This window comes from Theropithecus gelada, chromosome 18 (genome assembly GCF_003255815.1).
Source record: "Theropithecus gelada isolate Dixy chromosome 18, Tgel_1.0, whole genome shotgun sequence".
Classification (NCBI taxonomy): domain Eukaryota; kingdom Metazoa; phylum Chordata; class Mammalia; order Primates; family Cercopithecidae; genus Theropithecus; species Theropithecus gelada.
In genome coordinates, this window is record NC_037686.1 from 23089612 (window position 1) to 23216335 (window position 126724).

The 126724-nt window shown below is 36.9% G+C and overlaps 2 protein-coding genes and 1 pseudogene across 4 annotated transcripts; 1 reads left to right on the forward strand and 2 right to left on the reverse strand.

The window, feature by feature from the left end:
• Window positions 1–4793: 4793 nt before the first annotated feature.
• Window positions 4794–42791, reverse strand: DSC2 (desmocollin 2). 2 transcript variants are annotated; one of them, XM_025365106.1, is made up of 17 exons: window positions 42263–42791; window positions 33570–33654; window positions 31774–31973; window positions 30686–30805; window positions 29094–29249; window positions 27156–27300; window positions 26065–26231; window positions 22292–22426; window positions 21545–21730; window positions 19104–19360; window positions 18855–18997; window positions 13379–13603; window positions 10358–10594; window positions 9509–9633; window positions 7671–7928; window positions 7074–7119; window positions 4794–6988 (listed from the first exon to the last, which is right to left on the reverse strand). In XM_025365106.1, exons 1-16 carry the CDS (start codon window positions 42329–42331, stop codon window positions 7084–7086), a joined length of 2544 nt encoding a protein of 847 aa, XP_025220891.1. In that variant the 5' UTR covers window positions 42332–42791; the 3' UTR covers window positions 4794–6988; window positions 7074–7083. The 2 variants fall into 2 exon arrangements, with proteins under 2 accessions (XP_025220891.1, XP_025220890.1); XM_025365105.1 differs by lacking the exon at window positions 7074–7119.
• On the forward strand, window positions 11238–11350 carry LOC112611766 (annotated as a pseudogene).
• Window positions 42792–57454: 14663 nt separating the features above from the next.
• Window positions 57455–86261, reverse strand: DSC1 (desmocollin 1). 2 transcript variants are annotated; one of them, XM_025365419.1, is made up of 17 exons: window positions 85937–86261; window positions 82872–82956; window positions 80925–81127; window positions 79618–79737; window positions 78355–78510; window positions 76815–76959; window positions 73931–74097; window positions 71979–72113; window positions 70106–70291; window positions 68142–68401; window positions 67849–67991; window positions 62756–62968; window positions 62073–62312; window positions 60765–60886; window positions 59793–60041; window positions 59022–59067; window positions 57455–58938 (listed from the first exon to the last, which is right to left on the reverse strand). In XM_025365419.1, the coding sequence occupies exons 1-16, from the start codon at window positions 85997–85999 to the stop codon at window positions 59032–59034; spliced, it is 2523 nt and encodes an 840-aa protein (XP_025221204.1). In that variant the 5' UTR covers window positions 86000–86261; the 3' UTR covers window positions 57455–58938; window positions 59022–59031. The 2 variants fall into 2 exon arrangements, with proteins under 2 accessions (XP_025221204.1, XP_025221203.1); XM_025365418.1 differs by lacking the exon at window positions 59022–59067.
• Between the last annotated feature and the right edge of the window lie 40463 nt (window positions 86262–126724).

Here is a 126724-nt window from a genome sequence, read left to right on the forward strand (position 1 = left end):
GATCTCAGCTCACTGCAAGCTCCGCCTCCCGGGTTCACGCCATTCTCCCGTCTCAGCCTCCTGAGTAGCTGGGACTACAGGCGCCCGCCATCTCGCCCGGCTAGTTTTTTGTATTTTTTTAGTAGAGACGGAGTTTCACCGTGTTAGCCAGGATGGTCTGGATCTCCTGACCTCGTGATCCGCCCGTCTCGGCCTCCCAAAGTGCTGGGATTACAGGCTTGAGCCACCGCGCCCGGCCTATATTGCATGTCTTATTTGAAAATCTAAAGTTTAAAATGCAGCCTCATAATGTATCTATTTGCTTAATTTAAAACATTTAAGAAAAAGTGATAGGTTCTGCTCCTTAGCTATTGATGGGGTAAAGAACACAGGGACAGGTGGGGACAGAAGAGCTTCTTGGAGGGAAGATCAGATCCTACTTCTCAGGATTTCAGTCCTGAAACCTAGAAAACCAGAACTGGTGAAGAGGAAATAATAAAGGGAGGCATACAACTGATACCCTCTCCCCAGAAAGCAAAACACATAGGTTTGTCCTACGTGTCCTACATAAGACGAGCAGGGCTGGGAACTACCTCTTATGTGTTATCTTCCAAGTGACATTATCAGCTCACAGCACAATATAGGTGTTGCCTCTGAGGTTCATTGCTATGCATTTCTTTCCTTATTCTCTACTTCTTGTGTGAAGATTTTCTTCTCTCTCAGGGCACACATGAGCACGGTGGTTTCCTGTTACAGAATGTTCTCCCAGCCTAACATGGAAGAAGCTCGTAGATGCATGCCACTCTCTTTGCTTTGTGGTTTCTCAAGATATTTTTTTGAGGGAAGGTCTGACTTATAACATTTTATAAATAACTAATGGGAATTTTGGCAAACTCATAAGAAGCATTTCTTGAATTTCTAAACATAAGTGGTTTTTAATTGCTTTTCCTCAGGTGGTTAGAGAGGGGCCTTTTGGTTAAAAAAAAAATTCATTACAGTGTTTGAACTTGGCAGTGATGAAGTGACAGTCACAAATATAATTTTCACATTGGTTAAAAAGTTTCAAGTTGAGAAAAAGAATTCTTTAGGCAACACTGCAGTCTGATCTTATTCAGGTATCTAATACACATGTGCATTTATTCATTCATCCATTTATTCATCACACACCAAATATATTCAGTGTCTACTGCTCTATATGTTAGGCACACAGTGGTCAAGAAGACAGATGAGAACCCTTGGGGGTTACATTTCAATATGGGGCAATTATTGGTGGCTACAAGTGGGTTCATGCAATTATTGGTGGTAGGATTTGAGCTGGCCTGAAGCACAATACTCAGACACCACCCCTTCTGTCTGCCACTCTCACTACCCTGAGGGACAGGAAGGGATTCCAAAATTTCAACACTTCATTTTCCTGTATTAAGTTGTGAATGCAAATGATTGATGTTCTAGTCACTCAATGTCTCATGAGAAAAAAAAGAATTCAGTGCAGAATCTAACATACATCATGTCTATGATGTAAAATTATGCCACAGAAAAGTAATATGTGCTGAGAACAAAAAAACCTAACTTTTATTCTTTCTTTTTTCCTTTATGACCTGGGCAATCCAATTTGATGAATCAAAATTTGGCTGGGCACAGTGGCTTATGCCTGTAATCCCAGCACTTTGGGAGGCAGACAGATCACTTGAGGTCAGGAGTTCAAGACCAGCCTGGCCAACATGGTGAAACCCTGCCTCTGCTACAAGTACAAAAATTAACCAGGCGTGGTGGTTAACCAGGTGCCTATAATCCCAGCTACTCAGGAGGCTGAGGCAGAAGAATCACTTGAGCCTGGGAGGCAGAGCTTTCAGTGAGCCATGATTGTGCCACTGCACTCCAGCCTAGGTGACAGAGTGAGATTCCGTCTCAAAAAAAAAAAAAAATTAACGGCCAGAGTTGTATAGGCATGCAATTGTGAACACCTTTCTTGGTCCGTAGTGTCCTACATGAGAGAAAAGAAACACACACACATAAACCTATAGATGAATACTTTACAGCAATATGCTCTAGATACACAAATGTCTAGGAGGTAGTATTTGTACTAGATCCTCAAACAGTCATATTTTTACAAAGAAAGAGATAATGAGTAAAGACATTGTAAAAAGAGAACTAATCATGAGCAAGGCACAAATTGAGAAATGAGGGACACAAGGAGATTGGGGAAATTAGTACAGAAAGCCCCCAACTTAAGATGGTTTGATCTATGATATTTCAACTTTATGATGGTGTCAAAGAAATATGCATTCAGTGTGCTCCTAGACTTATGAGATTACATCCCAATAAGCTTATTTTAAGTTGAAAATACGGCAAATGGAAAATGTTCTTTTGATTTATAGTATTTTCAGTTTACCATGGCTTTATCAGGATGTAACCCCATCATAAGTCAAGAAGCAGCTGTATTTAAATGTGATTTTCTGTTTAGAATTTATCCTCTAAAACCATAGAAAGCTCATAGGCAGGAGAATGGCATGCTCACATCTGCTCTTTGGTGGCCCTTGAAAAGAGAGAAGAGGAAAGAAATTGGAAACACAAACACCACTGGAGCTGAGTGATGCTGAAGATTTAATCTGGGGTACTGGTGGGGGAAATATTGATCAGGGATGAAGTGAAGAGTGAGAACAGCTGACACAGGGTACACCTCAAGCTCATGAACGCTTGGATTGGGAGTAGCAGAAGCAGAAGTACATTCACCAGTGTCCTGCAGTTCTTTCAAGTCATCTGAAGCTTTTTAAAAACATGCATTATGGGCCGGGCACGGTGGCTCAAGCCTGTAATCCCAGCACTTTGGGAGGCCGAGGCGGGAGGATCACGAGGTCAGGAGATTGAGACCATCCTGACTAACACGGTGAAACCCCGTCTCTACTAAAAATACACAAAAAATTAGCCGGGCGTGGTGGCGGGCGCCTGTAGCCACAGCTACTCGGGAGGCTGAGGCAAGAGAATGGTGCAAACCCGGGAGGCGGGGCTTGCAGTGCGCTGAGATCGCGCCACTGTACTCCAGCCTGGGCAACGGGCAAGACTTCATCTCAAAAAAAAAAAAAAATGCATTATGCACTTACTGTGTGCCGGGCATGGTGTGATGTGTTTTATAGGCATTAGCCCACTCCTTACGTCCACCATGTCTTGACTTGCATTCAAGTCTTGCACTTTCTCATAGAAGCACAGTCCTTCTAGTCTCTGTTTTAAAAGGCTACATATGACTGCACTGGGAAGGCATCAAATGACTACAGTACAAACAAAGTATTTATGAATGAAATTGTATTTACAATTCTCAAAAGTATGGCAGTTTTTGGCAACCAATAGAGGATGCTATGCAAAGAAGAGAGAGAAACCAAGGATTCTCTGTTTCAAGCCTAAGTAAGTAGAAGGGCACCATTGTTTAAGTAACGCAGGAGAACCTGATTTGGTTTGGTAGTTAAGTGTTTTTCTTTTTGCATGAGTTTAAAATGCTAGGTTAACAAGGAGCTCGCAGGAGAGCTGATATAAGAGCTGTAGGTTTATATGGGTATCAGGTAACTTCTTAGGACTTTGAGTATTTAAGGAGGTAGAAAACATGATGATTCTAGGCACAAAGAAGGGAAAGCATTTTATTTGGGGGATGGTACTAAAGGGGCTGACCAGAGCAAAGTCAGTGGTCAAGACTTCAATCTGGAGTCCAGGAATGGAGATGGAGACAAAAGGGAAGCCTGTAGTCAAAGTCATATTTGGCAAAACAGAATTGAGATCCAAGATAAAATGTCTTAAGATAGGAATAAAGAAAAAGTGATGATTACCAGGAGCCCCCAAACACACACTGCACGGAATAGAAGATCTTGTTGCTTTCCATTTGCTGAAGAAGCACCAGCCATTTCTTTGGGAAACTCTTTATTATTTTGCCTCCTTGAGCATTTTACCTGCCTTTTCAGTTAAGCATCAAGATTCATCACACTGACTTCTGGCTATGTAACTTCCTGAATACTACAAATGAGAGACCTGGAAGCTACTATGAGCCATGAAATTCCCAAAGGCCATCACTGGTTAAATACTGGTCAGGCTTCTGGGAAAGATGAATAAGAGCATCGTGGCAAGACGTCAGCAGTAAAGCAGCGTGGAGACTGAAGCTACAATTATTCCCAACTCAGGCATTTTCTTCTCATAGAACAATAGCAGTGGCTAAGGTACATGATTGAGTGCTAACTCTATGCCAACTCTTTTCATGGATTAACTCTGACCAAGCCCTGTCAAGTAGACTCCTCTACCCTCCTCAGTACAGGTCCTACAAGTAAGGAAACTAAGCACAGAAAGCTTAAGTGACTTCTCAAATCCCACAGCTGGTAACGATAGAGCCGGGATTTGCATCAAGATGCTTACTCGGAAGTCTTAGCACTTAGGGTTACTATGACGACTGCCAAACAGCCACGACCTCCCAGGCAAGTGACTGCTAATGTTTAGCTGGATAGCTAGGGAAGAAGCCGAGGAAGGGATTGACAGGGAGAATCTAAAACACACATAATTTTCATAGGGTGTTAGACTCAGTGCCCATTTTAAGAAGCAGATGTTCTGCTTTTCATCCAGTTTGAACCTAATAGTTTCACAGTGTTTCAGCCTAGGCAATCCCATGCGAATGCCTCAGCAATCTTTGCACTACGTATTCTGGAAAACTGAACATGTAAGACCCAGTCATCAGGTGATCATTATGAAGAGACATGTTCTACTGTGAAAAGAAAAATCTTTTCAGTATCTTATTTTCTTAATTGACGTTTTGTTAACATGAAATGAGTTGTACATGTGACTTGTTTAAAATCATTTATTATTATCAGGAGTGCCTTTTAGGTGGACCACTCTGTATGACTCTCATGCTTCAAAACTATTTTTTATTCAAGTGACTTACAATGGCCCTAGGAAACAAGTTCTGCTATTATCCCCCATTTTAAAATGATGAAAATGGACAAAGAGAAAGCAGGCAACTTAACCAATACCCCATGGCATCATAGTCTTTAGAACAGTTACAATGCACTGAAAATGTCTCCAAAACAAACTTTACATTTTAAAAAATGTATAACAGGAATCTAAGGAAGGAGTCTTACTTCTCTAACTCAGAAAGTGTAAAATCCCTTAAACTCATATCAGACCTGTGATTAACAAACTCACACTAAGTTTTAAAAACTGCTTAATTTACTTTATCATGACTAGTAATATATAAGAATTTTGTAAATAGTTTATTAAAAATAATTTTGGGAAACTATTTTTGCCTGATCAGCAATACAACTACTGATAAGATAAGCTGGTCATCAAATAATTACCCAATGTTAATCTTCCAAATAATTGTTATAACCCAATCTTGTGAACTCAAGACAGGTCCATTATAGATAATCACAAATATTAGAAACACATTTAAAATGTCCATATGTTTAGTACACCTAGAAAATTCATTGACTAAAGTAAGTCATGAAACCAGGACTGGAATTTTGTGGACTATTAAGTTTCATTTTGTCTCACCGTTTTAAAATTTAAATAGTTTGGCTCATTTCTATATTTGTTAAAATTGTAATCTTAAAATATTAAAAAAATAACTTTTCAAACACATAGATATGACTAGCCATTTTATCTAAGTTATAAAATAGTTACCCCAGGGAGCTTTCAAGATCCCTGTATTTTAAAGCTTATTTCAAAAACCATCACTACTTTGCATTTTTAAACTGCATCCTTGCATTAAAGAACTGTAAATGTGTTGTCATACAGTAAATATCCACATTGCAATTCTAATTACACCATTCCTGTTGTTAACACAGAGCATTGCTTCTAATAAAAGCATGACGTCGTTCTACAGTTTCAATGGCAAAATTAAATGTTCTTTGTTGAAGAGATAATGAAGCAATCACCAAGATATTTGAAACAACAAAGTTAACATTACAATGATTTCAAGAAAAAACAGAATATATACACTTACATAAAACAAAAAAAGGAATAATTCACTTTATGAGAGAAGGGAGACAGATTTTTAAAATATTTGGATTCTTTAGCCCATATGGAAATCAAAAAAAAAAAACAAAACAAAACAGGAGAAACAGAACGAGAGAAAGAGAGAGATGCTACTTGACATTTTAAAGACCAAAAACTTGCAGTAGTAAAAATACATTCTGAAAGTATTTTAAAACTTACATTTCACTGGCAAAAGTAGGTAACGAGGAGACATAGATTCAGTGCAGGATTTTATATACAATAAAACCTAAAACTAAACTCCATCAAAATGAAATTGCAATAATAGTCAATGCCTGGCTAGAAATCTCCCTTTGCACTATGAAAAAGGCCATAGTACAAGAATTAAATAATAGCAAGAATGCAGTCTACACACTTTGGATGTTTAGGAAAACAACAGTTTCCAAGCACCGCATGAACATGTAATTAACCGGAGATAATGTTAAAGCAAGGTCTCTACAATTTTGCATTAGGTTGTGCTTCGAATAGTCTATAATATGGACTTGAATGAATTACATTTTATTGCACTACAAATTGGCTGTTGTCATTATACCCAAATGTAACAAATAAGGCAGACTTTAATTTCTCTGTAGATCTCCTTGGATAGAAGATAATTATAAATACGTAAAAATTGAAAAATTTGTGTACTTATAGTGTCTCTCTGTAAATGTGCATTTGACCAAAGAGATTCTATCCAAATAATGAGAGAAAAATCCCCACAAATAGCATCTGCCGTTTTAAAAAATTCTTGGTTTGTCATTTTTTAAAAAGTCATAAAGCCACTGGCTTTCACACACTTATTAGGACACACTCATCTCTTCATGCATGCTTCTGCTAGTGTCCTAAATTTGGGCTCCAAATTATCCAAAAATTCAAGCCCATCTTCTTCTTGTCGTTCACTGCAACACCCTACAGACCCAGCCACCGATCCTCTTCCTTCATAGTTGTAGGTCAGGACGTAGTCTTGGGCATGCTTGTGATTTTCATCTTGATTACACAGATACACTTTCTGCCAAGGGAAAAACACAACGTTTTTATTATTATTATTTTAAACACCAAAACGTACTAACATAAAAGTAATTGCTTTGATTTACCTTTCATTGTTTAATTTTTAATCAGAGTGTGTCCTCTAACGGATTCCTACACATAAAAAATGCACATGATTGGTCTGTTTCATACATCACACTATAAATTCAGTATAGCATGTTTCTAAAAGTCACGCATGTGGCAGCAAGTATACAGGTGTTCATTTTACATAGTCATTATTTTCCCTTTCAACATTTTAGCTGAAAGTGACATGCATCCATTAAACTGAAGACAAATTGATGTGGGCTCAGATCTTCCCAGACAGACACAGTGATGGTACATGCTGGTCTTGCTGGTACCACATTTTTGGTTTCTAAGGCACAAGTTGTCAGATGGGAAATATTAGGACAAAGCCATGAGACAGTAATTTAAATATCATCACACACTATTTAAGTAATTCTTTCAATTAAAAAAAAATACGAGGGAAAGTAAATAACCACTTAAATCTGAATATAACTAAATCAAAATTGAGGAAAAATAATAGCTTTCAATTAGTAGAATTAGTAGATTCATAATTAATTGAAAATTATGGTCAGCATCCAGTTAGTTATTTATAAAGTTTAAAAGAAATTAAAATAGATTGTAGGCCACTTAGGAAAACTCACTTCACCGAGACGGGGCTGAGTGAAACTGTGCCACTCCGAGTAAGTGTATCTGCAGTTGTCCACCTCCGTGTGTCCTCCCTTGCAGGAGTCCAGGGTGTGATGGTGCCCAGCCCCCCGGCAGGATTCCAAGGTCTGATGTCCTCCTTTCACCATTTCGATGGTCTCCTGACCTCCATTTTTGACTCCTGATCCCATGGTGCCACAAACTCCCTGAGCAGAAGCACCCACAGTTTGGGTTGTGAAGCCATTCGCAGAATACTGAAATGAAAACAATTTACATTAGGGATAATACAGAGAGAAACAAAAAGTTATGAAAAAGAACAACATCAAGCGGATAATGCCATTTTTGTGTGTGTGTGCTAGAAGATAAGCTCTCTGAGAGCAGGAACTAAATCTATTTTGTCAATCCTGTGTACCCAACTATGGAAATCCCGTAATTTAATGTAGTAGCCACACAAGCAAACTGTCAAGTGGTTGGTACCTGGAGATAAATTAAGAAGCTTGATGTATATTCCTTCTTTAAAAATCTCTTAGAATACCTGCCCAGTGTGGTGACTTATGCCTGTAATTCCAGCACTTCGGGAGGCCGAGGCGGGCAGATCACTTGAAATCAGGAATTCAAGACCAGCCTCGCCAGCATGGTGGAACTCCGTCTCTACTAAAAATACAAAAATCAGCTGGGCATGGCAGTAGGCACCTGTAATCCCAGCTACTTGGGAGGCTAAGGCACAAGAATCCCTCGAACCTGGAAGGCAGAGTTTGCAGTGAGCTGTGATTGTGCCACTGCACTCCAGCCTTGGCGACAGAGTCAGACCTTGTCTCAAAAAAAAAAAAAAAAAAAGCCTCTTAGAATACTGTACAACTTTAATTCTTCAATCCTTCTACATCTCACACCTCAAAATAAACACTGTTGTCTCACATATACTTACTCTGCTTAGTTTAAATTAATTCCTTTTTACCTGACTAAAGCAGAAACAGAAGTAATGATCAATATTTCCATTTAGTATCTAGTTCAGTTACACTTCAACTACATCAAAAAGAATAAAACTATAATTGCCATAAAAATCTTGACTGCAATAATAAACCCTTGCCATCTAAATATATATGAATAAACTAGGCAGGGAAAATTAACGAGAACGCTAAAGCTTTGGCCACTAGTTATTTACGTTGCATTTTTGGAAACTCTTAACACTATTTAAATTTTTGTTTTTCAGTACCTTCCTGGATACTGTCATGCTTTTGTTTTCTAAATCTTTCTTGCCCTAGTCATCAATTATACTTCTTATAGGGTATTTACTTGTTCCTCTTCCCCATATTGAGCTAGAAAGCAAAGTTGGAGAAATGGCTACTTGCTAGCATTGCTATTTCATATATTTGGCCTCAGGCTCTTTCCTAACCCATATTAGAGCCAGAAAGAATCTATTAAAGTTCTTCCCACGATGATCAAAGCTTGTAGTGATTTTATTGTTGCCAGAAAAAGTGTAAAACCATGTTGGTGAACCGTGAATAATTAAAAGCAGCATTTTTACAGCACAAACAGCAGTTGAAATACATACAAAAGACAAGGCTTAAAGTTGAAACCATGAATCATTTGAAGTAGAAATAACAATCACATATTAAAGCATTTTCACCATTTAGTAACACACTATGGTCAAATTTAAATACCATATATCGCCATGTAAATCAAAGTCATTTTATCTGTTTTAGGGGACCCATGACATTTTATGGTAAATTGCCTGATACCAAAAGAACTTTTCTGAGAAAAGATGAGTTTAGGAGGAATACGCATTATAAGCAAATTCATCTTTTGTATTTATTTAAAAACCCAGATTACTTACCACTTTGTCATCTCCAGGAGCTTCTGTGTTTGATACAATTAGGTTCTGCTGGGCTAAATCATCAGGAATTACTTTCGGTTGTTTAGATATCCCAGAAGCCCCACAGACTAGCGTAAACAGGATGCCTGGAGGAAGAAAGAAATATACTTGAGTTTATCATAAAATAATGTGAAGTTATGTACAATGGTTAATACACAGATAAATCATAAATTAAAAAGTGCATATTAAAAGGAGACAGCTTTCCTGGGATTGCTTATGTTAAAGCAGTATACAAAAGTTTAAATAGATACGCTATTTAAACTTTTAAACAGATATGCTATAATTATGTTACATGTTCTGTTTCTGCATTGAATTTTATGTCTATGATAACTGGGAAGACACTAGAACTATACATAAATGCACTTAAAATATGTAAATTAAATATATTTATATATTAAATAAAAATACAGCTACATGCAAATGATCAGCTATAGGAAATAGCACTGATTCTTAGAATGTGTCTTGAAAGTTGCCAGGCGTGCTGGTTCACACTTGTAATCCCAGCACTTTGAGAGGCCGAGGTGGGCGGATCACTTGAGGCCAGGAGTTAGAAACTGGCCTGGCCAACACAGTGAAATCCATCTCTACTAAAAGTAGAAAAAATGAGCTGGGCATGGTGGCGCACACCTGTAATCCCAGCTACTCAGGAAGCTGAGGCATGAGAATCACTGGAATCCGGAGGCGGAGGGTGCAGGGAGTCGAGATCACACCACTGCACTCCAGCCTGGACTCTGTCTCAAAAAACAAAAAGTGTCTTCAAAGTTACTTTAAAGGGTATTATTTGAATTTAAGAAAAGACTTAGGACTTACAAAAGAGCAATGCTATGCCCAACAATATTGCAAGGATGGCCCACTTTCCAAGTTGTACTCCTCCACCGCTAATCCTTGGATGTGCACTATGTGTGCAGTCATTTTCGGTAATGCAGTCACACAGTGTAACATCCAATGAAGTGACACTGGACATGCCAAGTCTATCTCTCACTGTTACAGGTACTACATATGAGCCAAATGCAGGGTCATTCTGATAGGAAAGACGTGCTGCTGTATCTGAAAACATAAATAAAACCAAGCATTATACAATGTCACTGATTTCTTCTGAGCATAAATAACTCATTATCTGATAGTTATCATATTTTCCTAGAAACAGATATTCTTGATGGGATGGCACAGCTACTAGAAGATGCTAAATGTGAATGGATAGAGTAGTTCCAATCTATACCCATTGCAAATATATTGCATATAAAAGTTTGTCTATGCTGCCTCTTAAAGTCTTTTGGCTTTTGTAATAATATATTTTATTTGCCTGTAAACAAATCCTTCCTTTCGTAACTAATAGACTTGTTAATAGTTTCTACCATATCTTGAATATATTTAATTAAAGCAGTGAGTGTACATTTTCTTTTACACATGCTTCATTGAAGTAATAATCTGAAATTCTGGATGTTTTCCTTTACTTTGTTTTCAAAAATTGTGCCAAATAAACATAAATCCTTGTGACTTACTGTCAGAGACTGATTCTGACAACTTAGAACACCCCTGACAGTGACTACATTAGCAGGTCATGAGTCACACAGCTGGAGCCGTATCTCCTGGTCCTAAAGGATGAAGGGACCAACTGCACATGTCTTAGTTTTGATGTAGTTTTCTTAGATAAAGGCTAGAAAATATCTAGAACCAAAAGCTCATACCGATTCTTTTATGGCTTTTATAGTGCATAAGCATGATGATAGGGTTTTTACGCTCATGTGTTAGACGTACCTCTCTCAAACCTTATTACAACATCAGTACATTACCTGTATGACATGAATTTAGAAGAAGAAAAAAATAATAAAAACTAAAAAAAATTTTAGAAGTCAACACAATCTTGGTTTCGGAGACTAGATATACTACTACTCTAAATGCAGATACCTGGTGCCATAGAATAATCCCTCTCTCACATAACTTCCCAGCATGACATTCTTATTTTCTGCATAGTATTTGAAGCTCTAAATACAAATTTGAGTGTCTGGGTAAAAACACATTGAATTAAGTCAATTTTAAGAGAAGCTACAGTTAACCTGTTAAGTCTATTGTGTAAGAAATTATAATGAGAGTAGCAAAACCAAAACTTATAATGTCTAATGTGTCATGATGTATTACATGCATTATCTCATTTACTCCTCCAAATAATCCCTTTTGAGTAAATTGATGCTCAAAGACAAAGGATAGCATGGTCAGATTTACATAACTAACAAACAGTGGAGAGCCAGCATTTGACACTAAGCTTATCTGACTTCAAAGCCTCTCTGGGGTATGTTCTTCTTAAAAGTTGGATGTTTCCCAAGCTTACAAGTGATTACCCAGACAAGTAAATCTTTAAAATAAGAAAGATTTTGACAAACATACAGCTGCCAAAGTTTTATTTTGCTAAGTAAGACTATTGGGAAAAAAGTGTCCACCTTCTATCAACACTATTTAAAAATGAATATCATGACATAAGTAGAAAAGAAAAAAAAATCTAAGAATAAAGTTAATTCTTCCTCCCAACCCCAAAATAAACTGATAACCCCCCTGAGACACACACACACAAACACACACACACACACCCCCCTCCAGAATATTGTTTAAAAAGCTGAAAATCCTATTAGTTCACAGAGCAGGATCCAAGACATAGTAGCTTAGCTTATTTCTACAAGTCTTCATTTTTCTTTCCTTATCCTGTTCTCCCTTTACGTTCCCTCCCAACCTTTCTTTTCTAATTTGTCATAACAGGAAATTGAGGGATATTCACTCAAAGCATGGGGCTGAAAAACATTCAAGGGCATTTGAAAAGCAAGCCCCATTCAGTGGTTCTACAGTCACGAAAGCTGGTAGACCATGATGCCATGGTCCATAGGCAGTGTGAGCGGGAGATGGGGAACATGCTGAAGAGTTAAGGGCCGACTAGGGAGTGAGGCAGTGGTGATAATGTAGACAGGTTGCCTTCATTTTTGCCATACTTATCACTGTAGATCCTTCTGGGCTAAAGACAAAAGTACAGATGGGGAACCAAGTTAGGGGAGAATCCCAAGAATACAATAGACACGAAATAGTCAGAAGTCAATACAGTGGCAGAGAGGAGAGAGAATGTGGTGGACACTGTGGGGTATATCAGATCCCTTTTCAATGAAGGACTTACATCCCAGCTACTTGGGAGGCCATCAGCACCTTCTGTGATTGTGCCTTTTTGCCATGGGCAGCCCACATACAGTGATGGAGCAATAAGAGAGAATAGGGGACCGATTCAGCACCATTCTGAAGGCCCATTTAGCTCAGACATCCCCTGGGGTTCACCAAGGTTGTCATTTGGCTTGTGCTGCAGCTCAACTTCTCTTTTTGTCTAATCCTACTTCTCCTCCTTTCAAAGCTACTGATCCCAAGCAAATTCCTTAGTCATCATTCTGCTTGAGATGCCCTGTCTCAGGGTCTGCTTTCTGGAGAGCCAACCAGTAACATCTGAGGACTCCCTTATGACCTAGGAAACTATTAAGAAACCTATGCCAATGGGAGGTACACAAGTTAGGAAGTGATTGCATTAGACCCAGTCTGAGAGAGAGAGTGTGTGTGTAAGTGTGTGTGTGTGTGTCTGTGTGTGTTTGGAGTGGGAGTGAGAATTCACAACACACCTAAGGGAATCTCGGCATAGGATTAGAGACACACTAGAGAGACCTACTCCCAACACACAAAAACTGAGAAACTTTCATTGGTGGTTCCCACATGGTGAATTTTCTCCTATTTCATACAAAAAAAAAAAAATAGTATTGCAGACACCCTGATGTTGAAAAGGACAAAGCAATTTTCAAAAATATATACCATTAATTTTGTTCAGTCTCCACATTCTCTGTACGTCTGATGTAGAACTCTCCAGACTAAAGTCAAAAGGTGGGCCATTGATGGGCTCATCAGGATCAACCGCAACAATCTCCGCAGATGACATGGTGGGTTTGCAGATGATCACTGTCTTCTTAGGTATGAATGGGCCGTTATCATTCACGTCTTGAAGTATAATGCCCAGTGTCCCTGTACATGTTCTCCCTGCTAGATAAATGAAAATAAAAATACTTTTTTTATGTTTTGAGTTTTCACCACAAAATTATGCACTGAAAACATTGAAAAATATTTATTAAGCACCTATGATGTATGAGTTACAATGATAAGCAGTCACAAGCTATGTCCTCAGGGAATGTTAAAAGAAAAATATTATTACTTTCATATGGGTTGCACAATGACTGCTATTAAGATGTGTTTATTCATTCGCTAAATTATTACTGCATTTTATTAGAGGCAAGTTTTGGCTGATTTGTGAGAAGAGGAAGGAAGAGAGTATGAATGAGGACACTTCTGGCATATTTAAAAGCACAAGGAAATTCAAGGACATGGAAACGCACGTTAAACACACCCATGATCTGGAGACAATGACAGGAAAGGTAGACAGGTGGAAGCTGACACGGGGCAGGAGCTAAGGGTCTTTGAAAGCCAGACTAGGGAACTTAGAGTTTGTTGGATAAATAGGTAGCACTTAGGTTTTGGAGCAAAGAAATTAAAGTTATATATTGGAAAGATTGTAACAAAAATAGTACATGGGAATATTCGAAGGGCGGAAGACTCCAGGAGAAGAAAATTACTTGAAAACTGAAATAATCACTGTGGGGTGTAGCCTAAGTAATTCATCTATCTGTATATTCAGTAGAAACTTACAGGATAGGTGGGGCGTGGTGACTCACGCCTGTAATCCCAGCACTTTGGGAAGCCGAGGCGGGCAGATCACCTGAGGTCGGGAGTTCGAAACCAGCCTGACCAACATGGAGAAACCACCATCTCTACTAAAAAGACAAAATCAGCCAGGCATGGTGGCACATGCCTATAATCTCAGCTACTCGGGAGGTTGAGGCAGGAGAATCGCTTGAACCAGGAGGCGGAGGTTGCCGTGAGCAGAGATCATGACATTGCACTCCAGCCTGGGCAACAGAAGTGAAACTCTGTCTCAAAACAAAAAAAAAGAAAAGAAAAGAAAAGAGAAAGGAAAGAAAGAAACTTACAGGATAACTACTTTATATAAAGAACTGCATTGGAAAATCTGGGGGATTCAAAGATGAAACAGCCATGGAGCCATGCCACTAATTAGTAATGCAGTTATGAAGTCTGAGGCCGAACACAAGCCCAGGAGTTCTGTCTCTAAATCACTCATTCTTTCTGTTTCAAAAGAAGGCTTTCGACACTACAGGTGGAAAAGAGAATTAAAAAACCCCGTGCCACCCACTGCCTGGGCTGTGTCTTATATGAAGCTGCCAACCTCGGGAAGCTCGGAGATCTGAGCACGGCCCTGAAGTCACAACCTCAGCCAGAGCACCTGAAGCACAGCGATTAGATTCATGATACAGCCAGCGTCATCACGGGTCAGGAACACTAGGCCACCAAGTGAAGAACTGGTTCTAAACCATGGGCCACAGAAAAAGAACAGGTGAAGGCAACTAAAGGACTAGTAGTTAATAAAGGCAAAGTGGGAGAGAGGGAAAAAACAAAAATGGAAAGCAAAGCAAACACTTCTTATTTAATATAAGCCTGCAAACTAAAATTCCCAGATAATCAAGATTAACAGGAAGAAAGAAAGCCAACAAAAGCACCAGTCAATTTATTTTTCTATGCAAGACATCTCTGAAACAGGTATGTTTAGAATCTTCAAAGACATAAAGAGGGGTAACCAATTAAACAACAATGAAATTACAGCTCAAATTCCAGCAGAAAATAAACAGCAACATTCACCTACCAGGGATTCTAGAAAAGAGAATAGACAGAATGGCAGAGAAGCAATATTTAAAGAGATGAATAGCTGAGAATACTCCAAAATTAAAGAAAAACATGGCTCTTCAGATTGAAAGTTTTCTGACTGCAGAACTAGACAAATATAAATAAATCCACGGCATACACTTTGTACTAACACTGTAGAACTCAACTTATGGTCCTCTTAAGAGCTACCTCAATATATTACCTACAAAAGGACAATCGCTAATTGACAGAACAAGAAGCATCAGCAAGAAGAGATGCCAGAAGATAATGGGTTAATAGCTGCCCAGTGCCACGGGAAAGAAGCTGTTGACTCAGAATCTTAAACCAAGTCAAAGTATCACTTAAGTATGAGGCCAATATTAAAATATTTTTTAGAACAACAAAACTGAGAGCGTTTAAAATTCACATTCCACAATTGCAAAAAAAAAAAAAAAAAAATAGTAAAGGACGTACTTCAGCAAGAAGAAAAAAGAACTAGGAGAGAAAACAATGAGAAGCAGGAAACAATGCAACTACCTTCCATTTTTGGACAACTTCAAAAAAGAGTATTTACATTAGGAAAAGGAAGCAGGTAGATATATATTTCATCTATCTGGCATATGTTTCTATTTACTAGAGCAGAATAATTTCTGTCTCTCAGCTTCTCCTGTTCTCATGTTATGTGGTGCTACCTTGTTCTCTCTGAAAATTGGGACTGCTGGTTGTCTTGAACATTTCTTTCCCTTTGAGTCCACACACACAATTGAGAGCACATGCCTTACCTATTGAAACTGGTTAATTGTGCTATCTTTAAAAATTGAGGTCTATAGTGCTTGCTCTTCTACAACTGGGATAAATGCTTCAATTTCTTCCAGTAGATGTTTACAGCTGCTCACTGATTAAACTCCAATTTTTTTTTTTGCACATTGTGATTAATACTGACATAGAAGAACATTTAAGACCTCAGATATCTAATCCACTGTGTTTCATAGCTGTTTTTCATCTGTTGATGAGTTACATACTGTTTTATTCGTTGGAATGTCAGCATAAAATGCTCATCTTCTAGTACTAACATAATTTTATATGGGCAAATGCTAATTCAAAATATGAAGTCACATGAGATGCACTATCCATGGTTTCACACTTTATGTGCATGACACTCTTCAGTCAAATGTTTTGAAACAGTTGCAAGTAACCCTATTCTAACAGCTGGAATAATACAATAGAAATATTAATCTCAAGCTCAACTAGATAGAGGTGATTCCTGGGTGAAACTGCCAACAGAATTTAGATTAAGAAGTTAAGAAGGGCCGGGCGCGGTGGCTCAAGCCTGTAATCCCAGCACTTTGGGAGGCCGAGACGGGCGGATCATGAGGTCAGGAGATCGAGACTAGCCTGGCCAACACGGTGAAACCCCGTCTCTACTAAAAAAATACAAAAAACTACCCAGGGCGAGGTGGCGGGTGCCTGTAGTCCCAGCTACTGGGGAGTCTGAGGCAGGAGAATGGCGTAGACCCGGGAGGCGGAGCTTGCAGTGAGCTGAGATCCGGCCACTGCACTCCAGCCTGGGCGACAGAGCAAGACTCCGTCTCAGAAAAAAAAAAAAAAAAAAAAAAAAAAAAAGAAGTTAAGAAGAAAAGATAAATTGAATTTAAAGCTTAAGAAATATATATGTTTAGGAGAGGGGAAGGCAGTTAAGACCAGAAAGCATGCAGGAATGTGTGGGCAAGTTTAGACATGGAAGCCTTGAGAGAGTTTTAAAAAGAGGAAGCAATTGCTGTGGAGATGTAGGAGGGCAGGAAGTGAGCACCAGCCCAAGAGAGCAGTATCCATGAGGAGAGGTTTCCATTAGGGAGTGGCAGGGAGAACCCAAATGAAATGAGCCAGTATAGATTTTAGAAAAAGGTTTTTCAAAAAATGACACACTTTTGTATGATCTCAGTTCATTCCATTCACAAAGTAAAAAGATGTGGAATTACTGATTCACAATTCCCTCACAGACAGTAACACAGTGACGCCCACCCTCCTCAAAAGAAATGGAGGGCAACGGCCTCATTACACATTTATTCTATATCACAGTGATGATGAGCAGTGCCCCATCTCAATTCCCTAACAAATATTTGATTTCTCAATCATTTGAACTCCTCTGCAACAGAGGAGAAGGCAGAATAAAATTATAGGCAAAATTTCTAATTTCAGACAGCAATTTTTATCTCAACTGTCAATAAACTATTTCCCAAGTGCTGTTAAAAAAATAATGGATTTGAGTTTCATGTTATTTTGCTTTTCTTTTCATTTGCCATTGACCAACAACTATTTCTTGGCAAAAAGACATGAGAATCTGAGGCCTTAAAGGACAGTCTTTAATTAGTTAAAGACAAATCAATAATGATTACAACTTTAGTAATTTAGCAAACTGAGTCATTTCTCATTAATTTACAGAGAACTGGAATACGTAAATCATCTTCCAAAATCACTTCTAAATTCTAATTTTGCAAGTTATAGTATAATAACTTATGTTTGGTATAGTTCACATATTTATTTTACAAAGACACAAAGTCCAAATTCATGTTATAGAAATTATATTTCATGCACCAAACGCATCTCATATATAATCATCATACTCATATTTCTCTCAATTTTATAGAATGCACAGAACATAATTTTACATTTTATATGACTATATGAATTCACAGTGTTTGTCTCTCTAATTTTATAATATACTATTTATTTACCATGATCATAAATATACCATGAATTGTTTTAATATAATGTCTTTAATCAGAATTCTAACCCCCAAGTAAATTGTCAACTTCCTGTAAAAAGTTATAGCTATTTTCCAGGACTGCACTATGTAAGTATGTTCTCCCTGTAATGAACTTTCCTACCAAAGTGAACACTTTAAGCGAAATAAGTAGATACATTGAAACAATTTTTTTTTTTTTTTTTGAGACAGAGTCTCACTCTGTCACACAGGCTGGAGTGCAGTGGCGTGATCTCCGCTTGCTGCAACCTCCACCTCCCGGGTTCAAGCGATTCTCCTGCCTCAGCCTCCCAAGTAGCTGGGATTACAGGTGTGTGCCACCACACTCAGATAATTTTTAATATTTTTGGTAGAGACGGAATTTCACCACGTTGGCCAGGCTGGTCTCGAACTCCTGACCTCAAGTGATCCCCAGCCTTGGCCTCCCGAAGTGCTGGGATTACAGGTGTGAGTCACCGCACTCGGCAGAAACAAGTTTTACTAAAACAATTTTCTCAATTTTTAATAATTTTAACTTTAATAAATTATGGTGTCGTGTTTCTATGAGTAAATTATTTTATAATTACATCTAAAACTGAGAAGGCTATTAGAAAGCAGACATGAGTTAACAAATTATAGTAAACTTCTTACTTTATATTATCATTGAGAGATATGAAAATTGAGTGCATGTACCCAGCTTTAAAATGTATACTGTTGGCTTAAACACTGAAGATGTATGTAGCTGAGGAATATGTAGCTGGCTTAAAGACAAATTCTTACCTTGGTCTGATGCAAGGACTGTAATATTATATATGCCATTTCTGATGGTCTCTGCCTCTCTATCCAGGCTTCTGAAAACTCTGATTGATCCTGTATTTTCATCAACGGTGACCCACCCTGTTGGATCAGTTAATTTCTTATACCTGTTGGTAATGATGAATTAAAATAATAAAATTTATCATATGCTAAATTATAACAATGTAACAAAATAAGTTATAAATTTTAAAACTCAAATAGAATGGTAAGTACCTTATGCCACTGCTACTTCTTGTTTCTGGGTCATAAGCTTTATATCCATTGCTTGTTGTTCCCACTGCTGCATTTTCATTCATGCGAATAGTCTGTATTGGAGGGTTACACTCAGGGCCCTCATCCTGATCCTGTACATTAACAGTAACTGTTGCTGTGCTCATGGCTGATCTTGAACTAGCCTCTCTGGAAAACGGAGCTTCATTAACTACACCAATTTGCAGGATCACCTGTTGCTTTTCTTCATAATTCAATGGCTACAAAAGCAAATGTATTGAAAAATCAGATGAACTCATTTAATATTTGGCAATGCTAACGAGTATATATAATGTTACATTTGGAAATATGTAAGTGCTATGTTGGGAATAACCACGAGAATATGAAACACATATCCAGTGATATGGTTTGGCTCTGTGTCCCCACCCACATCTCATATCGAATTGTAATTCCCAATGTTGGGGGAGGGACCTGATGGAAGGTGATTGGATCATGGCAGTGGATTTCCCCATTGCTGTTCTCATGATAGTGAGTGAGTTCTCACATGATCTGATTGTTCAAAAGTGTGTAGCACATTCCCCTTTGTTATCTCTCTCCTGTTGCCATGTGAAGATGTGCTTGCTTCCCCTTTGCCTTCTGCCATGACTATAAGTTTCCTGAGGCCTACCTAGTCATGCCTCCTATACAGCCTGTGGAACTATGAGTCAATTAAACCTGTTTTCCTTATAAACTATCCAGTCTCAGGTAGTTCTTTATAACAATGTGAGAACAGACTAATACACCCAGAAATCCAGTGGCAGCGGAAAGAGAGGAGTCCTCCCACTGATTCAGTACTTGGGTAAAGCTGGCCAAAAAAAGGACAGAAAATTGTTCTTCAATGGCAAATTTAAGATAAGTAGTATAACAGGTATTGATGAAGATTTCAGAGTTTTTTTTTTTTTTTTTGAGACGGAGTCTAGTTCTGTCTCCCAGGCTGGAGTGCAGTGGCGCCATCTCGGCTCACTGCAAGCACTGCCTCCCGGGTTCACGCCATTCTCCTGCTTCAGCCTCCCGAGTAACTGGGATTACAGGCACCCACCAACACGCCTCGCTAATTTTTTGTATCTTTAGTAGAGACAGGTTTCATCATGTTAGCCAGGATGGTCTCAATCTCCTGACCACCTCGGCCTTCCAAAGTGCTGGGATTACAGGCATGAGCCACCACGCCTGGCATTTCAGAGAGTATTTAATGAGGGTTCCTGGATGTTAATACACGAGATACTTCTTTAGGGGATTCATACTATAACCAATAGTTATTTGCTACACCATAAATTTTAGGACAGCTTGTCCTAACCTCCTAAGATGAATAAAATTATTTGTACCTGGTTTGAGGAAGAGAAAAAAAATGGGTAAATTTTTAAAAAATGTTTTTAAGGGGAGAGAGACAAGAAAATACAAAGCTTATGGGCATCATATTTTCTTTTTTTATGTGTGTCTTCCATTCCAGTTCCTGTCTTAAATACAGGAACACATTTAATAAAAGGTTTTATTTTATCTTGCCTGATACGTAGTTGTAATGAGAATTAGTGAAACCATGTCCCAGAAGACAGAAATTTTTTCAGGTCTTGGACTTCACACAGATAAATTTCCTTCTGAGAATACCAAGGATTGGAGGAGTGGTTAGGTGAAGAAAGAGGCAAGATTTAAAAGAAATTTCTTTGCTATTTTAAAATAGAGAAAATAATATAAAAACATCAGCTGATTTTCATCATTGTAAGGAAAATGGATTCATCATTTTTTAATCCATGCTCCTTGTGAATATATACAAAAGGAAAATGGCATAGACCCACTGTAAAACCATGTTCTAGTTAAAGATGCAGCAGAAATAAGTCTATAAATTTGTCCAAGGACAAAGGAGCTCAGATTGCTTTATGCACTAACTCTGGCTCCTGGAATAGTATTAGAAAGAAGTTTTAGAAGTGTTTTCATCTTTGAATGATTGAGGATTTTCATTCTGAACCTGTATGCTAAGGATGTAATATATACTGAACATGATGAACAAACCTATGAATAACCTCTCCATGGGGCTGACCAAGAGTAACTCTTCGTTTGGGAAATTCAGTAAGTAAGTGAAGGCTCCTTGGCCCAAACACAGAAAAACTGGGCTAGGAAAAGTCCGGAACTGTCCCAGTGGCATCAAAGCTGTGCTAGTTTTTGAACTGTTTAAAGATATTAGTTACAAAATAGATATTGTATTATATGGACTTTTAAAAAAAATCATGCCTGAACAAAAGATTATCAAAAACTAATATATTCTTTCCATTATATATGAAGAACAGAGCATTTACATTTACTTATATATCTATTTTATTCCTACATTTATCAGAATTCCTTTCTTTCCATTAAATTCTAGCATGCTATTCTATAATATTTAAACTACAAATAATGTTCTAATTTATTCTTACCTTAACTACACAGAGAATTCCTTCATTGGTTTTGGCATCTGTTACAATTTTAAAATTTCCATTTTCATTGCCCTTTAAAATGGTATAATTAGCTCTCCAATTAGCAGTATTCACTAAGTCCTTATCCTCAACAGTAACTCGTAAAATTTCCACATCAACTGTATTTTCTTCCACTGATGCCACATACTAAAATAATAAAAGCAAACAAAAAATTTCATTAGTAACTCTCACAAAAATAGAACACCATGTGAAGTAAATCCTCTTCTTCTAATTTCCAAAGTACTATGTTTACATGATTTAAAACCCTAGCACTATACAACTTTTAATGTCATTGGGGTACTTCATTTGAAATCACGAGGGGTGGATAGGGATGTGCATTTTTTTTCTTTTTCTTTTCTTTTTTTTTTTTTTGAGATGGAGCCTCACTGTGTCACCCAGGCCGGAGTGCAATGGCCCAATCTCAGCTCACTGCAACCTCCGCCTTCCATGTTCAGGCAATTCTCCAGCCTCAGCCTCCAGAGTAGCTGGGATTACAGGTGCCTGTCACCATACCCAGCTAATTTTTGTATTTTCTGTAGAGAGAGGATTTCACCATGTTGGCTAGGCTGGTCTCAAACTCCTGACCTGCCTTGGCCTCCCAAAGTGCTGGGATTACAGGCGTGAGCCACTGCGCCAGGCCAGAGATGTGCATATTAAACAATTAAAACTGGTCTATGCATTTTTCTTTAATTAATATCATACACTTACAGAAGTACGAGTAAACGTTGGCAAGTGGTCATTTACATCATCAATATTAATGATACAAGTTGAAGTTGTCTGTAGACCAAAATATTGACCGTCCATGTCTTGTACTTTTATTTTCAACTGGTATTTGTCAATTAACTGAAAACAAAAAAAGAATTTAATTATTGGGTGAAAGCACCAACATTATAATAGAAATCTTACTTTACACTCCGTAATTTTTTTGCACTAAGAATTTAAGAAGTACATTATTACATTTCACAGCATTCATGTATTAGAAGAATTTTCTCTCACTAGTAATTTTGCTTTTCTTTTCTCTTTTTTTTTTTTTTTTTCCTGAGACGAAGTCTCACTCTGTTGCACAGGCTGGAGTGCAGTAGTGCGATCTTGGCTCACTGCAACCTCTGCCTCCTGGATTCAAGTGAGGCAGGAGAATTACATTAGGAATTTTTAATCAACTTATGAAAATTGAATAGTTTCTCAAATTTCTAGTGCTATTAACTTACAGAATATAGAATCAGTTGGTTTTGTCTTTATTCAACAGAAAAAGAAGAGCTATTTTGCCATAAGTGCATTTAAAACTGCCTGGTAATTAATCAAAACCTTTCTCTCATAGCCAAAGTACATCCTTATGTTCAAAAATATAGATAGCAATGACTCTTATAATGGTCTTTTAATAAAACAATAAAATGAAATTTCTTCCTGCAAAAAATATAGATTTTAAGGGTTTATGTTACATTTATTAAGAGATCATTTAAATTGATATGAACATAAAGTTCTAGGGCTATGTAGTTTTTTCTTTCTGTGGAAAACAGAATCTGGCTCTTAAGGCTTTCAATTTATCAGATACTGTTGAAAACTCATCACTACCTTAAAAAACGTTTTTAAACATCTAAAGCATTTAAATATTTTAAAGTGTTTCTCCTTATAACTTTCATTTATCATAAGTGATTGAGATATGGGAGGATTAAAAACAATACAGTAATAATTCTTTCCGGACTGAGTATTAGGAGACTTGGGTTCTATTTCCAACTCCAAAAATAAGAGACACAATCTTGGGCAATTGGAAAATTCACTTTGTCTAGGTTTCTTCTTCTATAAGATGGTAATGCTTACCTTTCCCACCTAGTTTATCTCTTTTCATAAGACAAAATAGTATGTTAAAATCTATCCTCACCTTCTACCTAGAATGTTCACCCTTCTCTTACAAAGATTCCTCACTTAATTCCATCACCTCTGAAACTTTCTTTTCCTCAGGCATTATCTAAAATAAAACCAAATTTTCTCTTGATCTTCCTGCTTTTTACACACGTAATTTTCCAAATTTACTCCTCCCTCATAACCAATCACATGTGTAGACTTTAAAAATAATGGCCTTATTTCAACTGAAAAATTTTAAAACATCATGCTACTGTACTTTCAAGAAGGAATGCATATTTTGTTTTTGTTTTTAGTGAACTAAAATTTATTGGAAATAATTAACTGGCTAATGAAACAAGGAAATGAAGTTTGATACCCTAAGTATTAACCTGTGCTATCTTCAGGTGGAAGAGAAATTCTGATGTTTAAAGGGACTAAAAGGTTGTAGGCAACTGAAGAAAACCGTAATCAAAAAGTTACTAGAGAGCACCACTGGGTAAACTCCTTCATTGGACAAGTGTTTTCAACTGATTCTTTCAGAAGAATCTATTCAAAGAAAAGCACTTCTGTGGTTGTTTGGTTTGGGAGCTGAACAAGCTGTTGAGTTGTTTCCCCCGCCCCCTCCCGCCCGCACAGAACACTGTTTTCACATAGACATCTATGGCTATTCAGACTATAGTTTTATGAAGGCATTTTGTAAAACATAAAGTTAATCTGTCACTTCAGGGAAAACAACTATTTGTTGCCAATGATAAATTGGAGTTTTCAAACAAAAATGAGAATCTTGGAAAACCTTTATCAACCAATGTGATATCAATGGAATTAAAGAGGTGATCTTTTTTATATTATTTAATGGAATGTGTCAATATTTGGAAGCTCTGCATTACTTAATGAACCAATATTTTCCAAATGACCAATGCACAATATAGAATGATATATTGGTAAAATGGTAGCTCACAGCGTAAGATAGAGCAATGGATTTTAATGTAATAAAGTACAAAAGGCCACTGGTGAGGCTTCAGAGTCCACGTTACCAAAAACATTTAGGAATCTAGCTACTCCTTGTCAAGTTTTCATGTAGTATCAAAGAATAATATCCACAATGATCTGTAATTATCATTAAAATACTCCTCTCTTTTCTAACTTTATATCATGTCAGATTGCCTTTATGTATGCTTCAGCTAAAACTACACATTGTAACAGACTAAATGCAGAAGGAGATAGGAGAATCCACCTGTCTTCAGCAAAATATTAAAAACATTTAGGAAAATGCATAACAATGTCACTCTTCCCACTAAATTGTACTATTTTGGGAAATGTACTTATTTTGTAAGTACAAAAAGAAAAATAAGTGTAACAATTTTTACTGTTATAAGAATTTTAACTGTTAACATGTAATTAATTTATTTTTAATATATACATTTATGTATAATTTAAACTTTCCTTAGTTTTAAACATTAATGAGGTAATATAGAAAAATACAACTAGATAAATAAAAGATCTTTGGGATTTTCAACAATATTTAACATTGTTAAGGGATCTTGAGATCAAAGCTTTTGAGAACCACTACCCTAATCCATGAGGGATAGAGGAAGGAAGAGAAAATTAATCTGAAGATTTAAGATTTAAGAATCAAATAAGGCCGGGCGCGGTGGCTCAAGCCTGTAATCCCAGCACTTTGGGAGGCCGAGACGGGCGGATCACGAGGTCAGGAGATCGAGACCATCCTGGCTAACACGGTGAAACCCCGTCTCTACTAAAAAATACAAAAAAAGAAAAAAAAAAAAAAAGAATCAAATAAAATACCTGATAAACATCTATTACTGTATTTTAAGATTAAGGATTATAAATATAGTAAATAAGGATACAGAAATTGCTATAAGAATTTAGATGAATAATGCTTCATGGAGGAGGTAATAGTTGAATAACTAAGTGAATGAATTACTAAGCTAGGGTATTGCAGTAAAAGAGACAGAATATAGATATAAAACAATCTAGGAGGTAAAAACATGCTTTGGGAAGTGATGTGATTCAGGTGGGCCAAGAGACATCAAATACAATTTGGAGACCATGACTCCAAGGTGACAATAGAAAATGATTAATAGAGAAAGAATATATAAATGTCTTTTTAACTAGAAAACATAGAAAGGAAGATATGTTTAGAAGAAAGAAGACAAGTTGAATTTTAGATTTATTACATCTTAGGTACCTGTCAGACATCCAAATCAAGATTTCTAGCAGTTGATTGAAAATGGGAAACCAGAGATTAGAGAGACATAAACTGTCTTTTCATCTATGTAAGCGGTAGAATGTAGATGAGATTGTTGAAAAGATGATAACAAATTTCTGCATATATTTAAAAGGTTCACTTTTCATATTTGACATTTTGTTTTAATACTGTAAATACGTTTATATTAGGAAATTTGACTGTATGAAACATACAATTCATAAAAGAATGAATTAGCAGTTCAAACCCAGCATACTCCAAGGTTATTTAGTGATCTCTATTAACATACATAAAATAATAATGTTTCTAAAACAAGATTCACAACATACTTTTCAAAAACACATCTACAGGAGTTACACAGGTACTACTGAACAGCCACGTCATAATCAGGTTTTATTAATGTTTACGTTACCTCTCTGTCTAGCTGAGATGATGTTGTGGTGATCACACCTGTAGTTGGATGCATAGAAAATAGGGTGGGTGATGGTGGCACCTGCCCAATGATGGAGTACTTCAGGCGTGTATGCATCGTGTCAGGCTCATCTTTGTCAGTTGCACACACTTGTCCCACAGTAGTGCCTACAGAAGAAAAGTCCTTTTTAATCTCCAAAACATTCGCATGTTCTATGATCCCTTTATTTCATTCCTCTTCACCCACCTCAAAAAAGCTCTGGACCACATTATTACATAGCAAAGTCATCGCTTTTATAAATGTACAGACCTCTCCTTACAGTATCACTTCCTTTCAAATATTCTGGCATACTAGCATTTTCGAATTGGGTGATCATATTCATATTTACTGTATTTAATGTATGATTTTATAAATGTTGGTACTATCCCTCCACGTATTTTCAGACTAAACAATTCTGATTATTCTATAACCTTTCTCTGTTTGTAAGCCTGTGCTTAGATTGATCATAGGAGTCAGTTTTCTCTAAAACTGCATGGTTCACTTAGACCTTTCTAGAGAAAATCTCCAAAACTGTATTCTGACTTTTAGCTAAAACAGACCATTTTCACAGGACTGAGAAAACGCTTGTATTATTCTCAGTGACTTTAATAATCACGCCCAGAATACTGGCAATCATTTAATCCTAGAGAACATCCATACATATCTTTAAGACTACATCTCCAATTAGTGAAAGACTTATTCTTTTTGGGCTATGTTCTCTTACATCCATCCTTCCATAGGACAATAGCGTAACATTTATTCACTCCTATTTGATAGACACTGTGCTTGGCATTCACTGTGTATTGAGCTTCCCTTAATCTTCATAACAATCTGGCATACTGATAACCCATTTTACAGATGAAGAAATTAGACTTGCCAAGATTAGGAAATTTGCCCAGGGTCACACAGCTAGTGAAACGCAGAGTAAAATTCCACCCAGAGTCCATTATTCTTGCCGCTGGCATATGCTGCTTCCCAATGGACATAGTGAAACTAAATGTATGAACTGAAACACAGTTAATTTGCCATATATTGATCAAGGAGGTACTCACCCACTCTGCAATTTTCAAAAATTGTAAAAGTATATGTTTCTTCTGTAAAAATTGGGTAGTTATCATTTTCATCCTCTATTTTGATTATTAGGGGCAATGGAAGTTCTGGGGTATACCCATCTGGAGTTGTTGCAAAGGCAATTATCTGCGAAAAGAGTAAAACAAGGAGAACAATGAAAATAATCTTTTAAAATGAGGTATGCTTCAAATTCACTTTGGCTTTAATTTGGAGACTGTTCAGAATTACAGCGTGAGTCTCACCATTTGTTATTGTTTTGGGATATGGATATAATTTTAATGCCAAAGAGGTGCCTAATTTCATGATTTAATATAGCATTTTATGTTTAAATTTACCTGTTTAAATTTATCAAAGATAATTGTAGTTTCTTCATTATTGCTATGCTGTTGTTCATGAGTGTAACAATTTTTACTGTTATTTTCCCAAACAGCCTTGAAGACTTTTTTGTTTTGCTTTGTTTGAAAGGTTCAGGTGCATGGATTTTAAATACAACTTTCTGGATCCTTCTGAACTTGGGATCCTGTAGGATTACAAATTCTCCAGGTATAGTTAACTGGGATATTATCTTATTTTCTACTAATGAGGACTGTAGGCATATCAATGGTTACATTTGGGTAAGTCTTTTCAAAAGAATTTTTAATTTAAAAAGAGTGAATCAGAAATGAAGCAAATGAATGGTGGTAAATTGTGGTGGAATACAGTTTAATTTTTTTGTTTTTACAATATGAATTTCAATACCGATTTTCTCATAACAGCTATCATAAAAAGGCCAGAACATCCTAGGTACTTAGAAGGCCAGGCCATGGCAATTCTAAACCTAAATACTTTATTCAAAGTTTGCCTATCTTATTTGATTGATTTGTTCTTCTAATGAATAATTAATTCATCCAAAATAGAAATAAAATAATTAAAACCAACTTAAGCAAAATGACCAAGTCCTGTTGGGAAATCAAACCAGCATTAAGTTAAATTCTTTCATATTAACTCGCTTTCCAGCAAAGGAAGTTAACCAGATGATTAAAGGACTGAGTAAGCTTAGGTAAGCACTGTCACACTCCCTACCTGCTCCCCATAAACTAACGTTCTCCCTTTGCCAAGGTACTGAGGTTTACTTAATGACTGAACCTCATTTACCTCCTATGGTATCTCCATACTATAAAGAGGTTCACAGATCTTTGTGTGCCAACTAAGTAACTGTTCTTGGCTGGGCACAGTGGCTCAGGCCTGTAACCCCAGCATTTTGGGAGGCCGACATGGGCAGATCACCTGAGGTCAAGAGTTTGAGACCAGCCTGGCCAACATGGTGAAACCCCATCTCTACTAAAAATACAAAAAATTAGCTGGGCATCATGGCGCATGCCTGTGATCCCAGCTACTCAGGAGGCTAAGGTGGGAGGATCACTTGAACCCAGGAGCCAGAGACTGCAGTGAGCAGAGATTACACCACTGCACTTCAGCCTGGGCGACTAAGCCAGACTCTGTCTCAAAAAAAACAAAAAACAAAAAGCTGTTCTTCAAAGTGGTACTTTTATGGGGGAAAAAATAAATAGTAAAACCATAATACCAGGAACAATCTAATGGGATGTAATATTATTTATTCCATAAAAATATTTTTTGTTTCAAGTCAATTCTGTGCTATTAGGGAGTAGCCAGAGCACTGGTGATAAACTCAGAAAACAGAAAAGGTTAAATGAATTGCAAATGAGAGATAAAATGGCCAAGCATCATCATTACTAATACAGTACACACGCGGGCACCTGTAGTCCCAGCTATTCGGAAGGCTGAGGCAGGAGAATGGCGTGAACCCGAGGCGGAGCTTGCAGTGAGCCGAGATCGCCCCACTGCACTCCAGCCTGGGGGACAGAGCAAGACTCCGTCTCAAAAAAAAAAAAATACAGTACACACATTGTAGACTTTACCTCAAAAGATTCATACTGCTCACGATCTACAGGACGAGTACAATACAAGTTTCCGGTGTCTCTCTCCACATAAAATAAATTCCGAGGTTCTTGGTCAACTCCAGGACCTCTTATGGAATAGTATATGGTATAGTTTTGGGCTGTGTCAGATTGAACCTAGAAAGTAGATAATATATACATGAGACAAATCTTTACTTCAGCAGAACTTTCATCTATATATTTATGAAATCTCATTGCCATTTTATTAGTTTAAATAATTGCCCTTATTATTATTATGTATAAACAACAACAACAACAAAAAAAACAGAATAAGAAAGTCCAATTGAGAAATTTTAAGAGCAAGGCATGAGTACAATAATATAGTGCATCTTAGTTCTCCAGAATAACTAAGGGAATATTTGACAGGATAGATGGTGTCTATACATGGAAAAAACACCTGAGACTTTTCCTGTCTTAGAAAACAAAGTATTCTGAGCATGGAAAATTATTCTGTTGTCAATGTTTTAAAAAATTGAGTTTTTATTATATGTAACATAACATTTAAGAATAGAGTTTAAAGTGTACTGTCTGCAGGGCAAAAATGTGGACAATAATTTCCTTAGTGAGTTTTTTGTTCTTTGCCAACATCTTCCTTATAGGAACTGAGTGGAAAAAAAAAATATATGAGTGAGAATAGAAATGGAATAATATTTTGGAATGTGTAATATTCTGATCTTTGATTCAAAAAGCAAATTTCCTCCAAGCTGTGTTCATCCACTCAGTAACTATCCTGACTATCTTTATATCAGGATAACAGACACAACTGTTTTCTAACAATTTCTCAATTTTAATATGCTCTTCTCTCAGCTGTATTAAACTTGTTGGTGGGGTATAAAAAAGATTCTCCCTTGCTATGTCAAGAACTGAGGGAAAATAAACCAAAGTCATAGACTGAATGTAGTAGCCACTAGTAGTGGAAGAAGACAAGAAGGCTTGCTGGAGTTTCTACTGAAAATTTTAAAAAGACAGAGAAAAAGAGCCAGGCATGCTTAGCTCATGCCTGTAATCCTAGCATTTTGGGAGGTTGAGATGGGAGAATCATTTCAGCCTAGAAGTTCAAAACCAGCCTAAGCAATATAGTGAGATCTCATCACTACAAAAAAAAAAAAAAAAGAGAGAGAGAAAGAAAGAAATGTGGATCCAGTGTGATTTCAGATGTAGATTCAAGAACAAGAAAAGAAAGATAGAAGGGCCTATGTGTCTTCCTCCTTCGTGGCATTTGGACTTTCATCCAATTTTCTCCTTTATTATGAAAGAGAGTTTTGGGTTTTCTAGGCTATTCCTAGGCTTGGTGATACCCTTGCTAATATGATAATTCATTAAGGAACCATGTGTTTGAGTGCTACAGTTTTATGATGGCCTTTGCAAGCTGAACAAAAGTATATGCAAGTATAAAGAGATATATTTATACCCTTATATGGAAACATTATTATACACATACTCATTCACTCATATATTTATACACAACTATTATAAATAACTTCATGCTCAGTGTCATAATGGTAAGTGATGGAAACTATAGACTTCCACAGCAGAAAGAAAGAAAACTGTACCTGTTGAAGGAAAAGTGGAAAAGGACCCAAGGAATTTTCTAGCATCGAACAAGGAATGGGAGCCCATCTTCTCTTGGCGCGCCTTAGAACTGTTTCTTTAGTTTGTCTTTTCTTTAGGACCTCAATTCATAAGACAGGAAAAAATAATAAAGTCAATGACTACTTTATTCTTAAACATTAAACAATGACACATCTTTCTCCTCTCATGAGGATTAGCTGGGGAGGGGTGAGACCATGGGAGTGTTTGAAAACCAAACTAAACATCAACACTGCAAAAAGATAATGAAGAAGTTAACTGTCCTAACTGTTATCACAACAATCCTCTTGGGAAAATGATTTGGTGGAAATATGGAAGAAAGAGAGATGGAACTGGAAGCCTAGAAGCAAAACTGAAAAAAAAAAATTACTGTTGCCACATTGCCATGCAAAAACAGGGGAGAGAGATATGCAAAGAAAATAAGTGTGTATGTGCCCTTCTAAATTTAGCACAAGCAACTTCCACTCACCAGCAACTAGGCAGAGCCAGGGAACCAACAGAGAGATCTGTGTCAGAATGAGGAGAGAAACACGGTGACAACTCTCAAACTGCTGCAGTGAGGAATGGCTAATGGTTGAATAAAAATTATTTTGATCTTGGGTGTCACAACACAATAGCATGCATGTGGTCCAAACCTCCTCCTAAAATAATCATCATGTTTTAAGACCACAGATTATGCTAAAATGAATGCAAAAAAAAAAAAAAGAAAATCTTTTCTTTTCTTTATCCAGAGTTTCAAAACTTGTTGTTAGAAATCCATTCTACGGTAAAGCTCAAAAAAAAAAAAATGTGCTTTGTGTCTAATCTCACATTCCCATGCTGTACCTTATCCCAATTTCTCATTTTATGTCCCAAAAGAAAAGGAATGACAACCCGAATGAACCATGTTGCACAGCCCTTTTCCTTTTAAACACTGTGAAGCTGACTCATGGTTTTCATTCTTTTTGAAGCCAAACTATACCATATTCTTTCTGATTTCATATCTTCCCTGGCAATGTCAATTATGTCTGAAGAAAAGACATCATTTCTTCATTTATGTAGCCTTGTATACCTTTGTTTGATGCTCCAAAAAGACAAATATTTTCTTCTTTTCTTGGTTCTCAGTGTTGGAAAGTAATATGGTAAAACTTCTCTTCTCCGAGGACAATACAATAGAATTTGTTGTATAGACTGAACCATCTTCCAAAATGTGGAAGTCAGGATCACTTGAATGAATTAGATTTGCAGCTGTAAAGCACTCTTTCAGGTTAACTGTAGAAAATAGGCACAGCAATCATTTTTAAAGTAAAACATAGGATATAGTTTTAACAGTAATGTATGCATGTGGGGAGAGCCAAAAACTTAAAATTAATTATACTGGCACTTGTACATTTTTGCAAGGACACATAAAACTGTATGGTGTATTAAGTTGTGCTTAAACACGTACATCACTTCTAATACCTACTTAACGTTCTCTTAAAGAAGAGACATTTGCTCTGAAGTAAACATATGTGAAGTCCAGTGTTTGAATATTTAAATCAAAACCAAAAAAGTGTTTTCTTTATCAACAGAAATCAGCCATAGAGTAATACCTAAGTACACCTGAAGTTACACAGAATCTAGCAGCTAAAATCTGCATTTACTAAACGGAACTATTACTAAATTCTTTTTTTTTTTTTTTTTTTTTTTTGAGACGGAGTCTTGCTCTGTCACCCAGGCTGGAGTGCAGTGGCCGGATCTCAGCTCACTGCAAGCTCCTCCTCTCGGGTTCACGCCATTCTCCTGCCTCAGCCTCCCGAGTAGCTGGGACTACAGGCACCCGCCACTTCGCCCGGCTAGTTTTTTGTATTTTTTAGTAGAGACGGGGTTTCACCGTATTAGCCAGGATGGTCTCGATCTCCTGACCTCATGATCCGCCCGTCTCGGCCTCCCAAAGTGCTGGGATTACAGGCTTGAGCCACCGCGCCCGGCCAATTACTAAATTCTTTACATCTATTGCCAAGCAGTCATCACATTTTATGCTATCATTGGTTTGATCTTTTCTCACAGTTATGTGAAATAATTTAATTGATAAAAAATAATATGTGAAAGTAAGTACAATACGGAGTGAAATCTTTAAGAATAAAAATCCAAAAACAGTACCTTTAAACTAAAAAAAATATTTTCAATACTATTTGCCAATTTTTTTGAGGCATGTTAAATGTCTTTATCTTTCCTCTAATGTAAATGTTAATAATTATTACTCAAGTGAAATATTTTTATCAACTTCGTATAATCATGTTTTCCAAAAATAACAATATTCCTTTCATTAGAATGACACCACATGTATTACAAATGATAATATACTACGTTAGTTTTATCTACTAGTTCCAGCAGAGTTATCATTCTAAAAATTACACTAATTTTAAAATATCACAGCGAATCAGGGTTTATTTTGTGTGTGAGTGTTATTATTTTATTTTGAGTTCCAGGGTACATGTGCAGGATGTGCAGGTTTGTTACATAGGTAAACACGTGCCACGTTGGTTTGCTGCACCTATGAACCCATCATCTAGGTATTAAACCCAGCATGCATTAGCTATTTTTCCTGATGCTCTCACTCTCCCAGAACCCCAAACAAGCCCCAGTGTGTGTTGTTCCCCACCCTGTGTCTACATGTTCACATTGCTCAGCTGCCACTTATAAGTGAGAACATGCAGTGTTTGATTTTCTGATCCTGTGTTAGTTTGCTGAGGATCATTGCTTCCAGCTCCATCCACATCCCTGCAAAGGACAAGATCTCGTTCCTTTTTATGGCTGCATAGTATTCCGTGGTGTATATTTACCAGAGCAAATCAGGATTTATTACAAATTTTAGGGCTTCCTTACCTCTACCAATAAGTTTCTCAGCATCTAGTTTGGAGGGAACATACAATGTCACATTTTTGCAGGCATCACTGGCAAATATTAAAATCTAAAAAATGAAAAAAATCAAATATGCATAAAAAGAAACCTTTAATGTGTATATCATTTATATAAATTATAAATTTATATATTATATACACAAAAAAGCATGTAATACTTATATAAATGTTAATTATATTACAATTGATTGACTACACTAATTAAATATTAATTTTAAAATATTTAATTAAACAGAAATACATGAATTTATTTTTTTTGTAGTCTTTTTTTAATTATACTTTAAGTTCTAGGGTACATGTGCACAACGTGCAGGTTTGTTACATATGTATACTTGTGCCATGTTGGTGTGCTGCACCCATCAACTTGTCAGCACCCATCAACTCATCATTTACATCAGGTATAACTCCCAATGCAATCCCTCCCTCCTGCCCCCTCCCCACAATAGGCCCCGGTGTGTGATGTTCCTCTTCCCATGTCCAAGTAATCTCATTGTTCAATTCCCACCTATGAGTGAGAACATGCGGTGTTTGGTTTTCTGTTCTTGCGATAGTTTGCTGAGAATGATGGTTTCCAGCTGCATCCATGTCCCTACAAAGGACACGAACTCATCCCTTTTTATGGCTGCATAGTATTCCATGGTGTATATGTGCCACATTTTCTTAATCCGGTCTGTCACCGATGGACATTTGGGTTGATTCCAAGTCTTTGTTATTGTGAATAGTGCTGCAATAAACATACGTGTGCATATGTCTTTATAGCAGCATGATTTATAATCCTTTGGGTATATACCCAGTAATGGGATGGCTGGGTCATAGGGTATTTCTAGTTCTATAATTATATGTGATTTATATAATTATCAAAATAAAAACATTTTGGAGAAAGAAATCAGGACAAAAGTATATCAAGGGGAAGAATAAAACAACATACTGAGTTCTAGCTTCCTCCTGCAAAAAGCTTGTAAACTCAAAGAATTATGTATGCTCTTCAGCTCTGTTTCCTATACTGTAAAATGGATGTAATAATAACTTCACTGATTAGCTCAGTGCATACAGTGACGATCCAACAACAGCCTATGTGAGAAAGTGTTGAAAACTATCAGGAAGGCAGCACAGGTATATCCATAGGAAAGAGAAAACCACATTTACTGAGGCAGCAAACTGTTTCAAACTGTTTAAAGACAAACATTAACTTGTTGCCATGAAGTGATGATGGAGAGTATTTATGTGTTACTCCACACGACAGGCACATAACTTTGAAATATACAATTATTTTGAAGGTGTATCTTCTCATAAATAAAAGTTAAGTTCATTTTGCAAAATAATTTACTTAAATTTTTTTAATGGTTTAGTGATTCATGGTGAACCAAGTCCAATGCAACGTATACATAAACACACTGAAATTTAATTTTGTTCTGACTGAAACTTTACAATGGATGTTTCTCAAAGATTCACATTCTTTTTTTCTAGTTTTACAAACATCTTTGACCAAAAGCAAGACAGTTAACTAGCATTTACACTGTTACTTACAAAGTTTATAAACATAAACTAAAATCATCAAAATTTGGATGGAAATGTTTATTTTTAATATATATTAAAGACCCTTTAATTATCCAGTTTTAATTACACTTGAAGGATCGAATAAAGCAGAGGTTGTGTTTCATTTGGAGTGTTGGGAGAGACACAATAAAGACATTCATTTTGAACTGGAAATTAAATGATATGAAGAATTTTCACTGGCTGCATAGCCAAGAGAGAATAGGAGTAGAATCAGATGATTCTGAAGATTCCAGCTAAAGGTGATTGGAAGAATACATTCACTTATTCATTCAACCAACATTTACTGGTTGCTTACTAAGTGCTAAACAGATTCAGTGGCGAGAGCCGTGAACAAAGCCAAGTCCTTGCCTCACAAAGATTACATGATAATAAGCAAAAGAAATACACAAATGCACAAATGTCACACAATGCCAAGGCAGCAAGAGATAAATGTCATGACAAAAATAAAGCAGGGAGAGAGGATGACAACAAGAATACCTGAGTGTATATGAAGTGAGGAACTAGGAAAGAGTCTTCCAGGTGGGGCAAGAACCAGAGTAAAGACCCTGGAAGGAGACTTGTGTATTGCAGGAGCAAGGTGGTCACAGTAGCAGAGCACAGTGAGGGAAGAGTGATAGGAGAAGAAAACAAAAGGACAGTCAAGGGCATATGATGTAGGGTTGAAAAGGTCATGGTAAGGAGTACAGATTTTGTTCTGAGTGCAAAGAGAGGCAACAGCATGATGAAGCTGTGGACTGGCATAAACTGATATTTATACAGAATCACTCTACTAGTTATGTGGAAAATAGATTATAGAAGAGTAAGAGTGGAAGCCAGGAGACTGATGGGGAGACTACAGCAGGAATCTAAGACTGGGGTAATGGTTACTTGGGCTAAGGTAATAATGATGGAGAAGATGAAAAATGGTTGGATTATGACAATTCTTTGAATAACAGTATCTTGGACACCCATCCATTCATGCATGAATTCAACAAATACTTATTGAATGTGTATTATGTACCACATACAGAGCAGTAAACATGGTGCTCATGAAACATTCAGTCTAAGAGTAAGACATATTTGTAATTTCAACAAAGACGAATGTAATGGTAAGGAAGTATAGGGAGCTACAGGAGAGCAGAGGAAATAGTGATGTCTAAAAGCCGGGTGAGGTCACCTGAAGAGCGGCTACAAGCGAGACAGGCTAAGAGGAGGCAGAGCTTAAATGCTGCAAACAAAAGAATGGCATATGTGAAGGCCCAGAGATGGCACAGACCTGAAGAAGAAATCGGGAATGGTTGGTATGTGTACCAGAGCGGGGGCAGAAGTTTAACACGGGCTCAAAGAAGTGGGTGTGGGCCAAATTTTGAACGGCATTAGCAAAGCACATGGATCTTTTTTCCCAATGATAATAAGAAACAAAGACTTACTTTAAGCAAATAAATTAAGTAAGCAGCTTTATGTTTGAATGTGATAGATCTGTCCAATGTGGAGAATGGAAATAACTGTCATTTCCAACAATAACAGGTTAGGTAATTAAGAAAAACCTATGCCAAAACTAATTAAAAATGATGCATAACATTTTTCAAACATCCTAAAGCATCAAAGAGCTACTAAAATAGCAAGCAACTGGTAGGCCAAAACTGAAGAGAAAGCTGGAACACAGAGTGGTAAGAGGAACTCAGGAACAACTTCTGATCTGCAAAGATCTGACTCTGCTGTGTTGGCCTCTGGAGAGGAGAATGAAATCAAAGCACAGGGCCCACCTAAGATCTAAGAGGATCCACTCCACATTAATCTGGGACCCTAATGCTAAATCTTCATTACAAATTTGAGCCAGAAGTAAACTGGCCCTTGTGTGGATCTGTGATCCACACTCACATCTTTTACTTGGTCCAGAAACTTCAAGCCATGAATTTAAAGAAGGCTTGACATGTGATCACCATCATAGATGCGAAAAGGCACTCGACCAAATTCGATAACCATTCTTATCTTTTTTAGTCTCAAAAAATAAGAATTGATGAGTACTTTTGCAATGTGATCTTTATAAATTATAACACAACACAAATGGGAAAGCACTAGAAGCAATCCAATTAAACTCAGAAACAAGATAGGCTTTCCAAGGTCACCATATGTAGTTTACATTATATTAAAGGTATATTTGCAAGACAAGGATATTAGATAGGAAGATGTAAAAAAAAAAAAATCTCTGCATTTGATATGACTGTTTACCTTGGTACCTGGAAAACCCAAGCAAATCAACAATACATCACTATAAAACAAGAAGAGACTTAAGTAAGGAAGCAGAAATAACCATGAAAATATGGCAATCATTAGTCTTCATACCCATAAACAAAACCAGTCAGATAATATAAGAAATCATTTTCCACTTTGGGAGGCCGAGGCGGGAAGATCACGAGGTCAGGAGATTGAGACCATCCTGGCTAACACGGTGAAACCCTGTCTCTACTAAAAACCCCTATACAAAAAAAAAAAAAAAAAATAATTAGCCAGGCATGGTGGCAGGCACCTGTAGTCCCAGCTATCGGGAGGCTGAGGCAGGAGAACAGTGTGAACCCGGAAGGTGGAGCTTGCAGTGAACAGAGATTGGGCCACTGCATTCTAGCCTGGGCAACAGAGCAAGACGCAGTCTCAAAAAAAAAGAAATCATCTTCAAAAGCAATTAAAAGTTGAAATGCCAAGGAGTAAATTTAACAAGAAACATGTAAAGCCTATTTGAAGGAAACCTGAAAACATTTCTGCAGGGCAGAAAAGTACACTTGCAAAAAAAGAAAGACAAAAATCAATAGCGTATCTATATCAATTCTTACTAAGTTAAATTACAAATTTTTGATACCAACAAAAACCTCAATAAAGTTTTCTCTGGAACTAAACAAGCTGATTTAAAAAGCCATAAGGAAAAAATAAAAAATAAAGATAGGAAAATTATTTTTTGAAAAGCAATGAAAGGCTATCAACCCTAGCAGATATTACAAATCATAAAATCTCAACAATTAAATGAATATGGTACTGGCATATGAATAGAATGATATTTGAAGCACAGGTATTAGAAAAGAGGTAAAACAATTTGTATTTGCATTATGTATGACTGCATAACGTCCCGAAAAGTTGTAACCTTTTATTACACCCACCAACAATTTATGAGTCAACCACATTCTTGCCAACATAGCATGTTGTTGAACTTTTGGGTGTTTGCCAAGTGTGAAATGGCATTTCAATGCAATTTTTATTCATATTTTATTATGAGTGAGGTTGACATATTTTTATAACTTAAGAGCCATTTTACTACTTTATGGATACTGTTACATTCATGTTGCACTTTTTCTTCTTGAGTTACAAGAGCTCTTTATGTATTAGATTAACCTTTTCAATATGACTTATAAATATTTTTTCCAGTTTATCAATCACCTTTTGACTTTGCTTGTGGTGTTTCGGGTTGGTTAGAGTTGTTTTTTCGCCATGAAGAAGTATGTATATATGTACTCTCATATGACTGATTTTCTCAATTGTGATAAATTGGCTTTCGAAATCTAAGTCATAACCAGGCCTCGTGGGCTCTAAATTTATATAACAATTTATTATGTTTTCTTCTATTATCTGTAGGGAATCATATTTTACATTTAAATCTTTCATCTCTGGAATTTTCTGTGGTGTTCTGAATGAAGCATAGATTCAATTTATCTTTACACCTATATATATATATATCCTCGATCATGTGACATCTATCATAACATAGTTTTCTGTCTAGTAACATACAACATTTATGGAGGGAAGGACAAAATCTAACAAAATTAAGCACTTTTTTTTTTTTTGACAGAGTGCAGTGGTGCGATCTCACTGAAACCTCCACCTCCTGGGTTCAAGTGATCCTCCCACCTCAGCCTCCCAAGTAGATGGGATTATAGGCATGCACCACCATGCCTGGCTAATTTTTGTATTTTTTGTAGAGAGGGGTTTTTGCCATGTTGCCCAGTCTGGTCTTGAACTCCTGAGCTCAAGTGATCCTCCCACCTCAGGCTCCCAAAGTGCTGAGATTTACAGACGTGAGCCACTGCACCTGGCCTAATTTACACTTTTATTTGTAAATCCCATTACTGGTAATCTGTCCTACTAATACACCTGCCCATATATGAAATGACATACATTCAAGTTTATTCATTGTGACATTATTTGTGATAGCAGAAGTGACAGATACAAGTGAATAGACCCATGAGTTGTCTTTGAATGTAGATTTAATGGAACTTGATGGATTAAGGAAGGGGAGCAGTGAAAAAGAAAAAACAAACAGCTTTCAGACTTCCTACTTGAGGAACAGGCATATGGTACTGACACATACTGAAATACAGGACACTAAAAGAAAAACAACATTGTTTGGGAAGATAAAAAATGTTGTGTCACACATCACAGTCAGTAGAGTGATACAAAGGACTATTGTTCAATGAAGACATCTGAACTAGCAATATTAATTTAGTGTATGTTGGCAACTGTGTGATATTTTAAGCTATAAAAGTGGATTAAATGCCCTAGGGAAAGAGGGTAGATTCCAAAGGACAAGACCTAGAACAGAGCATCAAGAGACACCAGCATTTAAGAGTGGAGGAAAAAGCAGTCAAACTCATAGAAGCAGAAAATAGAATGGTGGTTTCCAGGTGACGGAGGGTAGGGGAAATAGGGATTTGCTGTTCAATGGATATAAAAGTTTGGTTATGGAAAATGAAAAAGTTCTAGAGATCTGCTATATGACATTGTGCTTACAATTAACAATACAATACACTTAGAAATGCGTTAGGAGGGTAGATCTCATGTTATATCATTTTTACCAAACCAAAAAAAGAAAAAAAAAATAGACAAGACAAAAAAGAAGAAAAAGACAAGACACTAGGTAGAGAGTCAGACCCTGAGTGGTCAGAAAGATTTTTTAAAAAAAGGGGAGTGAATGTCAAGAATAAGGGCAAAAGCTACAAGGTGGAACCATATAAAGAATGAGTCATTTGGATTTAGCACAGGAGAGCCAGTGATCTCAGGAGAGAGAAGCTTTATTATGTGGTTAGCAGAAGACAGAGTTCAAGTGGCTAAGCCAGGTGTGGTTTGAAGAAACATTAGGAAGTGAGGAGAAGCTGATTTGTGGAATGATGAAGGATTACTTGGGTATATGGGAAGGAGGTAATGTAAAGAATCCTACCCCCCTCCCAAAGTCATTTCTCCCCAATTTTTGAGACAGGATTTCACTCTGTCACCAAGGCTGGGATGCACTGGCATGACCAGGGCTCACTGCAGCCTGGACCTCCCAAGTTCAAGCGATCCTCCCATCTTAACCTCTCTCCAGTGGCTTGGACCACAGGCGCACACCCCATGCCCAGCTAAAATCATTCTTGCTTAATAATTTCTTACACTTAGTATTTACACATTTCTCACACTTGAGACTCACAACCACAACAGCCACGTTGAGGTTGGCAGGGGTTTGCACAGACGTGCACAGAGCAAAAACCAGCAGAATGAGAGTGTAGCCAGCGCCAGCACACTTCCTATCCCACTCACTGATACCCCACCTTCTCCTAAACAGAATCTGAGATGACACACAGAAAGCTCTATCTGCAGGTATATGCAGAGCAATGCTACTACGCATTGCCAGTGTCTGTGCATGCCTTTTCCTTTCAAGAATAATGGCCAGTGGTTTTAAAAGAAATTGCAATTTTATTAGGAGTCTAATGAAAATTTATTTCTTACTCATCAACATATGTTCTTACCGTTATTTATTCCATTCTTAGTTTCCTCATCTGTAAAATGTTAACTGCTGTGTACTTGGCCCTTTCTATATTATTAATATGCCCTGGGAATTTAGTTAAGGGTTTGAAGTCCATTCAGCTCTTCGAGAAAGACATTCTAATAGTCGTAACAATTACCAATTCATGATTTTAATATGTGGAACTCCACAGCGAAATGAGAGCCGAAGAGAAGGGGAAAGTATACGAGTATTTCAGCCCCCAGTTCCCTTCTCCCAGTGGGAATTAGCCTTCCGGGTTCCTCCCTCTGTCCTTCAAGGTTGATTGGCACCCAATGCCTTTTGCTCAAGGCAAGGAGCACTTTTCCACACCTGTCGAATTGCTTCGTCTTCCAGGAAGCCAGGAAAAGTCCAATCAGGCTTTTTATATCCCACATTCCCCAGAGGCTGCTCCCGGCATTGGCTTTCTGTGTCTTCAGGCCTCCAACGAGATCCTATCTGTCCAGCCTGGGAGTGGGGCTGTCCCGCCCCAAATAAGGCCAAACACTTAGGCTCCCAGCTCTGGGAAGGGGTAGGGTCATTGCTGTAGTGCTCTTTAAAGAGGGAAAGAATCTGGTGCAAGGGGTGGTGGCGCGGGGAGCCAGTGGTGAGCAGAAAAATCGAGTCGTCTCTGGGGACAAGAAATCAGAAAGACCCTTCCTTCCTCCAAAGATTTAGGGAACGGAAGCCTCGCACGTTAAGAAACCACTGAAACTGTACAAATGTTCACCTACAGCCCGCCGGTCCACAGTCTTCAGGAGCAGAGGGTCAAGATCCCCTCCCCGACCCGCCACTTCCCCCCGCCCTTCTCCCAGAGTAAGCAATTCCCAGAAAGGCAAGCAGTTCCCTTTTTCACCCAAGGACACTCGCGCTCCGTCCCGGCCGCCCATCGATTCCCCTTTCCGTGGCCTGGGCAGGCGCTGAGGCAGAGGGGGCCGCACATTCCCGGAGAATGTGCCAGAGGCGCAGCTGGACCGCTCCGGCGCACTTCGGCCCCGGCGCACACCCGCCCCGGCGCACCCCCAGCCCCGGCGCACCCAGCTCCCCGGCGCGTACCCAGGGGCCACGGTTTTGCCTGGGCGAAGGCGGCCCGCTCCCGCCTGAGTGCGCTGATTACATCTACTGGAGACACCTTCCCTCCCCTTGGGGATCCAACTCCCAGGTCGCGATCCTCTTCCTATCTGCCCTCCCCCACCCCCGCCAACTCCATTTTCTAGCCACCCAGAGGCCCCTTCCCCCCCGCTTTCCCCCCCCCCCCACCTATCCCCGTTCCCCTCGTTTTCCTCCGTACCCCAGGCGATCGCCCCCTTCCCCGGAGCGGTGACCGCTGCTGCACTCACCGCGAGGGTCAGCAGGAGCAACCGGCAGAGGGCTCCGCTCCAGGAGCCGGAGGGGCGGGCTGCCGCCATGGAGAGGGTTCGGGACAGACTGCGGGCCGAGCGTCGGGCCGGGGTAGGAGGGCTCGGCGGGGCGAGGACCGCGGCCGGGGCACAGGCTGGGCCCGCTGCTCAGGAGGAGCGCGAGGCGGAGGAGGTGGCGCGCGCGGAGAGGCGCTTTTCTCAGCTTCTCTGAAGCGCCTGCCTCTCATCCAAGGGGCTTTTCCTTTGGCGGAGGGTGGGGCTCCTGGCGCGTCCAAAAGACACCGATCGGCCCCTCCTTGTTGTCTGTTTAAGACTTAAGACTTCATTTCTCTAAGAAAGCCATGGGTGGGAACTCCCTCTCGCCGCCACCCTTTTACCTGCGCAAGGTGTTTCTCACCAGCGGACGCCACCTATAAGGGCCCCCCCCCCCCCCCCCCACGCCCCGGTGTCCGCCAGGCGAGATTAACAGCCTGCCCTGCCCAGCAGAAGCCCTGACTGCACAAAGACTCACTCCTGAGCGCGCGCTCGGCCCCGGCTCCGCCCTGCCCGCTGCCCTTCGCGCCGGCCGTGGTCCCTGCCCTGGGGTCAATTACAGAGCGAGGTCTGAGCCGCAGAGGCTGGGTTTTAGGTCACAGCTGCCTGAGGCCCACCTGATAGAAAGTTGACTCCAAGGAGACTGTTACACACTCTACACACACCCACAAGCAGTTCAGACATCATAGTCATCTGAGGCACCATTCTTTGGGGTCTTGTGTTTTTAGGAATTTACTGGCATGACAATGATACAAGACAATCGCCATAATTTAGAGACAAAAATATATATATATACATACATATATACGTAAAGTTAGAGAATCAAGGCGACTGCAAAATAATAAAATCGAGGGTGAATTACTATGGGAAACGCATCCATTGAGGTCCTAGGCGCGGGCTACACGTGTGTTACTGATTTTCTCCAAGAACATCCCTGATCACAAATAAAGTTATAACTTATTTCCTATACCGGACTCCTGAACATCTAGTGGAGAGTTCTCACCTTCTTTACTACCATGAAAACCAGAGTTCATGGTGAGAAATGAATAAGAATGGGATAATTTACATTTTTATTTGAAGTGCACTTAAACTAAACGAATTATTGCAGAACATAATCTGGAAGATTAAGATATAAACACTGTGTTCTTTTGGCTCTTCAGAAAGCAATGACAAGGCATCTGACTCATCCTCCTGCACCTTTTTTCAATTACTGACTTAAACCAGGTAAGCCTGACCACAAAAGGAGAAACTTGTCTATTCCCTTTTGTTTGGTTTAAGTTTCCTCAGGGATGTCCTGAGAATCCTATTTGCAAAGCCAACTGTGACACTCACACCATTTCAATTCTTGAAAACGTTCACCATCTTAATACCATTATACGCCGAGCCAGAATTATTGCAATACTGAGCGTATATTTAAATTAAAAACGAATGTCAAACAGCACATGCCTTACATTCTGTGTGTCTGTCCCATGCTCTATTTTATTAATGAATGCCACTAATCAGCTGTTCTGTCTCCATATCCATAAAATTATCATTGACCCTTTGCTAGTAAAATAAGCCTGAGTCATCAGCATGAGGCATGAGACTATAGTTGACATCCTTCCATTTCCATATTTTTTAACACTCATGGTTTTCCATCAATGATACCATAAGCACACCTCATCCTATTAATGATGACGTCATGATCTCTAGCACGAAGCTTTTTCAGAGGACAAAAAGAAAGCTAATTTCAGGTTCTGGAGATCTACTCAGACTATCATCATAGGCTTTGACTACCGGACATTTCCAAACTCTTGCCTACTCTTTAACCTCTGATGCCTTAAGGGCAGCTCATGTTTTTCCTCATTCCAGGAAAGGGTGGAAGAGCAATTTGACCAGAATTCATCTTAGATATTTCTTTTCCTCTTTCACATTGATTGATAGAGGCTATTAAAATGGTGATTTGTTTGTTTTATCACCAAAAAAAACTTTAAACAAAAGAATGGAATATAAAGTACTTTCTCTGAACAAGTATCCAATTTATTTAATGTATTTAGGTTAGGCTATATGGTCACTGAAATAGATCCCTCTAGAACATAGATTTGAAACAAAGGGCATATATTTAAAAATGCAATGGAATGTGAGTACATGTGATTTTTTTTTTAAAAAAAAGAATGACTTTTGTTTATGAATATGATTCTGCTGCATGAACTAGTTTCCCAATAAAAATATACTTTTTATAGTAAAAAGTACACCAGAGCAAAAGAAGCAACTTCCTTTGTGTTGCTTAAGTAATAATCTCTCAGGTCTCAACACTCCCATTTGTCCATCTGTTAAGTGAGATAGTCAATAATAATAAGGTAATACCGGAGGCTATCTATGGTACTTTCTACATCTAAAATTAAACTATTTAGAATGCTTATGACAGATTTTTGAGAAGCTTGGCTGGAAATGGGTGTTCATTTCAGAGATAACATAGAAAGTCAGGGCCAGAGCAGTCCTTAAAGAAGTGAACAATTTGCAATCCAAAGCCCACAGGCCAAATCTATCCAGCCTAACTTCACAATTTTAATTTCAGAGACCAGAAACTATTAAGGTCAGCAACAACCAAAAAAATTCCACTTACTCACTGATGAGCAAATAGAGACGCTCTCCATGCGCTTTGTGAATCCTGCCAGTTCCTCCCCTGCCAGCACCAGAGGATGAATGATCCACAGGGACAGATGTCATCTTCAGGGCGAAACCATCTCAGCATGGCATATGACATAGAATGGAATTCAAAAGCAAGGGAAACACAAACCTAACAGGCAAAAAAGCAAGATTAAAGGACATTGTCTAGTTGCTTCATAAGTTGGAGCATAAAGGGAAACATCTGCTAATCACAATAAAATGAGCACAATTTTTTAACCCCTCAGAGTTGTTGCAAGAATTAAATGATATCAAGGCACTCAGAACAAGGCCTGGCACATTCTAAGTGCTCCCTCAGTGTCAGTTATGATGAACATCCATCTTCCCTGCCATTGTACTACCACATCTCTCTGATCCATTCACTTCCTCCTCATGACAGCTCCCTATTTCCTGTCCTTCCAGTACCTCTCCTCAGAGAGTTCTCTGTCCTGGTCTAGGGCTGAACCCTAGTGCTAATTCATTCACCTTCAACCCCCTCTCTTCAACACTAACCCCAGATCTTGTCTGTTAATAAATGAATTAACAATGTAATACTAAGATGAGCTGTGCAGTTTGCATCAGTTGTATATTCTTTGAAAATTTGAACCAATTCTTTAAAAAGAATCCTTCTCAATTTAAGAAAAAGTTTTAAAGTTCTGTGTTTTCCAACAAATGCTATCTTTACTTTTTAATGCTATGTATATTTGTTGGAACTTCACTTTTCAGAATTGATCTCAGTGAAACATAGTATACTAATCAAGTTCAATTTCTATTACATTTCAAAGTTTTTGTTTGTTTGTTTGTTTTATGGAGTCTCGCTGCGTCGCCCAGGCTGGAGTGCAGTGGCGCGATCTCCGCTCACTGCAAGCTCCGCCTCCCGGGTTCAAGTAATCACTTTTCTGCCTCAACCTCCTGAGTAACTAGGACTACAGGTGCCCACCACCATGCCCAGCTAATTTTTTTTTTTTTTGTAGTTTTAGTAGAGACAGGGTTTTGCCATGTTGGCCAGGCTGGTCTCAAACTTCCGACCTCCGGTGATCTGTCTGCCTCGGCTCCCAAACTGCTGGGATTGCAGGCATGAGCCACCGCACACGGCCTGCCTCTATATATTGCTGTGTACAAATACATCTGCATTGTTTCAAACCCTTGCACTCACAAGGCTCCGTCTGCTATAAGTACTTTGTACACGCCCTTTCCTCTTTCCTAGAACCTTCTTCTATCTCTCTGGCCTAGTTAACTCCCATTCACTCTACAAATCTCAGCTTTTATTTTCTTCCTCACCCAGTCAAACCTTCCACATTAAACCACTGCCTCTCATGGAGAGCACTTGTCACAATTGCAATGTTAAATTTGTTCAAATAATTATTTGATTAATACTTGCTTCTCACCAAAGACTACATTTCCATGATTGTAGTAATCCTTTTTATGTTCACCCTTGTATTATCAGCATTACCATGACTCCTGATTCACAGTAGACACTTAATAAATATTTGCTGAATGAGTGAGCAAATGAATAAATAAATGACAAATGAGCATTTCTGACAAGCAATTCTTTGTTTTCCTTTTTCTATTCTAGTGTTTATTGGCATATTAAGGTGATGTCTTGGGCCACATTTGATAGGGTGGGAGTTCCTAGTCTAATCTCAAATATGCTGGACATATGTTATAGTAGCATATTAATAAAATATGAGATGGGCCTACTAAACATTTCTAGTATGGCTTTTGCACAAGAACACACAAATATGCTTATGAATTTTAACTTAGAACTCCAAAGAGACCTGTGTATAAATGGATACTTAGTATCTGATAAAAGTGGCAGCAGACAGCGTGAAGAAAATAAGGAATTATTTAGTGGTGGCATTGGGAAAACAGATTCATTATTGGAGAAAAATAAAATTGGTCCCCTACACAACCAATTTTATATTTATACATATGCTGTGGTGGAAGATACACAAAGTTAATGAAAAATAATACATGAGAACATCAGTGTTACACAGAGGCAGGAAAAGATTTTTGAAATAAAACCTAAAAAGCATATACCATATAGGAATAAAAATATATATACTTGATTACATTAAAATGCAGGCTTTCATTTGACAGAGGACACCATAAAGTTGATAAACAGATGATGGATTGGGAGAAGACTTTTTCATGACTAAAACAGATGAGAGAATAATATCTAGAAAATACAAGGATCTCCTACATGTCAACCAGAATGTGGCAGAACCACAACAGAAAAAGATGGGCAGAGTATTACGAGGCATACTGTTACAACAGAGGAATCTGAAGCCTACCAAGTATATTTCAAGAAATCTGAGAAAGGCACATCAAAGTCATAAAATATCCTTCTATACTTATTTGGCAAAAATTAAGAAGCTAATAGCAAATGTTAATAGGAATGTGGATGTTTGGGAAGCCTGGTGCATTGTTGGTAGAATTATAAATTTGATCAAACGTTCAGGACAGTAGCCTAACAATGATTGTTCAAGGTAATATATGAAACCCTAAAGCCCAGCAATTTATCTCTTAGCTAATAACCCAGAAGAATTCTCACTGAAGTCTATGAAGGGATGGTTTGCTGTCGAGGGAGCTGGGAGCAATCTGGGTTACCATCCTTAGAAAGAAGAAAAACTATGGTGGCAGATCCACCCCATGGATCACTGTGCAAAGTTAGAACCAATAGGCTACCTACATATGGCAATATGAATGGATCTTAAAAACATAGAACCCAGTGAAATAACTAAAAATAGAATATTTCTACGTTCAATATAAATAATATAAATTTAAAAAGACAAAAAATCATTACACTGAACAGCAGCATTTTAATAAAAATTATATAAACAAAAACACACATTCTAAACACATTCAACTAATTTTTGTGGAGGTAGAAAGGAATGAGTATGAGAAGCAAAGCTTGTAAAGGGTTAATAAGAAGAAAATACTATATCACAATATGTTTAAATCTCATTTATTTTAGTAAGTGGAAGAGGAAGAAATTTAATAGTATTTTGTTTTTTCCTATTAGTTACATGTCTGCTAATTAAGTATTGGCATATATAATACTTGTTTCTATCTTATAATCAGGAAGCAATAATGCAAGGAATTACTAATAAACCAAATGGGTAGAGAAATTAACATTGTTCCCAAAACAGGAAGGACTATAAAACCTGGTGGTCACATATAACCGGATAATCACCAGTAGTAAACATGTATTGCTGTTATTCAGTTTGTCACACACAATCACCAAATAAAAGGAGGGTTTGGAGTGCATTCCAATATGATAAATGAACCAAATATTCTCTGGAGGAGTGTTAACTACACAGATTCAATCCCTCATCATCTGTTAACAGGAGATGAGTATTTTAGGTAGCCTATAATTGTAATAGAAACTAATGAGAAAGCAAGCTTTAAGTCATGTTACCAACCAAATCAATAGATTTATAATGATGAGTTAATGGGTTTTGCCACACATCTATGTGAGGTACGCAAAGAACAATATTTTGGGGAAGACATCTGGTTGCAAATAATAAATACTATGTAACAAGAGTGAACATAAAACATTTTATTTACTAAGCAGCTGTATTTTAATTATAGAAAGAAACTAATTCTGCTGATTAGTGCCTGAAGTGTTTATCACCTTGAGGAAAACAACTAAATCTTGTGCTCCAATCAAAAATCAATTGACCCACATTCTCTAACCTCTGAAAGTCAGAGATGGCATTCCTCTTCCTTAGGACCTCCTAAGAGTATTGTCAGTCCTTGGCCGGGCGCGGTAGCTCAAGCCTGTGATCCCAGCACTTTGGGAGGCCGAGACCGGCGGATCACGAGGTCAGGAGATCGACACCATCCTGGCTAACACGGTGAAACCCCGTCTCTACTAAAAAATACAAAAAAAAAACTAGCCGGGCGAGGTGGCGGGCGCCTGTAGTCCCAGCTACTCGGGAGGCTGAGGCAGGAGAATGGCGTAAACCCGGGAGGTGGAGCTTGCAGTGAGCTGAGATCCTGCCACTGCACTCCAGCCTGGGCGACAGAGCGAGACTCCGTCTCAAAAAAAAAAAAAAAGAGTATTGTCAGTCCCAAAGTATTCAAAATAATATGAAATTCTAAGAAGTTTATAAAATAAATATATCTCTAATCCCAGAAAAGTTTAAAGAAATGCAGAACTGGTGAAGAAATAAATTAACCCCTGTTGATATTCTAGAAAAACATGATAATGGGTTTTGAAATAATTTTATTTATGTCTCTCTCTCTCATGTTTAAGATATTGAAGTATTCAAAATAAGCAGCAGTCTGATTGCAGTCTATGTTGTTTCAATTATCTTAGTCAACTTTATAAAGAATTTTTAAATGCTCAAGAAAAATTGTTCTTTGAAATTTTATGAATAAAATGTAGTATACATAGCTGTGACATTAGAAAGGAAAGTGTAAGAACTGTCAACAGCAGTTGGGCTTTAGGACACTTTGATGGGGCATATGAGAGATGGAAGGGACAGTTTTCAGGAGCAGCTGCTTTTATGCCTAGAAGATATTAAGAATCAAAAGTGGGGAGAAACAGGAGACAAATTGTTAACTATTTAACTGTACATTGTAAACACATAAAAACTGCCTGTAGGCTGGATTAACCAAAAGATTACCAGCCTCAAGTAGCTGAGATTACAGGCAACTGCCACGACGCTGGGCTAAATTATTATTATTATTATTATTATTATTAGGTATTTTTAGTAGAGACGGGGTTTCACAATGTTGGCCAAGTTGGTCTCAAATGCTTTATCTCAAGTGATCCACCTGCCTCGGCCTCCCAAAGTGCTGGAATTACAGGCATGAGCCACTGCACCTGGCCTGTTGTTAATATTTTAAAAGGGATAACGTTTGTGAAAGCATTCCACACTGCTTGCACATAGTAGGTGCTCAATAACTTTTATTCGGCCGGGCGCGGTGGCTCAAGCCTGTAATCCCAGCACTTTGGGAGGCCGATGCGGGTGGATCACGAGGTCAGGAGATCGAGACTATCCTGGCTAACATGGTGAAATCCCGTCTCTACTAAAAATACAAAAAACTAGCCGGGCGTGGTGGCGGGCGCCTGTAGTCTCAGCTACTTGGGAGGCTGAGGCGGGAGAATGGCGTGAACCCGGGAGGCGGAGCTTGCAGTGAGGAGATCACGCCACTGCACTCCAGCCTGGGAGACACAGCGAGACTCCGTCTCAAAAAAAAAAAAAAAAACTTTTATTCACAAGCATCTATTGAGTTCCCTCCATGTGGCAGGTATAGTTCTAGGCACAAAGATCCCTACTCATATGGAGTTAATACTCTGATGCAGGGAAGGGGGTGAAAGCCATAAAAAATTAACATAAAAAGAAGCAAGTTATATCCCAAATGATAGCATAATTCATTTTACATTGAAAAAGTCACATAGTTCAAGTAGACACAAACTTCAATGCCTTCAGGGGCCAGAAAAGTAATCCAAATATGTCAGGTTGAACAAAAAGAGCACCTCCTTTTCATTATTCTACTTTTGAGAAAAGATAATAGTACTGAAAATATGTCTTTTTTCCTTCTTAAATCTACCTTTAGAAAACCATCGTACAAGTGTCATGATAAGATGGCAATCGACAGCATTTCTGTCTGTGACATGAATGGCAAGCTGCAGAGAGCACTGTCTAAGGAAAAGCCTTCTGTCACCTCTAGCCAACTGGTGACCTTCAGGAATATGGATTCTATGTCACCAGACCTGCCAGTTTTTCAAGAGAAGTCACAAATTTGCATTTGGGATGAAGTGTCCTGATTTTTAATGTAGCAATGTATTCATAAATTCTTTCAACTTGTAAAAGCCATCAGTTTCCCCATATCATTCCCACTCCTCACCACCACAAATTTGGGATATATCTGGCCTGGTAATCAGGTTTTAATCTCTGAAAAAACCTGAGGTTTAATTTATGTGACTTTCTTTTTCTTTTCTTTTTTTTTTTTTTTTTTTTTTGGACAGAAGCTTGCTCTATTGCCTAGGCTTGAGTGCAGTTGTATGATCTCGGCTCACTGCAACCTCCGCCTCCTGGGTTCAAGTGATTCTCCTGCCTCAGCCTCCTGAGTAACTGGGATTACAAGCACCCGCCACAATGCCAAGCTAATTTTTGCATTTCTAGTAGAGACGGGATTTCACTTTATTGGCTAGGCTGGTCTTGAACTCCTGACCTCAAGTGATTTGCCCACCTCGGCCTCCCAGAGTGCTGGGATTACAGGCATGAGTCACCTCACCTGACCTATGTGACTTTTTAAATAACATTTTGTTCTATTATATTTAATAAAACTTGACAATTGAAAAATGGGTTTCTCCACTCTAGGCATACAGTCCTTAACTATTATATAAGGAATGAATATTTGGCTACCAATAATGTTGACTTAGGGCAGGGTTACACTGGTTAAGAATATTTACCGAATTTCCCCTAGGTTACCTGACATCATTACTACGTATCTTCCATAGTTACAATACCTTGATTTTGTTCAGCAGGTGTTCTCAGCTATAAAACTGCGTTCCTCACTCTCCCTTGCAGATAAGGACAGACGTGTTACTCAGCTCTCCCAAAGGTATATAGTAGGCAAAAGTAGTTGTCAGGAGTTTCTAGAAGAGTGCTCTAAAAACAAGGGTTCCCCCTTTCTCTCTCTTTCTGATTATTTTTATTTATTTATTTATTTATTTGAGATGAAGTTTTGCTCTTGTTGCCCCAACTGGAGTGCAATGGCACGATCTTGGCTCACTGCAACCTCCGCATCCTGGGTTCAAGCAATTCTCTTGCCTTAGCCTCCTGGGTAGCTGGGATTACAGGTGCCCATCACCACGCCCAGCTAATTTTTTTTTTTTTTAATTAGAGACGGGGTTTCACCATGTTGACCAGGCTGGTCTCGAACTCCTGACCTCAAGTGATCCACCCACCTCAGCCCAGTGCTGAGATTACAGGTGTGAGCCACCACACCCAGCCTCTTTCTGTTTTAGATACAGATATGATGGCTGGAGTTGCGTTAGCCATCTTGTGGCTATCACACAATTTGTACAAAAGATAGTTGGGCAGAAAAAGAGAAGCTTCCGGAGACATTGTTGCCATGAATAAGCCTTAATACAAATTGAAGACTCCAAACTTGTTTAACATTAAATAAAAATGAACTTTCGACCGGGCATGGTGGCTCACGCCTGTCATCCCAGCACTTTGGGAGGCTGAGGCAGGCAGATCATGAGATCAAGAGATTGAGACCATCCTGGCCAACATGGTGAAACCCCATCTCTCCAACAATTAGCTGGGCATGGTGGCACATGCTTGTAGTTCCAGCTACTCGGGAGGCTGAGGCAGGAGAATCGCTTGAACCCAGGAGGTGGAGGTTGCAGTGAGCTGAGATCGCGCCACTGCACTCCAGCCTGGGTGACAGCGCGAGACTCTGTCTCAAAATAAAATAAAATAAAATAAATAAAAAATGAAACTTTACCTTGTTTAGGCCACTCTTATTTCTGTTATCAGCAGACTAATGCAAGTCCTGGCTGATTCACTGAGATTATTTAAAAAAAATAAACAAAAAGACCACAACTTTTTATATAGCCTACAATGTGGAACAGCAGAATTTCACCTCAGTCAATTCAAACATGGAATCGCCATTTGTCATATACAGCAAAATCATAAAATTATCTTTGTTCATGCTGAACGCTCCACGATTTTCTGTTTCAACTGATCTTCACTCATTCTGAAGTCTATTCGAGTAGAGGCATTAAGACAGTTTTGAATTGTGATGAACATTCATTGAATTAATTCATGGGAAACAAGTTTTATTTATTTTTATTTGCCTTTATTTTCATTAGCTGAACAATGAGAACATACCTCAGGATACTAGAATGCAACAAAATATTAACTCTCTCAGACTTAAGGAATCACATCTACTAGATGATTTTTGTGTAGGAACACAAAACAGAAGGGGTAAAAATGGAGTGCTTAATTTAAACGTGTATATTTAGGGAAAGTATTTTTATTTAAAATTTTAATTAGTGCAACAACTAAATATTAAATCCCATAACAAACAAAACACCTGTCAAGCACAGTTATAAGGGAGAATACAATGGTGAATACAACATCATCGCTACCTTAAAGAACATCATAGTTTGGTTTATAAAATCAATAAACAAAATTCTTTGTAGAGTTGAAAAATTGTGGTAAATGAGTGACTTAATAAAGATCACACAGCAAGTTAACAGAAGGATCACAGTCTCCTCACTCCTAAATCAGTGGCTTTCTACACAGTCAGGCTTCTGACTTTAATTTTTTAAATTTTTAATTGAGATAGGGTCTCACTCTGTCACCCAGGCTGGAGTGCAGTAGTACAATCATAGCTCACTGTAACCTCAAATTCCTCAAGGGATTGTCCCTGCTCAGTCCCCTGAATAGCAAAGACTACAGGCATGGTACAGCTAACATTTGTAAAGATTTTTTGTAAAGATGAGGTTTCACTATATTGCCCAGGCTGGTCTCAAATTTCTGGCCTCAAGCAGTCTTCCCACTTTGGCCTGCCAAAGTGCTGAGACTACAAATGTGAGCCACTGAAGGCTTTTGACTTTAGAAAGGATGGAAGATATTATCTTCAAATGACACATTATTGTACCTTTTTTTATTTCCATGAAGTAATATTCCCTTTTCTTCTGAGGCTTTTCAGAGAACACTGGAATATCTTCAAGTCTCACCATATTTGAACTCTTCATTTATTTATTTATTCATTAGTTTTTTTGAGACAGAGTCTTGCTCTGTTGCCAGGTTGCTGGAGTGCAGTGGTGTGATCTTGGCTCACTACAACCTCTGCCTCCGGAGTTCAAATGATTCTCTTGCCTCAGCCTCCCAAGTAGCTAGGACTACAGGTGTATGTCACCATGCCCAGCTAATTTTTGTATTTTTAGTAGAGATGGGGTTTCACTATATTGGCCAGGATGGTCTCGATCTCTTGACCTCTTGTTCTCCTTCCCTCGGCCTCCCAAAGTGCTGGGATTACAAGTGTGAGCCACCGCACCTGGCCCATATTTGAACTCTTAACCAAAAGAAAGTGAGTTTTCAAAGTACAGAAGGTAACCTGCTACTTTCACTGACTTATGACTTGGGTAAAACAATTATTTACATCCAATCTTTGTCCTTTCCCCATATCAGATTACATTCAACTACATATAACAGAAAACCTAAAGTTGTATGGCTTAAACACAAAAAGGTTTACTCACACACATGACCAAGTTAGAGGCAGGAAGACTAAAGCGGATTAGAGGCTCTACACTTTATCAGGGATCCAACCTCTGTTAATCTTTTTGCTCCACTACTCTCAGTACATGGCTTCCATTCTGAAGCTCACAAAATGGCTGCCTGAGCACCAGGCATCATATCTATGTTCTAGATGGTATCTAAATAATATCTAATTATCTAGATGTTAACTAATATCATGAACCTACTGCCTGAGGTTACCTGTATTGCTTACTCCACTAAACTAATCATGTTTTTCACCCATTCGTTTTTGCTGTCTTTCCTCTCACCTAATCACTTTTGTAGTGCTTATCCTAGTTTTATGTGCTTACAGATCTCCTGGAGATCTTGTGAAAATGCAGACTCTGATTCAATAGGTCTGAGGTGGGGGCTGAGAATCTATTTGTCTAACAAGCTCTCAGGCAATGCCAATGCTGTTGGTCCACAGACCACATTGAGTATCAGAGAGCTAGTGCTGAGGTGAGGACTAGAACGACAGACATTCTCAACCTTGACAGTACATCAGAAAGGCCTGGGGAGTCTGTTAACCTACTCTATAGGTGGGTCTCATTCTCAGTGTTTCCTATATGGTAGATCTGGGCTAAGGACCAAAGTATTTGCATTTCTAGTAAGTTTCCAGGTGATGCTGAGCCTGCTAATCCAGGAATTACATTTCAAGAACGAGCAACCTTGAATTTTAGTATGGATCTCAAAGAGGTGGAAAATATGGTGGGTGTAGGACAGTAGCACATCCCTCTTGCAGGACACCTACTATGGATGGATGATCTTTAGAAACTTGGGTTTTAAGAGAGATTTTGAACTATGTAAATGTCATCCACCACTCAGTACCAAATATTCTACATCTTTTAGGGGAGGCAAAGCCAAGTAAGGAAATCCTTTCATTTCCACTTTTGATTAGAGGGCTTCTTTTAGTTTTTCTTGAACTTTACCTGGTAGAAAATAACATTAATTTTAGGTAAATTAAAACTTCACATATCTCAAATGAAGCCTTGAGTTTTTTTAGTATTAATAATTCCACAGTATATCATTTAGAAGTCTCTAAACATAGACAAATAAAATTCCACAGTTACAGGCATCAAATTGTTGTACACTGAAAACCCAATTTTTAAAATGTTGAAATCCTATGTATTCTCAGACAAATGCAGACCACATGAAAACCACACTTGTCTTTCATTGTTTTTTTTTTTCTCTAAAGTTAGGGAATAAACAACTGCTAACTCTGTATATTGATTTATGACAGGATATTTATTTCCATCAATCAAAAAACTTACTCTAAGAAGTGAATATCTTAAAATAGTAAAAGACTTAGCTTCATAAAATACATATTATAAATGTACTTCACACATTTGTTTTTATAATCCTTCTAATACACTTAAATTAGTCTATTTAAAATAGCTATTTAAAAAAGTTATTTTGGTTTTGGTAGTGAGGATTTGAGGTAATATATATGTGATTTTTATTTTTTATGTAAACATTATTTTTTTGAAGTTTTGAAAAACTCTGCTAACTTAATTTTATTGGGCCCTATAAAATACGCAAGAATCTATCCATTCTTAGTAATGTTTTCTCCTGCTATGCTTCTTTTTTCTTTTTTTCTACAAAAACAGAAAGACAAATGCAGTGTCTAGTCAAATGCAACACTCCTTCAGATTTATTAGAAAAGCAGATAAGAGAGTAGAAAAATGCAGCAATATACATTGTTTCATTGCCCTAATTTCATTTAGGTTTTTCAACTAGTACAGAACTTTCATAAGTAACATACAATAAAAAGGGAGTTAGCTCTTCTGCGATAATAAAAATCTTTGACTCTAAAACATCTATTTTGAGCATTTTCTAAATAACACAGCATATGACATTTTCTGAAAGTAAAGATATGCATAGATGTCAAGTTTTATGAAATACTTTTAATAAGCACAGGAGTAAGCAGAAGTTCAGTAAAATTAGGACATGTCTAACGAAGCTCACTTATAAAATTACATTGATTTTCATCTATCTTGGTGTTCTCATGAAATTTTTTCACATGAAATATTTGAGATCTGAAACAAGATAAGAAAATATAACTGTATATCTTCCTCAATACTGATTTAATTCTAGAAAAACCATTCATAACTATTAACTTATTAATTGACAATTAACTGACAAGTTATATGAAATAAATTCATGAAATACAATATTTTATTAACAAATGAAATTTGTAAGCATTCTGATAGTGTCACACATTTTATCAATCACACAATTAACATTTAATTTTGGGAGTAAACAGAATGATTTTGAATTGCCTAATTAAACCAAAAGTCAAAGTTTCTCTGAGATAAACTCTAACGATATTTTGAAAATATTTTAAATAGCCAAAACTGGTTAATACAAATTTATTTCCCACATTTTCTAATAATTTTTCTAATGCTTTTAAAGTATCTTCTCTTGCTAAGATATCTACCTGTGGACATTAATTATTACATTTTTGAGTGTAGATACAAATTGTTCTTGGAGCAATTAAAAATCATTGGCTGAAATTTAATTTACATATGTTCGGTTGTCTTCATATTTCTTTTCACTTGCTTAATTATGGAAAAGAAAATTTATATCTGGACATAAAAGTACAATTAAAGTTAAGGTTCAGTTAATGATTTTTAATTGCTCCAAGAATATTTTGTACCTACATTCAAGAATGTAACTTATGATAAATGTCCAAATTTATATTTTGAAATTTTAGAACTGATATTATCATCAGAGCAAACTGTACATCAGAAAACAAAAATTGCATGACCATAGAAATATTTTATAATGATTATACAAATTGTATATTATGGATACCTTGTAAAATAAAACCTGATTTATTAAAATCACTTTTTTCTTTTGATCCAATATCCAGTTTCATATCAAGAAGCACCTTTAATTTGGAACTGAGAATAAGAAGACTAGTCCCAACATTTTTTTAAAAGCCACTCATTTTTAAAAATAGTTAACTAGTTAATAGATTTTTTTAAGTCTTTGTGTTTTCTGGATGAGAAATTTCCATGCTGTTATTGTTTATAGATTTATAGAGTTTGCCACAAATGGCTATGAAAATGCTATTTAAATATATAGTTTCTTTTTAGATTAATAAAATATACTATCCTGTTAAAATGTTATACATTCAAAATTATTTCTGAATGTGTGCATTCATTTATTCATCATTCCACAAATGTTTGGTAAGTGTTGCAGTAATAGATTTCTTTTTTTTTTTTTTTTTTTTTTGAGACAGAGTTTTGTTCTTGTTGCCCAAGCTGGAGTACAATGGCACAATGTCAGCTCACTGCAACCTCTGCCTCCCAGGTTCAAGCGATTCTCCTGCCTCAGCCTCCCGAGTAGCTGGGATTACAGTCATGCACCACCACGTCCGGCTAATTTCTTGTATTTTTAGTAGAGATGGGGTTTCTCATAAACATTCTAGTCCCTAATTCTGACTGCCCATTTTCTTAAAGTAACTATAAATTTAGGTTGAGTCTTAACTATTAATACAGATGGTAATTCAATTTTTGGCATATTCAAGGTGCTAATCTCTGTATATCAGAGTTGCAGTCTAATGCCATCAGGGCTAGTTGTCCAAATGCTTGGAGATGGCAGGTGGCAACCACAGATATGGTGGGCCTATGCCAAACTCAAGAGTGAATGTTTTTGCTAACGTATTTATGTTTTTAAAATGTTAGTAGTAAGCCATATTGAGCAAATGAAACATATTTGTGAGCCTAAGTCAACCCAGGAACCTCGGGATTGTAATTCTTTCATGGAAATCTTCTCAGGTAATCTTCGTAAAATCTCTGCCCCTCAAGTTTCCTGTGAGCTTGTTCTGGTCCTTATCTTTCCAATAATCCTAGAAGTTGAAGGGACCTGAGAACAAATCCACATGGGCAGAGGTCCAAGGACCGAGCTCTGAAGGATCCTGAAAGAAAACAATGCTGGGAGCACTGCTCTGAGGAGTACAAAAGTGTAAAAGAGAAATGAGCTTAATCACCAAACTGAAGACTGCACTGACGAATACTTAAAAGTCCTTTTTAAACCACTCAGGTGGAGAGAATGCACTTATCTGGCCCCAAAGAAAATATTTCTAAGAACATAATTCTCCCCAAGATTTTGAAGAAAATATTGAATTCGTACATCTACAACACAAATTCATCTTTCATTGGCCTCTATAATACCCAGCTTTCCCAAATGTTCTTCCACAGCACAAAAAGTAACATCAGTTTTCAAATACAAGGTGCAAGAAAGCGCACAGTACAGTCATGACTAGGGCAATACATACATGCACCTAAAAGAGAATTAGCAGACAAAACCTTGATTTCTAGAGAACACGGAAGTTATACCAGACAAGGAGAATGTAGGGGAATCTCATATTTATAGTACCCTTACCTATACATGATGAAGTTTACCTCCATAAACAAAAACATTAGCAGATGCTGCTAACATTCTGCATGTAATAAACTCCTACTTATGCATCTGTGGATATTACACTATTAAAAGGCACATTTATTTCTTGACGCATGTCTTTGCTAATGTCCTAAATTTGGGTTCCAGTTGATCTAGAAACTCCAGTCCCTCTTCTTCCTGCCGGTCGCTGCAGCACCCTACTGAGCCGGCCAGAGAACCTTTGCCTTCATAGTTGTACGAACGAACGTAGTCTTCACAATGTTTATGCTCCTCATCTTGTCCACACAAATACACCTTCTGTATCAAAAAAGAGCACATTTTATTATTTTTTTAAAAAAACACCTAAACATATTAGCAGAAAAATGATGTCTTTGATTTACCTTTTACTGTTTAATTTTTAATCAGAGTGTGTCCTCTAATCGATTCCTATATATAAAAAATGCACAGGATTGGTCTGTATTATAGTCACTCTTAAAATATAGCAAATAAATAAATGCTTCTAGTGAGCACATTTAGAAAAATTAAGACTACACGTATATCACACAACTTATTTATAATTTTCCATTTGAACATAAAACATGTATATTTGAAATGTATCTTTGTATCTTCTTCACATATTTGAGGAAAACCAATATAGGCTATGATTCCTATGTTTATACACTACTATACAACTGTGATAGTGTAATATATTAAACTGGCTAATATGAAACCTATACTGATTAATCTGAACATAAAACAAAACAAGGAACTAAAACTCAAAAGTAAAGCTCAACAATTTATCTGGTTGATTTTGATAGCCAGGACTTCATAACCACACAAAGAACTCAAGCACACTGAGAAATGTTTGTAATTTATGATCCATTCATTCCTATATAATAAATATTTCACTCCAGGTTGTTTTTCTGTTAATTTTTAGGGAAGAAGCTGTCAACTTTTTATCCTTTGTAAACACATCTACATATGGCACTCCTAGATAAACTTTCATAAACTGTTTCTCTTTGGGTTTAAACCAGACATCCACATCTATGATAACGCAACATTTAAAAGATGTTGACTTCCAGGTATATGAGGAGTAAAACTTTTGGGAAATTCTGATTTATAACTAGCATTTAACTTCCATGTAATATGACCTCGAAGACAGTGGAACTTACTTCGCCAAGCCGAGGTTGGGTGAAACTCTGCCAGTCTGTGTACGCGTATCTGCCAGTATCTCCCTGCCCCACTCCCTTGACGGACTCCAAGGTCTGATGTCCACCTCCTTTGTTGGAATCCAAAGTGTAGCCTCCTTTGACCATCTCAAAACTTTGCTGTGTTTTGATTCCCTGGCCACCAACAGTACCAACAGACATGCTTGTGTCACAAATGTTGGATGTCTGCATGGGGAGTCTAATATTTGCTTCCTGAAAGTAAAATTAGAGTGATAAAGTGAATTTGAAAAATGGAAACTAACCACTCATTTTCATTTTTTTCACCATAGGCAAATCACTTGCCTGCTGTGCCTCTCTGTTCCTCATACATAAAATCAGAATAATAGTATCACAGGTGTGATGGGTTGAACTGAGTCCCCTAAAAATTCATATGTCCTAACCCTCAGTGACTCAGAACGTGAACTTATTTGGAGATAGGGTCATTGTAGATGCAATTAGTTAAGATGAGGTTATATGGGATTAAAGTAGGTCCCTAAGCTAATACAACCAGTATCCTTATAAAAAGGGGACATTTGAACACAGACATGCACACAGGGAGAACGCCATATGAAGATCTAATTTACACTGCCATAAGCCAGGGAATTGGCAGAAGCTAGGAAAGGGTCCTGGAACAGATCTCTCCCCAGTTCCTTCAGAGGGAGCATGGACCTGCCAACGCCTTGATCTCTGATTTCTAGTCTTAGGATCTGTGAAACAATCCTTTTCTATTGTTTAAGTCACTCAGTTTGTTGTGACAACCCTAGCCCTGTAGAATTGGGAGGTTTAAAGGATTTAAAACATTGAGGACACTTGAAACTCTGCTTAGCATAGTAAGTGCTCAATAAACATTAGTGATATTATCACTGACATTGTTGTGTAATAATCTGTCATCATTTGTTCACCATACAATTCAAAGGGATGTGAAATTTGATTTACCGTTACTTCTTCTCCAGGTCCTTCAGTATTTGATACAATTAAATTTTGCTGGGCTATGTCTTCTGGAAAACATTTCTTGACTGTTCTCTTAGCAGTGACACAGAAACATGTAAACAGAATACCTAAAAAGCAAAAAACATCAAAGTAAAAGACATTAAATCATTTGATTACATGATTTTTTTAAAGTCTTCTTGCATATGTCTCAAAAAATTCATTCCACAAATTGAGTTCTTTAGGTCACAAGATTTAAAAACAGAATATTTTAAAAATGTATTTATACTATTTGTAGCTTAAAGAGATTAATAATACTCTCTTCCCAGGTCCAGAATTAACTTATGTGTGTCTTTTATTTCTTCTACGTTGAAATGATAACTTCATCTAACTGAAATTTAAGATAGCATCATTAGTAGTTAAAATCACACAGAACACACTTAAAGGGCTTAGAATAACAAGACGAAGAACATTAGGCATAAATACAAACAAGAAAGGCAATTACAAAAAATTGGTGTCCAGTTTCAAAAGTGTACATCAACTAATAAAGTGCTAAGAGGAATATCCAGTTTAATCTGAAACTCAGATCAATGAATTAGGATACCGTAAAGATTATAGGAAAAGTTCATAAATGCAAATGGGTTCTTTAGAGTCAGAGGAGAGAGTAAGAAAAAGAAAAGGAAAGGAAGAAAGAAACAGAAAGAAAGAGAAAAAGGCAGACTTAATAAAGCGTGGACAATATTTCTATTACTTTTGTACCTCCAAATAACAGTTTGCAAAATCTTAGCATCCTTTGCCTGTATTGCTTTTCCTCAGTGGCTCATGTGACCATTTTCCACTCATGGAAGTCTTACGATGATGCTAAATCACTTCATTAATAATATGGAACATAAATATCTGAGTAAATTTTGGAATAGCTCTGTTTTCACAAATTCTTTTTCTATGTGTGTATTCCCTACATAAGCATGGCTGGTGCAAAGACTATATTATTTTATATGGAAGGAATCTTAATAGTTTTATCCAGCTTCTTCATTTTACACATGGAAAAATGAGTTCAAAAAAGAGGAAATAATTTACCCACTGTCTCACAGATAATTATTGAAGAACTAAGGCTACCACCTCCGAAACTTACTTTAAATTTAATCTGCTGTTACTGATATGTTTCTTCTATCACTCAAAGCGCCAAGACATAAAATAGATACAATATTTTTAAAAGAACACATTTCCCAGAGGCTATTAATATAAAAAACTTCCATGTTTTAAAAATATTAGATAAAATTTTAGCTAACACATTCTAGATAATGATAATATACTTACATAATAACAATACAGAACCCAACACCATAGCAAGAATAGCCCATCTTCCAAGTATTACATTTGGTCTAACGTCTCTTGCACTTTTATCATTCATTCTACACTCAGATGGAGTTGAACAGTCACATACTCTCACTGTTAACACATGTGTTGCAACTAAACCGTGCCTGTCTTTTATTTGAATAGGCACAGAATAAGAGTTATAATCAAGATTTTGTCGTTGGCGAAGAATGGCTGTTTTACCTAGGGAAAAAAAGAGAGAATACATACAGATAGGATGTTTACATAGCAATATTATTCCTACTTGATGTTCTCAGTGGACGGGAATCAATTTAGAATATAAACCCTAATTTTTCTTTTTTTTTTTGAATTTTTGATTTCTCAGAAGAGCCAGAAAAGTAATTTATGTTGCTTTATGCTGATATTAAACTAATCTATACTTAATATGCTGCTCAAATGTTAATTAGAAAGGGACTTACATGTTTTCTTAAAGGATATTCAGAACAAGAGTCTAAGCTCACCATAATGGCATCAATTTTTTTAAAAAAACACAAGGTATTGTTGTTTTTAGGGTTAATAAAATAATTTCCTTAAATAAATGTGTATTTATTATGATAAACTAAGGTGAAAGGACCATCACCAATCTGAAGTCCCTACTGACTATAACATTTAGCATAATTACATACCATCCTTTTGTTCTAGATTCCAGTTTTTACTGGTAGAATTATCCAGAAAGAATTGAAAAGGTGGTCCATTTTCAGGTCCATCTGGATCTACAGGTTCCAGAATAGCAAAATCCTCATTATTCTGACAAATGGTCACTTCTTTATCAATTTGAGGTGGGTGATCATTGTAATCATCCAAATGAACTACTAATGTTCCAGTGCAAGATCGGCCAACTAAGAAAAATTAAAAATAGGTTATTTCTTCACATGAAAATGCATTTATTTTCAACAATTTATAAAATACACAGTTGACATCTGCTATCTACTAGCTGTCTGAGCTTGAGTTCATATACATGCTTCCCGGATTTCAGACATCAAGGTTACAAAATAGGGACATGCCATTTTTCTTTGAAGACTAGGGCTGAATCAGATAATTTCTTCAGGTGCTTTTCAGAATTAAAAGGTATGAGATTATGAGGAAGGTCACTACAGAATGACCTGTTGAAAATCAAATGGATGTCTTAAATCCTTCTTTATGCAGTGTATATATTCATCCTTTTACATTTGGTTATCAATCACTTTCTCGGCTTCCGCATTGCATCATATACTTTTTGCCCAAACCTTGAAAACGTCTTTAGAAATGCACTAGGTGTTTCCCTTCCTGTCTGCTTTGTAGGTTGCCACTCCTAGGAATACTTTTCTCCTCTTTTTTGTCAGGGAACACACTATTATCTTCAAGAATCTACTCAAATGTCACCTCCTCATGAAACTTCTGACTTCCACAGACAATGGCAGCCATATTCCAGTGCTTTCTCAGAACCCTTTGCTAATACTTTGGCTCACACACTGAACTGCAAAAACAGCATAGTAAGTTGTATTCACCTTGAGAGCCTAGTGATTTGCCCAGTACTTCCCAACTAACTATAACTTTATACTAACACATTGAACATAATGCAGTTCCTATTTTTATACTTGAAAACGTTGAATTGAATAAGCCAGAAAAATAAGTTTTCATCTCTGCCCTAATGCCATTCATATGTTCTTGACAACAGGAACTGTCTCATACTCACCTGTTGATTGCCACTATTAATGGCCTTAGACTTTACACATAGTATTTTTAGTTAAAATAGTGCCCATTATTTGTATTTAAGAGATAATGAAATTCAGAAACATGTCAAATCCCACCATTTGTCAAAGGATAATAAATGATAAGATATCAAAATTGAAATAAACAGAAAGGTAATTGATGCACTCTTTCATGTTTTTGCTTTAAATATTGGTCCACATTCTGAAACACGTCTGTTGAATTTATCATAAAGACTACTATAACTCCCATGCAAATATAATTTATTTTTATTTTTAATTTGAAATAACCCTGAGTCATATCATGTAGTGTATTTCAGGAAAATTTTTTTCTGGTGAATAACTACAAAATTAATTTATTCAGTGATTTTTAAACTAATTGTTTAAATAAAGTAACTACTATTTATGCCTATTTTAAAACTATCTGAACAAGTTTTAAAATATTCAGAAATAAAACAGAGATATAGCTATTAGGAGAAGAAATGTACAATAGCATATAAATACTTTGAGACTGCCAGAAAACAGTAAATAAATTTGAATATAAGTAACAACTTTAAAATCAGCAAACTAACAAAGAAATGAATAATGTGAAAAAGAGGGCTTTATAAAGTAAAAAATTTAGTTACATGCACTACAGATGAGTTGATATATATAGTATAATTTCACCTTTTAAAATTTAAGCAGAAAGCCTTTCTCTTTGTAGAAAAATGGTGAGAAAACACACTTTAAAAATCCAATAAAAATGTGGTAATTATAGGAACATAAATCAAGATTTATTTAATCACATATTCAACCAACATTTTCTATTGCAGTCTCTGTTTTAAGCATGTTGATAAAAACAGAATGAAAGATGCTTGAAACTATTTACATGGAAGGCAATCAAAGCTAAAGCTGAGAAGGTCTTAGAACAGGGGTGTCCGATATTTTGGCTTCCCTGGGCCACACTGAAGACAGAATTGTCTTGGGCCACACATAAAATACACTAACACCAATGATAGCTGATGAGCTAAAATATACATGTTGCAAGCAAATCTTATAATGTTTCAAGAAAGTTTGTGAATTTTTGTTGGGTCACATTCAAAGCCATGCTGGGCTGCGTGCTGCCTGCAGGCCACAGGTTGGACAAGCTTGTCTTAGAAGATATCAAAAATTACAAGATGTTGATGGTTAGTTTTTATTTTACCCCTGGGAAGAGGTAAACAGCCAAAAATAAGTAATTACTGATAATAGCTGAGCATGGTGAAAGGTCATTGGGTGCGTTTATTTACTTCTAAAACTTACCATAAATTAAGCACATAAGCAAATGCCAAGTATAAATGAGTAAGAAACACCACAAACACAGAGCTAGAAAGTACATCTTGGGTTAACTAAAAATCTTCATAACACTTCAACAGCAATTCTGAAAAGCAGTAGTTTTTTCATTGCTACTCAAATGTTTCAGTAACTAGAATCACTACATTATAAATCAGCCTATTCTATAAATTTTAAAATTGTTAAAAGATTTAAATTTTTACTTACTAAGCTACAATATGCCTCCTAATAATTTCCTATAATTTGCTCATGTTCTTTTTGGACTATCCATGCAAAACGTTTGCCACTTCTACATGACAACCCTTAAATATTTGTTATCTTAAGAAAATCCTTTTTGCAGAAGGGAAGAATAAAGAAGCACTTACTAAATGTTTAATCTCAATTTTCTACATTAAAACCAGTTTTTCCAAGTGCTAATTATGTCCCTAGAATTGTAAAGCTTTTTGTAGTGAAATTTATAACCTGGAGATTCATAGGACTCTCAAACAACAAAGGAATGACAAATATCAGCACCTGCACCGTGTGTACGTATACCACATTTTCTGCCAGATACTTGGAAAGGGATGGTTTACAAAGAAAAACAGTCTTTCTACAAAATTGAACTCATAATTAATCTCGTTAAGAGAACAGAATGTACATGAGAAACAACGAAAGCAGCCTTTTCTACAGAAGCCACACCATATGTGATAAGTGTTATTCCCAGTTCAAAAGGTATTTAGAGAAGAACTGAATCCAGACTAATGGAAACGATCACAAATCTTGTCATTGCCATTTATTTGAAGAAGTTAAGGGACCTGAATTTCAGACAGGAGGAGCAATGCTACTGTACGTGGAAGGCATGTAAAACAGTGCTTTCTCGACTGACAGCCTGACTGACAGAGGATTGACACAAGAAAGAAAGTCGGATTCTAAGAAAGGTAGAAGAATACCTAGATTATCATCCAGGAATATTCATGAGCATCAGAGCAAAGTGTGTGTGTGTGTGTGTGTGTGTGTGTGTATTAAAGTTCAAAGAAACAAAATCCTTCATATCACTGTATGGTTTTTCACTAAAATGTGTAACATCCTTATCTTTACTTTTTCTTAAGCACACCCAGGTTATCTTATAGCCATGGAATATAAATTCGTTAAAGTTTGCTTTTTATTTTCTTACACTATGATGACTGTGCTTATAGACATTGTCTTTTAGCACCAAAAAACAAAGTTAATTTTTAAATACTGTGTTCTCCATAATTTTCTCTGCTTCAGACATTTTATTTTTAAAAAATTACACCTCTGCATTTCTGTAATCTCTTCTCTTTCATCCTTAATCTGAGCAGCTCTTAACTGATCTTCACTTCTGATAATATCCGTACATTCTTTATGAGGAAAGTTCTCACACCATAGAATCTCTTGTGAAAATATAATAATTCTATAGTTGATATCATGTAAGAATTTGGCCTTATCTTAACATTCTTAATTTCCATGTCAGCTTGTCTAACACTTAGAACTTAATAGACAAACCAACAGTTGCGGAATAAATGAGTAAACATAAAGTATTCTTTGCAATCATAGAAAAAAATAGGGTATAATATCTGAGAACACATTGTTTGCATTTTGTTATAAAAAAAGTCAAAAGGACAAATAAATAAGCATGAACATTTTCACTACTGCCAACTTGTGTTAATTACCATGGAATTTGATATGTATTTATTAATACATTCACCCATTCCTTCTAAAGAAATGCAATAGATGCAGTAAAAAAAAACCTATAGCATTGCTGTATCAGCTAGTTTGTGTCGAACATCCAGCATATGCAGATAAAAACAGTGGAAACCTTCTTGGATTAGGCACGTAGTCAAAAGAATAGGCTACGTTATAAAAGCCCAAGTTCATTTATCTTTATTATTTATGGCAATTTGCCACAATTTATGGTAAATTTGTCATCAATATGATAAAATGAAAAAGTGTAGCTTCTACTTATATTTTTATCATCCTTTTAATATGTTTCCCATATTTTTATGATGTATACATTGAGTAGAACATGTACATAAATACATATGACAGCAAATATTTAAAAACATTCATAAATATATATTTAAACATACTAACAAGTGGTTTACTGATAGAAATGTGTATGTTCAAAAGAAGTTCCAGATCACTACTTTACTATATTTGGAGGACATTCTTTACAGAATTGATTCTAAAATTGACCTTGGTAAAAGATTGTAAACCACCACAAAAGACTTAAGTCATTGTTTGACCATTCCTTTATAAAATAGGATAAATGATTCGTTCTCCATTAAGAGAAGCTCAGAACAAACTTACTTTGAACCCACCTGTTTTAGGTGTGTTGAACCCTTTCAGCAAGCTCAAATCATAACGTATCTAAACCTGTACTTCTGAAAAAAACGGTGATCCTTGAGTATGCCACCATTTCCTCAGCAGAAATTAATAATATAGATCATCTTTTAAATCTTAGACCTTAATTTTAATTGTGATGCAATTACATTTAAATTTATTGTGATATAATTAAGCCTTAAGCTTTGGTCATTCACTACCTCATCGCTTTGCATTATAGATGCACTGGAGCCAAAACTGGGTGATCTCCAATAACATGAATAATAATAATGCAAACACTGTTTGAATTATGTTTTGTCTAGAAATAAACAGATTTCACCCAAGGTTTCCTTAAAAACATATTCTACATTTATACTTCATCTGTAGAAAATGGCACTCACCTGCATCCACTGCAACAACTGAAATATTGTATTGGTTGTTTTTTACAAATTTGGATTCTCTATCTAGCACTTTTAAAGTTCTCAAGTCGCCAGTGTGTTCATTAATTTCAAACCAGTGATCTTCATCCCCTAACTTCTGATACCTAATTTTTAGAAATCAAATATAAATGGTCAAATCAAAGAAGGGACATGATCTTAAAATCTATCATTTTGAAAATACAAGAAACATTCCTAACTTTAAAATCAATTTACATAACAATTAAAACTAAGGAGCCTTTTGAAAAGTACATCACCTTAAGCCTTCACCACTGGCTGTTTCCGGGTCCAGTGCTTTGTATCCAAGGAGTTCTTGGCCAGCTGGGAAGCCATCTTGACTCTGAATAACTTTCACTGGAGGGTGGCATTCAGGGCCCTCATCATTGTCTATAATTTTAACGGTGACAGTTGTAGTGCACATTGTAGGAGTTTGTGAGTTCGCTGCTTTAGAGAATTGTGCCTCGTTAACTACACCAACTTTCAAAATAACTTGGCGATTGACTTCATAGTTCAATGGCTGTTAAATAAGCATACCTTAATAAGTCAATATATAACATTATATATAAGGCCTCTAATTTCAAATTTTTCTACAAAGAAATATCATTTTTACATTTAAAATGTAACCCAAAGTTAGCGCTAACACAGTTAAAGACTAATAATTAGCTTCCTAAAGTGACAAACATTGCCAAATGCAAAATTGTTGATTCTCGGATTCAACCCATTTTTCTTCTCATTTTTCTTTTGGAAGATCTTGCCTTCAGCCTTTTTGATTTTAAGTTTAAATATTAACAGAAATGCAAGATAAGTGCATGAAAAAAATCAGATGATTTCATTGCTTATTATATGGGATAACAGTGACTACTAAATTGCCTCCAAACTGAGTATATAAAATAATTAGATAGAAATTTGGCTATAATACAGCAGTTACTCTATGCTTGAGTCAAAAGATAGAATGATATTTAACAGCACCTTTTCAAAGCACATTAGATTTCAGGCTGTTTAGTTCCCGATGAAAGCGCTTGGTCCTTAATGTGATTGGCTGTGTCCCCATCCAAATCTCAACCAGATTTGTATCTCCCAGAATTCCCACCTGTTGTGGGAGGGACCCAGGGCAAGGTAGTTGAATCATGGGAGCCAGTCTTTCCTGTGCTATTCTCGTGATAGTGAATAAGTCTCACAAGAGCTGATGGGTTTATCAGGGGTTTCTGCTTTTGCTTCTGCCTCATTTTTCTCTTGCTGCTGCCATGTGAGAAGTGCCTTTTGCCTCCCACCATGATTCTGAGGCCTTCCCAGCCATGTGAAACTGTAAGTCCAATTAAACCTCTCTTTGTTCCCAGTTTCAGGTTTGCCTTTATCAGCCACATGAAAACAAACTAATACAGTCCTAAACTGAATAATTAGAAAGAATCCTAAAACAACATTTAAAGGGTGGGGAAAAAAAAAATAAAGGGGGAAAAAACCTGCAACCAGAAAAGGAAAAGAAATAAAGAAAGAAAAAGTAGATAGTACAATAATTAAAGAATATTTTCTAAAAATCTTATCAGGAGAACACAATGTCTGCCTGAACCTTCTGAGGACTTACATTGTCTCTAAGAAATTAATGAAGGAAGCTATGCAAGAAGTTAGTGAGAGCTATGGATAGATGGACTAAAAAAAAAAAATTAGGTCCAGTTAAAGTAATCATTCTAGAAACCAGTAATTGCAATTAAATTTTTAAAATCCAAAGCAATGGCTACCTGGAATACAGGGGGATTAATGGGAAAAGTTGCTGAATATTTAGTGCAATAGTCTCTCTTGCAGAATACATCATAGAGAGGCAAAAATAAAATATAATATGAACATGAAAGCAGTTGAATAGTTGAGGCTTGATTTCAAATGTGATTCTTCCATTTTCTTCTTTTGTATGTTCTTATAAAATAGAAATGTGGACAAGTGAGTGTCTAAGACCCCTTCTAAAGCAAATAACTTGTTCAGTATTCAATATTTCTCTGTCTTGGTTTTCTTCATATAAAGAACAATGAGTATTGTACCTGACATGACCTTCTTCTATGAGAGAAAATTAGAGTAAGAGAATAAGAAAAAAAAAATTTATATAAACCAATATAAATCATTTGGCCTTGCATTGCAGTATTCTAGTCATATACATGTAAGAATTATCTCTTAAAATCAGTGCATGAGTTAGGATATTTTAAAGCATAGCATGATTATTTTATTTGTTTACCTTGACAACACACAACACTCCTTCATTTGTATTTGGATCCGTGCTAATTTTGAAGTTTCCATTTTCATTTCCTTGTAGGATTGTGTATACAGCCTTTGAGTGAGGGGTGTTTGGCAAATCCCGATCCTGTACCTTCATTCTTAAAATCTCCACGTCAATTCTGTTTTCTTCTACTTCTGTAACATACTGAAAGAATTGTCCCTTATTATTATCAATTTACAACTTGGACAATGTGGCTTTATATTCTAAAACATGTATTTAAAGAAAAAATAAAGCGATGTGAAAAGCTGCCCTCAATATATTGGGAAACATTTTACAAATTGAATGTGTAGCTTAGTTCTGTCCTCCTAAATTGCCTTTTCATATCTTTTCCATTCTTCAAAGGCTACCCCAAGTCTTACCTTCTGAACTTCTCTGAGATAATTTTCCTAATCATTCTAGAACTCAGATTTGTCTCTTCTCTGAACTTCTACAATATTTACAGTCTATTGTCTTTAATGTTTACACAGTAAGCACTTAATAAATGTTTTACGCTAATATATTAAACACTCAGTACTTGTAGGTAATTATAACATATGTTGGCTTCTAATTTCTGGAAGAATTGTTTTCACACCAATCTTTCCAAATGTACTTTTGATTCACTTGCAAATCTTTAGCAGAAAAGTTTTCCCTTTTTCTGAGACATTAAACAATAGCCCTCCACAAAAAATATCTTACAAAATCATAAGATATTAAAGACTGAAAGAAGTAGTAAATTGAATCTGTTAGAGATAGAAGGTGACTTCATATAGAAGGATGACAGACACTGGAACGTAATAGACCTAGATTTGAATCCTGGTTATTCCTTGTATATGGTTTATTAGTATGAGATCTTGACTTAACAGACTTTCTATTTCCTCATACGAAACATGGGTTAAAATATATCCTCATATATTGTAGGGATTCATATAATAAATTACATGAATATGTCTATCACTGTGCTTGCAGGTTTTTCCTTCTCTGACTTGTGTTCTGGAATGGATTAATGAAAAAATGAGAGTTTCTTTATCAAAAGTTCAGAAAAGGAGAACCATTTCCCAAAACTATGGTCATAAAATATAAATATATATATGTACACATGCACACACACACACATATATTTTTATATATATCTTATTGTTTACTGCCTAAGGAAAAGTTTGCTCATAGTACAGGAAGAGCTTGTTTGGAGTTGTGAGCCAGCCTGTACTACTGTCTCCATAGGCTAGTTCCTTATTCATCTTAAGAAGTTGAAATGCAAAGGACACCAGAGAGAGAGCCTCTCCTCCTTCACCATACCTAAAAAATTTAATGCCAAGGAATCTGACAGCAGAGCTTAACACCAAAAAAAAAAAAAGTTGAACACATGAACACACCTAGGGCTAAGAAGCTCTTTGGTAGCCAAGAGCATGGTTATTTCCCTAGCATCCAGAAATAACTAATACTTCAATTATTTGTACAGAAATCATATTTTCTCCCTATGTTATTTGTTTTTTATTTTTATTTTTTATTTTTATTTTTTGAGACGGAGTCTCGCTCTGTCGCCCAGGCTGGAGTGCAGTGGCCGGATCTCAGCTCACTGCAAGCTCCGCCTCCCGGGTTCACGCCATTCTCCGGCCTCAGCCTCCCGAGTAGCTGGGACTACAGGCGCCCGCCACCTCGCCCGGCTAGTTTTTTGTATTTCTTAATAGAGACGGGGTTTCACCGTGTTAGCCAGGATGGTCTCGATCTCCTGACCTCGTGAAGTAGCAGTTATTTAAATCAAACTGTGTGATCTCACAGAGCTACAAAATTCTAGATATGTTTTTTGAAAAAGTAGATAAATCTAGATAAATGAATAGAGAGGTATACTCACAGAAGTTTCTGTGAAAGATGGTGGATTGTCATTTTCATCCTCAAGTGAAATAGTAATTGTTCCTGTATTAAATAAACCAAAAGGCTGACCACCCATGTCTCGCACTTCCATTATTAACTGGTAAGTATCACATTTCTGAAAAAAAAGAAAAAGTACATTAATGAACACTTTTATTTCCTATAACTTGCAATTCTCACAACCACTGTTTAGATATGATTATTCTACAAATATTCATATATGTGTGTGTGTGCGAGCATATATATTTATTTATTTATTTATTTATTTATTTGAGATGGAGTCTCGCTCCGTCACCCAGGCTGGAGTGCAGTGGCATGATCTTGGCTCACTGCTACCTCTGCCTCCCAAGTTCAAGCGATTCTCCTGCCTCAGCCTCCAGAGTAGCTGCGATTACAGGCGCCCGCCACCACACCCAGGTAATCTTTGTATTTTTCATAGAGACAGGGTTTTACTGTGTCGCCCAGGCTGGTCACGAATTCCTGAGCTTAGGCAATCTGCCTGCCTTGGCCTGCCAAAGTGCTGGTATTACAGATGTGAGCCACTGTGCCTGGCCCAAATCTTCTTTTTTACATATAATTTTGTTTAAAAAGAACATAAATAAAAGTACAGAACAAGATATTGGCTGATTGGTACAATGGAAAGGTGATGTGTCTAATATAACATTTTAAAATTTAAAGCTGCTTTATTTATAATTGCCAAAACTTGAAAGCAACCAAGATGTCCTTCAGTAGGTAAATGGGTACATAAACTGGTACATCCAGACAATGAAATATTATTCAGTGCTAAAAAGAAAAGAGCTATCAAGACTTAAAAAGACATGAAAGAAATTTAAAAGCATATTACTAAATGAAAGAAGCCAATCTTAAAAGGCTACATACTATATTATTTCAACTACATGACGTTCTAAAAAAGGGCAAAAGTATAGAGACAGTAAAAATATCAGTGGTTGTCAGGAATTAAGAGGGAAGAAGCCATCAATAGGAGAAGTACTACAGAAGCACAATAATCCTCAACAGGAGGATTTTAGGGCAGTGAAACCACTCTGGATGATACTATAATGACGGATGCACGTCTTTATACATTTGTTCAAACTCATAGAATATATAGCACCAAGAGTGAACCACAATGTGAGAACTATGGACTTTAGGTAATAATGATGTGTCAACATAAGTGTATCAGTTGTACCAAATATACCACTGTGGGGCAGGATGTTGATAGCAGGAAAGGCTACGTGTGGTTCAGGGGGATAGGGAGTATATGGGAACCGTCTTTATTTTCTTTATTTTGAGACTGAGTCTCGCTCTGTCGCCCAGGCTGGAGTGCAGTGGTGCAATCTCGGCTCACTGCAAGCTCCGCCTCCCGGGTTCACGCCATTCTCCTGCCTCAGCCTCCCGAGTAACTGGGACTACAGGTGCCCGCCACCATGCCTGGCTAATTTTTTTGTGTTTCTAGTAGAGACAGGGTTTCACCATGTTAGCCAGGATGGTCTCGATCTCCTGACCTCATGATCTGCCCGCCTCGGCCTCCCAGAGTGCTGGGATTACAGGTGTGAGCCACCGCGCCCAGCCTCCGTCGGTACTTTCTACTCAATTATGCTGTGAACCCAAAGCTGCTACACCAAAGTTTATTAATTTAAAAAGTTAAGCATATTGGAGTCAGATAAAAATAGTTTTTTAAAAACAAAAATAAAATAAATGTAAAGCAATTTTATCATCAACAGATCAAATCAGATTACTGATTTCAAGAGAGACCCTGTCTAATATATGGTACCTTCCCTACATCTCTGTAAGGACAGAGGACATCTCCAGAAAAGCCCTAACCACAGCCTACAGAAGCATGCTGAGAAAGGAGGCCAGAGTGGCCATACTGCAACATTCTCTCATTCTCAGTTTAAATGTAGTTGAATGACTGGAAAGTTAATTAATCATCATTACTTCTCTATCCAGAAAAGGTGTAGTTGTGGTGATGACACCGGTATCTGGATGTATGGAGAAATGCTTTGGATGGTCTGGGATTTGTTGTAAGATTTTATATTTCAGACGAGTATGGAGAGTGTCAGGTTCGTCCAGATCTGTGGCAGTCACTTGTCCCACTGAAGTTCCTGTTTAGAAAAATCCAAAAGTGATAAAAATTTCCACCCATATAATTGAATCATAAACAAACTAAAATCAAGGCATTGCTGTAGCAAATTCTGCCCAAAACCACAAGTAGATTAGTTTTACTGTTAAGTTGAAGAATGTGAAACTGTTCTAAATGTCTCCAAGCCTCCCTTACTCAGGAACTTCAGTTAGGTAGCTCCTGTGAATAACATGATTTGTATTCTACGTAGATGAGAACAGTTCCCACAGTACCTTTAGAAACAGTAGTTCTGAAATTCTTTCTCTCCAAGTTCATGGGCTATTTTTAAATTTAACTTAATTTAATTTTAGATTTTGGAGTACACATGCAGGTTTGTTACAGGGGTATATTGTGCGATACTAAGGTTTGGGCTTCTAAGGATCCCATCACCAGCGTAGTGAATGTGGTACCAGATAGGTAGTTTTTCAGCCCCTTCCCTCCTCTTTCCCTCCTACCTTTTGGAATCCCCTTTGTTTATTGTTTCCATCTTTGTGTCTATGTGTACCCGATGTTCAACTCTCACTTATAAGTGAGAACATGTGGTATTTAGCTTTCTGTTTCTGTGTTAATTTGCTTAGGATAATGGCCTCCGGCTGCATCTCTGTTGATGCAAAAGACATGATTTTATTATTTTTTATGGCTGCATAGTATGCCATGGCCTTTGTGTACTACATTTTCTTTATCCAGTCCACCATTGAAGGGCACGTGGATTGATTTCATGTCTTTGCTATTGTGAATGGTGCTGTAATAAACATACAAGTGCAAGTGTCTTTTGGTAGAATGATTTGTTTTCCTTTGGGTATATAACTAGTAATGGCATTGCTGGCTCAAATAGTAGCTCTGTTTTTAGTTCTTTGAGCAATCTCCAAACTGCTTTCCACAGGGGATGAACTAATTTATATTCTCACCAATGGCATATAAGTGTTCATGGACCATTTTTGAATGGGACCTTCTCTGTATACCTTGTCTCTTTTATAACCCAACTTGATAATGTTAATCAGAGGAATAACGCATCTTTTCACGTAATAACAAATATTTTATCCTTTTATACTTTAATAAATGTGATACATTATTGATGTATACAAATAATTATTAATATATGCAAGACAAAATCATACACAGCAGTCTGTGTATCATTTAGACAAGCTTCATAGTTCAGACATGAGAGTGTTAGACACATTGCATTAGCATTGTGAAACAGCAGTATTATACACACATATGTACATGGAAACAGAATGGAGGAGGCCACAGGAAATAACAACTGCTCTTGCAACATTTGAAAATAAACTAGTCAGTCTTGTTACACCCCTTAGTAGTCTTGGGTCACAGTCTTGGCTTCACATAGCATCAAATCAGTTTAATTTTTTTTTTCATTTTGCTGGGAAGATATGCCAAAAAAGGCAATGTTTATGTTTTATATATCAGATCACTATTTCCATGCCATGATATATTTCTGGTTCCTTGAAAATGTATTGAAACTTTATAAAGATTCAAATTATGTACAGTTTCATAAATGCACCTGTGACACACATGTACTTGCTAAAAATATAAAATATCTTTATATTTAATATGAATGGCATTTGTCTGTTGTACATTCAGATCTGTTGTGTGCTAATCTAACCAGTTAGTTACTTTATGTATCAATTAGCTACCTTCTATATGTGGGTAGCAAGATGAGCACAGAAAGGTTTTCCTTTGAGAAGTACATGATCTCATAAAACTAGAACGTTTTATGTAGTATATCCTTGAAAGTCAAACATTTTAAAATGTTCTACATAATTGTGTTTAAAATATTAATAAGGAATTCAATGGAAGCAAAAATCTAGTGTTTTCCTAAAATTGCCATCATCCTAAACACTGGTTACAAAACTAGACTAAAATGAAAGCTAATACCCAACAGTCATTTAATAAAAAGAATTCAGGAAAACACTGATAGTATAAGATTTTAATATAAACCGGTACTACACATACATAGCCTACAAAAGTCAAATCCTTCGAATTTCAAATGTCTGTTAAAAAATATTCCTTGACACCATAAAATAGACATTCCTGTATGTTTGGTTACATCACTATTTTTGAGTATTTTTCTTGCTTAGAAGGAAAAGTTGAATTTTCCTACGTTTAGACTTCTACATATCCTTAAGTGACAGTTGTTTAAAAACCACTGAATGAATGAATGAATGAATGAATGAAAAAATAACATCTTATTTTGTTGGAAGAAAAAATGATCCCTGGTCCATGTGTAAATCCCCTGTAATATTCTCTATGAATTTCTGGGTGTAGTCCGTTTTATACTGAACTACGACTTTTCCCAGTGGCAAAACTGAGCAACATTCCCTTCACTGCAGACTTTCTAAGCATGCATTGGTAAACCAAACACCAACTTCAGCAACAACCCCACCCTGGAGAGAACTGAGTCAAATAAATGCTACCAGAATTATAAAATCATGATATAAAAGAGAAAATGTATAATATTTTATCTTATGCATCTGCTTAAATTTAAGAAAGTTTGCTCAGAGTCATTTACGGCCCTTAATACGAATGTCACATAACAACAATTCCTCATGGGAAAAAGTATGTGTAATCAGAAATACCAGAAAAAGTATAAAATGCAATGATAAAAGGTAAACATCTTTAATTATAATACTTATGAAATGTCAAATAATCTTCTTATCATGCTACTATAAAATGTGAACTTACCGGATCGGCAATTTTCAGGCACAGTAAAGATAGTCATTTTGTGTTCAAAATATGGGGCGTTATCATTATCATCTTCAATTTTGATGATCAAGGGGAGTGGATATTCTGGTGCATAGCCATCTGCGGTTGTTGCATAGCCATATAACTGAAAGAAGGGAAAATATCATCAATGTATTCTCAAATGACAAATTATGCACAAAAGTGAGCCTAGCAGTGGGGGAAAATGCAACATTTAAAAAAAAAATCATTCCCAAAGACCCGTAACTAAGAAATGATGCAATGGAGAGATAACCCACAGATGCAGTCTCTCCCTGCCATGTGGTTTCAATCCCCTCTCGGTGTTATTGCTCATTATTCTCCCACTCTGAGCACCACGCACTACAGGTGTTCTCTGAATTAACTGTACGCTGCTTTACTTGTTAGAATGCATGCAGATTTCCCCCAGTTATGTTATTAACACGTTTTTAAAGTTTATAAAAATACAATTCTATTATGTATAGATTTACATATACACACAAATAAATGGACATCACAACTATTTCAGGATAATTCAATTGTAAGTTCTTTACCTATATTTTCTCATTTTTCTATTGTAAGTATGTATTTCTTCACAATAAAAATGTTAATAAAAGCATATACATATCAGAAATTTCATTTCAAAATAAATGCCTTGTCCGCAACAGCCAGTATATATTTAATGTCCTTTCCCTCTAAACTCCAAATTATTCCTACACCCCCCTTATGTGGTTTGTGCATAGTAAGTGTTCAGTAAATAGTTGATGAATGGATTTTCATTACTCATGGGACCAACTAAACCTACCCAAAGTGAATTCTGCATTAACTCAGTTTTTTACCACAACTAGCTCTTCTAATTTTCCCTACTGTAACCATTTCTAAATGAACTAGGATTAAAATTCCAGGCACTAAACTCCTCCCTCTCTCTCATAAATCCTAGTAGTCGGTTGCCAAGTTCTAGAGATTATGGCATTTTTGTGTTTCTCATGCATGTTCTCTTTTCTATTCCCATTGCCATCATTTTCATGTGACTCCAAATGCATTCTACATGTTGACACACCAACTTTGCTGCAGTTGTTCTGACATTCCCTGTTCCAATCGATGTAACCTCAGAAGTCAGATTTTATTGAGTTTTACAATTTTAACCACAATACTCACTAATCACACTCTTCAGTCACGAGGACTTATAATGTACAAACATGGTTGAGAGTAATTGAACTATTTTATTATAGATAACTTTAAATTCAGTAAAATTCTTTGTTATTTATCCAGGATTACAGACCAAAATATATCCTTTAAAATTCTATCATTATATTTTCTATACCTTCCCCCCCAACTTCCCTTATTATATCCACTGTTTTTCCTCATCAATGGTAAATAGAAATTTAAAGTTTATATTGCATATTAATATCTTGAATATTAAATCAAATAATTGATTCTTATAATATGTGAACAAGCATACTTGAAAATATTAGTAAGTCAGTAATGAAGATATAATTCTGAGGAAATATTTCAATAATCCTACCGCAAACTGTTCATATTTCTCACGGTCAATGCTCCTTGTACAAAAGATATCTCCAGTGTCTTTCTCTATGTAAAACAAATTGAACGGTTCTTTGTCCACGCCTGGTCCACTTATGGAATAAAAGATGGTGTAATTCTGTGCAGCATCAGATTGGATCTGCAGTAATAATTTAGGAATAGGACAAATATGTCATCATGAATATTTTCAACCTAACCTCTTGTGACGGTTTATTTTTTACCACTAGCCCTCTTTCCTACTCTCCTATTCTTTCTTTCTTCTGCTTAGGTGCCCATTATCTGCCAAGTTTTCCAAATTTTTATCTGCATTTTGCATTGTGCAAAGCCAGAAATTCTGTCACTTATTTGATCTCAACTTTTTTGTCATTTGTATATCTATAACATTTGTAGAGTGATGCACCTTTTCAATTGTTATTTACTTATTCTTATCTTCATTTAAATAATAGTAACAGTTTCAGTGATTTTGAATTCTTTGGAATTGAAAATTATTTGATTAATAAAGTTAGAAGTAATGCAACTTTTCTTCCACAATTAATTCCTCAAGAATTAGAAAATTTTGGCCGGGCACAGTGGCTCACGCCTGTAATCCCAGACATTTGGGAGGCTTAGGCAGGTGAATCACCTGAGATCAGGAGTTTGAGACCAAACTGGCCAACATGGTGAAACTCTGTCTCTACTAAAAATACAAAAATTAGCCGGGCATGGTGGTGGGTGTCTGTAATCCCAGATACTTGGGAGGCTGAGGCAGAAGAATCGCTTGAACCCAGGAGGCGGAGGTTGCAGTGAGCTGAGTTCATGCCACTATATTTCAAAATTTCAAAACTGTTCTATGTTTGCATTCTAGCTATGTAGCAGTGAGGCAATCTTACTTAGTAAGCAGAAATACAGGCCATTTTTATAAAAGATGAGTGCTAGTTTAAGCAAGAGTTGAACTATGCAAAACGTGTAGGTATGCCTTCTGTACATTAGTGTTAACAAGTCTACCATAGTATTTTGGGGAATTTAGACATAGACCTAAGAGCATCAGAAACTCCAAATATAAAACTTGTTTCTAAATTTCTAAATATGATACATGTAAGAAAGTAATAAGATATGCTGCATCACTTCTATGGGACCCTAATTCTGGTGAATAGATGATCATTACTTGTACCATTAAAGCTCTGATTCAATATGCTGTGCAATTCAAATGAAAAGTTTAAGAACCAAAAATTTGGACATGTATAAAATCAAATAAGGTGAAATGCACCTGCTGAACATGTTGTGGAAATGGACCCAATGAGTTCTCCATCAATGAAGCTGGAATAGGAGCCCATCGTCTCTTGCTGCGCTTGAGGGCTGTGTCTTTGGTATGTCTCTTCTTAGGAGCCTACATTTGACAAGAAACAAAGAAATGTAGCATTGCTTATCATTTTTGGAACTGTGATTTTTTACACATACATCAACAAACAGATGTAAGGGTTATACATTACAATCCCATGGCTAATCAGCAAAGTATTTCTGTTGATAAGACACACACACACCTCAGACTGCATTACGTTCCCCTGTTCTACCTATTTCTCTATTTACTCAGTTAACCACCAGGAAATGTATAGGACATTTGGAAAGACGCCACTTTGAAAAGTTATAAACCCCCCTAAAATAGACAATTTATTAATAAATATTTAATGATCAACTTCATTCCACTAGGAGTGGTACAACCAAAATCTGTTAAAACCCTCACTCTACAATACAGTCATTTATACATCTATATAGACACAGGTGAGCATTTTCGCAAGTATACTTGATTTTATATAATGTGGGGATTTTACAATGTGGATACAAAATAACATTTTTTAAGTCTTAAGCATATTAAGAGGAGTTCATGTAATCAAAAAGAATTTAGTTGGGAAGTCCTCTCATAAATAGAATCATTCATGGTTTTATAAGACGAAATTTATTGTGGTGAATTTGCTGAAAATGAGATGTGAATTCCAGCAACTTTCTCCTTCCTGCTTTCTGAACTGATCTCTACCACTCACTGCAAGAAAATGAGCCTAGAGTCAAATATTCAAACCAGTCCTGTGGATTGGCCACACCTCCACTCTCTGAAGAGAGGGGCTCCCCTAAAGAATTTTCTAGTAAGATGGGAGTAAGATTTAGACAATCTCTTCTCCTCTTTAAAGAGAGACTCAAACCTGCAATCAGTAGGAAGAGAGCCGCACTGGGTGGAGCCCACATCTCCAGCCTGAATCACATTTCGCTGAGTTTTAGAACCGCCCTTGTCTTGTCCTTGCTCCTCAGGTTGGTTTGTTCTTATTGCCAAACTTGAAATCACTATTAGAAAACTTTGATATTCTTACTTTGCTCCCCATCTACAGAGTCATTCATCTTTATAAAAGTTTGTAAATAGCTCTGCCACTCCTTAAAAGTCTAGCCTTTATTTACACTAATTGTAAGTGGAAAAGACAAATTTGTCATTCAATAGCATGGATTTTAACGTGAAAGGAGTATATAACACAAAGGACTCCCATAAGCAGATTACTGTGCTAGGCTGCTTAAGCCCTTGCCTTATACCTTGTTTTCTCTTGCTGACAGTACAACTTTTATCTCTTGTTGTTCATGTCTCTCACTACCTGAAAGGAAAATGGAAAAACTTTTCCTTTCAGAAGACAAAATGAGGTCACGTGTTGTGTAAATTGAGCCATCTTCTAGAATTCTGAAGGCAGGGTCACTGGACAGGATTAGGCTGGGCGACTTGAGACATTCCTCCAGATTCACTGCAGGGAAGAAATGTCATAGCAGTTTGTCAGATGAAACAGGAGTGGAACAAGTTTTACAGGAATGACAGCCGTGAGTTAGTGCATGAGAAGCAGAAAAAGGGAGGTTATGTTTGGAATGTGCTCAGCACCTACTACTCTAAAACGTGGGGGCCATGAAAATTAAATAATTAAATTAATGGAATCACATTTTCCACTACCTTTGTCATACATTAATTTAAGAAATAAAATATTTTCCTAGTGTCACAGATTTTATTCTCTTTCCTTTGAACTCTTAATTATCGTGTGTGTGTATAAATGTATATGTGTACAAACTTGAATTTTTTATGTCATAAATGGTATAACTGTATGATGTCAGTAGATTTTCAACTTTTTGCAATAGTTTGATAGTTAAAACTATCTTGCCAAAAATAAGAAAACTAGGTGGCTCACGCCTGTAATCCCAGCACTTTGGGAGGCCAAGGTAGGAGGATCACGAGGTCAGGAGTTCTAGACCAGCCTGGCCAATATGGTGAAACTCCATCTCTACTAAAAATACAAAAATTATCCAAGCATGGCGGTGTGCACCTGTAATTCCAGCTACTCAGGAGGCTGAGTCAGGAGAATTGTTTGAACCTGAGAGGTGAAGGTTGTAGTGAGCAGAGATAGCACCACTGCACTTCAGCCCGGGCAACAGAGCAAGGCTTTGTCTCAAAATAAATAAATAAATAAATAAATAAGAAGAAAACTAGTCTATTCTTAAGTAATATCTCCCAGTAATGTCACAAGTAATTCCACCTACTCAGGAGGCTGAGTCAGGAGAATTGCTTGAACCTGAGAGGTGAAGGTTGCAGTGAGCAGAGATAGCACCACTGCACTTCAGCCTGGGCAACAGAGCAAGGCTTTGTCTCAAAATAAATAAATAAATAAGAAGAAAACTAGTCTATTCTTAAGTAATATTTCCCAGTAATATTGCAAGTAATCTTTCTGTAATATCTTTCGAGGTTTAGTAAACCCAATGCATTGTAGTTATTATCAAATTACCTCCTTTACAGATTCATATTTAACACATTTAATGTATTTACTATGTGTCTTTAGAGTGTGGACTGTTTATTAATTTGAAAACTTAAAGCACTGGGCAAAACAACATCTGGCTTGGAAAGGATACCATTTCTGTATTCAGTGTGTAATTTTTTACATGTGAACTCAAAGCCAATGAAAACTCTTGATGAAAAAATCTTTACCTTTGGACTCAGAACAACCAACTGGCTATGGTACTAAGACCCACCAAATCTTTATTTGATTTTCACAAGCTATTCTGTGAAATATGTCATGTTTATTCTTGGTGGATACTTGTTCATTGTAATCAACCTCAAGTACAAATTTTATTGGAAGCATTTAAATGTTGAGACATCCATTTCGTGTCTAATCAATTAAAGAATCTTGGCTTTGAAATTTTGGCAGCAGATTAGTTTATACAAATTAGAATATGCTCATGGTTTTGGTGCCTTGCTTTGTTTGATGTAATCCAAGAGAATTCAGCCTTCTGATGTTTGCTAATACTTTGGCAAGAGAAGTATACAACTAACTGAGATATTTTAATTATTCCTAACCATTATCAAAAAACAAGTAGCCTATCTTTTATTGTACATCCAATGTTAACGTCAAGTAGCTACCATGTGGCTTTTAACCCAAACTTTACAAGAGCAGTCTAAAGCTAAATGTGGCAAGTTACAACTACGAAATTGTTAAAAGAGTTTCTCACCTTTGCCTACAAGTGTTTCAGCCTGAAGATGAGAAGGAACTCGAAGATAAATTTTCTGACAAGCATCGCAAAGTAATATTAAAACCTCAAAAAAAAAAAAAGAAAAAATATCAGGAATTAAATTTGATCACAAATTTTCACATTATAACTTTTTCTTATTGATAAAAATATTGTCAGTTTTGGAAACAAACTGATCATTTAATTCTTTAAATTTTTAATACTCACTTTAAAAGGAACCAGCAAAGAGAATAGCTTTAGGAATAACACTGTCATTTATTTATCAATGAAAAAATTAAGTGAATAGTAGTTCTTACAACCTAAATCATATTGTGTCAGTGCAAGAAAATATTTCACAAGCCATTGACTTTATATAGCAGTTTTACATCTCTAAGACCACTCATAAATGCCATTCTGATTTTTAGCATGAAGAAAATACTTAACTCTGAAATGCGTAATTACATATATGTCCTAATTCTCTAATCATCATTTTTACTATTTGAAGTTATAGTTAATGAAGTCTAGAAAATAGTTAAGGACTTTTTTAACCTCACAAAAAAACAATGCTCCCCAGAAATCATTGTTCTCAAATCAATTTTCAGACTTGGCCAAAACTTCAAAGTCTAAACGATCTCAAATTACATGACTAATCTAAAAAGAATATATGTCAAAATATGGAGAGTATCCTTCAAATGGGTAAAGATTTTTAATTAAATTCAAGACCCAGCTATAGTTTTTAAAAACTAGGTAGTTCAAAGACATAGATACTATCTGAAAAACAAAAGAAAAGCTATCATTTCAAAAATGTCTGTAGGTTCAAAATATATTTTGCTTCTTTTTCTCTGCATTTTCTGTTTGTTTCTTTTTATCACAATAACTGCTTTATTATTATTTAAATATAAGATAGAGTAGAGCTAGGTTTTCCAGAAACATGTAGGTTAATTTTATGATCAGCTTTCAGCTTTTCTCTGAATTCTAGAATTACGGGACCCATTATTTGTGAGGAGGAAAGAGAATGGATTAACATTCATATTAAGGATGTGCACTTCTTCTCCAGCTCAACTCAAGTCTGTAAGATATATTGTAGCAGTCTAAATAGTTTGTAATTTTACAAATCTATGTTAGGCAGAAATCTGGAATTAAATGGCCACATTTTTATTTAGTTCTAATTTTAAAACCACTTTTTAAAACATGAGACATTCGTATTTATTTAACTTTTTAAGTATGTTCATCCCTAATGCCAAGGAACATACTAAATAACACTTAAAGAACTTTCTAAGCATAAACCATACTGTTAATAGTTGTCTAAGTATATGATGTGGAAAGAGCATTTTGTAATTAGGACATACACACACACAAACACATACATATGTACACATATATATGCATATACCTGTACATATACCTATACCTATATACATATATGTATGTGTGTATATATACACATAGTCATATATTGCTTACATTGTCAGAAATGCAACTTTAAGTGATTTCATCATTGTGCAGACATCACAGAGTGTACTTACATACACTTAGAGGATATAGTCTGCTACACATCTAGGTTATGCCTACATGATATACACCATGGTGTATATATGTATATCCCATGGTATGCACCATGGTACAGCCTAGGTGTATAGTATATAGTATAGCTTATTGTTCCTAAGCTACAAACCTGTACAGCATGTTCCTCTACTGAATACTGTAGGCAATTGTAAGTATTTGTGTTACTAAACATTTTTAGACATAGAAAAAGTACATTAAAATACAATATAAAAGATAAAAAGTGGTTCACCTATATAGACTAGCTCCATTATAATCTATGAGACCACTCATATATGTAGTCCATCATTGACTGAAGCATTGTTATGCAGAGCATGACTGTATATGTGTGTGTATATATAGAGAGAGGTGCACATATATATATATATAAATATATGAGACATTCTTATAGGTTATATCCATACTTCCACTCCCACCCCCATCTTCTTTCCTTCTTGTCCTAGGATTCCATGTTGATGGTCCTCCCTCCGCAGGCAGAGCCACTGAAGGTTTCCATTCATTAAACACTATTCCCATCTTCAGGTTAAATCACTGACTAAGTGGCATAGTGACACCCTTTTAGTCAGTTTCAGGTCAGAAATAAGTGAGCAGGAGATGAATTTTCCAAAGATATTAGACAGAAACAAAAGAAATGTGGGTAGAATCCTTTGGAAAATTTTTACCACATTTTACCAAACTTGTACTAACTCAAGATGGTATCTGAGTTATCTTCTCCCTAAGCAGTTACAAGATGAGAAGGTGACCATCAACCCTGCATTGTATATTATTTACATGGAGAACATGTTTGTCCCCATACCTGCCATTTCTAAAAATATAATTTGAAACTAAAATATTTTGCTTAAATGAAGAAAAAGGAAATTCGCACCTCAGAAATGATGGATGGATGTGTGAAATAACCCCCCTCTCTTCCCTCACCACCAAAGAAAAAATAGCACCTTACACAGTTACAAAGCTATTAAAAACCCAAGTGGAAGCCAAGTTAAGGGTATTTTCAATGACAGTCACATTTCTGTTATTTTTCTTAAACTATTCTTTGCTTAAACTGCTTCATGAGTAAAATTCAAAAAGTCCTGGATAATTTGCATATTCACCCAGAATCCTTTCTCCTTTTTTTGCAGCTCAGTAGTACTCAGCATGTTAAATAACATGAGTTTATGTAATCACTGGTAGCAAAAGTAAACCTCAGAAACTTCTGGGCCGAATACCTAAGGAGTGAATTCGTTTCTCTACTCCTTAGAAAAACACCACAGCAGGATGGAAGAGGGATTTCCTTGAAAAATTTTAACACTCTGGCAGTGGGTGCTTGAGAAATAAGCTGAACACTTTCCATCCTGGATCCCAAGTCTCTCAACTCTTCCCTGAATCTTCCTCAGATCTGTTTTTCTTTTCCCCAGTCCCTCTTCTCTGCCTCCCATCTGCACTCCTAGTCTCTTTCAAGCCCGAACTGCAGAGAGGAAGCAGGTAGTAACATGCCTGAATTCCCTAATCCTTTGGTTGTTACTCACCAGGAGAGAGAAAAGGAGCTGCTTACAGAAGATGCTCCCTGGGGCAGCGGAGGCCACAGCCATCAGAAGCAGTCCCAATGGCCAGGGACGGTGGCCAGATAACAGGGCAGCCTGGGATGCACAGGGCTGCTAAGAAGACGCTGGCACTTGCACAGGGTATTCTGCTGCCACCCTGATGCAGCTGAGCTTGGTTTGGAAGACAGTCAGGAGGCAAGTGATAAAGAGGAGGAGGAGCAACGGGAGAATTTCTTTCACCCTATTCCCCGGCCAGTCTGCTTCCCTCCAGTTCAATTATGTCTAAATGCAAAGAGGCTTTCCTACAAGTGAGGAGGGTGGGGTACAAAACACCCCAAAACCCAGTCAGTAGCTCCTCCTCACAGCAGCTTTCAAAATTTATCTTGCCACTTAACACATAGGCAGAAGGAGGAGGGAACACCCTTCACCCTCAGCCCTCCTCCCTTTCCCCCAGGTTGATGCTGTGAAGTCCTCCCCAGTTATTACCCACTCCCACAGCCTCCCCTCCTTTTTGGCCTTATTAACCTGTCTTGCCCCAGGGTACAAACATAAATCGTGCACAAACGCCATGCAAGTAAGTGATGCCTCCTCAACTGCCATTGGCAAATCAGAGGACCTAAGTGTGTGTAATCAGACTCATCAGAAGTTATCTCCCATCTAAGCATTCAGGTGCTGTCGGTCCTGTAGAACAGTGCAGTTCTGCTAGAGAGCTGGCATTCCAGTTTAAAGCAGCAACTTCATGAAGGCATCGTATCTACTTCCTGTTACTGACTTTTCACTGTGGTTGGCCCTCTAGATGTCACAAGGAACTTATCAGAGTGTAAAGACTTCATAAAAGAAAGAGCATAAAGCAATAGCTAGAATATAATCTTTCTTGTGGCTTTCCTTGTATTGTACATGAGCCATTGCTTTTTACCCTTATATTTTTTCAAGGACAACTACAATCTTTGAGACCCAGTCTCTCTAAAATCACTCCATTCACCCTAATTACTTGTACTTTACACATGGGATATCCTAGCCTAATGGTACAATGAGGCCATCAAGTGTAGGTTTTTTTAAACCCTAATGATTCTTCTAATAAGAGCTTTAGCATCATTATTCCTGTCCCAAATTAGTCAGCTCAGTGATATCAATTGCACTCAACGGCAGTGATGGAAGTTAGGAGAGGAGGATAAATATTTTCAAACGTTAAGGTAGAGCCCAACACCCATGCTGCTGAGAAGTGAGGAATGAAGGATTTTCTTCAGCTTATTTGACAATGGGAAAAATTTCTTCTTGTGTGTAGAGACAGAAATAAATGTAACTGCTTCATTAGAATTAGAAGCTAGGAAAATTTGGAAAATGAATGACCCACGAGAAAAAAGCTAAAAGATATCTTGTAGTATTTTATTGCTAGTGGTATACCCATTAACAAATATATTTTGTGACTGCATTGGAATTTGATTTCTCAATCAGAAAATACATTCACTTTAATGGAATATTTTTATATCTGGCATTTTGGGAGAAAAGAATGGGAATATAGAAGTAGAAAAATTACTTAGATGTATATGTGTAAAGCCAAGTGTAATTCTGTGCATGTTTTAGCACAATCATCTAAGTATATATTTAGATAGATAGACAGACAGATAAATAGTCACATAGCTTAAATAATTCAAAGACAAATTCTCCAATCCTAGAAAGTAGAAACACATTTTTTCAGCTAATGAAGTTATCATTACCTCTTTCTATAACATGATATTCTCCATTAACTAGGAAAATATAGAAGAGCAAAATTAAATTGGTGTTACTGAACAAAATGGCATATATTGGTTGGATGAAGAGATTCCATACACTGCTAAATTCAAGTGAATCCAGAATACTGTCCACAGTTCTGGGAAATTGATGTTCTGATCCTACTTCTTTTGGCCTACCTTCTACATGCTCTCTTTTCCCATTATCTATCTTTCTCAAAGGTAATAGAAAAACTTGTGTAAAAGCTAACCCCAAATTATTGGTTTGCAAATCTGTTACATTACTATTTCTCCCATATTTTGTACTTGCACACAAAGTTTTCCTAAAAATAAAATATAGGCACTTTATAGGAAAAAATAATTTATTATCACAAATTATTGACTCTTCCTTAAAAGTGAATCTACCTTAAAATTAAATGAAAACAAGATATATTTCTTCTAATTTTCTGCCATCAGGTTATTCCGTAAAAGCTCTGTCTTAGTCTGTTTTCTGTTGCTATAAAGAAATACCACAGAGTGGGTAATTTATTTAAAAAACAACAACAAAACAAAAACGAAACAAAACAAAAAATAGAAGTTTGTTTAGTTCATGCTTCAGGAGACTGTGAAGTCCAAGAGCATGACATGGGCATCTGATGAGGGTCATCCCATAATGGAAGACAGAAGACAGAAGCCAGGCACAAGACGGACAGGGAAGTGGCCAAACTTACCCAGTTATCAGAAGCCCACTCTCATGATAACTAACCCACTCCTGAGGGTGGAGACTCATGGCATAACTTTTAAAGGTCCCATCTCTTAACACCATTACAATGGCAACCAAATTTCAACATGACTTTTGGCAGGGACATTCAAACCACTGCAAGCTCTATTTTATTTTTATTTCTATCTATATGTTTCTTTGTTTTAATCTATGCCTAAATTAATAAGCTTAAGCAAAAGATTGATAGTGTTGTGTGGTGGTTAAGAACTTGGACTTAGAAGCTTGACTGCCTGAGTTCAAATCCTCGCTTTACTACTTATTAGTAATATAACCCCTAGGCAAGTTAGTTAACTCTTCTGTGCCTCAATCTCTTTATCTATAACATGGGGACAATAATAGTGGCTAATTCATAGGTTGTTATGAAGATTAAATGTGATATTATAAAGAAAATACTTCCAACAGTGTCTGGCTCAGAGCAAGCACTAATATTTTACAACATATAATTGCCTAGTCATGCAATAAAAAGTTGAAGAGACTGAACTTCAAATGAAACAAACACAATGTTATTGCAAATCCAAGGTCTCTTATGTAGAGGCTACCTAAAGATGCATGAATAGGTTTATTCATCGAACAAACAGTTAAGGGGTTACATACTGGGCTCTGACCTTTGCTAGGAGAGAAGCATCATATAGGGAGAAAAAAAGAAGACAGAAATCTTATGATGTTACTATAAAGGCACACTTTATGGTGAAGAACATACAATTATCTTTCCAGTTCAAAAGATAGGATAAAAAGAGTCACTGTAGCAAATATTAAATATATTAGCCACTTAAAGAGAAATTAAGAACAATGATTAAATGTTGAGAAACCCCTATAGAATAAAATATCTTATTTTAAATACATAAATATTGCATAATCTGTTTTCTACCACACATTTATGGTCATACAGAGAAAGATTTACATATAAAGATCCTCATGACTCTTGTATTTCTTTAGTTTTTTTTTTAACCTTAAGGCACATCAAGGAAAAACACCTTTTTATAAATTTAAATAATATATTTTATGGAAATACAGTGACAAATTTCATTAGAGATGTTTATGTATGACCAACTTACAGAAAGCATTCATTATGAATAAATTCAGGGCCTCAAAAAAGCCATTTACAGATAGAACCGTTATCTCTGTAAGATGACCTAATTTATTCTAAAAGACTCCTAGGCTGGTAGGAATGCTGTACACATTGATGAAGCCATTACAAGGTACTTTGGGTTATGTATGAATGACTAAATATGTAGTTTAGTAAATATAATAAACTATAGGTGTAAAAAGAGAGTTTGTGAGTTTAGTATGGGCGAAGTGTATGAACAAAGAAAAAGAAGCATTAGCTATTAAAAAAAATAAATAAAAATTAAAAAGCTTGGCTCCCATGAGTTCAATGCACTGCAGTGGAAACTCCTTCAATCTCACCAGACTCACAGTCTTTTACCTGGGTAAAGGACTATTAAACATTAGAAGTAACTTGTGTGCACTAATAGTTACTAACAATGATTTCTCAAGGCTGTTTGCGTAGAATAGTGATTAATTTTATATAAAATAATCACTCCCCATTATTATCGAAACTGTTGACAAACCTATGAAAAGAAATGTTAGCACACATCTCTGGGTAGTTCAGAACTCTTTCTATTCAGCCCACACACCTAACTCAATCTGGCTTAAGAGAAAACAAAACAAAATTGTTGAGCACAAAAGGATTTGCTAGGTCATGTAACTGGAAGGCTGGGGATAACCTAACTAAGATTTAAGCATAAATTCTCTCCATCTCTTAGTTCTGCCTTTTTTTGTATTGGTTTCATTATTTCAGTTTTCCCAGTGTGGAGGCGAAGATGACCACCAGAAGCTCCAGGATTTCAACAGTGACTAGTTTAGCAAGTCATTGTTGAAAGAACATGCCTTGTTCCCAATAGTTTGAACAAAACACAGTCCTTCTGGCCTGAATCTTATACATAAACCTAAAGTCAAGTGGTGGGCCTGACCACATGGACAAAAAAATGTTGGAGAAGTGATTGCCCAAAAATGACACTAGGCTAGACAGAAAAAAAGGATAAACAGTAACTAGACAGGCAAATCAACAGATGTCCACTAAACTTACTGTTTCTAATTGTTATTTCAATAATACTAGTTAGTTATTCATCATTTATTAACACCTTCTGTATGCTGAGTACTACCAGTGGGGCTGATGATACAAAGCTGAAGAAGACATGATATCTGCCCTCATGGAGCTTACACTTTACTATATGTTTTGAAAATTACAGTAGTTTCCAAGATGGTCAGGATGAAAATCCTGGTGAAATGAATATAACAAATACATTAGATTTTTATTTATTTATTGCTCTTTTCTCCAATTATTATATCCTTTGGTGGCCTTCAAAGCTACACGTTTGAAAGGAAATTTTTAATGTGGATAGAATCTTACTATCAATTACTTATATATTAAGAATCATATTATTAAATGTCATTTTAAGCATGGTAATATACACTCACTAAAGATAATCTTTTTATATACATGTTTCCAGTCCAGTTTCTGTGTGTAGAATTTTTAACATTGTTATACTTGTACTGTGAACATAAGTTTGTAGCATGCTTTCTCCTAGTTATAACATAAAATCTGTCCCACGTCATGACAATTCTATATAGCTACCATGTTAATGACTGTAATAAATTCCTTCAAATAACTATATCACAACTGATTTAACCAGTTCCTAATATTGATCATTTAAATTGTTTTCAATTTTTCATTATTATAAAAACCACCCTAATATGTAAAGCTTTTTTCTGAACTCAGGATTATTTCTTGAGATGTAGACTCACAAACAGAAGTTCTAGGTCAAAATATAAGGAATATAATGGTTTTTGGTATATAAAGCTAACTTGCATCACCAAAGCAGAGTACCAGTATACCTTCTTACTGTCAATGAATACAACAGTAAATATCAGAGTAAGAATTGAATATAGTCATTTCATTCTTTAAAATCTTGCTGTGTCGATGAAAAAGAAATTATAGACATGATTTGCATTTTAATTATTTGCCTATTCATAATGTTGAGTACTTTTTCATGACTTCCAAGCAGTTGCATTTTCTCTTATGATGCATATGCTTTTTTTTTTTTTTTTTTTTTTGAGACAGAGTTTCACTCTTTGGGCCAGGCTGGAGCGAAGTGGCAGGATCTTGGCTCACTGCAACCTCTGACCCCACTCCCACCCGGGTTCAAGCGATTCTCCTTCCTCAGCCTCCCCAGCAGCTGGGATTACAGACTTCCGCCACCACACCCAGCTAATTTTTGTATTTTTAGTAGAGACAGAGTTTCACCATGTTGGCCAGGCTGGTCTCAAGCTCCTGACCTCAGGTGATCCAGGCTTCAGCCTCCCAAAGTGCTAGGATTGCAGGTGTGAGCCACAGCACCTGGCCTATATGCACTTTTAATATCTCAGCAGGTATTTGGAACTATGAGAAAATTATCCCATTTAAAATAAACCAAAGAAGTTAACAAGTAAATCTCTCTCTTAAATGGGGTTTTCTTTGAGATGAGAAAGTTGTTACTCCTTTTAATACCTAGCCTTTTATTGTGTTTGTGATTGAATCTGATGACAGTGAAATCGAACTTTTGTTTTACAAGTTGGTTGAAAACCTAATCTTCCCCGAGAAACTATTGGCATTTTTAGAACTAACAACCACAAAACTCACCCAGAGCATTATAAATTGATTTGTTGGCTAGATTGAAACGCAGGTGTTGTTACTTCTATAGCAAATGTGATGCATACTCGAAGAAACCATTTTTATTTCTTTGCTATTGAACTAAATATAAAACCCATTCCTCAAGGTTTCTGCACCTTGTTTTGGATGTAACAGAAATGAATGTCTATTGATTGGTTTCTGAATAGTGGTTCCTAAAATGCCCTTAAGAATTTATCTTACCTAAGGTTAATCGAACAAACAAACAAACCATAAACTCAATGGCTCAGATGCTCCTTTGTGGGTCCAAGGGTGAAGATGAAGGATTAAATTGCTGGTCTTTCCAATGGTCACTATAAACTGCTGCTATTTCTATGTGCTGAAAAATTAGAAAGATGAAAATGGAAGACTGAAACTGTTTTATGTGGTCAAATATAACACTTTCTCCTCTAGGGATGTGGATAGAGAAGATGACAGATTGTACTACCTTTTGGTAAAAGTTTGCTTTTCCCCAGAGTAATTTGAACTAGAATATTTCTGAGAATTATTTCCTGTACCTTGGAGATGTTTGTGACTGCCTGCAAGCTTGTCTTTCTATTAAGACAAATCCAAGGTCTCAGGTACTGAGTTTTACCTCAGTTTAACTTAAGCTACTATGTTGAATCTCTTGCTATTTAGCGACTATTCTGAAAGGTACGTTACAGTACTTTTTGTCAAAGCTCTGGTGGTGCTATCTTAGATGAAATAATTTAATTTTTAAAGAATGTATTGTTATACCACTGTATCCTATAGATTTTTCTAGTGGAAGGGAAGGAGGGTGGAGATTAGGTTGTCCTCATTATTTGTGATTAGGAGATAAAGTTTTCCTAGTGAGGCAGAAGCATGTACAGATTCACACCATGAACAACTGAAGACAGGATAATGGCCAAAGCTAGAAAGTAGAGAGGCTGGGCGTGGTGGCTCATGCCTGTAATCCCAACACTTTGGGAGGCCAGGGTGGGCGGATCACTAGAATTCAGGAGTTTGACACCAGTCTGGACAACATAGGGAAACCCTGTCTCTACCAAAAAAATACAAATATTAGCCGGCCATGATGGTGCATGCCTGTAATCCCGGCTACTCAAGAGGCTGAGATAAGAGGATGGATTGGGAGCTGTGGCTCCAGCCAGTTGTCCTGGTGCGCAAAGAGGAGAGGCTATGTGTTCGAGGCCAACCTGGGCAAAATTGAAAAACAAATAAATAAATAATTGCCAGGCGCAGTGGCTCACGCCTGTAATCCCAGCACTTTGGGAGGCCAAGGCGGGCAGATCACAAGTTCAGGAGATCAAGACCATCCTGCCTAATACGGTGAAACCCCATCTCTACTAAAAATACAAAAAATTAGCCAGGCGTGGTGGTGGGCACCTGTAGTCCCAGCTACCCAGGAGGCTGAGGCGGGAGAATCGCTTGAACCCAGGAGACGGAGGTTGCAGTGAGCCGAGATCGCGCCACTGCACTCCAGCCTGGAGACAGAGCGGGAAAAAAAAAAAAAAAAAAAAAAAAAGAGGATCGATTGAGCCCAGGAGGTGAAGGCTGCAGTGAGCAGTGATTATGCCCTCCACTCCAGCCTGGGCGATGGAACGAGACCCTGTGTTAAAACAAAAAGGAAAGTAGAAAGGATCTATAAGGTGTTTCTTATGACGTTTTATTTTATTTTATTGTGCTTGGACTTGGGAGTAATTTTCATGTAAATTTCAGTGTTTGTTTTGTTTTTAGTTTTCCCTATGTTGCAAAAAAAAAAAGAAAGTATTCGTATGTGTAAGTGTTCAGAGAGAGAGAGAGGAGACCACCAACCCAAGGCTAGTGAGACAATTACAGGAGGAAGGAACCAAGTCACAGAAAAGAGGCATCTACAACTTACATTGGTTCTTGAGTAGCCTAGAAAGCACTCTATTTACTAGGCTGTACTAGAAAATGGAGATATATGATATAATCTGAAGGAATAGTTGGGTCGTACCACTAAAAACAAATAAAATGTAAAGCATTTTATAATAATATTTTTTAAGATAAATAGTTGTATACATGTCACTGAACAAATAGAACAGTTAAAATTACAGCACTGAAGATTATTTAATGTTGTGACACAAAATTAGAGAATGTAGTGATAATAAACTAGTTAATGGAAAACACCCGAGGTTATACATTTTAAATAATATGCTTGATTAAAATATAACCAATGAATAAAAGAGAAGAAAAGACTGCGGCGAGAAAAAGAGAGAGAAGGCGTGAAAAAAAATGGAGCAGATGAAGGAGGATGGAAGAAGAAAATGAATTAATTCAACTGGTTTTACCAAGTGGTTATTATGTGTTATGCACTACATCAGGATCTGCTCAAATCAAGGTGAAAAGTGACATTATCACAGTAAGTTCAGGGTATGATGGCAGCGAATTGGGGTGACAAACAACTCAGAGGAGACAGGGCAGGGAGATCTTTCGAGAAATTTGATATATGAAGTGATGTGCAGCAATTTGTCAAGCAAGAAGGAAGGAGAAAAAGGCATCCCATGTTGACAGAGCGACAAACACTGCACAAAGAAGGCAGAGAGCAAGATTTACATGATTAAAGCAGCTCTGTGTGGCTAGAAAAAGGGAAACACAATTAAAATGATGTTAGTCTTAGAGCTGATTAAGTAAAACACCATAAATCAACTTCAAATCATCTGTCTGAACTATGAAACTTAACAGGTGTCTTGACTTACATGAGAAAGCCTAAATAAACACAAAATTTCCTTTAATTAGAAGTACCAGAAACTGTGTTAAATTGATTTTCTAGGTCCCTGAAGCAAAAGACCCTAAAGAATGGTGTTTCTAAGGTTATTAGTTATTTCAGTTTTACTGTTTTTTTTTTTTTCAAATTTTAAAATTTGAAATAAATTTAATCTTAAAAATAATAAAATAATATACTATAGTTTCATATGTATATCTCATTTAGTCCTCCATTTTCCAAATGAGAAAACTCAGAAAGGAAAAGGATTTGCCCCAGGTCACACCATTAATCTTGCATAGAGCCCGGATTTAGGTCTTTGCTGGCAAATCTGTGGATCTGGGTTACTGATTTGAGTGGATAATTAGAGAAAAATAAAAAATCAAAGCTGTAAGATAAGAGTTATCAGAATTGGATGCTGGGGCATCTGTGAATTTCAGTTAAAAGAAATGGCTAACCCTGGGAAAATCTTTAATATTGTCAGTTTTGCCATACAACAAATAGACAAAACACACATTAAAAAGAAGTATTTTCTCAGGTATCCATATTTCTATTTTATTAATAAAGTATATAAAAACTTTTAATTTTCAGTTATAGTGTATAATGGATACAATGGATATAGGATGGAAAAAGAAAGAGAAGATAGTAGCCCATGAATATTTTTAGATTAAACTACATTAAGATTACACTTATCCACTTTACATTTGTGTTAACTGTGGTTTTGTTTATGTAAATGGATTAGGAGCAATTAACATTAAACAAAAGAAACTACACCCTTTAAAGCATACTCCCTTTATGAAATGGCCTCAATTAGCCACTGGGCTTAAATTATTATTGCATTATACTGCTTCTGCAATCACCTGGTAACAGACAATACCCTTACAGTCGGATAATTCAAAGAAAATGAGTTTAGAAAATGCTGAGTTTAGGAACTTCCTAATTTCATTCTCAGAGTTTGGATTCACATTGAGATGGGCTCAATATTTTGCCAGACCTCCAGATAGTGCTGCTCCAGAATAAGTTCACTATTTATTAGTAAGTGCCTTTTATGTGTCTACTACACTGCTGACAGTATGAGAAAAGCAAAATGAATAGGGGAAATCAATTGTGCCCTAAAAATGCATCACATCACATCAAGGGTACATGCTATCAAGGGTACATTACACTTGTTTTGAAACATGTTAAGAAGAAGAAACGCATTCAAAGGAAAGTAACTAGAAAGAAATATTTAAATACATTATTAAGAAAGAGTCAGGATTAGAGGGATGAAATTACTTGACTGAATTCACATGGCTTGTAAGTAGACAGGCCAAGACTCAAATCCAATTGTTCTGAATTCAAATTTATTATTTCTTTTTCCACTTCATTGGATATAATGTGTATATACATATATATGTGTGTGTATATATACACATATATGTACATATATGTATATACATATATATAATGTTTCTTATTCTTGTAGAATAATTAAAACAAAGTAAACTTATTAAGCCTAAGAAGTAAAAACTCTATCTGCAGAAAGTTTGGAGATCTAAGTAAAAACTCCCTATAGTAAAAATGAAAGAATATAGTGAAGAAGGAAAATAAGGAAAAAGAATCCCACGAGTTATTGTCACAAAATATGTTATTTTGTTGTTGTTGATGATGATGATGATGATGTTTTATTCACTTTTGCTTGTTTTGTTTGCTTGTTAAATGTGAAAAGTCTACTATGTCTTGAGCAGCAACTAGATATTTACCTTCTTAATACAGGTTGCAAAAAGAAATGTGCATTTCTAGAACCTCATGCTGATTTGTGAAGTACATATGTAACAGCTACAGTAAATTAGAATGCTGCATGTAATCTTCATTGTGTTTTTTTTTTTTTTTTACTTTTTATTTTTTTTAAACATGGGGTCTTGTTCTACTGCCTAGGCTGGAGTACAGTGGTGCAATCTAGTTCACTGCAGCCTGAAACTCCTGGGATTAAGCAATCCTCCCACTTTAGCCTCCCAAGTAGTTGAAGTTCCAAGTAGGGACTACAGGCATGCACCACCAGCCCAGGTAGGTTTATTTATTTATTTATTTATTTATTTACTGTAGACACCGGGTTACATGTAATACATAAACTTTGAATACATAGGAGTTCCTTCTTCCCTATCCCACCCATTAGTTAGAGTTAGGGTTAGGGTAGGAAAGGGAGGGAGGAACTCCGTCTATATTTTGATCCCTTGTTGGACGACACCTGTGTAAAAAGAAGTAGTTTTGTGTGAAGTCTCATTGGGTGACCTCACTTGAAAAGGCCAAGCAAAATGGAACACTCTTTCCACCCCCATTAACTCCACATGAGGATGAGGATGAGGTGTTTTGGCAGCAGAGACTTGAAGGAAACAAGAAAATACGCTTGATTATCTGGCATTCTGCACCCAGTAGTGTCAGACTCTAAGAATGTCCATTATGAATCCCAAATTCATTTGAATAGAAGATGGTAATTTCGAATTTAGTGAGGAAGGAAGCATCTAATTATAAAGAAAGAGCTGCTTCCCCAAAGAAAGATGTCATTTGAAAAGGACTTTTTAGTGTTTACAGTGATTAAATATACACAAGTATTTTACCACTACTTAGTTTATTGTTTTTATATTTTGTGTATGTATTTTACACACACATACACACATGTATGTGTATATATAAAAGTATACATATAATCTCAAATTGGTTCTTAAATGCTGTGAAAGGGGTTAATGGAAAAACCAAATACATAAACAATATAAACAATCACAGACAGGAAACGTAAATGTTACTTTTTTTACAGTAAAAGTAAATGTTAAAAGGACATTTTTTTCAGCAACAGGTAGCACTAAGGTGAGTTTGAGGAAATTTTGTCACAAAACACGAAACAGACCGGTCTAGCTTGTCTTGCATTTTCAGTATGTGTCCCGAACTAGTGTTTCCTAACGTTGGCCAATTATCAGAATACTGCCTAGGTCAGGGGTTCTCAGGCTTGGCTGCACATTTTAATTGGATGTAGAGTTTTGTTTTGGTTTTTTTTTCTTTTAATATTCATGTCTGGGCCCCACCCTAGACCAATTAAGCCAGAAACTTTGGGATTGGAGCTTAGGTACATGTGTTTTAAAAATGATTACAGGTGATTTTAATGTGCCACCAAGATTGAGATCTACTGGTTTAGATCAATAATGTGCTAAAATAATACCACTGTGAAACAGGAACCAATAAAATCATAATGAGTGCATCTTCAATTTGTTAATTACTATAGAAATTTACAAGAAAAAGTAGAATATTTGAGACATTTCTAGATGTTTTCATGACTACAAATGGGTAAATCTATTCCTTCTGCTTGCCATTTCATGTATTTATTTTGGAATAGGTAGAGAAGGAGAAGGAATGGAAGAAACAAAGTGAAAGAAATCCCAAGGATATTCTGAGTATTTAAAATTTCCAAAGGCATTTCACCTATTCCCCTGACAATTAAACTTGAGATTATTCTATGTGTATAAATATGTACTTGTTATTTAAGACTTTCCTTAAAACCTTTTTATTGATACATACTGTATATGTTTATGAAGTATATGTGATATTTTGATACCTGCATACAAGGTTTAATGACCAAATCAGAGTATCCATTACCTCAAACATTTATTATTTCTTTGTGTTGAGAATATTCCATATCTTCTCTTTAACAACTTCTTTATTTTCATTATCCAGTCTTTATAGAGAAAATGTAGTTCTTACATTTGAATAAATTAATAGTGATGGATAAATAAAAGATGACTAGCATTATGATTGTCTGAAAAATATTATGTTTTAAAAGTTATATTTTGTTTTCTGTTTAGATTAAGTGTAAATACCATTATTATTTATTCAAGAAAATATGTAATTAATGTAACTATCAAGAACAATTTACAAAGTTGGCATATTTATCTTTATTTTTTTTCTTGTTTTGAACAGACAGGTGAAATGCTTTGCTTTGTACTTACTGAATTAGAAAGATTTATTTTGCTTTCACCTACTCTGTGGTATATTCTAATTTATAGGCCCCAAGAAAGAAAGTATATCCATTTTGTTTGAAGTTTTTTGTTTGTTTTTAGGATGCATTAAGAAGTTACAGGCAAATTGTGTGTGTTCATTTCATTTAATACCATATTATGGGTATTTACGAGTTTATGTTTATATTCGTTTGCTAGGTCTCCCAGATAAAATACCACAAACTGGGCCACTTAAACAACAAAAAATTTATTGTCTCACAAATCTGGAGGCCAGAAAATCAGGGTGTGGATACTCTTCATCTATAAGTCAAAGCCCTTCAAAGCCCTTCTGAGGGCTATGAGGGAAAGATCTGTTCTAGGCATCTCTCTTTGACTTGTAGATGGCCATCTTCTCACCATGTCTCATCATATCTTCTTCACTCTGTGTGTCTCTACCTCTGTGTCCAAATTTCCCCTTTATATAAGGACATTAGTCCTATGAGATTGGGGCCCACCATTAAAGACTCCATCTTAACTAATTACTTCTACAATAACCTTGTTTCCGAAAGAGGTCATATTTTGAGATCTTCAGGATTAGGGCTTCAACATACAAACTTGGTGGGGCATGCAATTCAACTCATAACACTGTTGAAGTCATCTACTCAACTCTTTCTATCCAACTCAAAAAGACAATAATAAGCCCCTGTATGTTCTTGCTGTATGGGTTACATCTGCTTAGGCACTGTCTGTTTAAGTAAACCTTTCCTGATTCTGTCACTCCTACCCAAATTGGGATTAGGTGCTCTTCTTATATAAAGCCTCTCCACTCCACTTGGTTATCTCCAGTTGACTTCCAAGTTTTCTTTCCTAGACCGTAAGCTCTTTGTGTTCAAAGAGTGTATTTCCTAGTGGCTGGAATTATGCCTCCCACACACAAGAAACCAAATAAATATTTGAAATAAAAAATAATAGGATTAGTTATTGAGAGGTATTTGTCCACACCAGACTAGACATTTTGGTAGTCATTCTTGCCAACCAAAGAATGACTGGGCCACTTCGAGTCTCTCTGTCTGGAATGCTCTCTCCCCAGCTAGCATGTGATGAGCTCATTCTCATCTGCCACAAATCAGCCTCAACCTTGTCTCTTCAAAGAGGTTCTCCCGGCCACCCAATTTAAAGTAGTCCCCATGGTTCCCATCATTTTTTCTGCCAGTCCCTTTTTTTCTTCTTAAAAGTTATTAGAAGTTAATACTTTATTTTTGGTTTTTTGTCTCTTTGTCCATCTTCCCCATTGGAATGGACCCTTCATTAGTACAGTGCCATATCTGTTTTAATACATTGTATCTCTAGAATCCAGCAGCACTCAGCAGACAGATTTTGTTTCTTTTGTTGCTGTTGTGGTTTCACTGCAAATAATAATAATAATAATAATAATAGATTATTTCTCTTCTTTTCTTTTTAGGAAAGATTAATAAACTTTTGCATTCTGAGTTTGGAAGTTCTTGCCCAAGAATCTGTTACAGAATTTTTTTTCAGAATAAAGAGAAATAAACATCAAGAGAGGAAAAATGAGGAGAAGGGGACATTGCCAAGCTCCTGGAATAATGCTCCCACGTGGCATAATGACTAAAGTCAAACAGACCTGAGTTTAAATGCTGAGTCAGCCTGACATGGTTTGGCTGTGTCCTCACCCAAATAACGTCTTGAATTGTAACTCCCACAATTCTCACGTGTTGTGGAAGGAACCTGGTGGGAGACAATTGAATTATGGGGGCAGGTCTCTTCTGTGCTGTTCTTGTGATAGTGAATGAATCTCACAAGATCTGATGGTTTTAAAAAATGGGAGTTGCGGCCGGGCGCGGTGGCTCAAGCCTGTAATCCCAGCACTTTGGGAGGCCGAGATGGGCGGATCACGAGGTCAGGAGATCGAGACCATCCTGGCGAACACAGTGAAACCCCGTCTCTACTAAGAAAATACAAAAAATAGCCGGGCGAGATGGCGGGCGCCTGTAGTCCCAGCTACTCGGGAGGCTGAGGCCGGAGAATGGCATGAACCCGGGAGGCGGAGCTTGCAGTGAGCTGAGATCTGGCCACTGCACTCCAGCCTGGGCTACAGAGCGAGACTCCGTCTCAAAAAAACAAAAAAAAAAACAAAAAAAAAACCAAAAAAAAACACAAAAAAACAAAACAAACAAAAAAAAAAATGGGAGTTGCCCTGCACAAGCTGTCTCTTTGCTTTCTACCATCCATGTAAGACTTGACTTGCTCCTCCTTGCCTCCACCATGATTGTGAGGCCTCCTCAGCCATGCGGAACTGTAAGTCCATTAAACCTCTTTTTCTTCCCAGTCTCAGGTATGTCTTTCTCAGCAGCGTGAAAACGGGCTAATACACTTCCTCTTACCATTATGTATTTTGAGAATATTTTAAAAATTTCTCAGGCCCAGCAGAATGGCTCAGTCCTATAATCCCAGTACTTTGGGAGGCTGAGGCAGAGTTGAAGCCCAGGAATTTGAGACTAGCCTGGGCAACAAAGTGAGACCCTGGTGTGCGCCTATAGTACCAACTATTTGGGAGGTGGAGGTAAGAGGATCGTCTGAGCCCAGGAGTTGAAAGCTGCAGTGAGCTGGGAATACACCACTGCACTCCAGCCTGGGTGACAGAGCAAGACTCCACTTCTTAAAAAAAAAAAAAAAAAAAAAAAAAACAACTTATCTGTCTTCTCTGCAAATCAGTTATGTAATCTGTGAAATTTGCTGTCAATCCTGTTAAATACAAAAATACATTTTTGTTCAAAGTAGATACATGGATAATATTTTGTAAACTTGAAAATATTTGAAATTGAATTGCTATTGACTTCATACAAGGTAGACAATTTTTAGGGTATGCTTGGAACATAGATCTTATTGAATTTTTCCCTCAAAATCATTTTGTTTTAGTTTGTTTTATTATTTCTTTTTTTCCTGAACTCTTTTATGATTTTTTTCATCCTGGAGTAGAAAAATTTTGCCAGTATGTCTCTACATCTGTTTATTTTGTATTTATTTTGCTTGGAAGAGAGGCAGCTTCATCAATCTTTATCTATTGTAACTTTTGCAGCTGGGTTCTTTTTCACTTTTTAAATTTAATTTTTACCTATGTAAAAGTAGTGTATAAATATCAAATACACTGATTTAAAAAAATACACTGATTTAAAAATGTCTCTCTGCTCCCAAATCCCAGTTCTCTCACCTTAGAAGCAACTACATTCAACTCCTTTCACTATTTCTTCTGCTATTTGCCACCATATTACTAAATAATGTGTTGTAAATAAATTGTTATTTTCTAAATTTAAACAATTATTTATTGACTTTGGACTATAGAAAATATGTAGCTCTCTTACAACTCCTTCCCCAACCCAATCAATAGTTATCTCTCACCCAACTTTCTTCACAAATTTTTGGTCAAATCAATATTTGCTTTCTCCATTATCATGGCTATCAATTAGGTCAGATATATCAAGCAATTGCTCAATTTCATTTATATATTGCAGACATTTATTTATTTATTTATTTGTTGAGCTGGAGTTTCGCTCTTGTCACCCAGGCTGGAGTACAATGGTGCAATCTCGGCTCTCTGCAACCTCTGTCTCCCAAGTTAAAGCAACTCGCCTGCCGCAGCCCCTCGAGTAGCTGGGATTACAGGTGCCTGCCACCACACCCAGCTAATTTGTGTGTGTGTGTGTGTATTTTTTGTAGAGACAGGGTTTCACCATGTTGGCCAAGCTGGTCTCGAACTCCTGACCTCAAGTGATCCACCCGCCTCATCTTCCCACAGCAGGCATTCTTTCTGAGTATCTCCTCCCTCCTCCCCAAGCTGGACTTGTGGAGCTCTAGACCTTCAGCACACCTGATATCCTGAGACTTCTCTTTAACCTTATCTTGGGAATTTCCTTTGTCACTTTTGTTTGTCTCTCTTTTTGTTTTATTTTTTTCTGTAACCTCTGATGCCCTGGTAGCAATGACCATACCTAGAACCCAGATCTGCTTTTCTAAATAAAATTCTTCATAAAAGATTCCAAAAATCCTTGGGAAATGATTCATTATATGTCTGGTACAGGAAAAAATACATGATAAGCCTAAATCATGTCATCATATAAGAGGAGAAAGCAGAGACATATGAATCTGAGGAGCATTTGGGTAGGAGTAAAGGAATAATGTCTCCCAAAGGAAGAACGAGCTTCAAGAATCCTATAGTCACTTGGATTTCTGGATCAGACAAGAGGAATGAACATCAGTTCACATGACAGAAAAGAAACTTACTGAAATAATCCTAGGCATATCACAGAATCAACAGAAAACTGATGAACCAGGCACCTAACACTGAGAGGAGCCAGGGAGACATGGTAGTAAGAAAGCACAGTGAAGAGACTGTCACAGGATCCCTCTATCTAGGATGTGACCATTGGCCACACCACTACAGACACTTCGCATCACCTCTTGTAGGTCCTTGAAGCCCAGGCCTGGTACAACCTTGAATATCATCTCACCTGACCCTCAGCCTTTGTTTCCCTGTTCAAGTGATATGGTTTGGATGTTTTGTCCCCTCTAAATCTCATGTTGAAATGTGATTTCCAATTTTGGAGGTGGACCTAGTGCAAGGTGTTTGGTTCATGGGAGTGTGGATTCCTCATGAATGGTTTGGTGTCCTCGTGGTAATAAGTGAGTTCTCATTCTATGAGTTCACATGAGATCTGGTTGTTTAAAAGAGTGTAACCCCTCCCGCTATCTTCCCCTCTTGCTCCCTCTCTCTTAATTCCTCTTTCACTATGAGGTACACCAGCTCCCTGCTTTTGCCTTCTGCCTTGATTGGAAGCTTCCTGGTACCTGCGGATGTTGGTACCATGGTTTTCATACAGCCTGCAGAACTGTGAGCCCAAATAAACCTATTTCTTTTATAAATTACCCAGACTCAGGCATTCCTTTATAGCAATGCAAATGAACTAATACATTAAGTATCAAATCTAACAGAAATTATACAGTTTAACACAGTGATGCAAATTAATGGCGACCATGTACAAAAAGAAAAGATTTTTAAAATTTTTCTAATTTTTGGCTATAGTTTTCAGTTTTATTTATTTATGTATTTTAACTTTTCTTTTAGATTCAAGGGGTACATGTGCAGGTTTGTTACCTGGGTATATTGCATGATGCTGAGGTTTGAGGTACAAATATTCCCATCTCCCAGATTCTGAGTATGGCACCCAATAGTTAGTTTTTCAACCCTTGCCCCTCTTCCTTCCTACCCCTCTAGTAGTTCTCAGTTTCTGTTGTTGCCATCTTTATGTCCACGAGTACCCAAAGTTTAGCTCCCACTTATATGTGGGAACATGTAGTTTTTGGTGTATTTGGTTTTCTGTTCCTGCATTCATTCGCTTAGGATAATGGCTTCCAGTTGCATCCTTGTTGCTCCAAAGAACATGATTCCATTCTTTTTTGTGGCTGCATAGTATTCCATGGTGTATATGTACCATATTTGCTTTATCTAATCCACCTTTGATGAGCACCTAGGTTAATTTCATATATTTGCTATTATGAATAATGCTGCAGTGAACATGTGAGTACGTATGTCTTTTTGGTAGAATTTTTTTTTCCTTTGGATGTATACCCAGTAATGTGATTATTGGGACAAATGGTAGTTGTGAAGCTCTTGCTTTTGCTCAGCTTCCCACTATGCATCTTCATGGATGTGTTTTCTACATTAAGAATAATAATAGCAGCAATTTCTTACAGAATCGTGATTATATTCTAGGCCCTATTCTAAACACTTTACAGATATTAATTTGTTTAATCATCATATACACTCCATGTGGGTAAGAATTATTATTTTCCATTTCAATAGAGCTTATGCTGAGCGATGGAGTAACTAATCTTGCCAAATTGTCACACTGCTAAAAAGTAGCAGAGCAAAGATTCACACCTAGGTGGCCAAGTTTCAGAGCTCTTCTAAATCAGGGTCATGATGACTAGCCCATCTAGGTAACAATAGCTATGCTGATCTGATGAAGCAAGGTAAAGAGATGCTGGGGGTGGGGGGCAGATACTAAAGGGGCCTCCAGAACACATGTTAAATTCCTAGACTAGGATAACAGTACAAACTATGTTCTGAGGTACAGGAAAGAAGCCGAGGATGAATGGAAATGCCAAAGTAGGTGTAGATAAGCAATAAAAGGAGAGTGGCTTTGAGGTAGTCCAGGTTTTGTTTTCAATTTTTGCTCAGAATAAGCAAGAACAGCAAATCAAAGAAGGAAGATAAGACCAGAGGCCAGCAGCAAAGGATGTCTTTGCAATAAACACAGTTGGGAAAACAGCAGAGTTACTCTAACTAAAGCTAGGGACCATGAATGGACATAAGCCCTGATCTTCTCTTTTATGGTAATTACGTCCAATTTCAGTCCAATCGAAGGGAAGAGATGATAAATTCTGTTTTGAAGTTTACTAGTCAGGTTCAATACAAACCCAAGGGTCAAAAGGTAACAGAGTAGATGATGCTATGGACTGTAGTACTAGAGTTGACAAATACTGTCATCATTATTATAATCGCTATTGTAATTGTAATAGCAATCATTTACTGACTGGTTTCTATGCATCAGCTCCACTGTTAAATGCTTTACATGCATTATCTCAAATCATGCTCATAACAACCCCATAAAGTTGGTGCTCTTATTATCCTATTTTATAGACAAGAAAACAGACCTAGAGAGTTAAACTTCCCCAAGGTCAGAGAGTCAGGAAGATGTAAGACAGGATTTGAACCTGCTTGATGCCAGCTAGGATAGGATAGGATAAAATGGATAGGATAAAATGAATAGGATAGGATAACATGAATAGGATAAAATGTAGGAATAAAAGATTAAGAATTAGAAAGCAGTTAAAGTAAAAGAGTGAGATGACTGAATTACGGAAGATTAACCACAGTCAGAGAACAGAACCTTTGAGTTTACTATATATTACGCTTCAAATAGTTTTCGGTGACAAGTGTCAAAGTTCATCATGTGAACAGTAAGTCCATTTTGGTGCCCATGTACACGCAACACAGAGCACACTTTTCAACATGGATGTGTGATTCTTCCTTTTATCTTATGGCCAGAGAGATCTGGAGACATTTCCTAAGACTGCTCAGAAGTTCACATAGAGTTAAGTATCAGTCACCGTAGTGGTGACCAACTTGGTAACACAGCCGTATGTTGTCTTTTGCTTCTCACATGTTTCTCTCCTCTGCCCTTTCCTCCTGCTTCTGGGACTCCTTCCCAAATAAATCTGCATGCAAGGCTCTACCTTGTCTCAAGATCTGCTTGTGGGAGAACCTAGACTAAGAAAATGGGAAACACCCTGGAAAACAGACTATTATGATGAAATACTCCTTTCTGGAAATGAGCAGCTGAAAGAGAGAGAGAGACCAAGGAATTGGCTCCTTCAATTGTGCGAATTGGTGAGGCTGAAAATTCAGTAAGACTTGATGTTGGCCGGGTGCGATGACTCATGCCTATAATCCCAGCATGTAATCCCATACATGTAATCCCTCCCTTGGGAAGGCCGAGGCAAGTGGATCACGAGGTCAGGAGATCGAGACCATCCTGGCTAACATGGTGAAACTCCGTCTCTACTAAAAATACAAAAAAAAAAAAAAAAAAATTAGCCGGGTGTGGTGGCAGGCTCCTATAGTCCCAGCTACTCAAGAGGCTGAGGCAGGAGAATGGCGTGAATCCCGGAGGCAGAACTTGCAGTGAGCTAAGATCACGCCACTGCGCTCTAGCCTGGGCGACAGAGCGAGACTCCATCTCAAAAAAAAAAAGAGTTGATGTTACAGCCTTGTAGTTGTTGTTGTACTCTTGAATCTGAATTCCCCAGGGCAGCATGTCCGAAACTCAGGCAGAATTTATATGAGAATTCCTTCTACTTATTAAGGGAAGTGCAGTCTTTGCCCCTAAGGCTTTCAACTGATTGGATGAGGTCCACTCACATTATGAAGAGCAATTTCTTTACTCAAAGTCTACTGACTAATACCATCTAAAAAATACCTTTAGAGTAACATCCAGACTGGTATTTGACCTGTCACCACAGCTGACACCATAGCCTAGCCAAGTTAACACATCAGATCAACCATCACAGGTCTCAAACCAGACTTATGGAGAAATGCAGTCTCCATACTAGAGAGAACTAGCTTAAACACAAAGATATTACAAGTGTTAGTCCGTTTGTACTGGCAGGAACTATTGGATCACATGTGGGAATTGGTGTTGGACTACAGCGGGTAGAATATAAAACTGGGGAAGGGAGAATTTCTTTATATGAGCGCACTCTACTGTAACTCAAAATTGAGCGTCACAACAAGAACACTTGGAGTCAGTGCTAATACACTGATGAGAGTGTTTCTTGAAATTTAGACATGGAAATGGTCTACAGTAAGTGAATTGGAGATGTTGGGGGATCTGAGAAGTTCCAAGAAGGTTTGTGAAGTGGGAATATTTAAATGAATTTATTATGTGACATGATAGAACCCATGATCTGATTATGTTCCTTGAAAGGGCCTAGAGAGCACGATTTAAATTAAGGAAATGAAGAGTGCCCTGGTGCAGGGACACTGCATCTTTGAGGAGACTGAGTGGTTGTCGTCTATAGGCTGGAGTTGACAGTAAAAGATGCTGCCACTCTCTCTACTGACAATGGGGATAATGAGATTCTAGAATGGCAAAGGCCATACATGTTTGGCATAGTTTTTTTAGTGAATATCAAGGCTACAGTAGTCATTAAGGTGTCTGGACCTATCTGTATCTGTGGTGATGGTTAACAAATTACAGTGTTCTGAGGGTTGAGATGGATGATCACCCATCAAGGTAGACTTTATCACGAAGTGTTGAACAGAGGACTTATAGTCATCACAGTTCCTCATCCAGTTCCCAGATGTCAGGGAGCTTACAGACCCAGAGGCCATTGATTGAAGGGTAAATTTGGTGTCCTTGAGGAAAGACCCTGTAATGTAACTCAGACCTTCCATCATGATTTGGCCTCATAAAATCCATCAGGACAAAGGGCCAAGTGGAACAAGAAAAATTTATTAGATGATAGAAATTATACATAAGGGATTAAGCCCAAGAAGTTCCACAAGGTTATCTGGTCAGATAATGTAGACACCCATGACACTTATTTCTCTTGTATTCAGGTCTCTTCTTTAACTAACATATATAACCCCACGGGGATTAATTCTGATCAACTGATCAACAAGTAGGGGGGAAAACACCTGCCCATGGCTCATTAGTGAGTTGGTTCACTATGTTGAAGTAGCTGTAAATAGACTGATGCCATATTATTGCCCCACTCAAGGACAACCCTTGATACAATGGAAAAGATAAATTCTCCCAATGGGTAAAGCCAAGAGCAGTTGCACTGGTTTGCCACTTTATATGGTGGAAGAAGTGGGTCAAATTACAGATATTTATGAACTCCTGGACAGTGATGAATGGCTAGGTTGGTGGGTCAAGGTCCTGAAAGAAACAAGATTAGAAGATTTGGAAAATCAGAGATGAAGGTTGGTGGTGGTAGTAACAGCAGTGGTGAAAACAAACAATGATGTTTAAACCCATCTGCTAATATTATTAGTTCCATCTCATCATCTAAACAGTGATAAACAGTCAGCCTTTCACCTTTCTTCCCCCTTTCCTTGTGCCTATAAGTTTTCTCCATCTGGGAAGCAGTGTTGCTTATACAACCTTAAAGAGTTAAAGAGGACATCCAATTCTGTAGGGTTGTGTTGTAGTCAATAGAGGGTCAATAAATGAGGTTTCTGATCTAAGAAACACACTTTGAATCCCTCCATCCTCTGCTACAGAACACAGTAGTCTAGTTGGAAGTTTCTAAGTCTGCAAATGAATATTTGCATGAATAGTTGGTGGGTTTAAAATATTTAATTATCCAATTCAAGCACAAGCTATGACACTCAATTTATTATTTTGCATTTATCAGAAAGTGTTTGCAATTTTCTTCATATAGATTCTGCATGTACGTTATTTCGGTTATTCCTAATTTTATTGTATTTTATTGTTGTTGTTGCCAATAAGATCTCTTTCAACAAATTTACTGCATTTATTTATTTGGATTGTGCCCTGAATAAGGACGGTACATGGGGAGTGGTGAGTAAGGGATGAAATCCGGCTATGGTCCTCTCACACCGAGCTGTGTGTCCTAATAAGAAGCTGTGTCTCCCAGATGAAAGCCCTTCTCTTTCTATTTCCCACAAAGGCACTTCCTGGACACAGTGTTCTCTCTGCGTTTGTGGGCAGGGGTCTCTCAGGTGTTTTAATCTGGTAATGTTTATACTTTAAAATATGTTGATTTATATGTATTTCTCTTCCTTTTCATCTATTTTAACAATATTGTAAATTATTCTTTCTCCACTAAAACCTAGCACACTTGCTTGGGACAAAGGTTCACTTGGAGACTGAAATACTAGCTAGTGCTGCTTAGTTTCTAAGTATCAACATTTTGATTCATCCAGACCTTGTACTTACATTTAACAATATCTTAAGGGTTATATGCAAAACCTTACAAAGAAGGCAAAAGGATTTATTAAGGATGACTAAACTTGCATTCTGTAATTAGAACTGTAGTCATAAAGAGTGGTGGTGGTGGTAATAGCAGTGGTAAATACAAACAAAAATATTTTATATAAATATTTCTATGAAATAAATTATAAAGCTTTTTCACAAAGGTTTCTGCGAAACACTAATAAACTACCCTCTAGTTGTCTGTTGTCTAATTGTCTATTAATTTCATGCCCAGTCGTGTGTTGATTAACATGTTATGTGCAAACAACAACAATTTGTCTCTACTCCTTTTCCAAACCCTTTATATTGTCTATCTCTTTTTCTGCTTTAAGTCTTACTTCACTTGTCAGAATAATGTTAAGTAATAGTGAGATTAAGCATTTTTCTTTCCTTTCTGATTTTACCCGGAACATCCATGTTTCACCTATAAGTACTTTCTGCTCTACCTTGGCATTGTGTACATGGAACTGGTCTTCACACACATCATGCCCCAGTGAGCAGCAAAAATCCCTGAAATGAGCAAAAGTTCTATCTCTGGCACTGCCAGGGACTGATGTCTCTGCTATTTACCATCATCACTGGCTCTAAGTGCCCAGCTCAGGACTCCTGTTGTACCTCTATCATTTAAGTTCCTACTCTCAGGCCATTCCACTGAACTTTTGTCTTTGCTGCTCTCACACATCACACAAGCTGGCATCCTCCTCTGGTCTCTGAGGCCAACCAAGGCCTGAGAGTGGTTAAGAGTGCTACACTGTGCTCTAGATCTGGTGGTCTTTCTTTGCGTCCTGGTTCTGCCATCGTGGTTCTACTTAGCTGTGTAATCTTAGACAAGTAAATCAGTAAGACTGGGCCTTGGTTTTCTTGACTATATGAGGACATAATAATAGTCCCTACCTAATAGGTTCTTGTGAGGTTTAAATAATAATATGTAAATAATTATGCAAAATCCTATACACAATTAGTGTGTGACATGCAGTATATGCTAAATATATATTATTTACCAAACTGGGATAGGAGAAAGTGGTCCTATTTATTCACCAAACTGGAACAGGAGAAAGTGGTCCTACCCATTCCAAAATTAGTACAACCTGTAGCTGGCTTTCTATGAGGTTGATAGTTTTGCCAGAGCCTGTCACAGGGTTTTCTGACACTCACCACCTGGAATTCCCAGGTCGTTCTTTCCTTGTGTGTCAGTGTTCAGTCTTTTATAGTCCTAACCATTTATTGACCAAAATACCACCTTACAGAAATATATAGGCATATCAGGCCTCACTGGAGTTTTAGAGAGGTAAGAGTGGATGGTAAGAACTACAGAGCAAAAACAGCAAAACAAAGCCTTATAATATTAAAAATACTTCTTAAAATCTCAAAATTTACCCAACCATATGCCAGGAATTTCTTAGTGGCTTTTGTTGTTCTTAGACTCTGGCCCGTGCACTCAATTTTCAATTTTTTCTCTTTTTTCGTTCTTTTCTATTTAGGCTCTGCCCTTTTCTCTATTCTCCTCTAAATTCAGTGGGTATTTCTAATATAAGGTTATTAGATAAGGTTAGTGGTTTGTTTCCTTATCTCCCTACAGGCCTTGCTTCTTAAGTCTTTGCCTTATGTCACGGGCTTAGCCAGGTATTTTCCTGGAAAATGGCATTTCCCTCTTCATGCAGATCTCTGGTGCTGAATACAAAGACAACCTCACTACGGCTGTCAATGACCTATAGGTCCCCTGATCAGAAAATCATACAAGGATGTGGTTGCCTGTTAGGCTGGGAACACTTTGTTAGTGTTAAGATAATGTACTATCTTCCTAGATTTAAAATATAACAATAATGTTATTAATAATAACTGCTAAATTGTGTTAAATGAATATCTTCTGAAATTATATTTTTATTACTGTTTTATACATGTCTAAAAGATATTCAGCTTTTTTTTGTTTGTTTTTACAAAAATCCCAGTTCTTGTTTTAACAGTTCTCTCACGCCTTCTTTAAGTTGATTACTATGCCTATGTGTCTTTTTATTTATGTTTGGGTAGAAAAGCCAATGGTTCCTGAAGCTTAGTGAAAATAATATTTTTTATTTCCCTAAATCCATGACAAAAAAAGCTACTCAAGTGTCACACCAAGTTTTTAGGTACACATAACTGGTCCACTGGCTTACACACAACAAATAATAAGTAACATTTATACAGCTTTAACGTGTTCTTCGTACTGCTCTAAATGTTTCACGTATGTTAATTATTTGCTTCTCACAACAATCCTATGACATAGATGCTATTATTATTCTTTTTTAAAGATAACAAACCTAAGGCATAAAGTGACTGTCTAAAAGTGTGTAGCTAATAAATGATAGAGGCAGAATTTGAATCCGGGTAGTCTGTCTTTAATCACTGAACTAAACTTCCTCTCTAACAAAAAGAGGAGCAGTTGATGGAGAACATATTTCTAGAGCACTCTATTAAAGTTAAAACATTGTAAAGTGATATCAGTTATCTTCTAGAAGGATAGAATAAATAGGGTCTAACCTGAAAGGCATATTGGGTGGAGAGTGGGTCTGGGGGAGGAGCTGATAAGAAAAGAAGTGAAATGGCAAGAAAATAAAGTTTTAGTGTTTTGATTATACCCATACATTTCTACCACCCTTGACAGGTTACAATAAACATCCTATTTCTGCCTTTACTACACTTGTCTTACATTTCCTTTCTCTACTCCCTGATAATTTGGACAAGCGTTTCTCAGAACAGCAAGTGGATTACAAGCATTGGGAAACATGAGGTGCTTGATAAACCTGAAATTCCTGATCTCATTCCAGACCAGAAGAATCTGTCCTGGGATATGGGGGAAGGGGAGAGATGAAGGAAACTGCAAGTTTAGCAAACACCACAGGTAGCATTTATGCTCGCTAAAGTTTGCAAACTTTTCTGCCAAGTGAATCTTTACAACTTTTCTGCAAGCGAATCTTCTGACAGTGGCTTATAGTCATGAAATAATTGCAAAGTGATTCTCTTTACCTAGATTCTAAAGGCCTGGGTACCAAGACACAAACATAAATAATGAGCTTTTTTACGTTAGAGCTCCATTTTTCCTTTGATGTGACAAACAAGTAGGTTGGAAAACAAAAATCAATCTCTCTTCCTGCTAAGGGAAACCAAAGTTATACCTCAAAAAGATTGGTATAATGAACTCAACTCTAATAAATCTATATGCAGAGAACTTTGTAAAATAAAAAGTCCATTAAGCACTCTTGTAATATATTTTGCTAGCATTTCTAGGTGCTCTAAAGTATCTTTCTTTATTTATATAAGAAATATTCTTGTAAGCATGTCACTATTCACCTTTATAATAAAGTATTTTGTTTTTGAAGTAGGCATTATGGGTTAAAATACATTTTAATGCCACATTATGAAAATGTTCATAGCATAATATCAGTTGTTAGGTTAAGTGATATGTTATAACTTTACTGCTTATCATAGCAACGGGAACCTTCAGATCATTCAAAGTATAATGGAGCCAGAAAAATGATGCCCTAATTCTGTAAGTTGATGGAAATTAAAGGAGATAGACAAATTGAATCATCAAAGTATTTTTTCCACAATGAATTTTATAATTTTATACCTTTTTATTGTATAAAATGTTATTTATTTTATAAACTTCAACTTCTCTGTTCTTTAGTTTAACATAAAAAGATAACTAGAATTCCTTTTAAGCTTTGCAAGTTTTAAGATAATAAAGTAAAACTAGACAAAATTCTATTCATTTGGCATTATCAAATCTGGAATCACTTTGGATAAATTTGCTGACAAATTTAGAATCTTCTTCTGTTTGGTAGCTGGCTCTTAGAAGGCATATAATTGAACAAGCTTCTACCTGTATTGTTAGTGCTTATCCCAACTCAGAATATGATTCAGTCTATCTGTGCATGTAAAACAAGTTTTAGTGCCTTGTTAAGTAATCATCACACAGAGTGGTTCTCACTATGAATTGACAAAACATTTGCTGATCCACAATAATGAAAGTCATTAGAAGATACCAGGAAGTGGATGTTTCAAGCTCATCTTCTCATACGGTGTTGAGAGCATTGTTTAGAACCCCAAGGACACAATCCCACAGTCTGTTTTTTACAATAATAATCTATGCCACCAAATCATCTTCATAAGAGATCTCAAAGGGATTCTGCAAACACTAACGTCACCTTTTCCTGATTATGTAGAAATAGTAATTCTAGAGGACCAGGCAAAGGGCTAGAGAATAGTCTTGACTTGTTCAACTCCTGAGTGAATGGGAGGCTGAAAGTGAACCAGCCCTAGGAATAGCAGGCATGACACCGTCCAGGACTGAACTTCTTCTCAACTATTGTCCTGAGAGAGTTACAGAAGGCCTCTTTTGTTTGGAATTTTCTCAGAAGCCCAAGTGAATTTGGGTGGAAATATGTCCCTTATGAAAAGGAGAACATTTCTTGAGTGGAAGTTGATATAAGATGATAATTTCTCATACGACGCATAGAGACAGGGGCCATGAGAGTTACAAACAAAAGATGAAGTGACTTGATCATGTCCTTAAGTTACAGTGTTCCTAGCTAGAACCTCCCAGGGGCCTTTAGTTATGATGATCAGAGGTCCAGGTATTCCCAGTCTCAGGTTACACCTTTTGTTGGAACAAATTTACAACACTGGTCTCTGTCACTTTCCAAAGTGTTCTAGACTGGGTGAGAATATATAAGATCACCTTAAGTGAAGTGCATAGTTCTACACTTAGAGACTTCTTTAAAAGGAAGAAAATAACCACAGTGGGTGAAGAGGAAATGCTCCTCTAATCCTCAGGTTTCTCACAAAGAATACAGACAATGACATTCACTTCACAGTGTTGTTATGAGGATTAGATGCAGTGATGCATGGAAGGTCTCCAACTCCCACTCCTCAAAAAGTGCCTGGAATGTGGTAAACTCTCAAGAAGTTCAAATCTCTATCCATTCATTTGCCTTCTCCCTTTAACACAGTGAAAGAAAATTCTAACTTGAGTTGCGCCAAAGAAATGTCAGAGAGTTAAAGGTTCTTCTTAAACCTAGCATCATCAGTGACACAGGGATTTTCAAGAAATTCCAGAAAGCCTCAAGGACACTAGCATTCCTTTTTTGGAGGATATAAGATGAGAAGACAGGAGCTTGGCTCCTCCTGACAAGATGTCAGGTTGCAGGACCATCCTATGGTTTGCAGGTGGTAGAAGCCCAACTACCAGATGGGGTTAAAACTTTTGGTTCAGCTTAATCTCAATTAAACACAAAAAGAACCTTCTGGTTAAACTACCTAAGAGAGCATGAGGGACCTCACCAGGTACTAAGTTTCTTGCCATTGGTCAGGTCAAATATGAGTGAGTTAATCACTGGTTACAGGAAGTTTCCATTTCGGATGGATGGTTAGTCTAGTACCAGGCCTTTTTTCTGCCTATATATGTCCCTCATTCTGGTATTGTAGACTTCTGATATTTTTCAGGAAAACAGACCTAGCTTATTTTTTTCCTTTTCTGGACTTCTAATGAAAACTAATAAAAAGAATACTTTAGTTTTGGTGTTTTCTGATGGTGTTATGTATGTTTATTCAAAGGGACCACGCCCTACACTCATTTTGACTATTCCACAATTCTTATTCAAATGCTGAGCATACAGTGGGTGCCTAATAAGTACTTAGTAACTAGAAATGCAGACATGTTCCTATAGATTTTCCCATGACAATCATTAATACAAACTTGGCACTATAGTCAGCATCACCTGTGGCCATACAATGTATATTATTCATGTCATCACATGATGCCAAAAACATGACATTCAGCAAACACTAAAATACATTGGTTCTAAGATTGTGACTCAAACTTTTGACTACAGAGACTGAAATTACAAAAGGTTATGTCAACTTGATTGGTATTAATAAAAACATAATATACTTAAACATTACAGTAAATAATGCAAATGAAGCCTGATCAACCATTAAAACATACAGATACATTAAAAACAACTATAATTGTTCTTCAGAACATAAGACATCTTGCGGTATTCTTGGTGTCTGAATGTTTGAGAATGTTTAACATGGTTAGATCAAGTATAAACCAAAATTAAGACTATAGATAACATGGAATGAAAGTGACAGAATCTGGCAAGAAGATTGTTCATTTTAAATCAGCTGGAAGTTTTCGTTAAAATACTGTAATTAACCAATAAGATAAAAATCTTTTTAAATTGAAGAAAAACTTATCTAAAGTACTATTAGAACTTTCAAATATATGAATAATGAATTTAGATTATTTAGGAAGCTTTTTCCAGAATTATTGGTATTTTGAACTTGAAATACAATATTTAGTCCATAAGAAATTGAAGTATGCAAGTATCTATATTTGTACAAAACCACAAATGCAAAATATAGTAATAACTATTGAGATTTACTCTCTTCCCTATTGCCCTTCTCTTGGCTTAATCCTACATTTTCTAAAAGGTATTTGTTGTTGTTGTCTTCGCTTCTTATTTATCCAGCGAATAACCAGATAAAATTGCTTCTGCCACCCTCCTCTTCCTACCAAGTGCACCACGCAAGAAAGGCAAATAATGTGAATTTTCCATAAACAGTATGTAAAACCACAGCATCTTGAATCTTTGTTTATTTAAAATTTTTGGTTCCAAGTTACAGAAACTCAGTCTGAACTAACTGCAACCAAAAAGAAAAACTTATTGATTTACAGAAGCAAAGAATTGCAGGGAGGGGACAGGAGGCTCAGTGGATGCTGTGGAAGGGACACCAACACTGCCAGGAACTTCTCTGGCCCTCTTTCTGTCCCTCTGTTCACCTTCACTATCTTCTACAGAAGATGAAGTTGTGCCTTCATCAGCAGAGAAGTGAAACTTTTTTCTTTTTAATGGCCATTTTAAGTAATTTCAAGAAAACTTTGTGCAGCCATTTTTGAGTCATGTGTCTATCCCTGTGACTCAATGAGATTTTTATGATTAAGATCTCCCTCTAAAAATATTAGGTTAAAAGGAAAGGAGGATGGATTCTTAGAGGAAGGTCAGTGCTGCCTCCAGGAAAACAAAAGAGCATTAAGGAGAGAAAACTCTAGTTGTCCACTATGACTAATAAATGTCCTTGGGGACCAAGGTTTTGGGCTCTGGCCTAATAGCGATATAAAAAAGTAACATGATCAGAAATATCTTCTCTCAGACTTTTAATTATGTTGCACAATGAAGTGATGAGCAGGGACACAATTAGGAGGAGAAAGGAAAGAGTCTTGGGATACTGGTGTTTATAAAATCCTACGTGAAATGTACCCCCTATATATCAAACTTAGCCTGTGATTTTGTGTTATACCCATTAGGCAATAGCTGCCATTTGATCAATAACATGGACCAAGAAAAGATGCTGTGGTCTCTGTCTTATTATGTTATTCATGGACACAAAGCAACAACAGAGATCTTCATACTATTACTTTAAAAAAATGTAGCTTCCATGAATTCTTACTGGTCATTTATTCTGGGTTTAATCAAAACACTAAGTTTTTATTTTCAAATATTTCAACAGTTAGTGTGGTCATAGAGTCAGTTGTAAATTCCTACATAAAAAGTAAATGAGTGGCTGGGCACGGTGGCTCACACCTAAAATTTCAGCATTTTGGGAGGCTAAAGTGGGTGGATTTCTTGAGCTTAGGAGTTCAGGACCAGCCTGAGCAACATGGTGAAACTCCATCTCTACAGAAAAATACAAAAATTAGCCAAGTATGGTGGCACACTCCTGTGGTCCCAGCTACTCAGGAGGCTGAGGTGGGAAGATCACTTGAACTGGAGAGGTGGAGGTTGCAGTGAACCAAGATAGCAGCACTGCACTCCAGTCTGAGTGACAGAGTGAAACCCTGTCTCAGAAAGGAAGAAAAAAAATGCAAATGAGCAGGCCTTTTCATATCAGAAATTCAGAGGCTCTCTTATATATGCCATAAATAAAATAGTGACAACAGAGAGCCTGTACTGACACAGCTTGAATGGAAAATTACTGAAGTTTCTCCAAGCTAAAATTTATGTTTGCATACTTTATGTAGCTACATACTTTAGCTAGGCACTTTAGCCTACTTTCTATCCAGCTGTCATGGAAAGTAAACATGTGCCTGTTTAACACCCCGTGTTTCTCAAACACTGATCCATACTTACTATGTCAGAAATACCTGAAGAGTTATTTTGTTTTGTTCAGTTTAGTTTAGTTTTTGTCTTTTTTTTTTTTTTTTTTTTTTTTTTGAGGTGGAGTTTCCCTCTCGCTGCCGAGGCTGGAGTGCAATGGTACAATCTCAGCTCACCTCAACCCCCACCTCCTAGGTTCAAGCAATTTTCCTGCCTTAGCCTCCCGAGTAGCTGGGATTACAGGTGCCCACCACCACACCCAGCTGATTTTTGTATTTTTAGTAGAGACGATGTTTCACCATGTTGGCCAGACTGGCCTCGAACTCCTGATCTCAGGTGATCCACCTGCTTCGGCCTCCCAAAATGTTGGGATTACAGGCATGAGCCACCATACCCAGCTGAGTTTTTTAAGTATATTAATTATTGGGTCCAACCTTAACAAATTCTGAGTCAGGTAGGTCTGTGTTGGATCCTTTAACTGTTGCATTTTGTTAATTTTTAAAAAAATTTCCTGGGTGATTGAGATACACAGCCATGTTAGGAAACCGTGACTTTAAACCCAAATGTCTAATCTTTTCTGCAGATTTCATTAGCAATAATTCACAAAGCATATTCATCTTCTACAGCTCATGAAATAACTCTGTTCTTGAAAATCAGAATACATGTAGAGGAGAAGGGGTTTTTGTTCTGACAATATAATACTGTCCAATGCTACATGATTGGTAGATAAGGCCTCCATATGCTCATCTATAAAATGTGGGATTTAGATGAGGTGATTTTTTAAGTTCACTGAAGCCATAAATTTATTTAACCTATGTAACCTACAGAATTAGATGTGAAATAGAAATGTTGATTATGATTTTCATCAAAAGCACATGGGCTATATAAATTGCTAGGAAAACCTGGAACAAATTAAAAAGCCATAAATAAATGAGCTTAATCCTTGAATTAAAAAAACAAACAAAAAAGCAACCACACTCACAACCGAATCTATCTGAAAGGCCAGGCTTAGTCATATAATGATTTAACCCTTGCTTTGGTCAGCATTTTTATATAATTTCCTTGCCAACCCAGAATGAGGATGGTGACATGTCTGGAACATAGTTTTCAGTGTGCTGAGCTTGAACAAAGAACAGTTTCCAGGGTGGGTGGGGTGAACCTTATTTTTCAGTAAGATGTCACTCCTGTCTGATTAGGACGCTGTGAATCACTGTATATTTGGCACACTGTCAACTGAAACGTACCTTTGCTTTTCTCCCTTTGGTCTCTCCCTCACTTATTATCATGGGAAAAGATAAAATTCACAAGCTATAGATCAAGATTTTACTTCTCAAAAGAAACATCTCATTTTAGAAGCACATTCTAACTTCCCAGAATCACACGTCGATTAGATTGTCTTCAATCTAAACTATTATTTGTGATAAAAGCTCTAAATTATTGCATTCCTTTCTAACTTTATTATCCTTAAACTATACCTTAAGTACGTTCACTTTTGTACAATTGGAAAATGGTTGTATGTTAAGTATTCATCAGTCATTACTAGAATTTCAGGGGTCAAAATTACAAATCATTCGTTAAACTTTCAAAATCATCTTTGTCTGTAATCTCTCTTGTACCCTGAAAGATCCACAGTAATACCATACTTCCTTTCCTCTCCTACTTAATGTTATTATATAGCTATTGAAACCACAATGGAGAATAAAAGAAGAGAAAGAGCCATGTGTTTCATTTAAGTTAAATAATTTCATCTAAGTAATTTCTACAAGACATTGCTCTGTTGTCTTTAAATTTCATTTACTTGAATGAGAATCATAGGCACCTCTTTGTGAGTTATTCAGCACAAATCAGATTCCTTGTTGGAAATTTAACTTTGGACCTTGGCAATAAACTACCTTCAATAAGACAGTAACATTGAAAATGTTTTTTCCCATCCATTGATTCTGCTGTACAGATCTAACGTTTCCTCTCCCGATGTCAGAATAGCTCTGATATCACCCCCTCCTCCTTTCCTCTCTTGAGTGTTTATTCTTCAAGTCCAAATATTTTTGTGCTCTGAAGAGCTTGGAAATCTGACACTGATTCCTACGAGCAGATAAAACTTGATTTTCTTCCAACCCTCCAACTGATTTTTGATATTATTTTTATCGATGATCAGCTTCATTTCAAAGTTTGCGATGAGGTGACAACGCCAGGGCTTCCACACCAGAGAAATAGGCCACCTTTGTCACCTGGCAAAAAACATTCTGTTGGCACCTTCAAACCCACCTTTAGATATAAAGCTAGTAGTTTGGTGAAAAAAAAAGTGAACCTTTACTAAATATACCTTGAATTGCAAGGCCCTTCCACAACCAAAATAGACCATAGGAAAGCTAAAATGTCTGACAGTTGTATAAAGTCCAAGATTTAGGTGTGTGACGAACAATGATGTGAAAGGATGCATGTTGCATTTCTAGCCTGCAAACGATGACCATTTTCTGAAGAGTGAAGCAGCAAGCAGGGTGTCACCACAGCCTCCAGGTCTCTCCCAAGTGTCCAGCTAGTGATGGTTTCTGTGCACCCATCTGTAAAATTCTCCACCCTGGTATCCAAGCCCATAGCTCCTCCTTGTTGAGACTTGTCCCATTAGTCTTCGGAGGCTAAAACAAACCCAGGCGAGAAAGTCTTGATTGCTGGCTGAGATAATCAGGAGTAAGTTGATTCTATTTCGCAACTTCTCAGCTGGGCGGTGGAGGCGGTTTCGACATTGTAATTGAGGAAGTCCATAATGCCTTCCTAGAGATTGGTATCCAAATAAAAAACCTCCATGTTTACCTTGATGCTACTAGCTTTGTCTTGAAAGTTTAAACCCTGCCAACTTCAGGAAATCTCTTATCATGTAAGTTTGACAGCTCTGTTTACTTTAGCCCTGACCTATAGTTTAATAGCGAAAAGTTTGGAGGAAACAAACCTCATAGGAGAATGCTTGACATTATTAAAATGCAAAGTACACAGGAAGAGAAGCTAGTGTGAAAGCTGTCTCCATTTGTGACTCACTCCTTAAAGAAATTTCTGACTTTTATGCCATGCGTGCTCTGTGTGTTAGAAGTAAGCATCCTGTTAAAAGAGTACACAGTAGATACCCTTTTTTTTTTTAGTTTAAGATGAAAATTCAAAAGAAAATGAAGTCTTTGTATCACTTCTACTTCAGTGAATTTTGTTGTTGTTTTTATTTTAAATTTGCAGTTTCTCTAGCTTATAAATATCATGGTAATTAATTTTACTTTGCCTGAGCTGTCTTCATTCAGGTAGTTACTATAACAAATTTTGAAAACTTCAATGAAGAAAGATTTGCAGCCCTGGGACAGGGGAAACAGAAAGCAATGGCTGGACTTCTCCCAGGTGGAAAGGCAAAGTCAGTGGAACCAGGAGTCAATACACATTCTCTCTCTTTTTTTTCTTTTTGAAGACAATTGAGGAAATTTATTTTTTTATTTTTAATTGACAAAAATTGTAAAATGTATAACATGAGGTTTTGATATAGAAATACATAGTGCAATGACTAAATCAAGCTATTTAACTTCACATACTTATTTTGTGGTGACAGCACTTAAAATCTATTCTTAGCAATTTTCTTTTTTTTTTTTTTTGAGATAAAGTCTCATTCTGTCACCCAGGCTAGAGTGCAGTGGTGCAATCTCAGCTCAGCACAAACTCTGCCTCCCAGGTTCGAGAGATTCTTCTGCCTCAGCCTCCCGAGTAACTGGAATTACAGGCACCTGCCACCACGCTGGGCTACTTTTTGTATTTTTAGTAGAGATGGGGTTTCACTGTGTTGACCAGGCTGTCCTTGAACTCCTGACCTCAGGCAATCCTCCCGCCTCAGCCTCTCAAAGTGCTGGGATTACAGGTGTTAGCCACTGCGCTCGGCCACAATTTTCAAGTATATACAATATATTGTTATTAACTGTAATCACCATGAGTCACAACAGGTCTCTTGAACTTATTCCTTCTTTCTAATTGAAATTTTATATCCTTGACTAAAATCTGTCCAATCTCTGCAGCTCCTGGTAACCACCATTCTACTCTCTACTTCAGTGAGTTCAACTTTTTTACGCCCCACATATTAGTGAGATCAGTATTTGTCTTTCTATGCATGGCTTATTTCACTTAACATAACACCTGCCAGGTTCACCCACATTGTCATAAAAAACAAGGTGTTTTTTCTTTTTAAAGGCTGAATAGTATTTCATTGTGTATATATAGCACATTTTCTTTCTTCATTCATCCACTGATGGATATTTAGGCTAATTCCATATCTTGGCTATTGTGGATAATGCCGCAATGAACATGGGAGTACAGATGCTCTTCAACATATGGATTTCATTTCCTTTGGATATACACCCAATAGTGAGATTGCTTGATCATATGGTAGTTCTATTTTTAATTGTTTGAAGAACCTTCATACTGTTTTCCATAATGGCTGTGCTAATTTATCAGTCCATCAACAGTCTGCAAGGTTTTTCTTTTCTCTACATCTTCACCAACACTTACCTTTTGTCTTTTTTATATCTGTTCTAACATGTATGAGGTGATATCTCATTGTAGTTTTAATTTGCATTTCCCTAATGATTGGTGATGTTGAACATTTTTTTCGTGTACCTGTTAGCCATTTGTATGTCTTCTTTTGAGGAATGTCTATTTTGCTCACTTTTAATTGGATTATTTATTTTTCTTAATATTGAATTTTTTGAGTTTGGCTATTAATCCCTTATCAGATGTATAGTTTTCAAATGTACTGTCCAATTCCCAGGCTTTCTCTTCATTTTGTTGTTTCACTGGCTGTGTAGAAGCTTTTTAGTTTGATGTAATCCCATTTGTTTATTTTTGCTTTTGTTGCCTATGCTTTTGGGGCCATATCCAATAAAATATTTTTCTAAATCAATGTCGTAGAGCTCTTCCCCTACATTTTTTCTTAGTAGTTTTACAGTTTCTGGTTTTACGTTTAAGTCTTTAATTCACTTTAAGTTGATTTTTATATATGGTGCGAGATGAGGGTCTAATTTCATTCTTCTGCATACAAATATTGTTTCCCCGGCACAGTTAACTAAAGAGGCTGTTCTTTCTCATTGTGTGTTCTTGGCATATTTGTTGGAAATCAATTGAGAGTAAATGCATGGATTTCCTTCTGGTATTTCTATCCTGTTCCATTGGTCTAAGTGTCACTCATTCTTTTACTAGCAATAGATACCAACCATTTTGGAATTCGAAAATGTGGTTTAGAAAGGCATGGGATAATTTAGTTTTAAAATGAATAGCAAACTTGCCCAGTCTTTTCACCTTATTCATGGCAACATTAAACATTGAATTACAAAATATTACCTTCCTTAAAAATGGAATTAGACTACACTTACTTATAATTTTCAAATTTGCACATTCCAGAATAAACTGAGTTTTGCTGATGCCACAGGACAGAGGGGAAGTGTTGTCTTTGTGCTTGTCTGCTTTAATTATGTGTTCAAACATAAAATAAAATTTCTTTGAATAGATCTAACTAAACTCAAATAAGATTATATATAAAGTTCAATTGAGAGGGATGGAAAGATAGTCCTAACTTTTACCTTTAAATTCCCTAAAGAGCATCAAAACATAGAAAAGATTCTTGATAGACATGTAATCTTGAATTAATAGCTGTACATCTTAGTCATAGAATTAAGATTGTCAAAGTATGAACAATTAAAAGAAAGACCAGATAGTTTAAGTAAGATTAGATAAAATTTATTTTTGCTTGATTTTATTTTTTTAAGTAATAAAAAGTGAAAGAAAATAAGATAATACAAAATTATCTTCTTATTTTGTATGAAAATAATACACATTTTTGTATAAAATACAAAATACACATTTTTGTATAAAAATGTGTAGTTGTACACATTGTATTAACCTTTCTACTCCAAGTGAAAATGTGCATAGAAACTATAAAGATAGCAAACATGTTTATGTATATTTTACAGATTCTAAAGTGTTGATAACCAACTAATGATACTGAATCAAGGGCTCAGATGTTCTAGAGTTACATTTTATGTAATTTAGCTGATTGCACGTGTAAATGTATATTATTTCTTTATTTCTTCAATAAAATATTGTTTTAATGCAATTATATTAAATCATTAATAATGGATAGATAAAGTATTGATCAAGCTTTATATTAAAACGTCTGATTTGGGGGGGTGCATTTACTATGTGCTCAATACTGAGTTAAGAAATTTACATACATTATGGTATTTCATCCTCAGAAGAATCCAATGAGTTCGTTAATACCTATTTAATGTAATGAGGAACTTGAAAACGTTGGTTAAAAAGCTGGCTCACGAGAGCACGCCATTGCACTCCAGCCTGGGCAACAAGAGCAAAACTCCATCTCAAAAAAAAAAAAAAAAAAAAAGAAGAAGCTGGCTCAATTCACACAGCTAGTAGAACATGGAGCTGCAATTCAAACCCATATTTTTTGCTCCCAGAAATACTCTGTTCTGATTAATGTTGCTTATATTGCTGAAAGTTATTTGAATGGGGCAGATATAGTCTGTTGTGTGGAATCGTCAGCTGAGGCTCAAAAGCCTGGGTTCAGTTGATACGAAGGCAATTTCTGTACTATACCCTCAGGGTGTTACAAAGAACATGAGTGCTTAGGCCATTGGTGAAACGGTCTAGGGTCAGTGAAGCAGTCTCATTGTCAGAGGTGTTATCCGAGCTCTTGGTCTCACAACCGAGGAAATTAAGTAGCATGGACACCAAGGATGAGGTTGGAGCGAAAATTAATAAGCAACAGAAGAAAGCTCTCCACAGCAGAGAGAGGTCCCAAGAGGGTTTCCATTTTTACAATTGAATGCAAAAGTTTCCATAAGAAACTTTCTTTATCTGTGTAGCTGTGTAACTTCCCTTATCTATACAGCTGCCTGTGTAACTTCCCTTTTCTGTGCAGCTATGGGCGTGTCTTAGGCAAGCTCAGGGCTTAACTTCTCTTCTCTGAGCGACTGCGGGCGTGTTTCAGGCAAGCCCCCCGACCCCATGTAAGTTCCCACGGAGCCCACCATGTGCACGTCCATGAAAGGAAAAGAAACTTTTTCCCAGGCCCCGCTGATGACACAAAGAATAAAGGTTTCTGTGTGGAGCTTTGCCCCCTTATCTGTGCGGCTGCAGCTTGATTTTCCAGGTTGTTTCTCTGTTTAAAAGAATTCTGTCGAGGGCTTGCCTTAACTGTGTTTTTTTGTTTTTCTGGTTTTTTTCTTCCTTTCTCTTCTTTCATAAAGATGGCCACAAACTCACTCTGTGGTCTGGAGCGAGATGCTTACCTGCTCTGCATTTTGGTGTTCTTTTCTATAACGCCGAAAATAAGCAGAGCACCCTGTGCAGGGTTGCTGAAAGTATAAACTGAGTATGGAAACACCTTGGACATAGTCACTGTATCAAACATGCTTATACTCCTCCTTTCTGATGTGCTGAACACCTCTGGTTGCTAAGTTGTAAGAGAGAAACGAGACTAAATACCTGCTTAACTTCACTAAATACTGCTTAACTTCACTAAATACCTGCTTAACTAAACACCTGCTTAACAAACCTCAGATATTGCAAGAACTTAATATTTCAGAAACGTTCACTCAGAAATATGCTTTTATGAAGTAAAATTATCTACAAATAAGTAAAATTACGTGTACCTTGGGAAAAAGTGTATTTCATAACCAGAAAAATCACTTCCCCTAAGTTTATCTGCCTCATACTTTACCAGTTTCATGTCATAAAAATTATTTCCACATGTAAGCATACATAGATTAAACATGATATTCAATTTATTATATTTAGAAAATGATTGTATTCTCTTTCTCTTTGTTGAAGGCAAACTCATTCCCTTCACTTCCCACATTTTTGTTTAAACAGAAGTTTCCAATCAAGCCATTTATTTCTAGAATGTTACCAGCATCATTTATAAAGAGGAGCCATCTACTGTCATGTTTAATATTGCTTGGGTTTCATAAATTGTTTGTATTTCATTACCGCTTGTATTTCATAAATTGGTGCAGATACTCAGAACTTGCAAAAATAATTACCATTCAAAACCAAGAAATAAAGAAGTAATGATATGCTTGTTTGTAGTATTATGACTGAATAAAAATTTACTGGAAAGCTCTGCTCATAAACTCCATTTTCTTCCTGAGAAGCTGGCTTCACAAATTGGAAAAGCATACTTTTATGCATATATTTTCTTATTCAACTAATATTTGTGGAAAGCCTGCCCTGCTGTGTGCCAGGCACTGTGTTAGTTAGGCCTGATGCAATGGTGAACAGGAGAGGGGATACAATCATGAATAGGAGAGTTGTGACCTCTGCCCTCAGGAACAGGGCACTTGTGCGGCAGACAGATAAGTAAACACACTGCGGTGTGTGAGGAGCGCCAGGGAAGGGAAAGGGGAATGTGCACTGGGAGCACACACCAGGAACCTCAGACCCACACTTCATGGTTGCAGGTAGGGAAGGTTAGCTGGTGGGAATGATCTTTAAGCTACTCTCTGAAGGATAACGATTACCAAGTAATGGGGGAGACTGGAGTGGCCGAAAGGATAGAGAGTGTTTCCAAAAGAGGAAACAGCATCCGTGAATGTGTACAGGATGAGAGACAATGGTATGTTTAAGAAACTGAGAGAAGGTTCATTTGGCATGAAGCCAGCATGAAGTTCAAGGTGGAGAGTACCAAGAGGTAAGAATAAAGAACTAAAGAAGATTCAGCGGCCGGGCGCGGGGGCTCAAGCCTGTAATCCCAGCACTTTGGGAGGCCGAGACGGGCGGATCACGAGGTCAGGAGATCGAGACCATCCTGGCGAACACGGTGAAACCCCGTCTCTACTAAAAATACAAAAAAAAAAAAAAAAACTAGCCGGGCGTGGTGGCGGGCGCCTGTAGTCTCAGCTACTTGGGAGGCTGAGGCGGGAGAATGGCGTGAACCCGGGAGGCGGAGCTTGCAGTGAGCCGAGATCACGCCACTGCACTCCAGCCTGGGAGACACAGCGAGACTCCGTCTCACAAAAAAAAAAACAAAAAAAAAACAAAAAAAAAACTAGCCAGGCGAGGTGGCGGGCGCCTGTAGTCCCAGCTACTCGGGAGGCTGAGGCAGGAGAATGGCGTGAACCCGGGAGGCGGAGCTTGCAGTGAGCTGAGATCA

Bases quoted from the DNA above. Each gene is read 5' to 3' on its own strand.
- DSC2 (XM_025365105.1), bottom strand. From the start codon at position 42,331: ATGGCGGCAGCCCGCCCCTCCGGCTCCTGGAGCGGAGCCCTCTGCCGG. The intron at 26,232-27,155 runs GTGAGTACCTCC...TTTCTTCTGTAG, and splicing joins TTTTGAAAATTGCAGAGTGG to GCACTACTGTGGGACAAGTG. The intron at 21,731-22,291 runs GTAAGTGTATGA...TTATTATTTTAG, and splicing joins CAACGTTTACTCGTACTTCT to TATGTGGCATCAGTGGAAGA.
- DSC1 (XM_025365418.1), bottom strand. From the start codon at position 85,999: ATGGCTGTGGCCTCCGCTGCCCCAGGGAGCATCTTCTGTAAGCAGCTC. The intron at 62,313-62,755 runs GTATGTAATTAT...TTTTTTCCCTAG, and splicing joins GAATCTAGAACAAAAGGATG to GTAAAACAGCCATTCTTCGC. The intron at 60,042-60,764 runs GTAAATCAAATT...TTTTACTTTCAG, and splicing joins GACCTGGAGAAGAAGTAACG to GAAGCAAATATTAGACTCCC.